We start from the raw sequence: 126485 nt of genomic DNA, 5'->3' as shown, positions 1-126485 counted from the left end.
CCCCGGTCTCTTGAACCACAGGGTGGAAATGCTTTTGAGGAAGGGGATTCCTCAAGGAGAGTGGAGGCTGAATCCCGAGTCAGTTCAGATGATTTGGACCCGCTACGGGAGAGCGGAGGTGGATCTGTTCACCACGAACAAGAACATGCATTGCCTGCTGATCTTCTCCCTGTCTCACTCCCCACTGGAAAGGGACGCTCTGACATCGCACTGGCCAGCAGCCAGACTGTATGCGTTCCTCCGATAAAGATATTGCAGCTGTTGTTATGCAAGATCAGGGAGGAGGAAGCTTTGGTGACACTCATTGCCCCGAACTGGCCGAACCAGCCTTGGTTCCCGGACCTGACAAAGCTGCTGGTGGCACCACCCTAGCCAATCCCCATCAAGGAGGATCTGCTGTCTCAAATGAGTGGCTCAGTGTGGCACCCCAACCCGTAGTTATTGAGCCTTCACGTGTGGCTGCTTTGGGGATATCAGAGGAGCTGAGTGCCCTGTATTCTCATTTGCTTGACACCCTCTCTGAGACGTCTTCCACGAGATGTTTGTATGCTCTAAAATGGGGAGTGTTTGTGGTGCCGTGATGTTCATATTGACCCGGCTGCTTGCTCTGTGTCGGATGTTCTGCATTTTCTACAGCACAGGCTGCATAGTGGATGTCTACCATCAACACTGAAATGTTGCCGCTATTGCCTTGTTTCGTTCCCCGCTGGGCAGGCAATCGATCGGTAGGCACGCGATGGTGGTGAGTTTTCTTAAGGGGGCGAGGAGATCACATCCCCTGTGTCCATCCTCAGTTCTGCCCTGGGACCTAGAGGTGGTGTTAAGAGCTCTTTTACAGCCACCGTTCGAGCCTTTAGCATCCATTGCTATGAAGGAGCAATCTTTCAAACTGCACTTCTTCTTGCCCTCCCCTCGGCTAAGCGCATAGGGGATTTACATGCATTTTCTGTGGACAACGAATGTATTCGCTTTAGACCCGGTGACTGCAGCATCACTCTCCATCCAAGACCAGGCTATGTGCTTAAATCACTATCTAGCCCCTTCAGAGCACAGACTGTTTCACTGTCTGCCCTGTCTTCTGAGCCATCGACCTCGTGTGATGTGAACGTTCAGACTTTGGTGTGCCCTGTCAGGGCTTTGAGGAGTTTCATTGACCGTTTCGGCCAGCTTTCGGCAATCTGACCAACTTTTTGTGTGCTACGGTGGTTGTGCCAAAGGTGAAGGCCATGTCAAAACAGAGACTTTCACACTGGATTGTGGACGCTATTACAGCTGATACACAAGCCAAGGTTTGGAATGTCCTTTGCACATTAGGGCCCACTCAACAAGGGCTATCGACTCCTCCTGGGCGTGGTCGAGAGGTATGTCTGTTCAGGATACATGCTCTTCTCAGAATACCTTCGCCAGGTTTTACAAGCTGGACATTCAGTCCTTAGCCTCCCAAGTGCTGTCAGTGAGTGATTGATTCACGTTTATGCTACCTCTATTCATGTGTGTTTGCTGCCTCGCACAGTAATTACTCTGTGCTGCCCTATATGCTATTGTTGTTGTTGCCTGCCCTATACTTATTGCAGCTCCTGCTATTCAATGTCTATTTCGATTGGTGTACCATCATCATGTGATGGGTTATACTGCTGCTAAACACAGTTATCTCTGTGCAGCCCCCCCCCTCATAATACTGTGGTTGTTGTTGATTCTGCCCTGTTTCTCAGCACAGCATATGTTATTACTGACCAGATATGCAAATTTTGTACATCTGGGCTTCAGACACTCATTGGCTTATCTCCACCTATCAGCTGCGAGCCCGCCTAACAAGCGGTGCTATTGGTTATGGTAATTGTGTGTTAAATCTTCGCTGAGTATGTGACTTGTTCAGGCTGCTCATAGCTTCTCTCACAATGGGATTGAATATCATTCCCATAATGGAGAAATGTGTCAGTGATGTCTCCTGAAAGCTTGAGAGGGAACGTCTCCGGTTACTATCATAACCTCGGTCCCCTTAGAGCAGGAACGAGACATCACGAAGGTCGTGGCATTCAGTATCAGATTCTGACGTAATTGTCACGTGTACCTCATTTCATACTGCCTCTCGAGCTCGTCAGTTTTTTGCATGTGATTTGCATACTTTGCAACAAGTGTTGATGTTTCATTCCCGCTCACAGAGAACCGAGGTTACAGTAATAACCGGAGACGTTTCCCCCCTCCCCGGTGGGTGTGGTTTTCAGATTATGTTGCTTTGTCTCTATAAGACAGACAACTAAAAACATTATAAATTAAAACAACAATATAAAAATAAAAATAATCAAAATCTATTTTAAAAACACTTTATGTAAGTCTTTGTGTATTAATAGCTTTTTATTGTGTGAACAGTTTGTAACAAAACTTAAAAAAGAGAAAACGACTTCCTTGGCTGTCTATGAAAGCCTGTGATGGGGTGGATCGCGAGAAGTTAAAGGAGACATAACACATACCGTTTCCTCCAATCTCATGTTAATCTTGAATATCTATAGAGCAGTACAGCATCCTTCATATTTCCAAAGAGTCTTTAATTTGATCAGATTTGTAAAAGAAAGATATAGCTTTACGATTCTCTCCGAAAGCAGCCGAGCTCCTGAAGACATGCTGTGGGCGGAGCAAAAGAGTAGTGAGCACGTTTGTGTTGTTTACATATGCACTTATGTGCCGATTGCCAATAAAACACAGAAATCTGATGCAGTTTTACTCACTGCCTGCAGTTTCGACTCAAAACCAGGATCTTTTATTGTTGGGACCACTCCATCTTTCATTATCAAACTATCTGCAAATCCAGCACCGAATTGGGCCTTGTTTTTAAAACATTCATCACTGAAATGACGTAAACAAACAAACACACATGTGAAATTCTGTTGCTGCCCCGGAAAAAAAAAAAAAACTGCATCCACTGTTCCACTTAACACTGGTTTCTTTGAGAAGCTGAACAAGGTTATCTTTCCCTCACGACCGAAATCACACTTCTTTGGAGACATTCTTCTCAACCAAGTCCTGTGCAGCACTGCCGATGACTTCTATAACCCAAATGAAGCACGTTGATGGGCTGCTCTTGCTCTCGTGCTGGTTGATGTGTGCGCTCTTCTGAGAGAAGTGACCATATAAGGAATTCCGCCCCTTATGATGTCATGAAGGGCCATGCTTGAAAAAAACTTTCCAAAGCTTATATGAACCCTGAAGGAGTGTATTTCTGGCACAGAAATGACATCACAAACCAAGATAAACCCCGCCCTCTGGAAAAGGCAGCAAAGGGGGCGAGGCCATGCTGTGCTGGTATAGAGAAGAGGAAGAGAAAACTAGAGGTGCATGTAAAAATCTATTCATATATGAATTGTGATTCTGTCTTCTAACGATTCTAATGGATTCACAAGTTTCAAAATCAATGTTCTAAAGCAGCGGTTCTTAATACTGTTCCTTGCGTCGTCCTGCTCTGCACACTCTCTGCATCTCTCTCTCTCTCTCTCTCTCTCTCTCTAATTCAGCTCAGCTTCTGCAATGAACTGTTGTAATTATAAACTTATTTTCACATAGCTATGAGGAGCATTAAACATGGAAACACGTGTAGTTGCCGTACTGTATTAAAGCTTTGATCAGGATAAAACCGTATATTAAAAGCTAACATAAGCAGCAGCATTTACAAATAACAGTGTATCTAAAAGTATGAGACAACAACAAACAAAAAACATAGGCCTACCATTAAAATAAGTGCTTGCATGGGTTCTGCACTATCCTCTTCAGTAATATCCTCTGCTTCTCAGTTGGGTTCAAACTGATAAGCGATATTAACGACGCCGTTGTTTACAATACAACCGGAGCACATGCCACTGAGGTGAGGGGCGGGTTGTTTGACTTGTCCCTTTTCTTAAAAAGTGGTTTAAAGGCTGAAATGTGAGGTATATCATTTTATAAAACGTTTTTTTTTATTTATTTTTTTTAATGCTTTGCCTAGAACTGACCTCAGCAGTATAGGCACATCAGGAGAAGATTACTGCTCAAGGGCTCTCTTATGTTTACATATACTTTAGTCCAAAGCAACTTGAATTGCATTACCATAATAAATAACATAATACATTTTTAGTCATGTTTATGCATTAACTGAGAACAGACTTTCCTCTGAACTGCTGCTGCCCAAACTCATTATTGCTGTTAATCCTGAAAATGCCACTGCAATAATGCATATTTTGGTTCTAAATTTTGTATTTAATTTTAATTTAAATTAAACTGAAGATGGAATTATAGCCTACATTTACACAATTAATGGAAATACTGGTTTTATGTGGTAAACTTAGTTGCCACCCCTCATTCTGCCCTTGCCCCCCTTTGCCATCCCAGTTATAAAAGCCTAGACACGTCCCTGTATTGAGTAACCGTCTTAATTTACTTTCTAAAAATTTATCTTGTGGCCGATATACGTAGTGAAAAAAATTAATAAATAAAGAATTGAAGTAGCATATTTTGTGTTAAACAAGTTGTTTTAAGAATTTCCTTGTCTGAAATAAAGCTACTCTTTTCATTGATGACTATTACAGTGTTCGGACATAGGCTATTTTAGACTGTTAAGAATTTCCTTTTCATATGATAATAGATCTAAATGTTTTAAATCTTTATAATTAGGAGTAAGCTAATTTAATCTTTTATTATCTGTCACTTATGCGGAGTATATATATATATATATATATATATATATATATATATATATATATATATATATATATATATAGATATATACACATACATACATACATACATATATATATTTTTTTTTTCTTCTGGCTATCATCTATAGGCCTACAAGGTGTCATCATTTGCGCAACCCGAGTATTTATGTGTGAGCATATAAATAGTGAGTTTTGGCTTTACTAGACTCCATCCGTCCCTTTAATGATAATAATATATAAAATGTTTTACTTGAATCTGTGGAGTACCTAAGACAGAAAATGTTGGAATTAATTGAGAACACAAACTTTTCAGAGGTTTCTGCAATTTATTTTCCATTCCTCTAAACTGAACAGAACGTACAGTTTTGAAAATCAAAAATAACACCTTTCACTTTCAAAGCAGTTCAGCTTCACACAGCTGGCAATTACAATGGTAACAAGAGTGTCTGCGTGTCATTATCTTGACACTCACAAACACACACCCATGCAAACGCTCTCACTCACGCTCACACACACATACACACAGAAGGGAATGTAATAGGAGAGACAGTGGAATGCAGGACAGATATCACACACACTCTCTTTCTGACCTCTCCTCCCCAAAATGAACAGAAATACAAAAATAAACACACTTTAAAAAATAACAACTCATTTACAAACACCAAAGAAGGAAAAGAATAAAAACACACCAACAAGAAAAACAACAATATATCTGTCAAAGTTCTCCATGTTAAAAACAGGTTGCTTGGTTCAGTTTTGCATCCAGTAGAAGGTTACACTGTGTGTGTTTGTGATGGGACCTAATGCTCAGTAAAGTGCATTTGATGCATCAGCAGACAGGAAGAGATAGAAATGAATTTGGGTGCTAATGTGGCTCTGGGCCTTCCTAACACTGACAGATATGATCGAGCTACATGAACTTTACAACCTCCGCCGTAAACATCACACCTAAAAGACATTTAACATTGAAATAACATTTTGTTTCAGTTTATGCAAATGTAAATACATTCATAAATTACATGTGGGGTTAGGAGAATCAAGCTGAGAAATTAGAGAAGTCTGAAACCGATGAACGCAACTCCTCATATGAATAAACATGACCATAGCCAAAAAAACTGAACTCAAATTATGTTTCCATGAATGGGTATTTTCCCCTGAAATTAGAGGAAGAGAGATGGAGTCTCACATGTACGTACACATTCCCCCGTTGTAAACTGGAATCCTCTCATTTTTATGAATTCCTGATTGACTCCAGTTCCCATGGTTACACTGCAGTTCTTAAGCCTATGTGTACTGGCCTTTAGAAGACCACACCCATCTGACCGAGAAAAACAGAAGTGGTACAAACCAGAAAAACACAAATGAAGTGGTAGAAAGAAAGAGTGCTCCGTTTCTGACACATGCAGAAGTGTGTCTCGGAGCGACGCAAGATGTTTATATATATATATTTTTTTATTTATTTTTTTCATGTTTGTCTGTTTTGATTTCCCACCCCTCAATAATTCACTTGGATATCATGCAATAGAGACGTGCAAAAAGATAACACCTAAATCCACAAAACACACTTTCATAAATGGCTGTGTTATGAATGCGTATAACATATGTATGCCTACTCCATGCCGACCTACAAAGACAATATGACTTAAAAGCAGTGCGGAAGCCACAGGTCAAACAAATGCACAGGATGCCTCTACTGAGTGTATTAAAACCATATGGATGCATAAAACAATTCTTCTCTTAGTCTATGCAGCTATGGGGTTAAAACAATGCTAACATTGCGCTATGTCTTTTTTTTTTTCCTTCGCTGATTATCTTTTCATTGGAACTAAAAGATATTGATTGATTGGCACTTGTTCAATGCTTTTAAATAAGTTATCGATAATCTAATGTTTCATCACACACCTACATGTCGAGAAGCTGTAAAGGTCTAGTTTGGCACAGGTTGACTATTATTACTGCGTCTATGTAATTAATATTGATACACCTCGTTTATACCCCTGTTGAAAAACGAGCACAATCCTAATCAATAGACCAGACGTTTTGTTTTTTTTCCTCAACTAAAATATTTCTGTATATTTCACTTATCAAATAGCAGCATTTTTTATTTTTATTTATTTTTTTTTTACTTACGGTATTACAAAAAAGTACATGTAAACCTATTCATTCAAAATTTGTAGTAAATCCAAAGGCTCATACAACAGACATAACAAAACACAAAACTTGACAACATGCTACAATATTGCTTCCAATAGTTCTTTACATTTTAAGTCGATCTAAAATTATCAATGACGTAGATATGGACACCAGCACTCCAAAGAGAGCAATTCTAATGCACAAACAAATCGCAAAGCTAATCTTAACCAGGCTTGATTGGCACTTTCATCATCCACACGAGTATAACGGATAATCACACACTGAAACCAACAGCGCAAGACTGCATTTAGACCACAAACTAGAGGAACTACATCAAAATACACAAGGAACATGAGACGCGACGGTTTCCACAGTTTCATTTAAAAAAAACAAAGGAAAAATGCAGAAATGATCTTCGATAGTTCTCAGAGAGAGGAGAGAGAACACAGAGCACAAACGACACTGACGTCATCGTTTGAGTTTGAGGTGGCTATCACACCCATCTCCCATAGGTTATTGTTTTTTGTTTGTTTGTTTGTTTGTTTTTACCCAGAGTTCTTTGCTCTGGTTTTACAAACCTCTACGTTCTCTCAGAGCACAGATTCCCTGTTCTAGCTAGTTTAAGGTAGAATACTGAATCAATCAGGCAGAGAGCACGAGAATCTGATCATGTGTATTAATGTTAGACTATGTGGCGTATTAATCCAGAGGTATGGTGTTCACGACAGGGCGGAATACCCATTGGCCCCTGTGGAGACACACACCCTCCGCAATAAACACACACACAACACATCCGTGGCAACCGGCAGCCTGGAGGGGAAGAAAGCGAAAGTGGAACGGAGAGACAACAAAAAAGCTAGAAAAGTGGTGAGAGAGCAAGACATGTGGGACGAAAAAGAGGTAGTGCAAAGACAGAGGAAGGACACAAAGAGAGTGAGATACAGAACTAACCTTAATGTCAAGAGTGTCCACAAATATAACTGTTTTTCTCCAAATATAAATGACATCTCCCTTTCTGTAATCATATTACCCTCATATTGCTGCACCTTGTGCTTGTGCTTCTGAAATCAGGTACACAGTTTGATCTCCAAACAGTATTGAACAATAATTTATACTTGGAGAACCTGATATCTTACGGCTGGTACTGAAACACAGAAAATAGTTTGGGAGTACTTTAAGCATATGGCATGTTAAATGGTGTGTTGAACGGTATTTAAACAGCAATAATGAGAGATGAGGAAATGTTAATATTCCTCACAATTATGTAATGGATATAAATAGGTTACTCTCTCACCCTCTCCCTCTCCCTCTCTCTTCCCTCCTTTTTCTACGTTTCCGCTTCCCCTCTAGTGAGTAGATTAGAGGGCTGGTAGTTGGAGGGAGATGATGAATGTCTTTTAGAGTGTGTATGTAGGTCAGCAGTAGATTGGGCTGTGCAGTGTTGTTATAAATAGAAGTCCAGGGTTCAAATGGAGATCTGCTAATTAATGACAGGCCTGGGTGCCGGGGTGGGGGTTGGGGGGTAGTGGGGCGGGAATCAGACCCTCGGCAACCTCTGGTTTTGTGAAAGGACAAGGTAAACTACAGGTAGACGTTCCTACAGCTGAGCCTCATGGCCCGTGTTCTTGTGCTCGCTCGGTTTCATTGCTTTATTCCGTCACGCATGTCTCAGTGGACGAATTCTCGATGGTGTGAAATATGTACAGTACATTCCATAGTTGCGATAGCGTCAGGCCGCTGGATTCACAGTGTGGTTCAGAGACGATCACTCGCCCTGTACGGGAGCTCTTGCTTACTCTCCATGCAAGAGCCAATTGCTGGCAAGACCGAAAATGCTGTTAGCAGCAAACATTTTGATGCAGTGTACAACTGTGGAATTAACTAATGAGTAACTATAACCACCAGTCTGTGCAACTGATGACCTGTTGATCAGTGGAAAAGGTGGAGGGCTCGTGAAACTCTCCAGCAATGCTTTAGAACGTTGGGCAAACAGAGCTGTGCGTCTGACACTACGGCCTGCAGTTTGGTTTCTCAAAGGAAGCAGAATTATAATCAGTTAGCCTGCCAGAGTTCGCCTCTCAGCGACGCTGCTTTACTGAAGAAGGCTGAAGGTCGACAGTCATTACAGTAGCATCCTCCGGCCTTCAAATGAGTTCACACAGGTTACAAAAGCTGTGTCGTTTTAGTCTCTCGTTCACTACCTCAACCGCACCTCTGCTGCCAGTCTGACGCAAACAGGGATTAACTGCGATGTGAATGAGGTGGCATCTGTAATGCACCCAAGACTTTGCTGTACTGCATACAAACTGGAAATCTTTCTCCTTCTTTACAAACATGAGGTATGACAACCTGAGCTCCTTTCAAACGAAACAGGCACAGACATTGCCTGGCTCCTCCAATCAGAGGAAGAGGAGGAGTTAAGAGGTACATCTGTCTAAACAGGTCCAATTATTTTTCAAGTTCAGGATTCTAAGGACTTCAATTCCTTGGTAGTGTCCAAATGTTTTCTGTAGTAGTAAGAGTTAAAAGTCAATGAGACAAAACAGACAGCTTTTAAGATCCTACTGTTGTGTCTCTGCTCTGGTGGGATCTTTCGAATATCCACTCACTCTCAGTCTTGTGAGTAAATCGTAAAATGCCCCCAATAATCCACGAGGGCTCAAACAAACTCTCCCATAAATACTAAAATCAGTAGATATGACAACAAAATTTCTTCAAATGTGTTTTCTTATAGCACCAAAGTGGGAAACTGTGACTAAACTGCACTTGTATGTATGTGTATTACATTCCAGTTCTCTAATGCTGATTTTCTGAATTTTGACATATGATGTCCATCTCTGTCTGTCTGTGGCTGAAGGTTAGTTATCTACTCTCGAAAGCATCTCAATTTGATACTCTATTTACATATAAAAAACAACAATGTCAGGAAGTCTTTATACATTCAGGTCAACCTGGAATCACAGGTTTGAGAAAATGAACTGACCATAATGGAGAATCACAGAGATTTTAGTAATGTAATGCTTTCAGCAGGTGTTCGAGATTAAGTCTCAGTTTAAAACAATAAGGGGAAATACCAATACCTATGGAAATCTTTCATAGGTATCTTCCTTTTCATTTCAGGCCTACACAACAGTTTCAGAGACTGAATTTACTGAAATCAAAAGGGGGGACTGCTTCAAACTCCAATCTCCTTGCTCAGGGTGTGGATTAGATATGATCTAATCTGTGAGGGTTCTGCAATGGAAGCCAAACATTGAACATAGAATCCAAAAGACCCTGGCTAAGAGAGAGGAAGTGATGTCTGATTTCCTCCTCCTCTGAATGCCCCAGGGCACGATACTCGGACCTATACAACATAACACAACTTTAAAAACACATCAGAATTTCAGGTCACAAAATATTACATTTCTCCCCAAAAAGATTATCTATCCACAGTTCCATCAGATCGTTTTTCATTTGTTTTGTAATTGTCCTTATTTTGTGTTTAAATATTTGGACATGTTTCTTCCTCCAACCCATCCCGTTCTCTCTCGATTTCATTCATTCGGTCATCCATTCATTCTCTCTGGTTTCCTTCGCTTTCATCATTCCCCTCCCCACTCCTGTCCATCCCTAGCCCACCTTCTGAGGGTTGGTGGCACGGACGCCTTGTTCGTATGTGATTCGCTGGCTGATGAGATATTGGGCGGCCTGCGTTGCTGCCGGCGACCCTGTAATGGTCACCTTCCGATTGCGTGTGCCTGGAATGAATTCTCCCTTTTTGGAGATCTGAATCCGTGCCCCTGTCAGCTCCTGATACTCCACGAGAGTCTTGCCGCCTTTTCCCAGGATAGCACCGACCAAGTTCTCTGGCACAGCAATCTCCACCACCTCCTTTCCACCTTCTGCCAGCTTCTCTGTGCCCAGCAGAGATGATGCCACCAGCGAGGATGAGGGATTCAGGTAACCATTAGATGCCCCTGTGGCGGCCGCTAGGGAGCCCAGTGAGAAGCCCCCTAAGCTAGGTGCGGCAGGGTGGCCACCCCCTCCAGAAGCCTCACTGGCATATGTAGCAAGCAGATTGGCAGCAGCTGCAGCCGCTGGATTGGCGCTAGCTGCAACGGCAGCAAGAACCCCAGACGCAGCGGCCGGGTTGAGGCCAAGCCCCAGTGTATTGGTATTATAGCCATAACTGGCCAGAGTGTTCAGAGCAGATGTAATGGCAAGCAAATCATTACCGGAAAGACTTGACATGGCCGTAGGAAACCCACCCATGCCCGCGAGACCCGCCTGGCCAAGGAGCGTGGAGGCTGTAGCTGCTGCTGCGGCGTTGGGTAACACCTCTGTAGAGTTGGCGAAGGGGGATCCGGTTGGGTTGGAGTTGGCCACAGGGCCGGTGATGTTGGAGTAACTGATATTAAGACAGCTGCTGCTCTGTGGGTCCTCCTGGATCTTCTGAACAATGATCTCCACGGCCTTGCGGTTTTGCTCTGGCTCCCCACTCACTGTCACGACACGCTCCTGCAGATTGATGCCCTCAGGCTTCTGAGAAAGCTGTACCCAGGCTCCCGACTGCTCCATCACAGCCTTAACTGTTGCCCCACCCTTACCGATGATGAGTCCGGCTGTGCTGTTGGGCACGATCAGTTTAGCCTGTAGAGGAGGGGGAGTGTCACTTTGATTGCGGAACAGAATTACATGCATAGGACTGCACACAGCCCCAAAAATAGATGCTGCAATAAGCTCAAGTGCATCTGTGCTGGTTAAGCAGATGTTTGTTCTCTGTCCACACTTATACAGTAAAAGAATGTTCATAACATCTTTAAAGGAGAGCTGCATTTACAATATGTAACCCTGTATGCTTGTATTTACATTTAGTCATTTAGTATGCTCATATGTGTTTAAGAGTGTATAATAGTGTGTATCTGTGTAAGGTCTTGCTCTTAAGTCAGTGCTTATATCAGCCATTTGTTGATCCCTGGTCTTATATTGCAGCTGCTCTCTCTCACTCCCTCTCTGTTTCTCATTCTGCAAGGATCAAGCAGGTAAAAATAACCCACTGCTCTCACACTTTGCTGGCCCTCTCAGCCACTCTTTCCCTGGGGAACAACCACCAGCCTGCCCTGCCCTCTACCTCCTCTGGGCTAGTATATTTGCCTGTCTTCAGTGTTGCTTATCACTGTCAGATAGCTAACAGTAAGAACGTTTACATGTACTTTAGAAATTGATTTCAGTAAGACTAAAGCAATAATTCACCTTTCTAAAATGTCATGTAAATGCTCATGTACAGATGAAAACTCTAGCCTGACTATGCAAAACTCACTTATACTCAATACTCCATTATATGCATGTAAATGTACTCACTGTCTTTGCTGTCATTTTGTAAGAAAACTAATCAAAATATTACAAATATTATGAACTAAACTGTGGTTTAGGGGAATAACTAATTTGCATGTTCAATTCTTAAACTGCAGAGTCTGATATGTTTAACTCTTCATCATACATTTAATAACTAAGAACTTGTACATCTGTTTGGATTTGGTTTGGTGTAGTAGTAGATCAACTTCATGAACGAACCTGTTTAACACGGTCAGGGTTAACAGTAGTCTGTGGCTGGAGAATGCTGACTGGTTCGGTCTTCTGACTGCTCTGAGGCATCTCGCGAACTTTTTCAGCGATGAAGTTATGGACTCCATTCAGAGCTTCCACCGTACCCTGAATCAAACAAACACGCTCTGTCGTACCTGACCAAACACACAAAAGAAAAAAAAAAACTTATCGTTAGCATAGAGTACTTTCAGATGTAAACATGTGAAATGAAATTATGTATAATGCATAATGTCTTCTATTTGAATATATTTGTGCCATATTTTTTCAGGTTTCTTTGATGAATATAAAGTTCAATCTTTTTAACAGAAGTGTATATGTATTAAATACGAATGTAATATATCGATATATATATAGTATATCAAGTAAATAATGTTATACAAATATATTGTTGTATTTAAATTACATTTCTGAATTTGGAAGACACCTTTATCCATATCAACTTGCGCTGTATTCAACGTGTACATTTTATCATTTCATGAATTTCTTGCAAGCTGAACCCATGACCTTAACGCTGTAAGCACTATGCTCCACTGTTTGAGCTAGATTTCATAAGGTAATGGAAACACACATTACACTTTCAAAGAAACTATTTCTCCTTTCAGTATAAATGCATCTGTCAGAAAGAATGAAAAGGGCTATTGTAACATAGTGGAAAAAAAACGATGAACTTATGACTGCATGATGTAATTCATTCTGAATGCATAGAATTCTAAACCTGTCCTCTCTAACCACATCCCATGGGCCATGCCACATGAATGCCCAGGACACACACACACACACACAATCTACTAATCTCTGGCATACCGCTGTCCTGAAGCTCTTGACCTGTCTGGAATATTGCTATAACTGTGAGAACCCAAAGAGCCCACACCGAACTGGACTTGTTTTACCATGACCAGAGAAATCTACAATGAGTTATTGTTACACAATCTTCTGCGTATTGTGTCGGCTTGAATTCAAGTTAGGATTTGTTCAGTCTTGTGGTGGAAAGTATCATTCAATGTCCTAAATATACTGTCATGATCATCTTCCATTTCATTTGGAGGGAGAGAGATGTGGGAAGAGAAGGCGTGTAGGTTGTTGGTAGTGTGTGTTTGTTTCCGGGCAACAGTGCAGAGATATAGCCGCACGTGTGTGTTTGCTCCAGCACACATGCATACTTGACCAAGTGTTTGTTCCTCAGCTATGATTTTTTTATTTTTACATCTAGTTTTTTTTTGTTTTTTCACACCGAAGCTACAAATTCTCTCCCAGTTTCAACATTTGCACTTCAAGATGTCAAATGCTTACAAATAAAACATGCTCCAATAAAGCAAGCACAAGTGTGTGTGTGTGTGTGTGTGTGTGTGTGTGTGCGCGTGTGTGTGTGCACGCGCTGTGTTAATTTCAGTCATCCCCTTGTTCAGGAGATGTGGTTTGTGGTAAGAGTCTGCAGTCTTTAAAGAAGTGTGTGTGTTTGGCTAGTGTGTGTGTGTGGTGTGGCTGTGTGTGTGTGTGTGTGTGTGTGTGTGTGTGTGTGTGTGTGTGTATGTGTGTGTGTGTGGTAAAACACAAGCTGGCTGGAGTAAAACTGCTCAGCTGTAGGTGAATTCTTTTTATAGCTCTCTTGCGAGCCAGAGAGAGTTTAAATGTTTCCCTTTCAATGTCTCATAAGATAAATGAGGTCTGGAAGAGAAGCTGCTATTATATCAGAGACCAGAATGATTGAGAATGTGCTGGTGTTTGTGCCAGAGAAGCACTGCTTGTTCTACTCAGGGTTTGGCAAAATTCAGAATCAAAGAATTAACTTTATTTTATGTGTTGAAATTTGAATTTAATTAAACTGGTCACAGCACACATGAAGTTGAATTTGAATTAAAATGATAGGAAGAGAAATGTATTAATTATTATTTTTATTTATTAAGTTCCTCACAGGTAAAAGAAATTTAACACAGATAATGCATTCAGGAAAATGACTGTTCTTCAACCTTCATTGACTAAAATAGATTTTTTAATTATGATAATATATAACTATATATAAACTATAAAATATGGGGGGCACATGGCTGCCCACTGCTCCGGGTGTGTGTTCACAGTGTGTGTGTTCACTGCGGTGTGTGTGCACTCACAATACTTGGCCACATGTCACTTCACTTCACTTGATATACATGATCTATCTATCTATCTATCTATCTATCTATCTATCTATCTATCTATCTATCTATCTAAAAATAATTTTAACAAAATCCAAAAGGTCAACAAAAAAAAGCTTTGTCAAGGCAACATGCAAACTTTATAACATTTACATCAGTTATTTGAACTTTCTTGTAAAAAAGCTGAATTAAAATGAATTGAAATTCAAATTGCAATTTGGCATCCTGTTTGCTACCTCAATTCAAATTTAGGATTAATTTTAATTTCAGGATCTGAAATGGAACTTTGCATGATAATAATACTGCACAAGCAAGTGAGAAGTCAAGCCAGAGTGAGAATGTGTGTTTGTGTGTGTTAGTAGGGTAAGTAAGGATGAAAGGCAGAACAGGTGGTCTCAGGATAGTTTTAGTTGTAACAAATGTTTTAATGAATGAAAACAGCTATTCACAGACAAATTATGCTCACAATATTCAGCTGTATGCTTCACAGCTGCGCCACACACACACACACACACACACACACACACACACACACACACACTTTCTCTCTCTTTTTCTCAGATATTTTCTCTCCCTATGGCCACATTTTCCACAGTCATTCTCTGCCGATTTTATTTTTCCACGCTACAACATAAAGCAGCTTCTTAATGGCACATAGTGGAAAGATACTAGTCAATGACACAAACAGGCCAACATCTGTAAATGGCCTCATTCACATTAATCTACCACAGTGTAGCTCTGAGGCCTCCGTCAGACCTTCTGCATAATAATCAAAAAACTTACAAGCTTGTTGTTTACTAGTATTCTAGATTTTTCAGCTTGCAAAAATCTACTGGTGTTAAAAAATGTTTATCAGAGGGAGTGAAGATTGCACAGAAAATGCACATGTAAAACTCTTTTATCCTTCATTCCTAAAAAAAACAGGTTCCAATAATTTCCAAAAATATTAAAGCATGATGCCACAGAAGAACCTCAAACATTTTTGTCTCTAAAAATCCTATACAGTGAAAAATAGTTACTGATAAGGAGAAGAAAGAAAAACTTTGAATGATCTTTATTTTCAAGAGTGTTTAGTGTGAAAGAGATTTATGCATGGCACAATTAACTCTGCCATCTGTTGCACAGTAAATAAAATGATTTAACTGTGAGGATTCATAACACAGATCTAATAACATAAATAGAAGTTAATTCAAAAAAAAAAATAAACTCTGAAATAAGTAATGTTCATCATTATTAGAGAAAGAATATTTGATTCATACCTGGGTAGAAGTCTTTAGATTTGGACAGTTTGATGGTGGCTCCAGTCTCTTTCTGAAGCTGCACGATGGTTTGCCCCCCTTTGCCAATGATTGAACCAGCGGCATAGCTGGGAATCAACACCTTCAGGAAATATTCACCCTCCTCTGCACATGCACACAAAAAACAAACACAAAGTTAGAGATAAAAGCATCTCAGTTCTAATATTTTTAACAAACCAGACATATGCCATATGATCTATTTCCACTGTGGAAGAATGCAAATTAATAGCATCGCAGAAAGGTCTGAAATGTACATGAATAATTATCATTTCATTTTACAGTCCTGTTCCACATGTACATACTAGGTACTTATTATAGTGATTACAATATCTGGGTAATAACTAGGTACTAACCCTTACCCATTACTTTCTTAGGTAAGAACATTGTAAGTACACATACTGCAAAATAAAGTGCAACTAATACTGTTTAAATATACAATAATATTTATTTTTGTGTTTATTTGCAATATGTAGTCATGTTTAATTGAGAGTATTTTTGGGATGTGTTACACATTTCAGCAAAACTGTAGTAAGATTATATTAGTTTGAAAACATAATAAAGCCAACCAGAAGCCACATGAGTGCACCATCATTACCTCACTACGGCTTCTCCTTTTGAAACAATATACACACTAAACATGAAAAGTACTGTCTGGTTCTTTTATTCATTTCATCTCCTTTTTGATTTCTCTGGATTTCTTCCTTCACCTTTTCTCGCTCTCTTTCTCTCCCTGATGAGTTCCTACTGATTCTGCCTCTGTCCCACTTTTTCCCCATGCAGAGATAAAGTGACCTGCTTTGGGTTGGTAGAGGTCTAAATTTAACCAAACTATCTCTGTGTTTTGTGTCCTTCACTATCTTCTTCGCCATCTCTCTCTCTCTTACACACACAAACGGTCGGCCAGGCGACAAACCGCTCAGATGCTCAGCATGGAGGTTCAGTGTCACAGTCAAAAGTTGAGGTTTAAGTGAAAGTGTGTGGCGGGTGGTGTGTAGGCAGTCTGTAGCACTTCACTATACTGAGGCCGTGGGCTTGTGGGTAATTGCCTGGAAGGCTGTTCAGGCAGGAGCATATGGATGCTAAATCCTCAGATTTGTCCTGAAGAACCCAGCCAACAGCGCATAAGTCACTCAGAGGTTCCCGGGGGGACGAGGCTTCCCTCTCCAACCACAATATTACACATCCTAAACACAACATATGGCCCAGAGTCCATTGCTAAAACAAGTGAAGAACCAGAAGGTGATTACAACACATAAAAAAAAAAATAATAATAAATATAAATATATAAATATAAATATATATATATATAATATATATATATATATATATATATATATATATATATATATATATATATATATACCAAATTCTGATATATATCTATATATATATCAAACTCCCTCACCACTACACATGGAAATACATTCCATCATGACATCACAGTGGCTACGTTTACATGCACACTTTTTGGTTCAATCGGACTGAATTCATTACGATTGGTGAATCTGATTGTAGTGTTTACATGAACGCTAAATAAAGTGATCGGGTTGATGTGCGGGTTTATATGTCACAAGCTTCAAATCGGAATAGATTTTTTGACATGCACACACTGCTCAAATAGTGAAAGTGAAAAGTGAAAGTGACACATAGATAATATAGAGTTTTTCTCACTGTTTGCACATAATAACCACTCTCCTACACGGTTCCTTTATTTGTTTTTAACAGCAGAATTTATATTTACCCATTTATGGATAAATATACATATAAACTGCTGTGCTGCTCATATTTATCACACCAAAAAAAAGCCCCTCCCCGTGCCCAAACCGGGTTGCCTGTGGATGAGTATCCAAAACAAGGTTGTCCTGCTCCACTTCACAGTTGCCGAGTGAAAGGAGAGTTTTATAATGACAGGACACGCAACCGTTCAAAAGGAAGAGCCGCTTGTTCCGTGCCTCATACGTCATTACGTTATTTCTGTGTCATTGCTCATGCGCAGTCCTTTCAGTTTCGTGTTCAATCCGATTGGGTGTTTACATGCACGCTCAATCATACTAGAAGAGGAATAAACCACCCCCTTCAATCCGATCGAAATTTCATTCGGATCGAGCTCAATCCAATTACAAACGGATTATTTGGGTGCATGTAAACGTAGCCAGTGACATCATACCGGTCAAGTCATGCTGAATACCTGATGTTCCCCTCTAAATGTTAATGTTGGCATAGCTAGAACTTTTCAATAACTTTTTAAATTTGATTTGTAGCGAAGATGGTATTTTTTTTATTTTCAGTACATTAGCGTATTATGTGACAAAATGGAAGAAGATACAAAAGTACATCATGTTTGTGTATTATATCAGTGTCTTTCAGAGACTGTCGTAAATCCGAGAGATAAGATGGGTTTCAGAGACTCAAATGCCCCCAATCTCCAGCAGCTGACCCTTTACCGCTGCAGAGAGAGTCAGAGATACAAGGTGAGAGAGAAACTGCAGGATAAGAGGAAACACGCTAATAATAAATAAAAACATGGAAAAATATGGAAGGACGAGCTGAGATGAGAAAGATTTGTTAGGAAGGAAGAGAGGAATATTCGACCGAAAGGAAAAGACATTCCAGAGAGTGGTAGAGGAAAACTGACTAGGAGGGGAGAGGACAGATGAGGAGGAGGAGGAGAGTGGACGGCCGGTAGGGAGAAGGTGAAAATATTATGGGGGCGTATTACAGAAAGTTTCTTATCTTAGGCCTTAATTTAAGATGTGATATGTTAAATTAGGATTTTTCAGATATTCGTATTACAGAAGCAAATCTTAACTTGATTTGGGATTTTTATACTATCTTCTAAAATCGTATCTTATCTTAGGAAATCTTAAATTGCATTATCAAGTTTGACAATCCACTCTCAGGTCTGTTACCAAGCAACCAACACTGTGCAAGCTGCTGATGAGGTAAACAAAATAATAGAAGCTACTTCACTTAGAAAATTGCCTTTTGCAAAAAAACGTAAGACATTAGTCACTTGCACTATAACCGCGGGGTAATAACTATAACTGTGGGGTTGTCCTAGAGTAAAGACAGTTTTTAGGCTTTTTTGTCAAGTTAGGAGGTTTCTGTAATACTCCCTTCCTATCTGTATTTAAGATAAGATAACACACTTACAAAATGCTGTTCTGTAATAGCTTTTGTCCTAAATGTGGTTCTAACTGAAATTACCATGGTTACCAAACAGATAAGATAAGATTTTAAAGTTAGGATCTTTCTGTAATACGCCCCATGGTCTCTAAGCAACTCTGACTGACTCTCCTGTGGGAACGTTTGATTCATTTCAAATAACACCAAAGTCCACTACATGCCGTACACATCTCAGCTTTAACTTGTGCTCTAATGCTGGCGTGACTCATTCAGTAGGGAGAGACATGTGCAGTTCTTCCAGAAATCCAGCACACACTTTCACAACCGGAAGGCCAATGCGTTCAATACGTGATCAATCGTCCTATCCAGACAATCCTATTAATACCAGAAAATTGGGGAATCTGGGAAATCCAGAGAAATATAATTGTCAGCCCAGGCATATATAATCAAGCCTAGAGTGGGAGGGCCAGTTAGTAGATGGCACCAGGATCAAAGCTAACATTAGCTTCAGTTGTAATACATCATCTAACCTAACAGGAAGACAAAAACAGGGAAGAAAGAAAAGAAAAAGAAAAAAAAAGAAGAAAGAAGCAAGCTCTCACACAGTATGTCTCTTAAGCGCAGCTGAATGTGCAATGCACAGTTAGAAAGATACCCGAGCAGAATTTAAATTGAAAAGACAATTAGAGAAAAACACAGAGTGACCCAGTCACTAACGTCTCCATACATTCCTATAGAAATGCATTACACTTTGGAAAAAGGAGACTAAAAACTGCATTCCCGTCTCTGTTATACAGATCTAAAAGCTGTTATCTGCAGCATTGCTATTCTTTTGTTCATCTCTCTTTTCTCTCTCCCTGGCTGACTGGCTTTGCTCTGTGCTCAGTCACTCTAGAGAAAATCATTTGTTAAATGAATATGTGCAAATGTCAGAGGGTGAGAGATTTATTATTTTCTGCAATGGGACTGAACTCAGGGTTTCTCGATAAAACAGGCGCAGCACACTACAAGTACTTTATCTTATGACGACATCATACACAAACGCTCACCCAAGGACACTAGGCTCCCTTCGTAGGACCCTGGAGAGGGGCTAGTGGATACAACTGATATCTGGACGGAGCCTTGTAGAGCGGTTCAATCTGTACCTGTCCTCTGCAGTGCTCCAGGTGCGCAGTGGGATATGCATTACATCATTGCCTCACCCGACTCAATGCTCACTGCCACACACACATGACTGACAGGTAATGATAGGATTCTAGTCTACGATGCTCGCTGCAGCCGATCAAACACACACACACACAGCTGGGAAGTTGCCGATCTTATCAATGACTTGTCTGTTAAAGGGGAGGGTGCGAGTGTGAATGGAATGAATGCAGACACTGTTAGTGGGACCATTTAATGAGAGCAGTTCGCAGTGAACGGAGGAAGAGGACAGGACGCAGTGGACACACACTCAGGAATCCATGATGGAGGTTTTTGAAGAGCACAGCCGGAGGGCAGTTAAGGAAAGAGTGAGTGAGTTTATAAGAACGGAAAAGATAGAGGAAGGGCAATCAGGGCTCTTGCGATCACTGAAGTACATCGCACCAGCGCGCCAAGGCGTCGTAGGAAAGCGAACCTCCGGCAGTGGTTTTTTACAGAGCGGTGGCGTGGGGACCATTTGACCTTGGCTGACGAGGAACAAAAACTTCACTCTCTCCATCGCGGCCGCCTCACATTCGTTTCCAAGACGACTTGGAGGTGACATTCTGAAGGCGCAAAGAGCTAACGGAAAGGTCTGCTGCTGCTTACCTGTTGTTAAAAGGGAGACCTAGGGAACATTCTCATGCAGCAGTGATTTGAGAATGGCTAGCGCTTTGGGAGCGCTCCTCACCCGTGCACTCCTGCTTGCGGCAATGATGTAAGGAAAGCTGGTGTAACAGGTTTTCAGCAGTGAGTGTCTGAGTAAATAATACAATCTGTTGCTGCTGTTTGCCAGTGAGCCATACTTACACAGCCGCTAATGCAGTCAGACAGTTATGGGCTCAAACCTATGATTACACACAGCATATAGAGTGTGAACAGAGTGGCATGCAAACACACAGAGGGAGTGGGTCAAGAGGGATTGCATTGTTAACCCCCCCCCCCCCCCCCCATCCCCATGCAACACACAGACACACACACTCTGCATGTGAAAAGGAGGGCCTGTCCTAGGCACACTGCAAGGACAAGCAAGCCTCTCCTTCCCAGAGAATGAATGAAGAGACGCCAACAGAGGACGGGAAAAGAAGTGGAAAAAACGAAAGACGCAAAGCGGTCAACTCGTCCGAACGCGCATTCAACAAGTCAACAAAAGGGGACAGGATCTCTTACCCATTCTGCTGTAGCGTGCTGGAGGTGGGGTTCAGATAGCCATTGATGCCGAGAGGCTGGACCGGTGAGCGATGCCTGACTGCAGGCTGATCATAGGAGCTCTGCTGCCGTCAAGGAATGTGGCCAGTCAACCTTTTTCCCCAGGTTTGTATCCGAGAGGGGGACAACGTCAGTGCATCCTCCCCTCCATACCCGCAGTCAGCCCCCGTCTCTCTCTCTTGCTCTCTCTCCCTCAGTTTCCCTCTCTCTCTCTCTTTCTCTGATTCTGTGTGATGGCAGTGCAATTGCCGTGTGCTGTGTGTGTATATGTGTGCGTGTGTGTGTATGTGTGTGAGTGAGTGTTTGAAGCAAAGAGGCTTGGTATTGTTCAGGCAGAGGCAGACTGACAGAAGGAATCTTCCTACTGCATCACCCTCTGCTTTTCTTCTCATCCATATTCAGCGAGAGCTCCAGCCCTGTGCTGCATTCTACAGAGAGGCACCTAGCGTGTCCAATCACCCCGCACCCCTCCCCAGCGTCTCACACACATAAACGCACGCACATACACACCAAGGCTTTCTTTCTCATCGCCCCCCCACCCACCCTCGCCACTTTGACGCAGCAATATAAAAGACGTAGCGCCTCGCTCACGTTTGGTTAAAATATGAAAAGGTGGGATGGAGGGAGGCTGCAGAGGGAGAGAAAGAGAAAACTAAAGAGAATAAGTGAAAGAAAGTGCGAGGGACCTTGCGTGAATGAAGAGGAGGTATAGAGCAAAAGCAGGGAGGCGGTGGGCTCCTTGGACGGCCATGTTGGAAACACAGCGAGAAAGAGAGAGATTTTTGAAAATGGCAGGAAGGATCTGCCGCAGAGCGCCAAGGGGCCGGCCAACTAAATTACTCCCTATAAATCCAAAGACGCTATACCCAACCAGCGGGTGCTCGTGTACGTGGCAGGGGGAGGGTATATGAGCTCGGTCCCAGGGTCATACCTCATTTGCATAGTAGCTTTTTTTCAGCTGAGCCTGATACATTCTCTACATATACAATACTAGGTATATCAACGCGCTCTGCTGGGTGTCTCGGATGCAGCATGCAGCAAGGATGCTTCTGTTCAGGCAAACAGATCACGTTCAACACATCCACTGGACATTCTAGAATACATGAGCCCTCTCTCTTTCTAGCCCCTCCTTTCTCCACCACCTGCCCAATTCACAGTCAACTCACGTCACCACACACTGCAAGGGCACCTGTGTCCTTCTCTCGCTCACTTTCTGTCTCTCTCGCTCGCAGCTTTTGATCTAATACGGAACCACACAAAAGCACCAACATAAATAGCTCTGCCAAAACCTCTATTAGCAACATTAACGTTCCATTTCAATTGCGACTCGTAAGAGGCCACACACACACACACACACACACACACACACACACACACACACACACACACACACACTGAGTAACTAACTGTGCGCGCACTGGTGAAATTAGCATCAGCAATCAATGGCTGTTTACAAAAGGGAGGGCACAAAGGATCTCAATCACTGAACGTCCTCTTCATCGCTCTCTTCAGGTCAAAGGTCATGCAAGGGGGAAGGGTTCATTCATTGATAGGATTATGTTTTAATTAAAGCTACATAGGTGAACATAATGAATGATGGTCTGAACTGCTAATGAACAAAGAAGTGACTTACTGACTAAATAGAAGACTGATCTCCAAACTGTGCTTAATGGCATGCTTTGACAAAAGCTGTCATATGCACTAGTAAAAATTTTCATCATTATAGCGGTCTCTTTCTTTCCCTCTGTTTAAATTGCCACAATTTTTTCTATAATTTCTACTCAATTTCAGCTTGATAAGAGCTTCAGCTTGATTTTCTGTATCAATATTAGTTAAATTCAAAGTAGTTTAAAAATGCAGTTAATGTATCACTGCAGGTTGTAAGCTCTGCACTGATTTGAGTTTACTTCACTGAAAGTCATTTAATCATTTTTTTACAGGGCATAACAGGACTTAAGCTAGTTAGCATTCAGTTTATTAATGTTTACTATTAATAAACTAAAAAGCTAAAACACTATACAGTTTTTAGGTTTGTACGTTTTTTTAATTATATAATTTGTTATTTAGCATAATAGGCTATTACTGCCACTACTACCATGTTACTAATAACGTTAAGTGTACCACTGCATTTATATAAAGCATATTTTCAGAAGTCAGAATCAAAATATCAATGCAAATTATCTACACAAATAGTGAGTACTAATTAGTAAATTTGCTAGTTAATATCGTTGGTCTATTGTTCAATTGTCTCTAATCTTACAGAGTAAGCTTAAGAAGTCGAGGCCTCAACGAAATAAACACTTAAATTTCCCTAAATACAACCCTAAAAACAAACCCTATATAACACACTCGGCTCACCTCATTAGCGCTGAACAATTAAAAAATTAAAATTAAAAAATAAAAAAAAAAACCTAAGCTGTTCATAATCTATGAAACGCACGCGGCAGTGTGTCCCTACACTGTAGTGCGGGGTGATAAAACCGTCGCTGGACAGCTGCACCGGGGCTCCACAGCGGGAAGCGCTGCCCCGTGAGCAAAACTGACAGAAATGTTCACACACAACGTTACTGAGACTTTCTTTTCGCTTCCCTCCGAATCAAAATATACAAAATACGCACGTACACTCTAGAACAGAAGTTTGTGTTTATCACGTGACCTTCTCAGCTATTTTTTAAAGAGCAATGCCCACCGTCTGAAGAAATATGGATCAGTATCTGACCCAGACACAAAATCCTGCCTGGAACCTGAGCATACTTAATATAGCCACTACGTCTATTTAGAAGACTTGGTATATAAAGAAAATAATAGTCGTTTTGTTTTTAAGTGATTTATTATCAGAAACACCTCAAGGAAACTTTTTTTCTAGATCAAGATGGACCCTAATGCTCTTTTTTCATATGTATTAAGAGCTCCACACGACGATTTAGAGGGGATTCGATCTTTTGTTTCCACTGGAGTCTGTTACTGTATATGAATTGGGATTAAACTACAGCAGCATGTGCGCTTTTCTCCCTTTCATTCATTTTCTGCTCAATTTAGCTTCATTCCCAGAGGAACGTCAACCACCACGCTGCGCATTACCCCACCGGGTCATACAGGGTCAGGCTGGACAGATGTGACCCGTTTAATTGTCTGTAACGCTGCTGTTGCATTTAATTTCACAGGTGCTTAAAACGACCACTTTACAAAAACATAAAAAAAAAAAGAGAAACTTCTCAAACCCTAAATCCTGAACCCCCGCAGAGTTAAATAATATTTATTTAGATAAGCACGCTTAAAGCTGAACCAGACACGCGACCCGAGCACACTGGAGGGTCTCGTTTGACATGACTTATTTGGAGCAGCACAGCAGGCCCGAGCGCTGCATGAACCCCCGCGAAGTGTCGTTCTTACCTCCGGTGTTGGAGCGCTTGGTGCTGCTCGCCTCAGTCGGTGTTTCCAAGGGTCTCTTTCGGGAATCGGAGAGATCCGGGTCCATGTGTGGCGACTGCGAGAGGTGCTGAAGAGTAGAGAAGATCCCGTTCTGCTGAACTGCCCCGCCAGCCATCATTTTGTCACCGGCTGGAGTTTACACAACGTTAGCGCACCGAAACCCGTTCGAGAGCACATAAAAATCGGTCAGCGTCTCCTGTCCGAGTGGATTCTAAGAGCTTCAGATGTCATAAAAATGCCATGCTGCGGGGTCGCTGAGCGCGTCCGTTTCTGCCTCGCTGTCCACTATTTCTCGTTGGGATAAGAGGCGCATTAAAGCTCTAAATATAAAAATCCATTCAGTGAAGTCTATTCATTAGCGCGCACCCGACACTTGAGACGCCTGTGTGTTTAACCAGCCCTTACGCACACGCGCAGCGCCCTCTCCAAAAAGATTCTCGCGACCACTGCATGACAAACTACTATAAGATAAATAAATCAAGATTCACTAAAAGAACAAAAAGACAGTTAAAGTTCGCTCGCCCCTTTTCGGTCTCCTCGCAGCGGCGCCGGGTTTTTGTTAATATTTTATTGCTGTTGACGGTGTCAGTCCGTTTGTTTTTAAGTGTAAAGGAGAAGATTTTGTTTCAGAGATGCGGGAGTCTTGGCCAGCGCGCGGCAGCGTCTGCTCGGGTGACAGAGCTCTCGCGCAGCATCCCTGGACCAATCGTGAGCCAGAGCGCCAGAGCCCTCCTGACGTCACGGGCCGCAGCCTCCAAAAGAGTTTTTCAACGGCAGCAAGTTTCAGACTCAGTAGTTTAACAACTTGTTCTTTAACTAAAACTCTCCAAAATTATAAATGCGAACACAATAGCATAATGTTACAGATAGGGGTTATTAAATAAAGAGCAACTTTTAGGCGCTACAATGTGGAATAAATTGAATTTTGTATAGCCTACATCCAGTTCCTGCGGCAACACCGCAGATTACTTACGATTACAAGACAACGAACATATGGTGAAACCGTAGACTTAATGTTCTGAATATATTTTGTATATTTCACATTTAATCGCTGTAATATTTTTTTTTAAGTAATTGATAGCCATCACATGATTTCTGTTTCTTTTATTAACGGAAAATGAATGCATTACCAGCATTTTCCATCACTACAAATGTAGTATTTCTTAAATGTTGAAAAGTGCCCCAGAAATAAAAATAACATAAAAAAAAAAAAAAAAAAAAAAAAAAAATAACTAAAAAAAAAAAAAAAAAAAAAAAAAAATTAAACAGATTGTCCTCACAAATACCCCATGTCTTACAATTTTGCAACTTCATAATTCATAAAATCTGCATTACATACAGGTTATCCACAGGGTAATGCAATATAAACTTCCAAAAGTAATTATGGAAACCATTTCTGCAACTAAAAAAAAAAATAAAAATAAAATGTTATTGCAACTTTTTATCTCACAGTTCAGTTTTTTTTTGCTCAGAATTGTGACATTTAAACTCACAATTAATTGCAAGTTATAAAGTCAGAATTGTGATATAAACTGAGTTGAGTTTTTTTCTTGTAATTGCGAGTTTATATCACACAATACTGACTCACAACTGCAAGTTTATCTCACGCAATTCTGAAAAAAGTCAGAACTGCTAGTTTATATCACACAATTCTGACTTCATCAAATGACAAGTTTATATCTCGCAATTTTGACTTTATAATTTGCAATTGCGAGAAAAAAAAAAGTCAGAATTGCGAGATAAAAAGTTGCAGTTACCTTTTTTTCAGGGAGCACAATGACGTTTAGAACCGACAAACACAGACTGCACAGACTGTGGCTGAATACACAGGAAAACACAGGTGTATGGGATGACTAATTAACCTAAATGAGGACAGGAACAAGACCAAATATGGGAACACTAGTACAGAAACGGGGGCAAAACACAACATAGGCAGTCCAGAATCCTGACATATCGCCCCCCTCCCGGAAGGCTCAACCTCAGACAAGAGGGAGGCATGGGTGGAAACTTGGGAGGAGGCTCAGGAGGAGGACGGACACCCGGGAGGGGGCCAGCAGACAGAGTCCAGGGAGGAGACAGGAGGGACTTGGAGCAGGAGGAGTCCAGCTGGACCCAGGCCACAGCCATAACGTCGACCCACGGTGAAGCCGACGGAGGGAGGAGCCATGGAGTAGGAATTGCCACCGACTCCAGGGGGCTGACAGATGGCGGCGGAGCAAGTGGTGGAGAAGCCTGAGGCAGAGACGGAGAGCCAACGAGCCAGGCGGATGCCGAGGATCCGGGGGGCTAGGGTGGAGCTGAGGGATCTGGTGACCGAGGTGGAGCTCCGGAGATCTGCGGCAGGGCTGGAGTGACTGAGGACCAAGGTGGAGCTGGCGGGAGGAAGGAGCTCAACGGAGAAGGTGGGATGGAGTGACGAGGTGCAGCCAGAGGAGCGTAGTCCTGAAGCGACGGCAGGTTGAAGCCCACCAAGGGATGAGGGAGCCCGGTGGATCGACGGGTTAATGGTGGAGGCGAGGGAGCAAGGAGCCGAGGTGGAGCCGCTGGGTCCATGGGCCGAGGCAGAGTCTGGGCCTCGGAGGCTGGAGGCGAAGAAGAGGGATGCTCCGGCCACGGCGACTATGGAGGATGGCAGACCTGCAGCGCTTGCACCATATTGATGGTGGGCTGAGGGCGAGCAGAGTGGCTGCCAGACGACAGTGGTGGAGGAGGCAGGAGCGGGTGGGTCGGTGATCATTCGTGAGCCTCTGGGGGTAACAGAGGGCTCCAAACAAAGGAAGGAGTAGAGGGAGCAGGTCAGCCTCCCAGTCAATTTAATCCTTTTCCACCTCTCCTCTATCCAGGTCCATCACAAGTTCACCCTCAGCCGCGGTGCAGGGGGTGGAGCTCCACTCTGTGTTCTCACCGTCCATGGCTTGCTCCCTCATGGCGGGCGTGGTCGCCGGCTCTCGCACCTGCTCAGAAAGACCGGCACTTCCTCACAGCAGGAACTAGCTCTCCGTCCTCAGTGGGCTCGGGCTTGCGCTCCACGTAGTGGGGAAATGGTGAGCTGGGCTCTGGGTCTGGAGTGGAACTGGTGAGATCCCCAAGTGTCCATTACACAAAGGTGGCGAAACTTGCTCGAGGGCCTTCCTGGGACGATGGCGCTCTGTACACCAAGTTTAGGCTGGCATGGGTGGGTGAAAGGATCCATACACAGCGCACAATGGAAAAAAAAAAGACTGAGGAAAACGGTGGGGAAACATGCAATAAACTGTTTGTTGGTCGGTTCTTCCATCATGGTTGCCTACTGTTGGAAGCAAGGAACGAGGAAACGAGGGATTTCACACAGAACAGTCTTTAATGATCCACAGGGTAGCCAGGAGTCACACGTAGCACAGTGACGTTTAGAACCAACAAACACAGACTGCACAGACTGGGGCTAAATACACAGGAAAATTGGGAAAACACAGGTGCATGGGATGACTAATTAAACTTAACAAGGACAGGAACAAGACCAAATAAGGGAACACTAGAACAGAAACGGGCCAAAACACAACCTAGACAGTCCAGAATCCTGACAAGTTAACAACACCACATCCAAAGTAAAATTAAGTCTATATATAATTAACAGTGTGTTTCCTATTAAACCGTTATCCACACAAGAAAAATCATGAACTGACAGTGTAATCTTGTTGGAGTGTTCACAGGCCATTTCACAAATTCAAAGAAAAACATATCACAGATTTCCAATAAAGTTCATAATATGAAATCACCAATTTTTATATTAATATTGTTTCTTTTTTTATGTTTTGGGCCAACAGCAACATCACTTCAAAAGCAATATTTTCTTTGTACCATGTAACCATTGTAAAGTTTACTGACAGTACAAATAACAGTCCCCGGTGCTTGCAATTAATTATGTACCATTCTCCTCCCCAGACTTATATGGAATTGCAAGTATTACCACAACTGACCAGCCACACACTCAAAGGCGGACCTCTTCCAGTGTCAGAATGGGCTGCCGGTTTCACGTAGAGCCTCTTGAGCTCCTTGCAGTGTCTCTCTTTTCACACATTTCCAATAACCAAAAATACCATGTTGGGGCTGAACCTAAACAACACGCAAGTGCAATCTACAGTAAGTCTACCGGTTACTGATCTGAGCCACTTACACGCAATCACAAAGGTTAATAACTACTGTCAAAAGCTTTGGCTATAATTGCTCTTTGAATTATTGTACATCAGGTGCATTGTTGTTTGCACAGACATTAGCATTTATGTCAGATTTTAGCACCAATAACATTTTTAACACTAATGATATTTATCAAATGATTAATATCATAACATTGTAAATTAACTAAATGAAACTATGGAAATGAAGAATTAATTATCAATTAAAAGGGCCAAATGTTTCTCACCCGGAGTCCACGAAGTACTCGGTCTTTCATCACAGCGAGGAACTCTTTATGGCTCAGGCAGTTGTCCCCGTCCAGGTCAAAGATCTTAAAAACTGTGTCCAAAACGTTCTCTGAAAGGTCATGGCCTGTCGCTATCTTCACTGCTCGCTTAAACTCAGCTATGGAGCAAAAAATTGAGGGAGAGTGCTATGCATTTCAGTTACTCGATCAATACAATTTTGACCGTCAAAAAATATATTTAGGACAATCAATTATTTATTATTAAAATTTAATAACTACTGTCATCCAGATCAGTCTTACCCATTCCTATTGGCCTGCTGGCATCATTAATCATTTTGACTGAGAAGGCAAAGTCTTCCAGATTGTTGATAAAGAGACAGAATGCTTTAAATTCATCAAAGGTGATGCTCTGACAAAAATATATATATAAAAAAAGTCAGTCAAAAAAAGTCAACTTTATAATATGTACAAATGGAATTATAATACTTCTATAGGATGCTATGAATGTACAATTTCAAATAACACTTCTGGTGTTGATAACAATAATAATTTAAATGTACAGTGTAATACAACAAACCATGCATTTCAATTTATATCATTTTAGCCAGGTGATGGTTTTCGTCATAAATGGCACTTGGCAAACAGGTCAGCAGGCTCTAGAGTCCTCTACATGCCATTTGTCTAACTCTAGGTGGACTGTAAATACTCAGGAGTGACATCAGATTCACTCACTCTACTCTTGAAATATGACTGATGGAGAGCTGCATGGAGTACAATTTTTCATCTGTATGTTGGAAATTTTTGAAGAGTGGCCACTGGCTTCTTAGCCACTTATTAATTACATTTAGAATCTATTCCTCTCAAATTAGAAATAATTACCTAAGGTCAGACTTGTATTAAGTTGGTTCGTGTTAAACAGCACAAATGCTAAAAATATTCAGGACTATCAATGTTAGTGTTTAAAACATGCTACCTGTCCAGTGGGGATCCTCTTTTTCATGTTGTCCCAGTATGCCTCATTGTTCTCTTCATTGGTGAAGTGAAGCAGCCATTCAGCAAAGTCCTCCTGCCTCATAGTCTTCATCCCTTTAGAAAACCGCAGAAACTCAACTTCTTGCACTTCTGCCTGCAGGTCTTCCATAAACCTACACAAAACCAAAAACTCCTTGCAATACATATCTCAAGGCTAAACAAAAGTTGAAACACAGGATAGTGTCCTATCAGTTTTAGTTAGAGAGGCAGTTTACTTATATACTTATATGTACAATGTATATTATATAGATAGTATATTCTATAGTATATTCTATAATATTCAACAAGTATGTTGCTGTATTCTACTAATCTCATGTCTACATTTACTAAAAACACCCTAATTTGGAAATTCTATCAATTATGCTATTTTTGTAGCATACATGAAGAAAATTATAGTTTATATAATACAGACTGACATATTAAAGTAAACACAGGTAGTGTGAATTTGGGGTAAAATTACTTCACCTGCAGAAATCTTTGTGTTGGAGTTTTTCCTTGCCATTTTTCCCAAAAAAGAACACCTGTAGTGTAGTGTTGACCTCATCAACACCGTCTGAAAGCTGTAAAGAAACAGACAAAGCTATTCAGTACAACAACAAAATATTCAATACAACAGAACTTTGATATTAAACACAACTAGGCACACAACATGTACCAACCTCTGTCCCATCCTGCCTTAGAAGCTCTTTCCTCGGTCGAATTACTTTCTTCAGTTCAAAAAAGAGAGCAAAGTTCAAATAACTGACTCTTATTCACCCTTATTATCTTGTGTTTATGCATATGTTTGTGTGTACAGTGGTATGTATATCCGACGTGAGATCCACCCTAAAGAACATTATGAGTCTATTCAAATTGCTTGGGGCAGTCGTGGCCTAATGGTTAGAAAGTTGGAATTGTTAACCCAAAGGTCAAGGGTTCGAGTCTCAGTACCGGCAGGGATTGCGGGTGAGGGAGTAAATGTACAGTGCTCTCTTCCACCCTCAAAACCACGACTGAGGTGAGACCCTTGAGCAAGTGCTCTCTTCCACCCTCAAAACCACGACTGAGATGAGACCCTTGAGCAAGGCACCGAAATCCCCAACTGCTCCCCAGGCACCGCAGTAAAAAATGGCTGCCCACTGCTCCGGGTGTGTGTTCACTACTGTGTGTGTGTGTGTTCACTACTCACTGCTGTGTGTGTGCACTTGGATGGGTTAAATGCAGAGCACAAATTTAGAGTATGAGACACCATACTTGGCTAGCGTCACTTTTTTTCAGCTTAGTGAATTTTCTAGACCTCGACCATATGGCACACTGATACATGTGAATAGACTCAACATTTAAATCAGACTAAATTCTATATAATTTATGCACTTTTCTAATGCTCCTATCATGCACCAATCATGCATCAACCATTCCCACATACCTGTTGCACATCAGTCTCATCTCATGCCAGCATTACCAGAAACACAAAGCAGATAAACCCTAATGACCACATTACTTACAATCCAGAATTTTAAAAATCCAGTCAGGAGAACTTTCTTTGTTCTGCACACCTTCATATATTTATATGCATTTAAAACAAAGTGTTTTTAAACAACATTTACACTTATCAGTTTGAGTGTGAAGGAAACACAGTGTCATATAATCCAACATGAAAAGACATCCCATACCTTCTGAAATTCCTTCTTGTCCACATGCTCATTGCCATCAACATCAAGCATTTTGAAAGCAATATGAAATCCCGCTTGAGGTTCTGGAATCACAGTGCAGTTAAACTGAGTAAAACAATGGATACTGACTTTCTGGAATAATCTGTGACCCCTCAAGTGAGTAAAAGAGACCAAACACACACACACACACACAAACACACACACACACACAAAACGTATCGCTACATGGGGAAAACTGATGAGTATAAAGCAAATTAATGAGATGATTTGGTGTATTGCAGATCAGTGTCAGTCAATATCACTAATTTAACTGCGATATAATTTTGATGTTATGGTAACTCCAGTACAGTTTCATAGCAAGCACTGAGTGAACATGCACATGTACAATATGCAATATATTTGGATTTGTCACTAAATTAGGAAAACTTTATATAAAAAACAAACATCGAGCTCTAAACATGCCTAATTTGAATTAGTCTTTTTGTACATCTATTCAAGTGCAGACCAACTATAATCTTTGATTGTATTCAAGCAGGTAAAGAACAATAAATTGCAGTGCTGAAACTTCACCGTGATTATAAAGGGAGTCAATTTTCTTCCTACCCGTCTTCTGTGAATTTTTGGGAATGAGAATCATAAGGACATATTCTGATTTCTATTCCACTTAATGATTTTATCAACAATTTTTAATTGTCACAAAACAAGTCATCAGATGTCTAATTCAAACTAGACTATATATGCTCATGCTGTATGTTTAATACTGCATGCAATCAGTGCGTACAATGATGCACGGACCATTTATAGTGTTTGTATTATTTCACAGCAGCCAATCACTCTTCCTTATCATATTTCAATTCAGACTGCAGTCTCAGCCAAAGTGATTTTTTTCCATGATGCTGTTGATTCAGTAGTGGTGCAGAACAGCGCAGAATTATTTTGATACAGTGTCAAAGAATCAGACCTCAGGAATGTCACAAAAATAACTGCAAATTGTGAAGTACAGAACAAGTCCTGCTTAAAAAAAAAGAAAAGAAAAAAAAGACTAACTTTATGTCCATTTTTGGCTACAAATCACTGTGACTAAAAATGTGTGTCCATCTGATAATCAAGCAGCTAAAAGCACAGAAGTCTAAGCAGTGACATACAGACTCTGGACTGGCACTGGTAGGACACGGTGTATGAAATTATGTGAAAAGGTTAGGAAATACTTACTTGTGAGAATAGTGAGGAGAAACAGGTACTCTGTGTAAGAGATCAGCCCTGAAACATTGGTTCAGGAGATGTATTAATAAAGTTTCAGGAGATGTATGTTAATATTTTTTATAACATCACTCAATTATGTAAACAGAAATATTTTTATAAACCATAGCATTTTAAAAATTAAGTTTTCATTACAGCACTTGCTCAATGAGAGGAAGTTAGTACACACAAACACATGTACTTTACTGCGGCAAGTAGACTCTGGCATATGTGAGGCATGTGTTTGCTTAACATATACCTTTGTCTCCGATTCCTCTGAACATGTTGTTTCCAGCCTCAGCCCTGGAAGCCACCCTTATCATATTGTCCAGATCCTGTCCATGGACCAATCAGATGTTAGGCAAAGCTCTGACAGTGTCAGTGAGATTTCCAGCAAAATCACACATCATACACGATCATATAATAACAGTATTCACTTAGAACAGTCTCTTTGTGTTTGGAGTAACATTCATGTGAACTAACATACACACTTACTGCTTTAGTCAGCATCTTTTTCTGTAGTTTGCCTGTAAGAGAGAAAAATCAAGGATTGCTGTAACAATATTTTGCAGCATAGTGAAAATCAACAGAAAAATAGCTTTGAGACGTGTTGTGGTGTTGGAAGAGATCTTGGATTACATTACGCCCACTTCATGAATTAGTGCCAGATAAACAGTATTTTCACTCAGATGCACACTCAAACCAGAAACACGCTTATACAAATGAGAACGTAAGTGAGAAGAACGTACATATCAGCATTTTAGGGTCTTTGTGTTGACTGGTCTCTTGCTGTAAGATTGCTATGATAAGATGCATGTTATGAGGATTTTGCTGATAACAGCCCTCATAAAGAGTTTACATTTTATCAAATGTGGGTACCACTTTATTTTACAGTGTCCTTGTTACACATGTTCCATGTACTTACTATGGTAATAATAATAGTACATTATGCATACTAACATGCAACTAACTCTAAACCAAACCCAAACCATATAGTAAGTACATGTTTTTAATTAATGTTAATCAGTAGTTACTTGTGTATTTACACTTTCAAAAGGACACCTTAAAATAAAGTGTGACCCAGATGTCCAATAGAATAAGAATGCAAGCACAATATCACATAATGATATATACAAAATACTGCCTCCCTAGTGTTTGTTTGTTTGTTTTTGAGTGTTCGCACATTCATATGGTGGTATGTCACTTACAGTCCACCTTCTCCATCATGACTGAATGGAGGAAGTCTCTGGGTGTCATGTATGGCTCCTCTTCATAGATTATGGAGGCAAACTGGTTAAACCTCAGGCGTCTCATGGACACCGGTGGTACTCTGATCTCCTCTTTCTTTACAGATATACAAAAATGGAGAGAAATAGCAGATGTTTTATTTATGAGCAGTGCACCTCTACTCCATTTAGAGCTAGACTTGGACTCTATAATTATAAAACATCAGAATTGTGAATTCTTTTCTTTGCAGTGTATTGAAATAATGTTGAAACGGGAAAGTTCAGTGTTATTTTAAACAAAGAGTCGGTGACAATTCTATGACTTTAAGCAGGACGCAAGAAGGGGAGCAGTAATGTTATTAACTAAAATGAAACAAATATTAAAATTCTGTAAATATAAAATATAAAAAATTCTATAAAAATATTAAAAAATATTTTCATTCGTAGAAAAGGCTAAGTTAATATAAAATATAAATATTAAATGAAAAACTTTAAAAATGTATATAAAAGTAAAACTAATTTAAAATATCAATAGATACTATAATAAATTTATAGACATGTGGACTCAAGATTTCATATTTGTTATTTTCTTTTGCACAATAATTATGAAATAATACTAAAATAATACTGCAGGAGAGACATGTGGACTCAAGATTTCATATTTGTTATTTTCTTTTGCACAATAATTATGAAATAAATTAATTTAAAAATCTATCATTTTTCTTCAGCAAAGGTTTACAATGAATAAAACACCCGTTATCATAAGGATAGCTTAAAACAGTTTAAGCTGTTTATTGAATTTTTATGGTTACAGCAATATGTGGTCATAGATATTAACTTCAATAATGAACTCCTGGCTCTGACTGTTCAATCTTACTCTTTAAATTAGTTATGTAGATTTTCCAGATTTTAATTACACAATGAGTCCTTAACCATACCTTTAATTATGTAACCTAGGTGACACATAGTAGCTACAGTACGCTATGACACTATACAGACAGAGCTCCACCTACAATGTGATGGCAACAGTGTTACTATCCAAACTATCTAAGATACATGTACAGTATTGGGTTTTGGCAGTGACATAAAGTTTGGGTTTTGCAAAGTTTGCTGCTTCAGCTGTTGTGGTGTTCATTCACAATGTTTCTAGATTATTGTGTAGACTACAGTGATCAGATGCATTTTAAATAATTGCTAAAAGCTTCATTGGCCAAAAAAAATGAACTTTTCACAAAAAATAAAAATAAAAATTCACTGTTTTTTAATCCTGACACAAAATGACCAGCTAACATTAACTGACTAATCATATCAGCAGCACATGTGAAAGTGTGAATGAGTACTAGTCAGGTCAAATCACTATCATACTAAATAGATTGTAAGAGCAGACTGATTGCTATAAATGGAGGGAAGAAGTGCTTCCAATCATTGTGTTCTTGTTAGCAATGGTAACCTCCAAAGAAACACGTGCATTGCATCAAAATGGCCTCACATGCAAGGAAATTGCTACAAAGAATATTGCACCTGAAAGAACCATTTACCGGATCATCAAGAACTTCAAGGAGAGAGGTTCGACTGCAGTGAAGAAGTCTTCAGGACGTCCCAGAGTGTCCTGCAAGCGCCAGGACTGTCTCCTCCTGAGGAGTCAGCTACAGAATTGTGTCTCCAGCAGTGCAAAGCTTGCCTGGTGTCAAGAACAGCAGCAAAGAAGCCACTTCTCTCCAAGAAAAACATCAAGGACAGACTGAAATTCTGCCGGAAGTAAAAGGACTGGACAGCAGAAGACTGGTGCAAAGTTATTTTCTCTGATGAAGCTCCCTTCCGACTGTTTGGGACATCTGGAAAATCTATTGTTCGGTGAAGCAAAGGTGAACGCTACCATGAGTCCTGTGACGTGCCAACAGTGAAGCATCCTGAGACCATCTGTGTGTGGGGTTGCTTTTCAACCAAGGGAGTGGGCTCTCTCATGACTCTGCCCAAAAACACTTCAATAAATAAAGAAATCAAAAAAAACTTCAAGAAAGACCTACTCCTCCAACCAACCATCAACAATCAACAACAAGCATGTCACAAAGCAAGAGTGATAAAGAAGTGGCTCGAAGATCATTAGATTGAAATTTTGGATCCGTGGCCAGGCAACTCCCCGGATCTCAATCCCATAGAGAACCTGTGGTCAGTCTTCAAAACTAAGGCAAGTGGACAAGCAGAAGCCCACAAACTGTGATCAACTCTGAGAACTAATAAGGCAAGAATGTATCGCCATCAGTCAGGATTTGGCCCAGAAGTTAATATCCAGCATGCAGAGCGAATTGCAGAGGTTATGAAGAAGCCTCAACACTGTAAATATTGACTCGTTATATTTTTTTTGCCGTTATAAAAGCCGTTAAAACTTATTATATGCTTATCATTGTTTTCCAGTATACCATAGAAACAAATAACCTACAAATACTGAAGCAGCAAACTTTGCAAAACACAAAATGTATGTCACTGCAAAAACTTTTGGCCATAACTGTACATAACAGCCATTTGCAACAGAAGACAAAAGGATTTACTGAGACTCCACATAGGCTACAGTTTAGACACACTTCAATAAAACACGCGTAAACCCGTTTAATAATGTAAATATCAGTTTTTTTCCACTTCAGTAGGCTACTTAAACTTTAACAGATGACTGTATCAACATATGACTCTACGAACAAACAAAGGACATGACAGTAACGTTACGCCCGTCAAGTCTTTATCTTCACAGACAACATGACATTCGAGGAAGTTGAGAAGTCATTTGAAAAGTTATCTCTGATTAGAAAAGTTTGTTTACCTTCGCGTCCTCCGCGTACACGATGTGTGGCCAGAGTCTGCGTCGCGGTTCAGTTTTATAGTGGATAAATCCGCTTGCTACAACAGAGCCCAGAAGACCCGCTCCAACAGCACGACCATGCCCTGTGTTTCTGAGAGGCCAGAAACGTCTCACTGTACTCCGCCAACTAACGCCTAATCTGCCCCAAGTCGCCATTACTCTGCGAGAAGTTTTTATCAGTCTAGTCTACTTTTTGGTTGATAGTTAAGTTAGGGTGATAAGACGCTATGAATTGGCGCCCCCGTCAGACTGAGAGCATATGTACACTTCTTCTTTTCCTTCTGTGGGTTTATAGGCGGGTCCCATGTGTACACTGCTCCTGACTGTAATGGGAGTCGCATCTGCAGAGTTGTACAAGTACATTAAACAATGTTGATGTTTTAGTCATTTTTAGTCATAGTCATTTTTTGCCACGCCGTGTATATTCTGGCGTAATGAAACATGACGTCGTATTGCTTTTACTCCGGAGAAGTGATATTAGAAATATTACTTTTATACGACAGACATAGTGTTCCAGACATTGCAGATCAACAACTTTAATAATAATATTAATAATAATAAATGATAACATGCTTAACTGCTTAACATTTAATTAAAAATAGTTTAAGTAAAATACTTCGTGTGGCTTATGGGACAGTAAAACTATTGTAAACAGACTGTGGGAATTTATGACTGACTGTATTGATAGCCGATGATGGGAGATGTAAAGGAGAAGAGGATGGGACGGGGTAAAGTCCACTTTCTGAAACACAAAGCAGCAGGTAAAAACCTTTTACTCACCTATATGACAACACACCTGCCACATCAAAACACAAAATATGATTTTTATCTTTTATTTTTTATTAAGTAATGATAATGTTTGTCATTCTCTTGCATTACTGAAGTCTGAAATTTATATAAAATACAAAAACTATGGAAGAAGTATACTTGGGTGAAATTCATAACTCTGACGTTAGCCCTATCAGTCTGTTTGCTCTCTAAATAAGCAAGTTACACGTTGTTCTTAGAGTAATACTTTTATACAGTAGGCTACTTTTTAAAATTGCGGTTTAGTTGATTCACAGCATAAGTCAGCATGAAAGAGCAAGCATCGCTACTTTTCCTCCTGCCTTTGCGTGGTCAACGATGTCGTCTACGTCACCCGAAAGTTAAAGCGCGAGCCTTCACATTGTTTTAATTACACGAGACCTACAGTGGATATACAGTCGTAAAAATACACCTGGAATATATTATCTTTGTCGCGTTAAACCAGTATAAAAGATTATACGTTTAGTAAATCAATAGCGTAAATCAAATCAGTCATACATGTGTTAATATTGCATCAAATTATGACTACATAAATGTAAATGAAAACATTTGTAGTCTATACTGCATTTCCCACAGGCCTTTGCGACATGGGCGTGTTCCCCAATGCCGTCTCCGTTACCCGTAGCGTCAGTTGAAGAATGAGCCAGTGAGAGAAAAGGACTGCGACTCACATCGAAGAATTTGTTTTAGTTACCTCAAATGATGTTCATTTGAAAGTATTTCGAGACTTCGTACGTGTGTTTAGGTTTTGTACAGTTGTTATGCGTAGTTAGAGACCTCCGGGGGTTGTTTGTCTATGTTTAATAACTGATTAATGTGAGGCTCATCCGCTAGTCGGTTAGCAAAGCGCCTTTGCCGCTGCGATGATAGAAACTTGAGCAGCTCAAAGCAAACACTCATCCAGCTCTCCAGACTACCCAAACACAGTGAGTTTTACTTTAAAAATACACGTTTAGCAACGGCGATGTGGTGCTGCCTTACTAAGTCCCATAATTGCCGTTTTTATTCAGCGGATCAGCTGCTAACGTATTAGCTGAACAGATTTATTACTTTGTTTTGGGTCTTTTTTGCTTGCAGAGGTCTCATTACGTGAAAATAACTCATATTTATACGAACAAGCTGCCGATTTATACAGACAAACTGCCAGTTTCCCTGTTGTATAGTACTCTTAACTGACGTTTTTCATGTATAGTGAGTTATGCAATCTCTCCCTTTTTCAGGGACCCCTGTGCCAGGCAACAAAATGCAGACCATCAAGTGTGTTGTTGTTGGTGATGGTGCAGTGGGAAAGACCTGCCTGTTGATCTCCTACACTACTAATGCCTTCCCAGACGAGTACATTCCTACAGTTTTCGACAACTACAGCACTCAGACCTGTGTGGACGGCCGTGCCGTCAGCCTCAACCTGTGGGACACGGCCGGTCAGGAGGAGTACGACCGCCTGCGAACCCTCTCTTACCCGCAGACGCACGTCTTCATCATCTGTTTCTCTGTGGCCAGCCCTTCCTCTCATGCCAACGTCCGGCATAAATGGCACCCGGAGGTGTGCCACCACTGTCCTGGTGTGCCTGTGCTGCTGGTAGGCACTAAGAGAGACCTGCGAGGGGACAAGGAGACTCTGGAGAAGCTGAAGGAGCAGGGGATGAGTCCAACCACTCCGCAGCAGGGCAGCGCACTGGCCCGCAGCATTGGTGCGGTGCGATATCTGGAGTGTTCGGCCCTTCTGCAGGAGGGGGTCAGAGAGGTCTTCAACGAAGCAGTCAGGGCCGTTCTCTACCCCAATGCCAAGAAGCATGCCAAGAAATGTGTGCTGTTATAACTACGTGAGGGTGTGTGCGTGAGAGAGATTTTATGAAGGGTGGAATGTAAGTGTCATGTGATCGTCTCTGCAAAGGTGTGTTGCTACCACTTTTTGTTCGTATTTCTACACTACAGTTAGCAATAGGTGCACAGACTGTTAATGAGAGAGACTGAGACTGTGTGTGCTGGTGTATTTGTGCTTCAACTTTATGTACATGTCACCTAAGACATAAATAAGGTGTTGTAATCTGAAGTCAGGCAGTCCAGGGCACAGTGGATTTGTCTGAAGGACTACAGACATCGATGACTTCTACCTTCCTATAAGGCCTTAAAAACCCCAGCATATTTTTAGGAAACACTCAGAGAATATTTCATGCACCAAAGTGTAAATTCAGTCTAAATCCAGACTTATGAAGGTGCTGTCTTTCTCTTCGCATCAGTAACACAATTAGGAGGGCTCACAATCCACCTTATATACGTGGTATTTTAATGTGAGATGCTAAGGCTTGATGACCTACGTCATGCTATTTTTCTTGTATTGTTGCCTTTGTAGGGATGATTGGCTTTTAAATCAGGAAATTCTGTGGAATCTCAGCGTGCCTTTAGTGCTTGGCCCCTTCTCTGACATCTCATAAACTCCTTCCTCTCTGCTCTTTTCATCTAGGGTGCTACTTTGGGTGTCAGTTGACATTTATTGCTGGAAAGGGCTGCTGAAAGTTTACAGAGAGCCGTTGTAGCTCACCTGCCTTCTATAAGAGCTGTACATGAAGGGATATAGTGCTGTTTTATAACACTCTTGAGGTAGAAATGAAGATCGTTGTATTTGGATCATTGTGCCTGAATCCTCACAATTTACAACCCTGTTTTTGAAACTGAAGTGCCACTAATATTTGTATTATTTGTATTTTACCATGAATGTTGATTCACTCCAATGAAGTGCCCTAATAAGAACTGATGGAGGAAATAAACACTCTGTCTTTCATCTCCGTTATACAAAGAAACATCCAGACTGTAGTTAATGTACACAAAGACTCAGAACATTCAGGTTTAGGCTTCAATTGGGTCCACATTTACATTTTATATATTGAATGTCTACGTTTTATATGATAAACATCAGCTATTTTCTTTTCTTTTTTTTAAGCCAAAGGCTGCTTTCTCAACAATTTTGTTTTTAGGACGTCAATAACACATCAACAATTGGCGCTTTTATTATTTAAATAACATACCTCCACTTGCATGAGAAAATAAACCAGTTTTAAAATAAATCAAATGGTTGGCTTCCGTTCTTTGACCTCACATTCATCTATTACACACTCAATAAAACAAAACCACAAACAAACAAAAAGAGGGAATGAGAAAGAAAGAACAGCTGCATCTCTTTGACATTCTTTACAATGCTTTCACAGATAAACAAAACCATCAGCTGTGTTTGTGTGATTTGTGTTGAGGCATTGTTAGAGTAATGGTCTAATGTTTATGTTTAGATGTCTTGGCACGTCTGACTTAAGAAATTAGCTTAAATATATTTATATTTTTATTCATGTTAATTAATAAAGATAGAAACCATTTATATATTCATATAGTTGATGTACGACTGAAAAAAAGACGTTAGTTGGAATATGTAATATAAGAATAATTAATCCTGAATTTGTGGATAATGTCATTAAAAGACATCTCAGTAGAAAGTGATAAAATCATAAAAATATTGTATAATGTATGTTAATATTAAGAATGTTACTATTTTTATTATTAATCAATAACTTTTGATCATATGAATGTAAATTAAGCATTCCAAATTTTAAATATCAGACAAATGTGTGAAGTGGTTAGTTAGTTATTAGTTTGGTGTAAACACTTTTGAAACACTAGCCTTTAACGCTGTGCCAACCGATGCCACAATCTGTGTTTCTGCTATCAAAATTTTTATCCATACAGTGGAAGGCTTCTGCCTAAGAACATGAAGGTATTTATTATTGTTACAGTCTACATTCCGCTGTGCTATTTCCAAAATAATCTACCATCAGACAAACTTTAAAAAGAAATTCCATGATATCGCTTTAGTTCATTAAAAAAGTCTATTTCTGAGTCTCCTGGAGTTTTGCTTTTACTTTGTTCTATTTTAATTTAGTTAAATGAGCAAATTATCCTCGCTTTGCAAATTAAACTAAACAGAGGAAACTGCAGTAAATATTTAATATGCGATATATTATCCTTTACTTACCTGCAGGGGGAGCCAGACAAACCGGATCAGCTCTGAACAAAACAAACGAGACACAGAAACGAAAAGTACTCGTCGGCTACTGCCCGCGCATGAAGAAGCAGTAGCTGCTGCTCATTCATTGCAAACGCAAAGTAGTTTGAGTTATTTATATCTACACATTAAATTAACTAAACTTCCGTGTAATATTCTTGAACGTTTAGCGCGCATGCTTTCACGCGTTCCCTTCTCGCTATCTGCTAACAGCTAATCGAGCGGGGTCAGGAAGATCCTCCTTCGGTCAAATTCTCAATCGAGCCCGAGGACCCAGAGGCCTTCGAGCCGGATAACAGCAACAGAGGAGCAGGTACCTACTTATCTACTTATAAGAATATAATGCTGATTTCATAACAGTGTCTTCAAATGACCATAAAAGTAAAAGAAAACAAAAGAGTGTGAGAAAGTAAAAAAAAATCTAAACACCGCCTCTTTTGTTTTGCTAAGCTTAATTCTCTCGCGTTGTCACCAGAAAATTAAGTATACTGCAGTAATTTCTGTATAAACTGTGTAACAGTGATGTACTGTTCAGAAAAAGAATTTGCTTTATATGTAGACTATGTATTAGGTTTAGTTATCTGAGGGTGTTTTGGTAAAGAACTCAAATCCAGAAGGTTACAGGTTTGAGTCCCAAAAGGGGAGTTCTGATAAAAAGGGACTGCTAAATAACCTGACTGAGTCAGAATTATAATATCCATGAAGTCTGATTTGGCGGGTTTATGAATATTTTGTTTGTGTTTGTGTAGAATGTCAGACTCTGACAGCGATGAGGACCAGGACCGGCCCTTCCAACTAACAGGCTTCCTGTTTGGAAACATCAATGAGAATGGACAGCTGGAAGATGACAGTGTGCTGGATGTGGTAAGAGAGCAAAGCCCTGCTCTTGACTGCTCTTGAAATGCATGTTATTAATCTATTATTATGTACATTTTTAATCAGAATGTCACAGCTCAGTCTTCCAGTGAAACCACAGACTTCTCATCCTAAATGCGCTTAGTGGAGAGGGGCTCAAAAGGAATAATGAGCTTCATATTGCATATATGCTTGTCAACGGTCTCTTTTTCTCTATCAGGAGTCAAAGAAGCACCTAGCTGGTCTGGGCTCTCTGGGTTTGGGTTCACTCATTACAGAGATCACAGCCAGTGAGGATGACACAGACGAGCAAGAGCAAGACCAGAGCAACACTGATGCCGAGGGTGAGTCTGTGTTCCTGTAATTTGAAAAACTTTACTCCATGTGAACAGATTCGTGTGTGTGAATGTAGGATTTGTGTGTGTGACTGTAGGATGGGTAAGGAGCACAGAAGATGCAGTTGATTACTCTGATATCAGTGAAGTTGCAGAGGATGAAACCCGCAAATACAGACAGGCAATGGGCAGCCTCCAGCCATCACGGAGAACAGGTACACACAGGCACAACTGGTGTCGGGCACACTGATGCATATGCACACCTTCATCGCTGACGTGTGTATTTTGGTATGCAGATGAAGAGGAAGATTACGATGCTGATTGTGAGGATGTTGATGCCAAACTCATGCCGCCTCCCCCTCCCCCTAGTCAGCCAATCCCCGCCAAGAAAGAAGACATGCCCACTCAGAACAGCAATGGTAAATGAGACTTGTGATTGATGAGGAATCAGTCTGAATTCTGTGTGTGCTGTTCTTATTTCTTTTTATCATTTTTAGTGACCGATGAGGGTGATGGCATTATCCTACCTTCCATTATCGCTCCATCATCTGTGGGCGATAAGGTTGATTTCAGCAGTTCATCAGACAGCGAGAGTGAGAGCGATCGGCCGTCTCTGGGACCAGGGACAGATGGACAGGCAGGGTGTCTTACCCTCCCCCTTGCGGGCATTATGCAGAAAGATGCTGCTAAAGCCCTGCCTGGAGTCACAGAGCTGTTCCCTGAGTTCAGACCTGGAAGGGTGACTGTTACACAATATCTCTTAGAAATAATCCAAAGTTTGCATTCAGTTATTAGTTTGCTCACAGTGTTTCATGGTGAGTTTTAATGTTTTGGTTTAGGTTTTGCGGTTCTTGCGGTTGTTTGGTCCTGGTAAGAACATGCCATCTGTTTGGCGAAGTGCTCGCAGGAAACGAAAACGGAAGCAGAGAGAGCCACAGTCAGACACGGCTACAGGTGACAATGAATCACAGGGGCTTGAGCCAGGGGCTATGAAAAAATCAGGATGGGATTATGAGTATGCACCACCTCCACCTCCGGAGCAGTGTCTGTCTGATGATGAGGTAAACCAAACATATGCAACATTTAATGTCCACTTGGCTGCATCTTTAAATAGGTCTATGTTATGATGAGATCAGAAAGAAGACAGTCTGTTTCTATGTGTCTGTCTCTCTGCAGATCAATATGATGGCTCCGGTGGAGTCTAAGTTCCTGCAAGTATCTGGTGAAGGTGATAAGGTGTCTGAGGTGAGGCCAAAGGTGGCTGAGTGGCGTTACGGTCCAGCGCAGCTTTGGTATGACATGCTTGGTGTCCCCGAGGATGGCAGTGGCTTCTATTATGGGTTTAAACTCAGAGAAGACCAAAAGGAAGACAGTACTGAAACAGCGGCTAAAACTGCAAACCCTCCAGCTGCTGAACCAATCAGTGAACAGGAACCACACCAAGAAGCACATGCTGAGGTTAGTGTAGTTTTTGGTGAATAAAACTAAATCTGTTAAAAATAGTTTTCATGACTTGAATTAAAGCTGGAATAAAATATAAATATTAGAAAGAAAACTGAAATGAAAGCTAGAAACATGGCCTTGGCAAGTAAATGAAAAAAAAAAAAAAATAAAGCTAAACAGAAGTATTCTATTTAAATCTAAATAAAAAATAATATTAATTACAATAATAATTTATAAATAATACAAAAGTAACACTGGTTGAAGTCTGTCTGTTTTTAGAATTTTTTTTATATGCCTTATTTTTTTATTGTAAGAGCAATACAGCCATTTGTAACTTAAATGTGCAAGGGTTTCATTCACTTCCAGTTATTTTACCTGTACAAAACCAGTCCATTATGCTGTTTTATATTACAAACTGGTATATGTCATCATGTTGTTTTAATTTATCATCGTAACCTTCAACACACTGGTTTGTAGCACCCATTACCATTTTACACTTTGCTCTAGGTATTTACCTGTCGCTATTAATGAATTGTGTCTCACACATTTACTAAAAATAGCTTACTTCTGAATTGCAAAATAAGGAGATTAGAAATGTTTTCTATACTTTTTTAATTCACAATGAATTTAAAGGCACAGTTAGTTGTAATAGTAGCAACTTACAACTAAATTAATCATATGTGTGCTTCTGTCTGTGTGTATTAGCAGGAGGAGGATGTGTCTCCGAAGCAGGATGAGTTGTTTTTAATGGTGACCCAGCTGCAGTGGGAGGATGACATCATCTGGAATGGAGAGGAGGTGAAACACAAGGGCACTAAAACTCAGCGTGCCAGTCTGGCTGGGTGGCTTCCTACTAGCATGACCCGTAACGCCAATGCTTACAACGCTCAGCAGGGTGAGAGAACATAGCCATAATGCAACAAAAAATGAAGGTCACACTGACATTGCATCACATAAAAAACATATTCAAAGACACACCCTGACTGGTCTGTGGAATTAATGTATACATGTTTTCCAGGTCTAAGTCGCAGTAATTCTCAGTTGGTTCCCCCAACCCCACCACCTTTGGCCAAAACTCCATCCATATCAGGCTCTAAGAGGGACAAACATAATCATGATCATCAAGGTACTGTCCTTTGTTTGTTCTGTAGTCATGTTTAAAGTTTGGCTGATGCCGTGAGGTAAATATGAAGCATATCCACTCTTTGAGTCTCAGAATAGAATAAACTGAATCTGTATCTTCTTACAGTCACTCATGAGGATGACACCCCGTGGTTCTCCATATTCCCGATTGATAACGAGGAACTTGTTTATGGACGTTGGGAAGACAACATAATCTGGGATGACCAGAACATGGACCGCCTCCCTTCTCCTCCTATTCTTACTCTTGACCCTAATGATGAAAATATCATACTCGGTATTATATGTAACATTTTTTACTTCAGTTGTTTCTTTACAGCAGTGGTTCCGAACTTTTTTGTCTCCAAGGCCCCCTACTGTTTACAACAATATTCAATTGCCCCATGACTTTTTTCATTTTTTTATGATTTGCGGGATAAGAATTAAGGATAAAGATTTGTAAAAATATTTCTACTCGCTATTTCTGCTACTTAAAATATGTTATACATTTAAAAAAAAAAAATTGTAATTAACTTTCAAAAATCACATTTTAAAAATTAGGCTACCTCATATATTCAGGTTTCTTCCTGGTTCTTCAAAGAAAAAAAAGCACAATTAAGGGGTTAAAGTAAAATAAAAACACACACACAAAAAAATCTACATTTTAAATTGTTTTTTTTAAATCGTTTTTTTTAAATGCTGGTTTTGTCTTAATTTTAAATGGACAATTTTACTCGCCCTTAAATTCTTCCAAAACTGAATGAGTGTCTGTCTTCTGTGGAGCACAGAAGGAGATATTTAAGAATGTTGGTAATAAAGCAATTGACAGTAATCAGTGACTTCCATAGTAATTCAAAATATCTTATTGTTTTGCTCTGCAGAAGAAATAAACTTTGGAACAATTTGAGGGTGAGTAATAGAGGATATCATTTTCATTTTTGGGTGAACTATTCCTTTAGGTCATCTTAAGGTTCCCTAGTGGGCCCTGGCCCTCTGGTTGAGAACCACTGATTTAATTAAAGGTTATGTTTTAATAAAGATTAAAGGGCCATTAACAGAACCATGAGGAACCTCTCATTCCTCTTCTACACCAAAAATATGCAAGTGTACATGGAACCTATTATTTGACCTTGATCTGTATTTACAGAGATTCCTGATGAAAAAGAGGAGAGAGCCTCTCATTCACCCTCCAAAGAAAACAAGAAAGAGACAGCACTGAAAAAAAGTCGCATTCTGTTGGGAAAGACTGGTGTCATCAAAGATGAACCTCAACAGGTAAGAGGAAGATAAGGAAAAGATTTGGAGTAAGGAAAAAGAGCAAGTATATGAAAAGTGGATGATGTGTGTCGTATGGCTCTTGTCTAGAATATGTCCCAACCGGAGATTAAAGATCCCTGGAATCTGTCAAACGATGAGTTCTACTACCCCAAACAGCAGGGGCTCAGGGGCACTTTTGGAGGAAACATCATCCAGGTAGGACATTCAAACTAAGGATGTGAATGGGGACCCTGGTTCAAGTCTGATCTGTGAAAATCTGGGCCCTTTATATGTCCTGGACATGTGCATAGCTCACTGTTGAAAGACCGTCTTAAAACAGTGTGTGCATAAATGTGTGTCTGTCTGAATGGAACCCTTAAATGGGTAGAAACAATAAAAATTCTGTCCATTTTATAAAATTAGATTTTTAGTGCCTTTTTCCAATAACACTGACTTAAATAATACAGTTAATAGATTTAATAATTTGATATGAAATCATCTTTCCTAATTTTGCTTTGGCTCTCTCTCTCTCTCCTTTTTTTTTTTTTGGTCAACATTTCTTTTGTCAGCACTCCATTCCTGCTGTAGAGTTGAGGCAGCCCTTCTTCCCCACTCACATGGGACCTATGAAACTACGGCAGTTCCATCGACCCTCCCTTAAGAAGTACTCATTTGGAGCGCTGTCCCAGCCTGGCCCACACCCAGCCCAGCCTCTCCTCAAACACATCAAGAAGAAGGCTAAGGTAGACTGAAACAAAGAATTCAGTGTGTGTTTGGGAGTGACAGTGAGTGTTTGTTTGTGTGTAATATAGATTGGCCTATTAAAGTTTGCACTTGTTCTTCATTTGTCTTGTTATATTTAAAAATCTCTCAGATGCGAGAACAGGAACGTCAGGCATCGGGTGGAGGGGATATGTTTTTTATGCGGACAGCTCAGGATCTGACAGGCAAAGACGGAGACCTGATTTTGGCTGAATATAGTGAGGAGTATCCTCCCCTTCTCATGCAAGTTGGAATGGCGACCAAAATCAAGAACAACTACAAAAGAGTAAGTCACAAATTCAAATTGACCACTGGGAGATTTATTGGTGCTTGTCATATCATGCGAGGGTCGATAAAGAGCGTACAGTGATGGACTTGTGACTTGATCTAGCTCTGGGTCTCATAAATCTGTATTTTCATCTGAGTCTTGATGATAATTCTTGATCTGGATCTGGGTATCCAAGTCTGGTCACCCTTAATAATGGTATTGTTAATGTTTCTGTCTGTAGAAACCAGGTAAAGACCCAGGAGCACCTGACTGTAAGTACGGAGAGACGGTTTACTGTCACACTTCACCATTCCTGGGATCATTGCACCCTGGACAGCTACTGCAGGTAACATACAAACACACTTTTGTCACAATTCTGTCACTCTCTGTCAAGTGCTTGTTTTCTTAAACATATCATGCTGAAGTCCTTATATTGTCAATCCTTATGAATTATATTCATTATGTAATTTTGTGTGTGTCACAGGCCTTTGAAAATAACTTGTTCAGAGCTCCCATCTACCTACATAAGATGCCTGAGACTGATTTCCTCATTATCCGGACAAGGCAGGGCTACTTCATTCGAGAGCTTGTGGACATATTTGTTGTGGGTCAGGAGTGCCCTCTCTATGAGGTGCCAGGACCCAACTCTAAACGAGCCAACACCCACATTCGGGATTTCCTCCAGGTAGCACTGACACCCATCCCTGCCTCCCTATTTTATTCTAGCTGTGTGTTAACAAGTACGATAAGAAGTAATGTATGGATAAGTAGATTTTTTAAATATAAAGGCTGATTAGTAATATTAGAGAGTAGTAATATAAGCCGACTACTTGGTGTATTTTACATCTTCAGTTTAATTATTGTAGCATCGAGCCTTGTGGGACACCTATAGAAGTTTGAAATCTTGATCTTGTTTGAAATGCCTCTAGTGTTTTTTGGAGTGTATTTAAGTAATTTCTCTCTCTCTGTAGGTGTTCATCTATCGTCTGTTTTGGAAGAGTAAAGATCGTCCTCGTCGTATACGTATGGAGGACATAAAGAAAGCTTTTCCCTCTCACTCTGAGAGCAGCATCCGCAAACGCCTCAAACTCTGTGCTGACTTTAAACGCACAGGTGCACTTACACCCTCTATAATGCACACACATTCATCTTAAATCAAATCCTGAGATTAACTTTCAGAACAAACTGAAAGTTTACCTACTGGCATTTTCATTAAGAAATGTTTGAAATAATAATTCTTCCTTATCCTTGTTTCACACACACCTTTGCCCATATTAACTGGTTGCAAGGTCCACACAGAATAACAGGGATCCAAACTGTCTGGGCTGTAAATCTGTCTAAATCTTGGTGATTTTTATCCACAGTTTGGATTACATTATGTGTAAGATGTAAATTTGGTGTAAATCAGATCTCATGATGGGCAAGTTTGTATTTATTTCAAATACACATTCCCAATAACCATTTTATAATTTATGGCCATTATTCAAGGAAGTTCATTGTAGTATCCCAGAATTCACTGCATTTTCTTTTAAAGCATAAACACTGTGCATGTCAAAAGCACCATCCAAGTCTACAATTCATGTATAACAGATGCAGTTTGTGTGAAACAGGCCTTATACAGAATATCACAAAAAAAAGAAACGAGAAACGTTTCACACTTGGCATTTTTCAAAAAGAAACCTCCAACTAAAAAAAAGAAATGTAATATAAAGATTTGACCATAGATATTTGTCACTACTGATAAAACTAGTTAGAGAGAAAGAAATGAGTATGGAGGTCCAGTTACACTTCTATCCTCTGTCCTGTAATAAAGCTGTTTCATGCACAATCTTTCAGGAATGGATTCTAACTGGTGGGTCCTAAAACCTGATTTTCGGCTTCCTACCGAAGAGGAGATCAGAGCGATGGTCTCTCCAGAGCAGTGTTGTGCATACTACAGTATGCAGGTGGCAGAGCAGAGACTAAAGGTTTGCACATGCAAGCTTCATATCTCTGTGTGCATGATTTTCTTCCAGATCCACACCAGCTAATGTACACTGTTCTCTCTCCCAGGATGCTGGTTATGGTGAGAAGTCTTTTTTTGCACCTGAGGAAGAGAATGAAGAGGAATTCCAGATGAAGATTGATGATGAGGTCAGAGGTTTAATGAGTACATTTGAATACTGTATTTGTGATGGATTTAAGTGAGTTTTGTATGGTTTGATTATATTCATGTGGTGGTATGATCAGGTGCGCACTGCCCCATGGAACACAACTCGGGCGTTCATTGCAGCCATGAAGGGGAAGTGTCTCCTGGAGGTCACAGGGGTTGCTGACCCCACTGGTTGTGGAGAAGGATTCTCATACGTTAAAATCCCTAACAAACCTACACAGCAGAAGGTACATGCTTTCTGACCATTTAGCACAGCTCCTAGCTATTAAATGTTTCAAATGCATGAGAATATTCCACACACTCTCATTTCAAACTGTGTGTTTCCTGTTTTTTCCTCAGGATGATCGAGAGCCCCAGCCAGTAAAAAAGACGGTGACAGGGACTGATGCGGATCTGAGACGTTTGTCCCTAAAAAATGCCAAACAGTTGCTCCGCAAGTTTGGAGTTCCTGAGGAAGAGGTGAGACTAAACTAACAAACTACTCAAAGATACCGCCTCTGAATAAGCTTATCACTTAATAGTTATCTGAGAAGTTGCTGTGTATGTGTTTTAAGTTGTTGTTTTGTGTTTTCAATATTATTAACTTTATCTCTAATGATATAAATGTGTATTGGTGGTAAAAACCTCTTAATGCTCTAATACGTATATGTATGTGTGTATTTAGATAAAGAAACTGTCCCGTTGGGAGGTGATCGACGTTGTGAGGACCATGTCTACTGAACAGGCTCGTTCAGGGGAGGGGCCTATGAGTAAATTCGCTCGCGGGTCTCGATTCTCTGTAGCAGAACATCAGGAACGTTACAAAGAGGAGTGCCAGAGGATCTTTGACCTGCAGAACAAGTGAGGACCTGAGAGAAACAAGCAGGGTTCTCTGCTTTTCATTCTGCACAGTCACACTCAAAAAATGTTTTGCATTAGCTCTGGTTATACCAGTTAGGTTATCAAAATAGTTACATAAAATGAATATGGCAGTTTTGATTAATGTTACAATGCTCTTGTATATGTAAAATGAGTCACTGTGTGTATTTTTGTGTTTCAGAGTATTGGAGTCCACAGAGGTGTTATCGACGGACACGGACAGCAGCTCAGCGGAGGACAGTGATTTTGAGGAGATGGGCAAGAACATTGAGAACATGCTGCAGAATAAGAAGACCAGCTCTCAGCTGATCAGAGAGAGAGAAGAAGAGGAGAGAAAAGAACTGCAGCGGATGCTGATGGGAGAGGACAATGAGAGAGAGAGAGGCCGCAAAGAAAGACGCAAAGGCTGTACGTGTGTGTGAAATTGAGCTTGTCAGTACCAAGATTGTTGTCTGTCTCTGTATCTAATAACTCCGCATCTGTTTGTGCATTGTAGCAAGTGCCCTTTCCACCAGCTCTCACAAAGATGATGATGCTTCCTCCATCACTAGCCTGAACTCTTCAGCAACAGGGCGAAGGTTGAAAATTTATCGCACCTTCCGTGATGAGGATGGCAAAGAGTATGTGCGCTGTGAGACTGTACGCAAACCGTCTGTTATTGATGCTTACTTGCGGATACGTACCACTAAGGATGATGAGTTCATGTAAGTGTCTATTTGCGTACTTAGTGGAGTTATTGTGATACCATAAGTATAATAGTTGTTACTAGTACACACTAATAGATAATATAGTATTGAACAATTTAATTTATTAAGTAAAATAATAAAAATGTTTGTGTGTCTCCCTGAATGTGTCTGCAGTCGCAAGTTTGCATTGTTTGATGAGCAGCACAGGGAAGAGATGAGAAAGGAACGACGAAGAATTCAGGAGCAGCTGCGGCGCCTCAAACGAAACCAGGAGAAAGATAGATTTAAAGGTCCGCCTGAGAAAAAGGCGAAGAAGGCCAAAGAACGACCAGACCTGAAGGTACAAAATTAGAAATGCACTCCTACTCATCACTAGGGCTGGGCGATATATCTAACGATATGATCATGCGCATCTAGTCAGTAAATCTGGTTCATTGATTACCGCTAAATCGCCATCACCTGCTTTCAAATGGACCGGCATTTAATAGACAGAGCCGTAGATCACTGACAAGCTACACAATATCGCGTTTATTATCGAAGGCGATTCATCTGCGATAATGAACGCGATATTGTGTAGCTTGTGAGTGATCTACGGCTCTGTATATTAAATGCCTCTCCATTTGAAAGCAGGTGATGGTGATTTAGCGGTAATCACGGAACCAGATTTACTGACTAGATGCGCATGATCGTATCGTTAGATATATCGCCCAGCCCTACTCATCACTGATCCTTGTTTCTCATAACTTCTTAAAGTGTCTTGCTGTGAATGAAATGAAGCTATGATATTTTCCTGCTTAGACTGATTCAAATGTTTATTGGTGTCCACAGCTGAAATGTGGAGCTTGTGGTGCTATTGGCCATATGAGGACCAATAAGTTCTGCCCATTGTACTACCAAACCAATGCCCCACCCTCTAATCCAGTGGCAATGACAGAGGAGCAGGAAGAGGAGCTCGAGAAGACTGTGATCCACAATGACAATGAAGAACTTATTAAAGTAGAAGGAACCAAGATTGTGCTTGGAAAGCAGCTCATTGAGAGGTAAAACAAACATGGCAGTTGATACATAATGTGTTTTGTAAACTTTTTTTTTTTTAATCAATGCCAAAATATGAACAAGAGGTTCAAAATGAATAGTTTACTTAAAAATGTATGTGCCATTTATAACACGTTTCTCTTAACTATCTTTGATCTTCACTAGCTTTTAAAATAGGCCCATGGTCAGTGTTAAAGTTAACTACATTTTTTTTTTATTGATATAAAGCCAAATATATATATATATATATATATATATATATATAAAATAAAATATATATATATATATATATATATATTAAATGAAAAATGTAAACTTAAAAAACAAAGATTATAATTGTTGCCCAGGCAAAACTGAACTAAAATACAACTGAAACTGAAATACAGATTAAAGGTATATATTTATATAACTAATAAAATATATAACTAATAAAAATGACCAAAACCACTGTTAAATGAAAACTGAAAATGTAAACATAAAAATTCAAAATATTAAAAATGCTACAATTGTATGTAAATAATACTTCAGGCGTGACAAATTAATTTCATATACATAATGGTTTATGCATAATAACATATAAATGAACTATATATAACTATATGTAACTACCAAAATACTGTTTGAGATGATTGTAGGTAATGTAATGCATGGCATGTCACCTTTCCAAAAGTTTTGTCAACTGTTCAAATAATTTGTATGCTCATTTGCTAAAATGTTTTAGGATTTGTAGTATTGTTATGAATATTAATCCATAATTAATATGTTTCTAGTGCTGATGAAGTGCGGAGGAAATCTCTAGTTCTGAAGTTCCCCAAGCAGCAGCTTCCTCCTAAAAAGAAGAGACGTGTGGGGACAACGGTGCACTGTGACTACCTCAATGTAAGAGTATGTTTTAAGTGTTTGTTTGTACCGTAGTCATTTACTGGTCCCTATAGACCAGGGGTGTCAAACTCAGTTCCTGGAGGGCCGGAGCCAACCCTTCTCCAGCACACATACCATGTAGTTTTCAAAAAAGCCTGAAGGACTTGATTAGTTGGATCAGGTGTGTTTAATAAGGGTTGAATCTAAACTCTGCAGGGCTCCAGCCAGTGGCGTCGCTAGACATAATGCTCTTCTGGGGCACAGGCCCCCCATTACTCATATCACTTTACTTTCTTGAAAGCCAGTTGCGTGCAATAAGTGTACAACACAACTAAACTAAAATCAAAATAGGATAAAGAGGAAAAATACAGTGGAATCAGACATATATTACAGTGCTCATTTAGCAAATGCACAGCTAAACAGATGTGTTTTGAGTTTGGATTCAAATGTGGCTACTGTTGGAGCACATCTGATCTCTTCTGGAAGCTGTTTCCAACTATGTGTGGCATAATAGCTAAAAGCAGACTCCCCTTGTTTTGAGTGAACCCTTGGTATTTCTAACTGACATGTTCCTAATGATCTGTTAGGTTTATATTCAGTGAGCACATCTGCAATGTAAGACATTGAGTGATTTATAAACAAATAATACTACTTTAAAATCAATCCTAAATGGAAATGTAAAGACCTGAGGACTGGTGTGATATGCTCAGATTTTCTTATTCTAGACCGAAAAAATCTTTTCATATAAATAAATATAAATTTCATAAGACAGTTCTACAGAACACAAAAATGTGTTTATTTTCACTGCAATAGGCTAGTGCAATTCCTTAGACTTGACGGAGGTTTTCCTGGGATTTAATGCTTCCGATGTCTGAGACCTGACTTTGATGGCCGAGAATGAAGTTTGTTTATCAAGTCTATACCTGTGACTGCTTTGTACAAAAATAATTCTGATGTCCATCTACAGTAGCCAATGTTTTCAAAATCAAAATAAGATCATATAGTTTAGAAACACTTTAGTTTCATCCAGTGCTTGAAGTAGAAATACAAAACTACCGGTACTCCCAATGCACGGGGGAAATCGCATTCGGGGGCTGGGGGGTTCCCCTCAGTGGAAATTGTGAGGGCACAGGGCAGCATGTGAGAATGATTTCATCACAACACTTGCCCGGAACAATAATAAAAAAAAAAATTCTGGGTACGCTAAAGTATAAATGTGCTGCTACGGCGTACTGGAGCGTACCAGCCCAATAACAAACCCCAACTTCATTCTCATACCCCAAATCAACTTCAACACAAAACCACTCCGTCACGTGCTGTGTGTTGCAGATAAACACACAGACGGCCACGGGCATTGATTTCTATGTGCATGCGGTTAAACAGTGTTGCCTTTACAAGCTTCGTTGCATATAGATTAATTTCTCTATTCCAGGATTATCAATTTAAATTAATACACTGACAAATAAAGTAAATTATAACGTAAACTTAACAACGCACATGGCCACAGCACACCTCTACTGGGGCACGTATGGCTCCAGCCCTCCGTCTAGCGACGCCCATGGCTCCAGCCCTCCTGGAATTGAGTTTGACACTAGGGCTGTGACGGTATGGGATTTTTCTTACCGTGGTGAAGACGCAACAAATCACCACGATTTCGCAGTTAATCGCAACCCCCCTCCCCTGAACGGCGCGGAAATATAATGACTTAAGGACGCATGCAGCTTGTAAATGAACATGGAAATGAATAATAAGCAGTCTGTCTCCTTTATTATTTAAACAGCAAATTATATTAACAATAAAAAAATAAAATTACATTTATTTCAAATTTGTTTTTTGATATCTTTTGAGTTTAATAGGAATTATGGAACAGTTTTTCATCATTTAACAGCAAATTACCATTAATATTATTTAACTTAACAAGGCTACATTTATATCAACATTTGAAAGTGGAACATAAATTATGCTTTATTTTCTGATTTCGGGTTTTTCAAAGTGCAACATAAGGGAACATCAGGAACATCATTGATAAACTACTGGGCCGCTTAAGTGAATCGGCAAGTCCTGCTGCTTTATTTTTCAGTTTTGAAGTTTCTTACCAGGAAAACCAGCATGTTCACTTTGACTGGTTTCAGTGAAGATCTTAACTGAGTGAGGTTTCCAGCCGCACTGAATACACTCTCTGAGGGAGGGCTCGTAGCGCATATAGTCATATATTTTCTGGCAACTTTCGAAAGATGGAATCGAGCCTGAGCCCTGCATTTCAGCCCGTGACGATGAGCCCCAACTTTCTTATGCCCCTCGGGCCGGGCCTGTTTTAGGCTGTTCTAGAACTACATCTGCAATTTATAAATAATACAATTTAATTACAATTTATTTATTTACTTTTTTTATTAAAGTTCTATTTTGAGCCCTTATAGTAAGTTGTTTTTTTTTTTTGGAAGGAGGGGGCACAACAACACTATTCTGCTTAGGGCACCCATTTGGCCACCAGCGGCCCTGCTATAGATATATTTATAATGTCTGTGAGGCATCTATTCGCTGATTTTCGGTTCATTTTTGTACTCCTGTTAAAGACGAAACGGAAGAAAGTGCATCATGTTTGTTTTCTTTATTTTATAAAAGCACAATGTTTTGTTGCTATTGTGAGTTCACACAAATAAAAGTAGACCCTGTGCAGTTACGAATGATTACTCTTACTTTTATGAACAAAAATGACGGCGTATCCACTGACGGCGTATCGCGCTGGCTCCATATCCTGCAAAGTGTCCCTGCACATTTATCTAGGTTTAACATTTAAAATTGTTATATGCTTGAACTGTTTTATATCTATAGATTCTATTTTAGGCAAGTCGTGCTGATTTGAGAAGACTAAATTGATCAAAACATAGGCTATGATCAACTCATTGTCTGCCGCTGGCCGCTTGGTCATTACTTTAAAAAACAAAAACTTACATTAAACGAACAAAAAAATGCTCCAAACGTTTTTCTAAATTAACTTTATAAAAAAAAAAAAAAAAAAACAGAATATAATCACTTTTCTATTACATACAAAACTGAACTATTTTAATAGATGAAACAGTAGTATATAAGCTGTTTTGGGAGAAGGGGAAAAAAAGACTGGCTAGGGCAGGGGTCGGGAACCTTTTTTGACCAAAGAGACAAATTTTTATTTTTGGTTAATGCATTTTTCCAAAAGAGCAATAATATTAATATTATATAAAATGCTTTTTTTTCTATAATGTTTTAATAGTAACTTTGTGGAAACTAAAATACACAAATATGCAACTAACCATCATAAATTGTGCAGGCATTTTGACACTCCGTGTTTTGGCCGTTTTAGGCAAGCTACCGAAGACAAGTGTTCCACTTGGACCTCACGCGCAGACAACATCTAGTCAGAAGTGGATTGAGTTCTGTTTCGCGGCTTAGAGTTTAATTAATTCTGTCTGTCTTTTTAATATCAAGCATGTCCCACTCTTTACTGTCTCATTTATTCACATTCCTTTATTAATACTAACAGTCCCATCCGCTGAAAGTTGTGCGGAAAAAGCGAAAGTAACCGTCGAGTAATGAGAAAGTAATGTTTTCAGTCCTGTCACTTTTTTGCATACTTTCACACTTTTTTCTGCTGTTCAAACAATCATTTTTTCGCTGTTACCACAAACTAAAGAGCTATGTAGCATCTTGAGTTTATCAGCTCAATGTTACCATAGACAAGTCAGTGGTTTGCTGCACTGAAAACACACACTGGCATGTACAGTATATATGTATATATTATTTTAAAACTTTTATCAGCTTATGTAGGCTCTGCAACAAATTAATCACTGATCTCTTGTGATGTATTATTTTTTGTAATGGATCATTTGTTGGTAAAGGGTGAGAGATCTGGCGAGCCACATGATTTTGTCATGTGCCATAGGTTCCCGACCCCTGGGCTATAGGGCCTGTATTTGAGACCCATGCAGGGCTCTAATCTACTTCATCCAACACTGTTTTGTTCTATGTTGTTTTCTGTGAGCATGTTCTTGATATAAGCATTTATATAACTTTCACTAGCAAAAAAAAAAAAAAAAAGACCTCAACACCGCAGTCAGCATCTAATTACCGCGGTAATGCGGTTATCGTCACAGCCTTATTTGACACCCCTGCTATAGACCATGTATAAGTAATCAACATATGGCAGCTTCTCAGTGTGCCATCACCATTTATTGTACTTCTCTGCCTTTCTCTCAGCGTCCTCATAAGTCCATCCATCGCAGAAGGACAGACCCCATGGTCACACTCTCTTCAGTACTGGAGTGCATCATTAATGACATGAGGGACCTTCCCAATGTAAGACACATTCATTTAACTTTACTAGAGATGGACAAGTGCTCTGAGACAATGAGTGAATATGGTGTTTGTCTCTCAGACATACCCGTTTCACACTCCTGTGAACGGCAAACTGGTCAAGGATTATTACAAGATCATCACACGGCCGATGGACCTGCAGACATTGCGTGAAAATGTTCGCAAGCGCATGTACCCTTCACGAGAAGAGTTCAGAGAGAGTGTCGAGCTCATCTTCAAAAACAGTGCTACGTACAATGGTACTTTCACATGTAACTCATAGAGAAACTTAATTTCTTTACTCTGTTGAGACATATTCATGATCTGTTTTTATCTGTGTTTTCAGGTGCAAAGCATCCTTTAACCCTTGTCAGTCAAGCAATGCTGAATCTGTGTGATGAGAAACTCAAAGAGGTAGATGTAAATCTTTTACTAGGACTCAGACATACTTGCAGGAAGCATAAGGACTAATTCTTGTTACTCTCTTTGCAGAAAGAGGAGCGTTTGGTTCGTTTAGAGAAAGCCATTAATCCCCTTCTGGATGATGATGATCAGGTTGCTTTCTCCTTCATCCTCGACAACATTGTCACACAGAAGATGATGGCCATACCCGACGTGAGTGATGTTATTTCCTGTTCTGTTCTTATACATTTTATATTTGCTCATATTTAAGCATTAGAGTACTAATTTCATCTTCTTTTAATCATTCATGTTTAATGTCTGTCCAGTGTTATTAACTGCAAATCAGTTTGGACGATATTAACTTATTTTATTGATTATTTTTTTCTAATTTCTTAAATGGATTTTTTTGTTGTTGTTTGTTTGCATGGAATAAGAAGTGCACAGATAACAAACCCTTTCACCACAAGCTAAAATTATGCAATAATAGCTCCCCAATTAACAAAAATCTAACCAGTTACATAGATTGTAGCAGTAAAATTAAATACCCTGCACTATAATAAAATTAGAACAAAATAATACATAAATACACAACTAAGTTAATAAATAAAATAAAATTCAATTAAAAATGTATAAAATGTATATAAAAAACAAAGGTGGGCGAGCAGTGCTTCACTTAACTCTTTATAGAGTCAGTCAGAACATTATGCAAAAAGGGGCACCTTAACTTATGAAAGGTCTTTAGAGAGCCTGTGACTTTTTTTCAAGCTTTATACAAGTAAACACCTATTTAATCCATGAATCAAATGTAGGGCTATTTTGGTTATTACATTAAATTATCAACGTATTATGACATTGAAAAACTTGCTCAACAGCCTTAACACTAAAACTAGAGAGGACCAGCTAATCTGTCAGTTAGCAAAAATGAAGTGAATTGCTCTTCCTTAATTAGTTAATATTTCTCTTTCTCTAGTCCTGGCCCTTCCATCATCCTGTTAACAAGAAATTTGTTCCTGATTATTATAAAGTCATCATCAACCCCATGGATCTGGACACACTCCGTAAGGTCAGGAAGATCTTTGTGTGGACGCAAGAAACTTCAGTTAAGATGTGATTTATTTAAGGATCTCTAAACTGTTTGTTTGCTTTTTTGTGTGTAGAACATCTCCAAGCACAAGTACCAGAACCGAGAGGTTTTTCTTTCTGATGTCGGTCTCATTCACACCAACAGTGTCAAGTACAATGGTGAGAAACGAGTGTTTTAGTTATGAAAATGCTGTTTCATCTTGACTAAAATTGTGATTACACTTTTGTATACATTCTTACTTTTTAGGGCCTGATAGTCCTTATACCAAAACAGCTCTGGAAATCGTGAATGTCTGCAAGCAGACTTTAGCAGAGGTACGTCTGTGTGTGTGTGTGTGTGTGTGTGTGTGTGTGTGTGTGTGTGTGTGTGAGTGAGTGAGCGAGCTAGCTCTTTGCTGTTTTCATGTGCTTTGTTTGACTTGCGTTTGAGAAGTATAATGTGTATCTGTCTGTTAGTATGACGAACACCTGACTCAACTGGAAAAGGACATCTGTACTGCTAAAGAAGCTGCTCTGGATGCTGCAGACCTTGAGAGCTTCGACCCCCTGACCCCTGGACCGTACACGCCGCAGGTACACACACAGATCACACTCATATTTTCATATCATATTTTGTAGCAGGTGAAATGAAGCATGTCAGCATAAGAGATTCTGCCAGAAATAGAACAGAAGGCTTGTATTTCTCTCTCTTGTGCATAATCCAAACGTTCTGTATTGCACAGCTGTTTGATTCACATTTCCTCACTGTTCCTGTCTATTCCTCCTTCCTTTATGACAACTTATTTGTCTTTCTGTGTCTGGGGCTCTTTCTCTCTTTCTCTTTTTTTTTTTCTATCCTTTTGTTTGTCTTTGCTTCCCTTTCTTTCTTTCTCTCAGCCTGATGTGTGTGAGAACAGTGTGTCTGTGAGTTTACAGGCAGATTCTAGTCTGTTAGCTGAGGCTACGCTAATCCCTCCCACCCCTGAGAAAAGAGGGGGGCAGGTATTCCTCTCTCCCTCTCTGCATTCATCTATTCCTCTGTCCATCCATTTTATCATTCAATTTATTGGGTGGCTTGCTTTACCCCTTTAGATATGTCCTCCCACCCCACCATCCATCTATGTGGTTACCCACCCCTGTACTGTGATGGTTTCTGTGTGCTGCTTGATTAACCCATCTCCATCAGTTATTAAATGATGTTTAGGATGCATTTTATAACTGGTCTTTATTGAGCTAAATTCAGAATCTGTCAAGTTTCTTTCAAATGGAGTCTCTTACCAGCCAAGAACAAAGCAATATAATGACGTTTTGAAAGGAATGTAGCTGAAATGCTTCTTTCAGAGACCATCCCTACATTTGTCCATCCTCTACTGCATGCATTTTCTGATTGGTCCTCTCCTTCTGTGTGCCACTACACTTTTCTTAACTTTGTTTTCATGTGTACATTCCTAAGGTCGCCACGGCAGAGGCCGAATGGGCGAGGATGAGTCTGATGTGGACATTGAAGGATTTGAGGAAGATGATGATGGCAAACCTAAAACACCTGCTCCGGTAATTACCTTGTGGGAAAATTTTTTTTTAATTAATCCAGGGGTCTTTAACATGGGAACCTCAGTCCCCTTTTCCCCTTATTGTTTGATTTAAGCAACTCATTATTGTGAACAATATGAAAATATTCATTAAGCAATAATATAGTATTAACTCAGAGCAAAAGTTAAAAGGCTGTGGTTTAGTTGAATGTTTCAGTGTCAGAGATTTGAGTGTTGTATGTACTTCTAGGCTGAAGAGGGTGATCTGGATGATGAAGATGAGGAGGATGATGACGATGAGCTCCTCATGCGGTCACAGAGGCGTATGCACAGGGATGATGAGGAGGAGGAGGATGATGAAAGCTCCAGCCGGCCAGCACAGGCCAGTGTGCTCTACCAGGATCTGCTGATGTCAGATGCAGAAGACGACGCTAGTGAGGAGGAAGGCGATAATCCATTCTCCTGTGAGTGTGTGTGTGTGTATATATATATATATATGAGTATTTGTGGGATATTATAGCTGTATGTGTAATATTGACTGTAATCTCCATTGAAGCTATCCAACTGTCAGAGAGTGGCAGTGACAGTGATGCTGAACTGGGGCTTCAGGAGAGCACCCGGATTGGACTAGAGCAGGAAGAGAGTATGATGTCTTACGAGGGGGAGGGACCTGATGGGGTAATGCACATGGAGGACAGCAATGTCAGGTCAGAATACATGCAAAAAAGCATGTCATTTCAAATAAAGTCATGGTTTTGCGTCACTCTTATAGATATTCTACTGTTCTTCAGTAACTGCAGGATTCTAGAGTCGTTATTGTTTGGTAGCTCACTACTCGAGTTAATAATAATAATGTTTGTCTTGTACTTCGACAAGTGTTGTGATTTTTTTTTATATGACATTATTTACATGATTTACAGTACTTCCTAATACGTAGTCCTGTGCTATTTTCTGGGGCATCTTGGTAATGCCCTCGGTCAGCTATATTCTGGTCATGCTCCATACTGTTCTCATTGACATGAATTGATAAAAGATTAATTTATGTTTCTAAAGCATGTCATAGCAACAATTAAAATCTCACAAATTGCTTTGAATTAGGGTTGTAAAGACCAACCAAGTATCATTGCCAGTAAGGCGATGTGTCCCTTTTATTTAATGAAATGCCATGTCTTCTCACAAAGTCTCTGTATACACTCTTTCACTTGTACTTCTTGTGTGCTATAGCTACGGCAGCTATGATGATGGAGACAGTCAGATGCAAAGGCATGTGTCCAGCCCCAGGACAGGAGAACAAGATGGAGAGGAGGGGTACGGGATAAGTGAAGAGGAAGAAGAGGAGGAGGAGGATGAGAGGAGAAGAGGTCCTAGTGTTCTCACACAGGCACAGCTCAGTGATGATGAGGAGGACAGTGAAGAATTCAGATCCGTTGGTGGAGACAGTGACATGGATTCTGACAACTAACATACTTATTCCTCTTCTGTCATATGTTCTGTGTGTGTAAATGTCCTGGTGGTTATCATGGTGTTGCACATAACTGTATATTTCGTCCTGCTCTTATGGTTGTGTTTTACATGTTGTTATTATTTTTATATGGCGTATCGATCCTGTTTGCCCCGGACTCTTGTGATAAAGAGTGTGAGAAATAAATTTTTATGAATCTGGAGTTAACCCGTTGTGATTTCTTTCAACCCTCCTGCTAGTCCTGATCTTACTACTTTTTTAACTATAATCCATTTTTCTAAAATTAATTTAAAAACACTTTGAACTCAAACCTTGGTAGTTCATCTTGGCAGCTGACATTGGCCGTTTTTAGCAGTTTCAGGTAAATTGTGAAACCTGTCCAGTGATGTGGCTGTTTTCATCATGACATATACAATACAAAAATGCATCAGTTTATGTTAAATAGAAATATTAAATATACTGACATTATCTAACTGGCTGTTGAGATGGGATGAGGGACGGTTTTACTTTGTACTATTAATTAGATTTAATGTTTGTGTGGAACCTCTTCTATGTTCATCAGTCCTGTGTGTGTGGGTGACATCACCTGATTTACGCTTTTGTTCAAGTTGGTTGGAAAGATTTTGTAATCTTTGTTTTAAGGAAATCTCTTATGCTCACCATAAGAGATCAAAAGTACTTTATCAAACTGTATCTAAAATACAGTAAAAACTAATGCATGAAATTTTCTACTTGGATATATTTTTAAATGTTATTCTCATATGCTGATTTGGTGATCATTACTCATTTCTAAATATTATGTTGTGCTAATTAACATTTTTGTGGCAACCTTAATGTTTTTTCAGGATTCTTTGATTAATAGAAAGTTGAAAACAACAGCGTTTATTTAAAATATAACTTTTTTGTAACATTATAAATATCTTTCCTTTTTTTCTTTTTTTATTTAATGAGCCCTTGCTGAATAGTATTTAGTTTTTGAATGGTAGAATGTTTGTGAGCATGTGAGACTAAATGTCAGAAAGAAAACAAAAATTAAGGATAAATGTCCAGCACTGTGAGATGATAAACACTATCTAAAAATATTTCAAACAGAATTTTGTAATTGTTGTAACTTAATAACAGTTCATGGCCTCTTGTTAATTCACTGAAGGAAAAAAATAAGGTCCACACTGGCAAATATCTACTGAAAACAGCAAGAGTTTCACATCCACTACATGTAGGTGAGTATTTGCGCATGCTCCAGCTCTTGCTGTGTTGGGTGTGTGTAACACCATAAATACCCCAGTCAGGTGCAAAGAGCCTTTTATGCAAGTATTCATGTGTGTGTGGGGACTAAAAGATGAAGGTCTTACTGTACATGTGTTTTATCTTGTTTGTTACTGACAAAGCAACTGGACAGACAACAAACCGTAAGTGTGTGCTCTAAAGAAGGTTCAGATATGCTGCAATGGCTATGTAGTGTCTGTTTTACAAATAACCATGATACATTAGATGTAAACTAATGCTCTTACTATAGTTTCTGTATGTGTGTTCTTCAGCTGCCTGTGATAATGTTAATGACTTTGACCAATGTTTGGATAATGGAGGGATCTGTGATGAGACAATTAGCAGATGTACCTGTTTCGAGGGACAACCATTCTGTCGGTAATCTCCTTATTGATGACTTTTTTGTGATACTCTACACAGTAGTCTAAACACAAGCTTGTTTTGAGATTCACTCCTTTCCTCTGTTCTCTGTGTAGGTGCAACAGTCAAAAGGATGAGTTTTACATGGATGAAAACTGCACTCAGAGATGGACAGTAGTGACCTTTGCCCTGGTGGCATCTCTGCCTGGTCTCACACTCGCTGTGTTGGTTGGGGTGGTTGTTTACATGATAATGTTACCATCAAACAAGAGCCACACAGGGTGAGAATGATGAATACAAATCTAAAAGTAGTTTTAATGGAATTAAATGTAACTTTATTGATTCTGAATAGCATCAGGCGAATCTTTATGCGTCTTACATAGTCTGACTTTATGAGTGTGATTAAAAAAATGTCTTAAAGCCCATGATGCTCATTAAGTCATTATGTTACATCTAACAAGTAATTCTGTCTCTGTGCATGTGTTTGTGTGCAGTGCCAGTGAAGGAAAGACGACACCCAAGACAGCCTCTAAAGGGCAAGACTTGTTCCCTGGATTTTCTTTTGCTTCTGATATTAATGTGAGTCAACATAATGTGTGTATCTTGATGGTAAAATAGTTAATGATTCATAGCAGCAGCACAGAGCTGCCATAATCTTAACCAGAAACATGGATCTATGTGGAAAACCTTTGGAAGTCATAAATAATACAGCACAACAAATCATAAGCAGAGCATATAAAACATTTTTAAGCCTGACAGATCTGACAGGTATCTATGATATCTTCTTGAGTGATCTGCTAACTATTAAAATGCACATGGTCTTGATATTTCATTTTTTTCTGCCTTTTGTTTTGCTTTCAAAGGGTCGACCTCCACCTAACATGAAACCTGTACAAGAAGATCATGTTCCCATGACAGCCATGCCCAACCGTCCCTATAGGTGATATTTATTTATTTATTAAGGCAACATATTTATGCACTGGTTAATTTTGTAATTTTGGGATATTTTTTTTTCCATAACACAGTTATGTGTGGCACTGATACTATGGAATGAAAACATCCATATTACACTTACATTACACTTACTCATTATATATATATATATATATATATATATATATATATATATATATATATATATATATATATATATATATATATATATATATTTAATTACATTTTAAAGATTTGAAAAAATTATTTAACATTTTATAAAAAAAAAAAAAAAAAAAAAACGTTTTTCTGGCTGGCTGTTGACAGTATTTTCAATTTTTATGGAGAGAGAGATATCCAAAAAGAGGTATCCAAAGTCCCCTCAGTAAAAACCTGGTCCTTTCACACTAGCACTTTTGGTGCGCACCTGAGAGTTCTGGTGGTACAGTTCGCTTCTGATGTGAACGCAATCGTACTTAAATCACGGAAGTGAACCGCTATTAATGACAATTAACATGTCAAAACAATCTCAGAGGAGGCTTTTATTAAGCAAATCAAGGAGTGAATTACTCATCCACAGACATGTGTTGGCTTGATTCAAGTTAACACCCAAGAGCAGACGCACACTTTCTATTTAGTCTTACTGAGAATAGATGACAAAAGTATTCTAAAATCAATTTTTAGGCTGTGTTCTGTGTTAATTATATAAAATAACATGGTTTGCAGAAAAGTAGAACACTGAGCCGCTAAAATGGATGTCGATCACCTTTATCTGATTGTCAATACAATATACAGTGGATACGGAAAGTATTCAGACCCCCTTAAATTTTTCACTCTGTTATATTGCAGCTATTTGCTAAAATCAAGTTCTTTTTCCTCATTAATGTACACACAGCACCCCATATTGACAGAAAAACACAGAATTGTTGACATTTTTGCAGATTTATTAAAAAAGAAAAACTGAAATATCACATGGTCCTAAGTATTCAGACCCTTTGCTGTGACACTCATATATTTAACTCAGGTGCTGTCCATTTCTTCTGATCATCCTTGAGATGGTTCTACACCTTCATTTGAGTCCAGCTTTATTTTGATTATACTGATTGGACTTTGATTAGGAAAGCCACACACCTGTCTATATAAGACCTTACAGCTCACAGTGCATGTCAGAGCAAATGAGAATCATGAGGTCAAAGGAACTGCCTGAAGAGCTCAGAGACAGAATTGTGGCAAGGCACAGCCACGACTTCACATTTTGACTGCTGCTGCTTGTTGTTGTTTTACTGTTTAAACTTTTTTTATTATTAAATTAAATTAAGTTAAATGTCTCTGCACTGCAGCATGTCTAGTGGGATGTGTGATCCTCAAATGAGAGGTCCTGCTAGGTCCTATAACCCTGCTGAAAAAAAACAGCATATGCTGGTTAGGTATGTTTTGATGCTGGTTTATGCTGGTCCTTTGCCAGCACATGACCAGTATAAACCAGCATCCCAGCCTACTTCCCTGTTTTTTTTCAACAGGGAAGTAGGCTACATACTTAAGTTATATAAATTATTGAATAGCCTAGATAAGATTAGTTATAGTTTGAATCAACCTGGTTAGCTGTCTCTAAAATATATTTAGATATCACTACAGCTAGTCATAATGTTATCTATATATACATCTAAAACAGGCCTACTAATATGATTAAATTTATCCTGATTCTTAATGTGTTTGAACAAACAATCTCTAAGTATTAGAGAACAATACAGTGGTTGGACTGTAATATTGTTTATAAACTTTATTTGCTATATAGTAATGTATTTTAGTATTTAACTAGCTGCATCACTCTTCAGTTCATCCAGCGGTGTGCATCCATCTGTTGACAGCATGACTGATGGACGACACCATGAGCCAAACAGGTATGTGGGCAGTATATGATACTGGTAGATAAATTAAACAATGCATTTCAATATGTTTTTAAGTGTTAACTAAATTCGTCATTGCTCTCCATCAACAAAACTCTAACTATCAGATAATCTGGCACATTTAGCATATGATTAATTAGCATGTATAACTGCTTATGTGGCTGAATTAGAGTCTGTTATTGAACTGAATTGTATCAAGACTGAACTGACTCGCTGAATAACAATATTGCTGCCATCTGTTGAACTGCTTAATTTGTTTCATAAATGATGAACTTTGTTATTGTTATGAAACTATTGTCATTTTAAAGAATTTGACTTGTCTCCGTAATTGAGTTTCCATAATTTATTCTGCTTTTTTCCTGTTTAATACTTTGGAGCTGCTTTGAAACAATCTGTGTATTATATAGAGTACTTTAGAAATGAAGGTGATTTGACTGAATAATTAAAATGTTTGTTGATTATGAAGAATCTGTGTCTCTTAAAATGTCACTGATTGTCTCCACAGTATGTACACTGGCATGCGTGACCCTCCTGTGGGAGGTCCTGTGCAGCCTTACAGGTAGATCATAATTATACCTAAAATGATTAAGAGCTCATACAGATTCTCTGCCAAAATATATTTTCTGAATGTATATTTATATCAAGATCAAAAGTGAAAATCGTAGTCTCCATGTTTTGTATTTCATGCCCATGTCATGTTTAATTCAGTGGTTTTTGTGTTGTGCATTTGTGTGATTGTAGCAATGGCGCAGTTCGGGGTCAGACTGTTAGCAACCCTTATGCTAGAGATACACCCAGCCGAAACCCCTATAAAGAACACAGCCCTTCTGCAGACCACCACAGTGATTACAGACCACATGCCCCTTCACACACATATGATGACCTGGTATGGTTCAATAACATTTCAGTTTCAGGAAAAGATTAATAAATGTTCATGAGTTGATTTGTTTTCCTCCATGTAGTCAGAGAACACTGGGGATATTATGGTACAGCAAAATAAACATACAGCAAATGAGCAATTCAGCAGCAGTGTTCTGATAAGGCTCAGGATATGAGCTTACTGTGGATAAACAAAGGTCTTCTCTTCAAATAAATCTTCCTTTTGCTCTTTATTACTTCAACAGAAACCGAACCAGCCCTATGCTCCTGCTCCACTCTATGCTTCCTCTGAGCATGGAAACCTCCGCAATGGATTTCCACGACCTCAATTAAATCTACAATACTAGAACCCCCCTTTTTTTTCTTTTTTCATGATTAGAAGGGATCCATTTTGTAATTATTTGATGGGTTAAAAATACTTTAAGTACTTAAGTTGTTGCCTGGTGATTTAAAAAAAAAAAAAAAAAACACTTCCTTAGTGTTGCTAATTTGTGCTTACTCGTTTAGTATAATACTGGTATTTGTGTTTATATGTCCTGTAATAAAAGTTTGAAATATACATTGGGGCACAAAGTCTAAAAGTACTTTGGAAAAAGAAAACCCAAGATGTTCAATTAAAACTAAAAATATTTTTTGAACAAAAGTTATACAATAAACACTTGACCATGATGTTAAATGGGAAAGACAGAAGTGCAATTCACAAACAAGTGGCCTTTCACCAACAAAACATCTGTTTATTATTTCCTGCTTTAAAAAAAAAGGGTCAGATTTTTGGTTGTCATTCTGGATCATCAGGTTTTACACTTGTGAGGTCAATTGCTGTCATTAAAACAAGAGGACACACCAAATATTCAAATTCATGTTCATTTTTTAATTTAATGTCTCTCCAATAGTTATGCTGATAATAAATTTGAAATGTTTTGTATTATCACAAAACAAGCATTATTATTACTGGAGACCATTGCATGTAACATTGAGATATAAAGAACCAGTCCATTGACAGATGATTACTTTTTATGTTTACTGAAGAACTGGAAGTTGACCTTACAAAGAGTTTTGCAAAAGAAAAGCAACGTTGCCAGATAATAAATAATTTTCAGAATAAAAAGGCAGTCTAGACAGTTTGTTTCAATGTCCCACAGTTTCTTCAGCAATTCTAAACCCCAGTGTCAGAGCCACACAAGTGCTGATATTGGTTCTAAATGCTCTTGCTAAACCGTCTTCACTGAAGTATCTCATCTGAAACAGACAATGAGGTGTAGAAATATTGGCTAACACTTAACGAACATGCAGTCTTAATTGGCTTCAAATCAAACAGCACATGAGGTGTAATTATGTGGGTGATAATGTCCTTCTGAGTCAACTGATTTTGACTCTAAATGCTGACAGTACAGGGAACACTTCTGCAGAAATGCTGCACTCAAAACAACATCCATGAAAAGACAAACTTTTATTCATGTAGGAAAAGGTGACGTGAAATTATGCAAAAACGCCCAAACATCCATCTCCATAAATGCTCAGGGGTTTAAGGTCGTATTTAAGCTCACCAAGATTTATATAGAGACATATAAAAGAATGTCAAGTACGCAAACTTGGTTTAGAAAAAAAAAGTAACCAGTTTAACTAACCACTACAGCGCCACTCTCTGTTGTGTCCATGTCACTTATTGGCAGCATTGGGAGGTTTATTTGTGGGAACTGAAGGGATGCGCATACATGTGTGTGCTTGAGTGAAATCAGATCAGCCCATGTTTTTGCGGTTGCCATATCCTCTCCGGTGTGTATCCTTCCAGTGGTCCCAGTCACGTGCCTTCTGCAGTGCCTCTTCATCATCATTCTCTTCCTTCCTCTCCCTTTCTGCTCTCTCATCTTCCTCTTTATCATCATTTGCTGTGGAGGAAACATTCTACATATAAACAGTCTACATATATTTTATGTTCTGCAAAAGCACTCAACATGAGTGTGTGAGTACCTGCACTGCGTGGTATGCCCTGGTCAGGTAAACATGCTTGCCGCCGGTGCTGCTCATACCAATCATCCACTGTCATGGTAGGAAGACTGGGATACCCTGCACCAAACACTCTGGAATATATTCAGAAAAAACCCCATAAACAAATACTGCAGCACTGAACATCACAGACACGCTTCAAATGCACACATACTTTGCCTGCACAGCATCCTTAGTCAGGATAAAAGGCTTCATAGGCGGTCTTTTAGGTGGAGATGGCTGGGGCGCGCTCTACAGAAACAAACAATTATTAACTTAATTTTTAGATAATAATTAACTTAGTTAATTTCTAGAAATATATATATATTTTTGCAGTAAATCAGAGGTAGCTGTAGGTAGAATGGTAGGTATGCAACCACATCATTCACACAAAAAACCCACAGATGTAATTCATGTGGAAATCAAATACCTGCTTGAAAAGCTCCATCCGTTTCAGAATCTCTATCTCCTGGCTGATAGAGTCGATCTCCTCTAGTGCTAGCGTGACCCACCTGCGTACATTCAGCAGGTAAAAATCTCTCACCACCTCTTCATCGGCTGAACCAGATTCAACCAGCCCCCTGATCTCACTCAGCTTAGCTTCTGTCTCCTTACGCTGGTTAAACCTGGAAACAACTTGCAGAGTAAATATGCAACACGTGAACGTTACACAAACATTATCACAACTGATGGAAAAGACACAAACAGTTTACAAATATTACATATATAGTACTGTCTGTAACATTTTAAAATAATAATAATAATCATGTTTTAATTCAGCAAGGACAGATTAAACTGACCAAAAATTATATTCATAATGTTATCAAAAAAGTGTCAATTTCAAATAAATGCTGTTCTTTTGAACTTTGTATTCATCACAGAATACTGAAAAAAAAAGTGTCAATAGTTTTCACAAAAAAAAGGTTTCTTGAGCACAAAAATCAGCATATATTAAAATAAATATATTGTATATAAAATATATTAAAATAGAAAACCGTTATTAGATATTGTAATATATTTCTCAACATCACTGTTTTTACTCTATTTTTTGTATTTTACCCAGTGTAAATATAAAATAATTTAAAAACATATTTCATAAAGAAGTCATTGGTGTACCCTTGGACACTGGAGGATGAATACATACATACATGCATGTCAAAAAATATTCAATAGCCCCTTTCACACAGTAATACCAGTAAATTGCTGTAAAATTTTACTTTACCGACTTTACTGGTAAATACAATAATGTGCTGTTCACACAGGAAAGGGCATTCCATATTTTTACCGGTAAAACACCATTCACACATCCTTTTCAAAATACTGGTAAATTCTGTGACATCATTAACTGGAAACGACCTCTAAACGGTTGCGTCTTCCGGTGTTGTGTTTGTAAACAAGGAGGGGTATACACCGTGTTTTTGTTGATGTTTTCATTTTTGTGTCAAACGTTCACATTCATGCAGCTGCTTTTGGCTCAGAGACATCGTCTTAGACGACTTTAGACATGTCTCTGACTTCTGTAAACAGCGTGTAGTTAATGCGTCATCTGCGTCAGTATGTTATGATTGGCCCAGAGTAGACGTCTTACGTCAGCACGTTCTGAACTTGTACATGCTCGTACCGGTTATCTTGTGCTGCGTTCACACAAAGCACATTACTGGTAATTTACTGGTACTGTTACAACTTCTCACACAGAGGTAAAGTGCCCTAACAAATTTATCGGTATTTTTGAAAAGGTCCTGTTCACACATGATCTCTTAACTGTAATTTACCAGTAAAGACTGTAAATGTGTGAATGGGGCGATTGCCAACCCACCTCTCAATTTTGGCTTGTCTTTGTGTTGCCATGGCAATGAGGTCTGACTGTGACATTGGCACGGGGACTGGTGGATTCATCTGCTCCTCAGTAGGAGTATCTGCTGTGTTCTCACTGGTTTTGGGCAGCTGAAAACTACATATGTCATAACTCTTGCATCTCTGCAGGAAGTCCATGAAGTAGACCCGGGCCGCCTGCACATGCTCCAGCCGCTTGTTGGGGTTCACCTGCTTCATGGTGAGCGCTCCCAGAAGAGCCGGCAACAACAGGTACTTCAGGTCGGTTGTGGAGATTTCCTCCAACGCCTCGTTACGACTACAGAAAAAATAAGGAAATTAAAAGGTCTCAAGTAAGTTTTATTTAGCTGTTGTGTTGTAACAGTCTTGTGGACCAATGGATTTTTATTTTATTTTTTTTTAAATGTGCTTCTCATGTTCAAATACATCCCTGAACAGTTAGTATAATATTAATCTTAGTTTGTCAGTTTGTTAATTTAATAAGGGAAAATACACACAAAATTCATTAAAGTTGCTGAAAGGAAACTGATGCAGTCCTGTGATGTTCATTTATCAGTGGGTGACCAAATCAGTGAAGATATGACATCACCACCACGTCTTCAGTCAGTTTAGTGTGACGCAGTTTACACAGCTGAGTCATACTCTAAATAACTGTAAGAACCTGGTAACAATACACTTTTGTAGATAAAAAGCCCTTTACTGTACTGTAAAAGTATACTATACACATCCTAAATATTTCCTGGTTTAAGTGGCAACAGATGACTAGACAGAATATTTATAACGCTACGTTGATTATAACAGGATCAGTTTAATATGTCGCCTCGTGTGCAGTTGGTGTGTTTTGTTTAGTCTGAGTCTGTGTGTGTGTGTGTGTGTGTGTGTGTGTGTGTGTGTGTGTGTGTGTGTGTCTGTCTGTCTGTGTGTCTGTCTGTGTGTGTGTGTGTGTCTGTGTGTGTGTGTGTGTGTGTGTGTGTGTGTGTTCCTCAAACCTGAACAGGTCGAGCTGATTGACCATCATCGTCGCCTCCTCCAGCTGCATGATGCCGCGCTTCACTTTCACCTGCACTGCAGTGGAGCTACTCGGCTCGTTTGTGGTGTCCACCTCTTCATACAGCTTCCAGCCCCGGTCCAGTAAATCCGACAGTTTCGGAGCCTCTGAACCGCTGGGGTTTTGTGTGGTGTTAGTATCTTCAGCGGCCGCCATTTCTCAAAGCGGATTTTAGATCCAGCTCGGCTTCCGTTGGTTCCGGTTCTTAGCTTCCAGTCGGTTCTCTGTGCTGCAGTTCTGACGTCTCACTGTGGATGTCAGTAAAGATCATTGCACCGGTGCCCTTTACTTCTTTTCTGTAGATTTAATGTCGCACAAAAGGTTTATTTTAAGAAAACAAAAAGCATTATCATCATTGAAACAGAAGTAGGTAAGTAAACAAACGATCAAATAAATACTTACAATAATACATACCGACATATAAGTAAAATAGAATATAAATTAAAATATAATTAAACTTAGTCAATATATTATGCAAGTAATTTAGAGCGTTTTAAAGCATTCATTTTTAAGCCGCTTTAAGGATTAAAATAAAACAAATGTAAATCGTTTTTAAATGCCACAAAACTTGGAGTAACAAATATATATTTGTGTAAATAAACCTAAAATCAAAATATTTTTTTACACACACAATTGCAGAAAAGATGTTCTTTTTTGACTAAATGTACAAACATTACTATCTTAATTAAAAATGACACCTAAAAACTCACTGTATGAATTATCACTATAAGTATCACTGATTGTTTTGAAGTAAACTTCCTTCATTTTAAGTAACAAAGAAAATTAGTAATATGTAATACTTTTAAAAAACTTTAAAAATAAAATATTTATTTTAACAGGAAATCATTCTTTTGTAATTAAAAAAAACTTTGTCATTACTTTTACCATATAAGAAATTAAATTGTAAATTAACATTTAAAAAAAAAAGTTAAACAATTTCCCTCATCTGAAGGTTAAATTGCCATTAATTAAACACATTTGAACCGTTCTAAGCTGCTGCATCTCTAAGCGTGTTCTTGAGTGTACTGTACTATCCTGCTCTTATTATAGCATGTACAAATGTAAAGCATGTATATATTTAAAAATATTTGCCTATGCTTAATGGCCAATGGTTTTTCTTTCTTTCTTTCTTTTAAGAATTATGCTTAAAACAAGAAATAATAATTTGGGAATTATTAATAAACAAAAATAAAGTGATACTATCTTTCAAAATTTGCCTTTTTGTTACAGTGCAAAACTACTTTCCCACCTTGACTTTCTCTCTTGCCCTACCCTGGACAATATTGTCATGCTATGAGTTCCCACACCATGCGTATATATTTTTGCCTTTGTTATTATTTCTAATTTACCAGAAGGCTAACTTTACACAGTCATAATATTCAGAGAAAGCTTTCCTCTCAGTTTGCACATAAAACTGATTTTCATGCAAAACTCCTGCTCTTTTTCTGTCAACATGACCATTCTGAACCATATCTTTAAAAATTCAAAGTAGGAAAAGCAAGAACCTTAAAAAAAAAAAAAAAAAACTCCCACAGGTCTACTCAGTTTTCATTTTAAAACGCTTCACACCCAGTATAAACACAGATCTGTGACAGCATTAGCATTCAGAAACCCCTTGTCTCAGTGGTCTCGGTCACTTATTTGTTTGTGTGTGTGTGTATGGAGGCAACTTCATATGCGTTTGGCTGATATTAATGATTTTGCCTGCAGTAAATGAGTATGGGATTGTTTAACCGAATCATTCGTACTGTGCAGGACAAATAAACTTCATGAAATAACATAGTCCAGGGCTGCTTTAACACCAAAGACTGAGCCTTTGTTAGGACAAAGTGGAAACTCGACTCATTTTCCCATGGTGTTGTGTCACTGAACCTCTGGCATGATCAGCTGTTGAGAAACCATGACACTTTAGAGCCGTTACTGTGATAGACGAGAATTCTCTCTAGGCTAAAGTAAATGTGTTTACTCAGTTCACTGATCCTGTTCCAGTCTTTTCTTAATCTGATGCTTAACCACACATTCAAGTTTCTGTCTGCAGCTAAAGGCCGTTGAGGTGTGAGATTATGTCTACTCTCTTATATAAAGATACTATGTTTTAATCAGTTTAATGGGCTCTGTGGTTATTTTGTCTTTCTGGCCACGAAAGGAAAATTCCTCTCATAGTAGAGGACTAACCCTAACCCAGTCATGACCTTTAACCCTGATCTCTACCCTTGGAACATGCATCATACATCAACTGTCACCTTATAATAATCGCCGGCATAGACAAACCACATTCAAATAAACACCAGGAGACCCCATGAGCTGAAGAGAACTGAAAAACCGCATACATATAAACATTTCCACCCAGTTTTTTTTTTCACCCATGTTGTGCAGCTTAAAAGATTTTTAGGTTCTATTTTTGTCAGGCCAGGCTTTCAATTCTTTACATATTTGGAGTCACTTGCAGATCTATTCTCAGTATGTGTGTGTGTGCATGTGTGTGTCCAGCTATGCTGTGAGATTTACACCCTTTTGTGCCCTTTGCTTTGTCATTTGCAATATGGGGGACAGGTGCCACACACACACTCATACACACACACTCACCCAGAGCTCAAATGGAAACCTCTACAGGTCAGATAGCAAATGGACTAGATGTTCCTGCCATGAGGAGGGCTTAATAAAGGAGCTAAACCTTTGAATTAAAACCGAAAAGCTGAAAGGTTTTTGAAAGGGGAAGGTTTATGGTCTAGGTCAATATAAAAAATAGCAAAACGCATGCACCGTTATAAAAAGATTTTGTCTATGTGTGTAGCTCAGGCTGATAGCAAAAACCAGCATTACGAAGACCATGCCAAGGTCCCCATAAGAAAATAATTTAGCATTAGGGGATAGAAAATATCTTCTTTGTATAAAAGCTGTAATGACAAGAAGTCGATGTAAAGTTCCCACTCTGACAGGAAAACAAATGTGTGTGTGAAAAAGTGGTTTGGATGAGTCTGTCAGCAGAGATTGGTGGGATTGTCCTGCATCTGTTTTCACAAACAGTCACTCAGCAAACAGTCAAGAACTAATAAACTCTTCCTCAGACTGTGTGTGTAAATACTCATTGTGTGGGAGTGTGGTGTTATACTCTCAGTAAACAATACACGGGACCCGGTTAAATGAAGAGCCGCATTCCACAGAGATTCACACCAGGTGCACAGTCAACAGAGAAGAAGAGAGAATGATCTCATGTCGGAAAAACAGATCGATATTTTTAGACAGAGAAAGAAACGGCATTACGCTCCTTCATCCTTGAGATATCTAAAGCATCTATTGCTTCCTGTGGCTGATAAAATCCTTGTGATTAAAGTCTTGGAATTACTTCAGATAAATGCTTGTAAAGGGAAAATAACTGCTAATACTTTAGCAACATCACTCAACATTCTTCTCTTCCAGTGTATTTTTTTATATAAAAAAGCACCTTTGATATAAAATTGAAAGACTGTTAACTGTAAGCTGTTGAGCAAAGCTAAACCCCCTCCGAGGCTCAGCCCAGAAGTCTGTGTGTGCCTTTGTCTTGCTGTAACAATGCAGAGATAAAAATCAGGCAAATCAAAGGACAAAAGGAACTGCAGAATAGGTTAGCCCTCTGTCTCTTTCTCTCATAGCTTCTGTTGAATGCTTACTATCTGTGTTTTTAATCTCTCTATAGCACTGATATCCTGAAAATGTCTTTGATGTGGAAGAATGTTGATGAGAGAACAGATCATGTTCACATACAGAACTGCTATAAAATGATAGATTAAAGATAAAATTCTGTTGTTATATACACACAGTCATGTCATTCCAAACCTGTATGACTTTCTTTCTTTTGTGGAACCAAAAGCTAGATATTTTGAGAAATTTCTCTGTGTTTATTGTCCATACAGTGGAAGTCGATGGGCACCAACACTGTTTGGTTAATAACATTCTTCAAAATATTTTTTTTTTTATGTTCTGCAGAAGAAAAAAGTCATCGTTTGGAACACCATGAGGGTGCGTAAATGATGACAAGTTTTCATTTTTGGGCCAACTATCCCTTCAAATCTTAAATGATGAAAAATTACAAATTAGTCTCTTTCACATTAAATATTTTTAATAAAATAAATACAAATTTGAATTTTTACAGAAAATGTACAAGTTTTCCCAGGGTGAAAGGCATGGCCTTCATCTTTCTTTTCATGAATACAATGGAATATAATGGTGCCTTTCATAATCAATACTGAGCACAAAAAACTTTTGAAGTCAACCGAACAAAACAGTTTGATTCAATCTCTTACTGCTCTGTAACCTATGAAATGTATCTGACCAAAACAGATCTGAACAGATCAGTAACGTATAGAGTATTACTGCAGTAAAGTAACTCTTTACCAGCACAGTTCTACCCTCCCCCATGTCTCCTCCTCTGTGCTGGAGTTGATGAGTTTTGCTGTGAGCAGCCACTACTTATCACTCTGCTTTTCTGCGGGGTGCCTTGAGGGACTCACCGCAGGGTTCTTTGTTTACAGCCATTCATTAACTCTTTCACCATCCTGTATTCCTCAACTCCGGTTCTTCTTTCTTCACTTTCATGCCATCCTTACAGCACTCCGAGAGGATTATTCACTCACATATGGCTCTAAAAAGATCGTACACATTCACCATGCCTCATTCTCTATGTCAATGAAGACAGTCAATAAGGTGGCTCTTCACTTGCAGACATATCTCTCAACAGTGCGATGGCAGGTTTTGCAGGACACGTAACAGCACCAGTGATATTTACACTGGCAGCGCTCCACCAGCACCTCCGAATAGGCATTATACCCTCGTCCACAACACATGAGTCCACAGCTCTCACTGCCGGTCGCAGTCTTGTTACACTGCCTGCAGAGATGATACAGAGCAAATTATTCATACTACTGGCAAATAACTCAAACAGTAGCATTGTGAGAATCAGTTTTTGTGTCTGTTTGTGTGATAATGTTTAACCAATTCTCTTCATGTGCCTCTTTTCTTTCCTTTGTGCTCTGTCCCATATGTCAGATCAGTGATAGTCCCTCATTCATTACAGTGACGGAGAACTGATTGCTCTTTCTCAACTCATCAGTAATCAATAATCCTGACTGATGATGCGTATCTCACCTGTCTGTGGTTCCGAATGACCCCTGCTTGGCGTTCTGTGAGCAGTAATCGGGCGAGCTGACCAGATAAACAAGTTCATTCTCTCCGACGGGCCTGACCTCCATCTCACGGGGGACTAGCTGTCGGCGGGTGCCAATCTGGCGCGGAATGACCTTGGTGGCAGACAGGTATTTGGACTTGAGATCGACTGAGATGCTCTTGATGTCTTGAAGACCCTTCCAGCAGGTCTTCACAGAGCAGGAGCCAGAAACACCGTGACATTTGCACTTCATCTCTAGAGCATCCATCAGTGCCTACGCAAAAACAACAGAACAAAATAATGAAACAAAGTTTATTTATACAGTACTTTTCACCATAGTTTCAAAGCTGCTTCAAAGAAATTGCATGTTTCCATGTTACAATCAGAAAGTATTCCGTTATCAGATGAGTGTGTCAAGGTAATTGATGAATTAAGCCAGCCTTTGATGGAAATTAAGCATGCAGTTGAGCTTACCTGTCTTCCCACTGCATTGTTGTGAAGCTGCATGAGTCTAAATGCCTGTGGTCCTGACCGGCGGTTCCTCATGGGTGCATCTGAGAAAGCTGAACCCATCTGCAGGCCGTAGCGAACATTATCTCCACAGCCACCCCAGCGGAAGTCTGGGGCCGCCTGCTCTGAGGGCGCTGGGGCACAGGAACAGCTGGGGAGCTCTCCAGAAGCACAGGCACGGGCGATGGCATGACTGACCACTGCAGCGGCCAGAGAGAACACAAACGCTGCCTCACGGGTCCCTGCACAGAGATGCCATTGTTAGATCACCTGTGCCTATGCAAACACTAGCAACCTGAACTTAGCATATGGTGTGGAGTGTTCACTTTTATATTATTCTTTCAAAAGTAATAAATTTGTGTTTTTTACTATAGCTGATACTTATATTCTTAAAAGTAGAGTGGCTGTTAGTACGTACAATGCTGATATAAATACAGCTGAATCATGTCAATACAGAATTATTTTAATAAATATTTATTTACTGAGCATGTGGCTAACTGGCAACATGTACAAGGACAGACTATATATTACAAGTTGTCCATATAGATATTCACCTTTAGCCAGATCAGGGGTGAAGTGAGGGGCGCTGTCGATGGACGAGCAGTTCCAGCGCATGTCGCTGAAGGAGCTCTGGCACGCGCTCTTGGTGAGTTTGGCCGCGTGCACGATGCTGTGCATGAGCTCGAGGTTCCGTTTGCAGAGTTGATGCTGATCTGGCACGAGTCCGTCCAGGAGTTTACAGTGCTGTGTCTGATTCCACCCGACCGAGCTCCCGTTTACCGTTAGACCGCTGCAAATACATGCAAACACCCTAACTGAGCCAGACTGCCGTAATTATCCAAAACATAACTTAATTTTTATTTAATAATGCTGAATTACAAACATGACTCGACATGTTTCCAACAAGGTAATCAACAAGGTAATCGACGACAAAAAAGAACTTTTCAATGAACCCGACCTGAATGATTCATTCACGAATCAAACTTGATCGGTTCTCGAATCAATGTGACATTCAAGACTACGAGCGTTTCTAAATCACCCAGGTTTTTTATTTTATTTTATTTTTTTATGAAATATCATTTAATTCATCCCATTTCCCTATATTGCTTTTACGAATAAAAATACTTACAGCCATGATATTCCTGTGCATGATATCACGCTCAAAGACATGACGAAAAATAGAAGAAAATTCCCGTATGCTGTCATTCTGTTTTTTTGGAAATCCTAGTGGAGTCCGGTTTGATGCAGTGGCCAAGATGCACTACCTGAGGCCTACGCTGAAATGGGTCCGAGTGTCTCTCTTTCATAGTAAAGCTATGGGTGTCGACCCGCCCCTCCGCGCGTGGGCGGTCGCACGATTCATTTTCAAGAAGCGCGCGGAGAGATTACCTACTACTACAGTCAAATTAAAGGAGGGAAAACACTGAAACATACCCCATTGTCTGGTCACGACAGTTAAACAAACAGCAAAGCTCAGTAAAGTGTTGGTTATCAAGCAGATCAAGACGCAATTAGTCAGGTTTAGTGAGTCTTATTCTTGCCAGGCGACCGAACAAACACTGTTTTATATTACTTCTCATGAGAAACTAATTGGTTTGTTTGGGGTTATTTTTCTTTGCGCATGTAAAGTTAACCTGGTGAGCAAACAACGTGTGTAAGAAAAGCCCTTAGCTTTTCAGGGTGTGCACCTTCCCAAAGGAAACAACTGGGCTTTAGTCTTTTGAAGATTTCCGTCCAAACGGGATCAACCACCCGTTCATTTACATCCAAATCAGTTTGATTCGGCCTTTCCCAGAAGATAAGCAGTTTTCTCGTTGCTCGAGTCTTACAAGCGCAAACATCTTAAAACAGCACTAGGTCACTGTAAAGTTAACCGGGCAAAAGCTGCCGAAGGCATTAAAAGTCAATTATCCATAATTCTATTTTATTCTAAACAACATCTCAACTCTACAGTATTCGCGAGTTTCTTATGACGCTCTTCGGTTTGAAAAGCACAATTTTACACTTTTGCACCGCTTGAAGTGAAATCTACCTCAAATAGTGAATCATTTAAGTTTATTTAAAAAAAAAAAATCTTAGAGAAAACAATTATGCTTTAAATGAATTGTTTGCTTTTTCTGACGCCCGGCGGCTCGTTGGTCTAGGGGTATGATTCTCGCTTAGGGTGCGAGAGGTCCCGGGTTCAAATCCCGGACGAGCCCTAGTTTTCAGTTTTTCAAAACAGTGTCTGATTTGATATTGTTTATTATTGAGTGAACACAAATACAAACGCTAAATAGCGTCCGTGCATTAAAACTGTTCGATAAGCACAAATCTGTTTTAATCGAAAGATCAAGCGATGCTTATTCAGCTGAGCTGAATGCGCCTCCGTGGCGGAATGTGAATAGCGGTGCTGAGACAGTGCTAATCACTCTAGTCTGATCATCACGTAGTTGTGAATATTCACAGCTCCCAGAGCGGCCATACTCACCGAGACAATCAGAAATAACATACCCCTCACCTTTACAAGCAGGCAGCTCGGCCACTCCACGGAGAGGCGAGAAAATCTTCTCTTTGATTCGACTCGTCCTTGAATAGAATCCACTGAAATGTGTCGGGACAAACCCGAATCATGAATAGACTGCTTATTGATCTTAAAATGGGCCATCAGCGGCCGAAACTGCAAGCTGGAATTTTAATTGATGTGCATGCGAGTGCATGAATTAGTCAGGATTAAGATCAAACAAACCAGTTCTCCTTTCTTTAATGGAGCCAGAATAATACAAATGCCTCACGGGGCTGCTAATCCGATCAACAGATCCTGCCATAATCGGAGGCCTAATCATCAGGGTTTATGAGCATTGTGTGCTGTAAATAGGCGGCATCACTACAAAAATAAATAAACCAACGAAGTTCTCTAAGGTTACAACAGGTCTTATAATAATTCCTAAATAAGTGAAACGAAACACGTGTGTATTTGTCTTCGCTGTTTTCAAAGAGCCTGGGATGGACATGGAATCCTGCAATTCAGTTTGACCTTTAGCTGACCTTTTGAAATCCCAAAATTTCAGTACAGTACATTTACATAATATGCACTAACAGCATAAAATTCACATAATCGACAAATGTGTTCTTGGATCAGAAATGTTCATTTGAGAAAGCCACATTGAAGATTATTTGTAATCATTCAATTAAAACAACATTGGGTGTGGAATTTTTATCAAGAGCTACTTCAAAATGTGATGAGGAACCAACAACCATATGGTCCGAGGAAGGTATTCCCTTCCAAAATGTCATTTAAGTAGTTGTACAGAAGCCTAAAACATATTATTATTTAAGTAATCTGATGTCCTACATCTCTATAGAGGTTTAGAATATTAGTAGGCTATGAGGCATGAGAGAAGAGAGCCTAGTTAGCAATAGCAAATCCAGTCCAGTCATCAAAAAACTGGACTTCAGTGAATCTTTTGTTCTGAACAATAACAGAAACATGAGAGAGCTACGGATGGAATCTCACCTAGAAACCATTGTGTATAGAGTTCACCTGTTTGAAGAAGTCAGGGGCTTTTGCTTGCTTGTTTTGTGCTCTTTCATTTAATTGTCCTGAGATTTTAGACAAAAGCTTAGCACCAAGAGATCCTGTCTTTTGCATTTGTGTGTACAATGCAGACAGTAAGACAGAGGAATGTGGAAACAGGTGACAAAACCTTCATGTTTGTGAAAGAATGAAATTGTCAGATGTTATTAGACCACTTAACACTGAATACACACAGGCAGAAAGGACGTTTCTGTACTAGACAGTGTGGAACAGCAAAGAAGCAGCTGTATGTTTAGTGAAACTGATTTGGATTCTCTACTGAGAGCTTGAATCAACATGTACACAAATAGAGTCACTGTTTTTAGATCTGATTAAATTAGGCCACACACATCGCTATATATGCCTACAAGCATATACTGATGATCATATTTGAATTATATGTCTGAACTTAAAGGTTTTGGAAAAAGTTTTTTTTTTCATTGAACACTAGGTGGCACTGCACACCAACTGGCCCAAAATTGCAGTTCTCACTGTGATTCACTCTTTCTTAGGGAACATTGAAAATTCATGCACACTTTAAAACAATCTTTCAAAAACAATTTAATATGACAAAGAACTTTACAAAAGAGCAAAATATCTTATGTACATATATACATTCCCTGTATGGTTTACAAATATACATTATCTTCAGTAAAACAGGACTACATACAGTATACAAACATTCAGACTCTGCAAACCCATCCGAAGTGCACACACACTTGTATCTAAAAGACACACACACTGTGAACACACACAACACACACAGCCATTTTATGCTGCGGCGCCCGGGGAGCAGTTGGGGGGTTCACACCTAAGTCGTGGTATTGAAGGTGGAGAGAGAAATGTACATGCACACCCACGCACAAACACACACACGCACACGCACACACACACACACACACACACACACACACACACCAGAAACAAAAACTAAAACAAGCTGTCGGTCATATGTGATGTTTAAGGGAAGAAAAAGAGAGATATAAACAACAAATCTATCAGAGCACAATCACATTCAGACTCTCATGTTTTTTACATTTTCATGTGGAGAGAGGGAACATGCCGAGGAAACCTGAGGGCAGATTACACACTTTCTTCAGAAGGTTCCAGATAATTCCCATGCTTCTTTTTTATTCCAAGACCTTTGAACACACAATAAAACAGTTTGTTCTCACTGTGAGGATCTGATTCCTATTAACTATTGATTCCTATACTTGCACATAATTCAGTCTTTCTCTACAAACCATTCAGATCCTCAATCCTGAGCTGTCAGTCAGGCGCTGGAGAAATCTCAAGGGCTGATTCATGACACTCTGATTTTTATCAGTGTGTTGGAGTGAAAGACAGGCTCAGATGTTTGGAATGGAATACTAGCTTACTGCTTACTGTATACTGTGCAGTTCACCAGATCAAATAATGAGGATATCTGTGGGATAGTGTTCAGCACATACAGTACTGTTTAAAAGTTTGGGGTCGAGAGAAGTCAATCAGAGATACAGTACAAAACAGTAATATTTTGAAATATTACAATTTAAAAGAAGTATTTCCTAGTTGATTATATTTTGAAAATGTGATTTATTCAAAGTTGAATTTTGACTCATCTTCAGTGTCACATGATTCTTTGATGAATAATAGGAAGTTCAAAAGAACAGCATTCATTTGAAATATAAATCTTTTGTAACATTATAAATGCCTTTACTGTCACTTTTGATCAGTTTAGTGCATTCTTGCTCAATAAAACTTAAAGGGATAGTTCACCCAAAAACGAAAATTCTGTCATTAATTACTCACCCTCATGTTGTTCCAAACCCACAAGAACTTCGTTCAACTTCAGAACACAAACTAAGATATTTTTGATGAAATCTGAGAGCTTTCTGACCCTGCACAGACAGCAACGTAACTGTTCAAGGTCCAGAAACGTAGTAAGGACAGTTAAAATAGTCCATGTGACATCAGTGGTTCAACCATAATTTTATGAAGCTACGAGAATACTTTTTGTGCACAAAGACAACAAAAATAACTACTTTATTCAACAATTTATTCTCTTCCATGTCAGTCTTCAATGCATTCAAGAGAGTACCACAGTGCCTGCTTGTGCTTTCCTCTGCTTGCAAACAAGGCGTAGCACATCTGGGTTCTGTATCAGAACGCTTCTGCGTCAGCAGTATAATCACACGCTTATACGTCGTGGTACTCTTGTGAATATGCGTCGACTGACATGGAAGAGAAGAAATTGTTGAATAAAGTAGTTATTTTTGTTTTATTTCTTACTACGTTTCTGTGCCTTGAACAGTTACGTTGCAGTCTATGCAGGGTCAAAAAGCTCTCAGACTTCATCAAAAATATCTTAGTTTGTGTTCCAAAGATGAATGAAGGCCTTACGAGTTTTGAACGACATGAAGATGAGTAATTAATGACAGAATTTTCATTTTTGTGTGAACTTCTCTTTAATTAAAAAAAAAAAATCCTAAAAATCTAACTTTTAAACAGTAGTGTGCATATATATATTAGTAATAAACTAGTATACAGCATGCATACTATGTACTGTATCAAAAGTAACCAAAGTACAGTACTCTATTCCAAACACAACCTATCTCTTCTAATCAAACTTGCCAGTGCTACATTTGCTATAGAGAAGCACTACTGTCCCCTACAGGAGGCATGCGGTATTGTATTGCATATTCAGGATGATGTTGAAGAGGACGCTAGAAATCATTATGGAGTATCATCAGTTTCAGTGCCTGAACTACTGCCATCTTTGCATACACTCAGTCTTTCCCACAGGTGATGACAGGTAAAGAGCAAAGGACCATAAAACTGTACATGTTCCGAATTTCATGACTTCATAATAAAAATGGGCTTCTTGACTGCATTTGTAAAAGATCAGAGATAACTGAACATAGATATTCTGTTTTATACATTGCCATTATCAGTGCTTAATAAAATAGTACACGGGTTGACTATTTATGTGGTGTTGAATCTACTGAAGTGTGTGTCTGTTATGGATTGAGCAGGTAGCTAACGGTGCATTGAATGAATAGAGTATCTCACTCCTTTTGCAGTTTCAGTCACTGCAATCAATGCAGGTGCACGTCCTCGCTGGATACCACATACACACAGCAGCTGTAAGGGCGTTGAGCTCATCCTGTCGCACAAACCAGAACAGTGGAAGCTGCTAGAATGGCTGAGACACAATGCATCTAGGAAGCCACCCTGTTGATTTAATTTGTTTGATAACTTGTGGTAAATGTAGTGTTGCTAACGTCTGAGGAATGATGGAGGCTGTTTCAGTGCTCAGAGAGAATTGGACCTTATTGTCAGTGTCGGTGATGCTACATTGTCACATTTGCCTGACGCTTGGCAGATATGTAGATAAGCCCGTTGATCATAAATTGTTGGCTTTGTGTCCTTGGGGCGTGGCTAATGAGGCATACTGGCTCAGTTGAGTTCAGTGGGCGTGGTCTGTGACCTCATCAGCGTGATCTGTGTGTCTGATCGGGTCCACCTGTACGCCGATAGACTCAGGTGTGTCCAGCAGCCGGGGCGTCCCCTAGACGGATGCTGCCGAGGAAGGTGGTGTGGTTGCTCATGGAGATGGACGTGTCCTCGTACACCATGCGGATGGAGATCCTCTGGCGGGCCCGCAACAAACACACACCCGCGGTGTAGCAGGTGTTAAACTTGCGCTGGCCGGTCTCGATGCTTCGCGTGCAGCGCAAGAATGGAGTCTTGTCAACCATCACTTCATAACTCGCAATGTCCGTGAAGTTCAGGTAATAAACCTGTTGAACACACAGACACACACAGAAAGCAAATTGGGATAGTGGTTATTGATTTCTAATCATGTTAAAGTATGTTTTATTGTATTTGTATGAAATGTATACTGTATTTAATTGTGTATAAGCAGTAGAGTTAGTCCAGGGACTGTACTCACTTCTACCTGACTATATATAAAGTATGTTCCGTCAAGTAGGACTTCCAGCTCTCCAGAGCGGGAGTGCATTTTAAACACTCTCTGATGGATTGAGATCATTCTCCAATTTTTCAACACACCTTCTGACAAATCTCAGAAACAGACACCAGTAAATACTCAATCATCTGTTATGACAGTAGCGATACATAGATAAGACACACACCAGGGCTCAACTGTAAGGTGGTTTTTCTCCGATTTCTACTTGCCTTGTCAACATTTTCACTGACCCTAACACCAATAAATTATACATTTCCATTAATTATTTCATTATTAAAAATAAATAAATAAATCACACACACACACACACACACACACACACACACACACACACACACACACACACACACACACACACACACACACACACACACACACACACACTAAACAATTGGAAATTTAAAATAATGTTTTTAATTTATTTTCAATTTAAAATGTCATTTATTCATGTGATGCAAAATAGCAGCATTTATTTGAAATAAAATTATTTGTTAACATTATAAATGTCTATACTTTAAAACTTCTTTATACTTTAATGTGTCCTTGTTACATCAAAGTCTTAATTTCATACTGACTCCAAATTTTTGAATGGTAGTGTATTTTTTCTGCAGCAAATTTACCATAGCCTTCTTACAACCTTTAACAAATTAAAGTCATTCCAACACACAATATCAATAAGCATTATGAAGCATATGTATGTAGTTATGTGTATGTGGGGGATCATTATTTAACTCTTACCTTCTTTCACCTGGATAGTAGTTTCCTGACCTTGAAGATGCACCACAGCTGGCTACAGAAACATCATGTTTAAATTCACAAATTCTAAAAACTCATTTTCTACATACTCTTGATGCACAGACTCATTAGCATGCTAAAACTGTGTCTGATCTACACATGTCTGAATATAACATGGAGAGATGAGCAGTGTGGCAGTGGAGATCAGGAGATGGTGCATACCTGTGTCTCTCTGTGTTTGGCTTTATCTGCGCTACCTGTTGACACACAGGGGGAAAGAAATGTGTTGCGTTCAGTCTATTATTGGTTGCTTATGATCTATTCACACCAGCAGTGAATGTTTGCTGTAACAAGGCTTTCAATTCAAACAATGAATTCCTATGGATTGCAAAAACCTGCACAGCAATGAACCATCATTTCAGTTGATTTTGCAATTGTGTTGTGTTGCTCTGTTGCATTGCTCTTGATGTAAGCAGGCCTTTAACATTTGCATTATATGGAAATCAAATTTTTTCTCCCCTGTTACGGGACCTGATTTTGTCCACTGGGAATTGATTGGATCATTGTTGTTTGCTATTGCTGCCATCTTGTGTGAGTGACAGTTTGCTGAAGGAAAGAGTTTATTGTCAGAGAAGAGATGTTGTTGCAAAGGGGAAGTTTTGATTCTATTCTGATTAAAGATTATGAGGGCACACAAATAAAAAAATGGCATTCCATAAACAAGAATTGTCCATTTTGATTTCAAGGTGACTTTAAACTTGCAGCTTGCTGTGACTGTGTGTAGAGGCAAGTGACTGTATAAACCTGAAGGTCCCTGTGGTCCCGGTGGGCCTGCGGGTCCTGGAGGTCCGGGTGGGCCAGAGGGACCCATCGCGTTACTGCCTGGGATACCCGGGATCCCTGGTATTCCAGGTGGACCTTGTGGACCAGGTGGGCCTGGAGGTCCAGGAGCGCCAGGGGGTCCTTTCTTGCCTAAAGAAATAAAAACAAACAAACAACCAAACAGTGAGGAATGCAATGTCAGTCTATAAACTAAAACATTAAAGCACTAGAAACAACTGATGAAAAACAAAACAAAAAAAAAACCCTCAAAGAGTGAAAATGATGAAATTACCTTTTTTCTTCTCTCCTTTCTTTTTTCCATTAGTTTCTGTAACAGGTGTAAGCAGCAGGAAAAGATAATCAGTTAGAAATGTATCATTTTACATTCACAATCACAAATGCAAAAAAGAAAAGAAATTGATTTAAAGACTTTTTATGTGTTTCAAAGTAGCTAAACCAATAAGGACACTGACATGACCACAGAAAAACAAACCTCAAATGTAATTTGAAGGACCATTGCTTCTGCTGGTGTCTACAGTTAACACACACACACACACACACACACACACACACTTCTCACTGTACAACAAACTATAATACTGAAGCAACAAATGTACTGTAGACAAGTGTCAAACAATATCTTATAAGGGTGTCTTTATGTGTGTGTGTGTGTGCGTGTGTGTGAATGTGTAACAAATCCAACACAACCGTAATAAACAAGTCTGACAAAATCTACTGTTTTATAGTTTAAAATCTAGCCTAAACACACACACGCACACACACACGCACACGCATGCCCTGACTCTCAGGAGACAGATCTGTGTTCCTAAGGTCTGAGGTCACTCTTGTGTTTGCGTTGGCTAGTATTCGGGGGTCTTTTTTTGCAACAAAACTGCTTCAACACATTTGTAAATGACTGCTGCTTTCATTCTGTTGTCTGGTGGGCTTCGCACGCGATATTCCTTTTTCTCAAAACACAGAATATCAAAAGTGAAAAGAAACAACTTGCTGCCTTTAATCTTTTCTTTTAATCTTCCCTTTTTTCTCATTATATGAAAAACAACAGAAAGGGGGGGGGGCAACATGCACATACATAAAATCAAGCAAGCACAACAAAAACAAAACATGACACACATAATAAGCATGCAAAGAACTTGACCTGCCTTTAGTACCTCCCTGCAGATGTTCCTGTCTTTTTTTATAAAACAATCAGGGATGAACTCACTCACCAAATAGTTGTTTATTTATTTATTTTATTCACATAACACCCACAGCTGCAATTGCACGGTGCAATTAACACAAGTGATTTTATTGGCCATAGAGAGCAGATAGATAAAATGGTTAAATAATTAATTCAGTTAGAGTAACAATTTATTTTAAAACGGATGTCTGTGTAAATTTTCTACTGATCACTGAAGTGGAAACTGTAGCCAGACTGACTTTGTGTTCCTGCACTAACACAGTACTGACACAATGGCCCATAAAAATGCATTAAACGGAACTGTCAGGGGCTTCACACATCAAATGTCTAATATTTCAATCATTTTATTTTATTACTTAAGTGTATTTAAGTTGCGGGTTTTCAAAATAAAGATGAAAATAAAATAGACATGCAAACATGAAATTTTCAGTGAATTCTGTTCTCAGTATGCACAAATCATCCAGCCCACTTCACAAAGCCTTGGTTTGTTTTGTAAAACTTTTATGTAGTCTTTATTTCTATTCCAAAAATGGTTTTATGTTTGTTTTATAACCCCCTTACACATTTACTTATTTAAACAAACTTTTGCGAACTGTTCCAGCAGATTTCGCAAATCCACTCACCTGATTTACAAAATGTTTGCTAAACATAAGGAAAATATAAGTTTTATAAATCTCAGGTTTTGTGAAATTGTCAAACCAGTGGCAAAGCAGATTTATCAACAGAGTGAAAGAACTCCCTCTGGTGGAGACCGTGAGCCTCAGAGAGCTTACATCAAGAGAAAAGGTACATTTATATTGTAGTTGAAACTTTTGACTCCAGTTTTACACATGAATGTAGATGCACCTGAGATATTTTAAAAAAGCAACTATAATAATTATATAACAAGCAGAAGTTTTTTGAAATGTTGAAATATAAATAAAACAAATATAAAAATTACTCTGGATGTGCATGTTCATCAAAAGAATTTTTAGGGGGCGGGTTACAGGACATTAGATATGTCTGTGTTTGTTTTAAATGGGAGAAAAAAGAAAGAGTGGTAAAAGTCTTTAATGAATGGAACAAATTAGCATCAAAGACAGACAATATTGGAACCATATTTCACACCAAATATGCAGCTGCACACACAAACACACCGAACCCCAGCTGTACATTCACAAAGTGAGCCTAATAAACTTTGCCTTGAGGTTTGACCCATGAATCTGAGAATTGGGAAGATGACAGTATGACTTTTGATCACAAGAATAAATTAAAAATGGCATCCTTATTAAAGTACACACAGATGCTCACACACAGTTTGCAACAATACTCACCTAACACAGGCTGATGCTTGGATTTTATACTCAAATCTAATCAATTAAAATTTGTTGTCATGGAAATTTAGTTAAACAGAAGTACAAAATCAACTACAATGTGACTTATGTGTGTGGACGCTGTTCAAAATGAGCTCACAGTGATAAGTGAGGTCTATGGTTTCAAATACACACATTGAGCTGTACACAATCTCCTGTATTTACACTGCTGTCAAATATACAGAAATTTACACCTCAGCATATTACAGACATTGTTTCCATCCAAGCGCATCTGCAGCACACCTAAGTGTGCCACTCCACTAGTGTGTGTAAGAATTGAATGTATAATTTATTGCACAAGACTCGCGCACACAGACACAACAATAATCTGAGACACACTGGGTCTGATTCACTAATGAATAAATCATTTTACTCATGTAAATGTATTTACATGACTTAAAAAGACACGCTTACAGCAAGGGTAAAGTTTGTTATTCTCAATACCAGTCGAACCACAGTCACTTCCTTTTGTGTTGAAATTGATAATTTGCCAAGATGGGCGTTTTTAAAAAAGAAGTGCATTTTACCGTTCACACGCGTTCACATTACCACAACATAATATTGCACAACTGTCTAGTGCTGATTGAAATGACAGTTTATTGGGGAAAAACATTACAATTTGCTCTCAGGAGTTTTATGTAGACCTCATATTCTCGTTTAATCTCAGAAAAATGTGAGATTTCAGTGAAAACACATCCATCTCTTTTAAATTGGTAGTATATAACAGTAGTAATAACACTAATAATTTACTAGTACTACTTATACAATAAAATATTTTAATCTTCTTCATCGTACTACATATTCAGGTTGAAATTTGATGTAGTTGAATACGACTAAATTGGACCAAAGAAAGCAATGTCTTAATATTTAAAGTACAACCTTTCATGTCATTCCTCCAATGTGCAATTATAAAGCTTTAAGGATATCATATAATTCCTTACTGATCCACATATACATTTAAATAATTGCATCTCATTTGTTTACATTAAACCGCACTATATCATCAACTGCATATGTATCATCATCAGTAACCTTGCTCTCCAGACATCTGCTTCAGCATGGTTTGAGATGGCATGTGCGTGTAGTATGCGTGCAAATTATCTGTGTTGTATTGGTATTTATTTTGGCACATGATGCACACAGGTGCAAAAGCTGAAACAGTAGAACTCCCGATCAGAGCCAGTGACTGCACAGCCATAATCAAAGCCAAAACCACCTGCCAATCAAACCGCTGCCAACTGGAGCCAATCACGGCTATGGAAAGAGGAGTAGGTAACCAAAGCTAGAGTTTGCCAATGAAAAAGAGTGAGAGAGGAGCAATATCAGTTTGTTAGAAGGTACTAGAATGGAAAAAGGAGAGGGATTTCGTGTATAAACTACTGGTACGCACAGCATAGCCCAATAATGAGTAAGATGGAAGGAATGAATGAGAGAGAGAGAGAGAGAGTGAGAGGTAGCATGATCAAATGAAGGAAATGCATCTCGTCCTGAACTCTAAACCACATGAAAGAGAAATCGCTGGCAATCTCACAGACTTTATACTCACGTACTGTATACACACATACACACGCACACACACACACACGCATACACACTGTCTTAATTTAAGCTCTAAATTTCCTGAATACCAACACACACAAAAGAGATTTTTTTTTTTACCTGAACGTTTGGTACGATGAATGACTCTCTCCAACCCTCTTCTGTGTTCATCCCTCCATCTGCTCTGTGAAGATGAAGGAATAAGGTTTTTTTAATATACAGTGCAGAAGAATACAATTAATTCATGGTGCTGTTTCAAAGCATTTTACATTTCAACTCCAGCTTGAGTTTGAGCCAAGACATGATCAATGAAACTAATCCACTTCTTCATAAAAGAAATGTCACCATGTAAACTAAAACTACACATGTGTGCGCACACACACACACACACACGCTGCTGAAAGACAACACTCTGAACATAATGAGCATAATGTGTGTGTGTTGAGAAACCATGTGGATTTACAGCAGTAAGGCATTCCAGTGAGATGATCCAGCACACAAACACACACAAAATCCCATAAACTTAATAAATTATTTAGAAAGGAAATACCTTTCTTATCATTATCTCGCATATGTACAGAGTAATAGTGCTGCAAACCTTAAACACACAAACAGAGGAAGCACAGAGATTCTTATTAAATTGATGAGGTTGAAAGAGTACAAACTTTCTCTTCCTCTGCTTCTTCATGTTTTCCTTCCTTTCATATTTTTCTTCATACTTTCCTTCATGCTATTTCCCCCCCTTTTCTTTATTCATTTAATTTTCTATTCTTTCTTTATTCATTCAATTTTTTCTTAATTTCTTCCTTCCATTTTTCTACCTTCCTTTCAATTTCTCCCTTCCTTAATTTTTTTTCATTTCCTTCTTTGTTCCTTCCATTTTTTCATCTTTTGTGCCTTCCATATATTTCCCCCTTCCATTTCTTCATTCCTTTCTTTTGCTTATTTTTCTTTATTTCAGTTCTTTATTCTTTGTATGCATATAAAACACTCCTATTGTATCTGTGACTCTTTGAGATTGCAATAAGAGGATGTTCAGGCAGTCGGTGGAAACACACACTCACACAGCTCATCATACATCTTAAATTCAGTGATAACTATCAGGTCAGGATACTTCAGGACAGTCTGGAGTTCCCATGTATGTTTACACAGTGAATGAAAAGGTTGAGAGAAGAGTAACTCTGGGTCAGTTGCAAGTAGCACATTGTCTGTGTCTGTGTCAGTAAGACAGAGAACATGACCCTGCTGTTCTTCACAGTAGAATCACGTTACAAGACCTAGACTGCCATTGTCATCTTCATAGCTTGATTGCAGAATTGTTGTAGAGAAAGGAGTCTGAATTCACACGGACACACACACAGGCTCATAGAGCAGGGTTAGTGGGGTCATACAGCTGTGTCTGGGTAAAACTCTTGTTATTTATGTGATTAGAGAAGCCACTAAATCACAAAGTTCAGCCCCAGAGTGCACTGGGTGTCAAGTGTATTACATTCATCCACGTAAAACATTGACACGTAAGTGTGAATGTGAGTATGTGTGTGTTTTAACCAGTAAGATGACACTTTTAGATCTGTAAACACCTTACTTTGTTTTTTAAACCACTTTGTGTTTGAAATCAGACACTGTAGGCCTGTCTTCCTGCCAGAGGATGTTCCAGCCTTTGGACATGATGTTCTGGCTCAGAGTCTGTGTGTGTGTGTGTGTGTGTGTGTGTGTGAGAGAGAGAGAGAGCACTGAAAACATTTCTCCAAGCTTACAATGATCTGCTTATTTGCAATTATGATAAGCAACAAAAGAAAGAGAGTATGCTGGTTTAATTACATGTACTTTAGGGACCAAATGGACCAAATCTCACAAAACCTGCCTTTGCGGACATCGGAGTTGGCATCAAAAGTAAAAGGGATTTATAAATAAAGCAAAGAATGTGTTTCTAATATTATTTCTAATATCTTTTAGATGTACGGTTTAGGTTAGACTGCAGTAATTATAATTATCTTTAAATATAAACAATAGAGGTCTATATGGTATGTCCTCATTTAGCAAGACGTGCGTGTGTGTGTGTGTGTGTCTGTGTGTGTGTATGAGAGAAACAGCTCTGTGCAGTCTAGACCTTGTAACTCGACTCTAGTGCGAGACATCTCATCTGTCTCTCTTTTACACACACACACACACACACACACACACACACACACACACACACACACACACACACACACACACACACACACACACACACACACACACACACACTGCAGTATCATTTATATGGTAACACTAGAAAAAAAGTGCAGTTTGTTCACATCAGTTAATGCATTAGTTTTCACAAACTAAAAATGTACAATACATAAATATATAGATATATCTGACTGCTAGATCAGTTAGACATTTTTGAAAGAAAATAATTTTATTCAGCAAGGATTACATTAATCAAGTGTTACAATAAAGACATTTATAATGTTACAAAAGATTTCTATTCATTATATAATTGTAAAAAAAAGTACCAAATCAGCACATTAGAATGATTTCTGAAGGATCACGTGACACTGAAGACTGGAGTAATGATGCTGAAAACATATCAATTACATCACACAAAAAAACTACATTTAAAAATATAAAAAAATAAAAAAATCGTACTTTATATTGAAATAACATTTCACAATATTACTGTTACTCTTTACAGTATATTGAACTTCTTTCAAAAACATTTTATAAACCTTACACTTTTGAACAATAATGTACCAAATGCATGGTTATAATCGAACTAAAGCTTAATATAAAGTGTTACCAAACTCACTAGAGGACACAAGTTATAGTGAGAGAGGGAGCGAGAACTGTCTTTCTTTAGACCACCCACAACCTGATTGGTCAAATGCTCCATCAAAATAAAATTGCTTCCCTCAAATGTGTCTGCATGTGTGTACATTTCTTCATGCTTGTAAAACAAGAGATTGCCAACTGATAAACGCTGCTGCATAATGAATACATGCATGTGATTAGTTTGTCCGTTGTCACCGAGGACAGATACACTCACACCCTCATAAGTACATGTGTAGACTCACACATACACATGTGTTGCTCTGAAACAATATTTATAGTAAGGGTACACGCTGTATGAGGCCTAATTTATTTCTGTTTGAATTGTATGACATTGCGTGTTGAAGAAGTTGTGTGTGTGTGTGGTCTGAGCTAACGGTAGCATCTATTCCACTCATACTTATTTTGACATTTTCCATTCTTTCCGCTGACAGCCAGAGAAAAACGACCTTTTTAATCAGACTGACCACACACACATAATAGCAACACAAACACGGCACGAGAAAGCGTGTGTGTTTCACATTACACTTCACTTCATTTACATTATCCTTGTTTTTCTGAAACATTAGGGGCAATTCTTTTTCTAAACTTTCCCTCTCCACAAACAGTTTTAACCTGTTGTTGACCTGTTCTGACACAAGAAAAAACATCAATTCATTTAAAAACTTCTCACAGTGTAATGTGTTTTTTTAAATGTGCATTTTGTGTTTGGGTCCAAACCGGAGTTCACTTCTCTCCCCCCGCTGGTCACTTTTCACTGTGGGTTTTTAACTAGGTCTGAAATGCATTAAGTTTGCATCATCATCACCATTACTACCACTGCTAGCACTCAGGAGTAGGAGACAGCAGCGTATCTGTGTCAGATGTTTAATTAGATTCTGATTTACAAGCTCTCAATTTGATTCTAATTCATTTAGGCATATTTTGATTACAGTGTCCATTTTGCTTACATAAGAAGGAAATCCTCTCTCATCTAATGCTGTTAGTTATGCAGGGACTCTTCTAATTTTGGTATAGTATAAAAATATTTCTGTTAACCTTTCTTTAACATACATTAAATCAGCACAATCCAAAAAGCTAATAATTTATTGTCAAAACTATAACTGTTATTATATGCGTAAAATTACAAAATTCTAAACTCATGAACACTTCAGGCACAAACCCCCATGAAAGTGTATGAAGTTTATGAGTCTTTTTGTGTGATTAAATGATTAAACTTTTTATTGAATTAAAAAGGTTCTCAAAAGTAATTTGATCGTGAAGCAGATTATACTGGTTTTGATGTATGCCCATAAAAATGTATTGCTCAGTGGTTGCTCTTCCTAAGCTCAGGAGACTTAGATGACATTCTCATATATCTCTCATTTTAGTATCAACAGCATTTCAGAAGTTTCTCCTTAAATTCGAAGAGAAGTAGACACAAATGAAACTTGAGAAATATTTGAGAAAAAAAAAGAAAAAAGAGTCAAAACTGAGAATGTGGTGGAAGAAACATAGAATATCTCTTCACTGACTTGCTGCAATCTCTATCCAGACTGCATTAAAGGAATATTTTATTGCTCAGAGTTTGCTCTAAATTCAGGAAACTTAGTTGTGAATCTCATTTTAGTATTAACAGTGTCTCAGATGTTTCTCCTAATTCCTTAGGAGAAATAAAAGTAGACACAACTGAGACATGAGACATATCTGAGAGAAAGGAGTCTGAAATGAGAAAGGACTGTAAGGAACATGGGAGATTTCTTTATTGTCTTGCTGTAATCTCTTTCAAGACCCCGTTATAAAAATGTTTCACTGCTCAGAGGTTGCGCTTTCTTTTTTTCTTGATAACATTGAGGTTTTTCACCTTTAACGGTAAAGACAGTCGGAGTAGAAACAGGAAACGATTGGACAGGTGAGAAGGGGACAGAAGCAGGAAAGTATCTTTAGCTGGGATTTAAACTCATGTTGTCTGAGGTGGAGTTGTGCTTTCACGTCGATGCGCTGCCCACAAGGCTATGGCTCTGACAGGTGACTCTATGCTCAGGATACTAAGGGCTGATTCTCTTATATGTCTCAATGAGATAATCAGCTTTGTCTTAAGATGTCTTCAATTTTATTTTAGGAGAAACATTAAACTTTAACAAATATTGTAATTACTAAAACTGTATAGTTTAAATACTATTACACATTTCAGAATATCAAGGGTTACTAGCTTATATTTATCTTCAATGCCCAGGCAGCACTGTATATACAGCACATTTCCCAAGACTTATAAGTGCAAGATGTTTAGAATAAGATCAATACTTTCTTTTTAACAAATGTAACACTAGTGTACATGCACGATTCAATGGGGGTGCTAGAAAGTGCTGAAACTAAATCCATATCACCCTCAGTGAAAGCTGTAATAATAGTGATGTTGTTGAGATCTTTAATAAAGCTTTGAAGGAGACCAATATGAGAGATCCAGTGTCTCTAGCTAAGGAGAAAAACCTGAGCACAGTGTGTGATGATGAGGAGGTCTCTTCTAAAACTTTAAAGGAGACAAATGTGAGAGTGTTAGAGTTTTTGTCTCAGGAGACAAGTTTGAGAAGCAGGAGACTCGAGAAAAAAATCTCCATCTTAACCTCATTTCTGTCCAGGAGAAATATTTGAGATGTTAAAGAGATCTCACTTTTGATTTTTCTTTCCTCTGTGAGGTCTCCATTTGATGTTAAAGTAACCTGAATCACGTAGTTTCTGTCAGATTTGGGATTCATTACAGGGTTTGCAAGAATTTTGGTTTGTATGCAAACAAATTTTGTGAAGGAAAATCACTCCGTGCTAATCTTATTTTCACTTTCACATAATCCCAAAATATATCTGGCTATTACAGGTTATTACATAAAGACCACGTGTGGTTCACTGATGTGCATTTAAGTTTAGAAAACTATTTTTACTCCAACCAAACAAACTGAACTCTGATGACAAACAGACTCAAATGTGCACAAAAGATCTATTATGAAAGCGCTCAATTATTATGTTTTTAGCAGTACGAGTTTGTTTTTTGCAAATCATGTCCATTATCACTTCAGTGATGAAAACCTCAAAGATCAAATGGTCAGCCCCCCCACAAGATACCAGATGCACAATAAACATCTCTAAAATATTTCAATAAACCATCCGCATATTGTTGATTGTCCATTAACAAATGAAACACTCATGGGTAGAGATCTGCTGACAGAATGGCATGATAAATTCTGAACGTTCTAGAAGAAGAAGGGAAATAATGTCAGGATAAATTAAATTGTTTGATAGTTTGACATTATGACCCAATCACAGAGCAAGACAACAATCGCTTTGAGCAGATGTTCTCATTGTTGAGAATGGCCACAGTCCTCCTGGACCAATGAAGCTCACTTGATATCATACAATTAAACTCCTACTGAGATACAATCCTCTAGAGACACACACACATACACACTCACTCAAGTGTGTGTGAAAAATGTGTATAAAAGTGTGATGCTCAATCGTAATGTAATCAAATAACTTTGCATATGAAGACATTTCGTAGACGTGGGGAGAAGAGACATATGCCTAGAATCAAGTGGAGAATCTGACAGACTGCAGTGGTAGTTTAGTGATTAAGGATCTGGGCCTCTGGCTGAAAGATTGGAAGATGTATTCCAGGAAATGGAGAGTTTCTGAGATCACAGCCAGCTCTATCACCATTACTATGTTGTGAGAGGCAGTTAATCCTACACCGCTCCAGTGGGACCATCTCTACGACCGGTCCATCATAAATCTCACGTCATCACTATCATTAGACAATCATTTGCAGCTATTTAAGCTAAGAGTTTAATAATAAAAATTACATAGTTAGAGCCTTAAGAAATATTGATAAATGTTATTGATAAAAGTTGTTTTCTTAAAAAAAAAAAAAAAAAAAAAAAAAAAATATATATATATATATATATATATATATATATATATATATATATATATATATATATATATATATATATATATATATATATATAAATTTATTTATTTATTTGGCCACAATGTCAATAATGCAAGGGAGATGCATTTGTCCTTAAAGAAATATAGACAACATTGTTTCAATGTTCATTATTTACAAACTTTTGTCTGCAAATGTCATAAGGCCTCATTCAATAAAAAATTATGCTAAAAAAAAATCATTTTTATAAGTGTTATCAAAACCATATGAAATCAACATGGATACAGTAAGCCTGTCCTTATAGACACTGTCATCTGTCATTAACACAACAGCAACATAAATACTTTTTTGTGATTATGTTACATCCAGAGCATTTATATGATGTTAAGGTTCATTTACGCAGAGCACATGGCTTTACACAACGCAGATAACTTTCTAAAAGGGTTTAAAAGAAAAGGCTCTGGTAGAGTTTGAGCAAAGTATGTCAAGGTTGTCGAACGGTTTGTGTCAGGTTGGGAAGGAGAGTGAGAGAGCTTCACAACAGTTAATGATGTCACTCCCTCAGTGGAGGGATCTTTTTACTGTGGCAATCTGATTACAGCTCTGCTTGCTTTGGCTAAAGAGCACATCAGAAATCAAATGTTCTCTGGCAAGAGTTATATTTTCTCAAACACACACACACACACACACACACACACACACACACACACACACACACACACACACACACACACACACACACACACACACACACACACACACACACACACACAAAGTGTGTTTCTGAGCACACAATACTGAATGGCAGGGCAGAGCAGTGTTTGACCTGATAGGAATGCAGACTTGAGTTTGGTGCAGGACGGTTTATAAAGTGAAGGATTATGAACCACACACGTTCATTGTACAATGTTGTATAGCTCAATATGCTAATGCCGCGATGGTGGTTAAAATGGCTGGTAGTTCTGTAAAACACACACACACATAAAGAAGAGTGCCAGACCTTATGTGACAGTGGTCTCAACATGTTCTCACCTCATAAGCGGTGAGTTTCTCCAGTTAGATGGCAGTGTGACACACACATCATGGACAGCTGGATGTGTGGTTTTTACTCGTACAGCTGGAGCCCATCTGGGACCAAAACTGGATGAGTTGTGCATACACACTCACAAACACACACACACACACACACACACACACACACACACACACACACACACACACACACACACACACACACACACACACACACACACACATACACAGACACACAAGGTGCAAACTGTGAAAAACTCTGATTGGCCTCTTCATCAATAGACCAATCTTCTCTTCATTCTTCTCTCCTGTTATATCTACATATCCTCACATCACCTTGTCTTCCTTCATTATGAAGATAAACTAACCAGATAGACTATAAATATGATTTTATTAATCAGTTTTATATCCGAACTATGAGATAACCTTTGGAGAAATCTGGATAAAAGAACAAAAAAGGAAACACAAGACAACCTTCTGATGACCTAATTGCTCTTCGGTCTGCAGATTTCAGTGTTGAAGCTGATCAAAGCATGTGTTCCTGCTTTGATACTGCTGTTAGTGTTGGATTCATTTCCCTCCATCTTTTCATCTATTATTGCTCTATTTCATGTTACATCCAATGGGAGAAAAAAAAAACATTATTTCATCATTCCAACATGCAAATAATAAAATAAAATAGAAAAAACATTCATCTCCAACGCAAGCTGATCACTATATACTCTTAAAAATAAAGGTGCTTCAAAAGGTTCTTCAAGCAATGCCATAGAAGAACCATTTTTGGTCCACCAAAACCACCATTCACCATTCATTCAAAGGTTCTTAATTACCTTCTTTCGCCACAAAGAACCTTTTGTCAAACAGAAAGGTTCTTCAGATGTTAAAGGTTCTTTATGGAACTGTTTAGACAAAAAGGTTATTTTATGGCATCGTAATGCACCTTTATTTTTAAGAGTGTATATGTGTCATGGACTTGGCAATGATAGCTTGACACAAATCAAAGGTTGGCGAGGTACTATCAGATCACATTAGAATGCTGACTGAGAGTGGCACTCCTCTGTGGAGGGGAAATGGGCTTATTTGTTATGAAAATAATTTATAGTACATTAAATAAACTACTAAATAAGCTCCATTTTCCCTCAAAATACACATTCTGCTGATTTTAAGGTCAAATACGTTTTAGGAGCTATAAATTTCCAGTTCAATTTGGATTCACAAGCTCTCCATTGGATTGGATTTCAATTTCAATGCAGAGGGTTTTTGTAAGACTATTTGAAATAGTAAACCATAATTTAGTGATTGATTTATTGAGAAGAATGGCTATTTTAATTTTTTTGAAGTTTTTAGATGTTGCTCAAGTTTAGCGGAGGTCTCAGAGGATTCCATTATGAGCTCTGTATATAACAGCAGGAGCGGGGATGACTGCTTCTTCAGCGCGTTTGTGAAAAAGATTTGAGCTCTCATATTCAACTCAATGATATATGTACACACAGTTCAGTGAACATTCCCAGATGAACTAAAAAAAGCAAGCTTTACCATCCTAAACATTTAACAATACACCTACATGTGACCAAAACAATGCTTGATATAGAAATACACTTCTGAAGTGAATCAGTGTGGTTTAAAATCTCACTTTCTATGGTCTGGGCAGAAGATCAGTCTGTTTCCCATCTGACTAGGGGTGTGCGATATTGAAAAAATAAAAAATAAAAAAAAATCTCGATATTTTTTGGGATATTTTCGATAACGATAATTAGACGATATTTTGTCGAGTATGTTATTGTGCTGATATCTGACTACCATGGACATCTGCAATTTGATATTCTTCATTCTGAGTGGTCAGTTCACATCAGTGAACAGAAATTAATCTTTTCATATATGTTTAAATTGATTTTTACCTTTTATGGGCATTTTTACCTTTAATAATGCCATTTTTTTCATTTTTGCTCAGAGACACAAAACGGTAACGGTTCTGTCTTTTCTGAATTAAATTAGTTTTGTTAAATAAAACAAAAAAAAAAAAATGCAATATGGTGTCTAAAATGTAAGTCTCTTAATATTAACTTATTGTTTATTGAACTGTTGTATAAAATCAACATCACATTTGTAATCATGCTTATTTTGAAGAAGAAAAAAACGTCACTCTTCGTGTGATTTTAACTATATGGAATGATATAAATATGTAAATTTTCTTCCCCCATATCTTGAATTTTGTGATCGGTCTTAATGCATTTAAATAGACTGAATCATGCAGTGAAAGAACACTCTCTAAATGCTCACGTGCACTGTTTAACCCACTAGACTTCATCACGTAATGTATGTGTGCACTCCGTAGGTGTTTAGTTTGGTTTTTTGCAAAATACTCGATAATGTCAACTTGCACATCATTAAAACAACAATTACGATATTATCGCAGACGATATATACTTCTGACAAGACAAAACACCAAATGAATTAAACAAAAGCTCTGAAAACACACAACCCCAATTAGAGCTTCGTTCAGCAGCAGTAAATGATTCAACTGTTATGTTTTGGGGGACAGATGCAAAAAGGAGAGAGATTAAGAGGCAAAAAGAGAATGAAAGATGTAAAGAGCTGTTTTGAAGATGTAGTTAACAAACTGACAGAGCTGCCATTTCTGAAAAACACCCATCTTACTCAAATTCACACGCACACAAACACAAGAAGACAGATGCTTTGGGTTCCACTTATATTGTTGCATATAAATATACATTTACTCACATTACACACTGTCACAGTGCATTCTCGTACAGTACAGCAGCAAAACACACCACACTAAAGATTAAATACTGGGCATATTTGAGGCCAACCAAATATCAGAGTTCATAACACAGTAACAAAGGAATGAGAGGAACAGCCATTATACCCTCTATTACAGTAAACAGACCAATATCCAATTTGAAGAAGTCCTTTCTTCTAAAAAATACCACTCAGCAGAAATTTGTGGTTCTGCAAATACTGTTAGAAAGTAAAATAAAGTTGACTGAGAACTAATTATTTTTCCTCATTTAACAACCCATATCCAGAATTTATAATTCTGAACAATTAGCGTCACCAAAACGTACTGGAAAAATAGCCCGCCACCATTTTACATGGCTGCCTGGACCAGACTCACTCCATTGGTTGAGCCAGAAGTTGACACATCAGACCACTCAAGCAAACAGAGCAATGTTTGAAAGAGCCAAAGATCCTCAGTGTTTACACATTTCGGGAAGTCATTCTTGGAGTTGTCTCTGCATTTTATCCTGGGATAGCAGAAAGTATGTTAACAGAAAAAGAAATACAAAACAGCTTCAAGTAGCGATGAAAGAAATATAAAATTATATTTACCAACACAATCTCATGAGAATTCTTATTTTACGTAAAATGCGGATTTGCACAGACACTGAAACGTACAATACTTGGCTCCTTGATAGCGGGAACAAGACATTGTGAAGACCGTGGTTGTAGTATATTTAGTGAATGGTTCAGTTAGGTTTCCCCCACTCAGTTTGTGTAGTTGGTATGTTCCACCAATATACTGTGAGTGGAATGCACAATGCGCTAGTAAAGAAGCCTAGCACGAGAGCTATTCTGTGTACATGTCTGCTATGATTTAATTAATTAAACGCGAACACTGCATGTTTTTCAAAATAAAAACACAGTTAGCAACCACCAAATAGCCTAGATTCAAATAATAATTTTGATCTACTAATGTTGAAAAATGAATATTTTGTGTTGTTTATGGTGTTTAAATCATACCTGTAAACTTTAAGTGTAAACCTGTAAAGTTTTTTTCATATTACCTCCCTATAATAACTGTAATAAAATAGTGTTTACTTTATGTAGAGACTATAATTCTGTTGCTCCACAAGCGCCACCTTCTGCCAAAGACTGAATCTGCATATTCACTTATATTCATATTTTAAGCAGAACAGTTTTGTAAATGTTAACTGGCATGTCAACAAGAAAAATGCGAAATTCGACAAATAATGGTCAGGAAGCTTAAAAAAAAATACAAAAATATCTAGGGTGGGGGGCCTACCGTAATGCTGTAGCCCAGGGGCCTCTGGATATCGTAAGGTATCGTAACTGTCACATACAGTGTAGAAACGGTGTCAGAAACTAAATAAGGTTTGTCCAAGAATTCAAAAGTTGCTGCTTCAAGAAACTTTATGGCAGGAAATTCTTACGCTCATTGGCTATCACCTGCTTCGTCACAGATTTTGGTACTGCTTTTGACATTTTTGCAATAAATAAATTGTGATTGCACTTATTTGTCTGTCATTTTTTATACTGTACATATTTTTAAGAAATAGTCAAGGTTATGTTTAGAGGTAGGAGTGGGATTAGCGACTATAAATTCTTTTTAATGCTATATTGTTACTAAAATGGTCATTTCCCTGCATATTTCTGTCAATTAAATATTTTTATATTTGCTATAAAATGGGTAGGTTTAGGTTTGGGGGAAGGTTAAGGGGTCTAAAAATATAAATCACTTATCGATGAAATTATAAAAATGCATTGATACAAATAGGACTAGTTTAATGATATAAAAGATTTGTAAATATTTTAAATTTTTTAGCTGTAAATCCATAGCAATTCTATGTTTTAAACCAAATATGTCCAAATTGTATGTTTTAGCACTCAATCAAAACATACAAAATTGTATGTTTTGTGCTTGTAAACATTAGGTACTACCGGTAATACATATAAACAATGAGACCAGGCTGTATTTACAGCTTTTGCATTGAACCAAGCAAGCAGCAAAACTGCAACAAAGTCTAAATCATAATCGTAAACTAATTGTTAGATATGAGTTGACTTGTACAAAATGTATAACTTTTGTATCCAATCCAACCAACCAACAGTTTCAAATCAATGCGTGGCGACTTCAGTGAACAAATGTCATTAATGCATTCCATATAAATGCAAAACAAACAACAGATGTGTGTCAATAACCTATGGGTTCCAGTGTATCAGACACACTTTCACTCTCTCCATCGTATCATATTGCATATCATTTGCAGTTTGATTGTTTGACCACATCATACAGCCCTGCACACACACATACACAAAATCTAAATTCTGTTGTTTATTCACCCACACATGTATTTTGTTTTGCTGAATGTCCTTTCCATAATGACAGTTGGCACTGTCAAGCTCCAAAAAGACAAAAAACATAAAAAACAAACAAACAAACAAACAACAACAAAATACCATAAAATAAATTCAAAATATCTAGGGTAATATATATCAAGTCCTTTGAAGAAATACAACTGCTACCAAATGAAAAATAGTAATAATGATAGTTTATATATATTAATATCATATTTCTGCACATACAATGTTGTGCTGACAATACACACAAAAACAAATTACATTTGTATTTGTATCAGTTTCAGTTTATCCTGTGGTGTGGAGTAAGAAACACCTCCAGTATATGTAATCAAAGAAAATCTTACGTTTATCATAACAACGCCAGATTTGTGGTTTGACAGCTATCACATAACTTCAGAGGACTTAGCATATGAATCATACAGACTACATTTATGGTACTTTTTTATCTTTCTGGAGCATGACAAACTCAGTTTCTATTCACTTTTTTAGAGATTAAATTTCTGTTTACATGATTTGAAGAACTTTATAAACATGAGCAGGTTGAAAGTACAGTCTTTAGAAAATGCTGTGGTCCCTTCTGAGGGTGCATTGCGAATCTTGATAAATCTAATAGGTATAGTAGTATATATCTGGTTAACGTGTACATATAAAATCAAGTTCAGTATGAGAGCTCAAATCTTTTTGACAAACGCACTGAAGGAGCAGTCATCCCCGCTCCTGCTGTTATATACAGAGCTCATAATAGAATCCAAGACAACATCTAAAAACTGTTACACCCTCCCGTGAATACTGCCAAATGAGAGCAGAATGTGCTCCAGAGGTTGCAATGAGATCAGGCCATGACTTTAGACTGAGTTTTTGGATTCTCAAAAGAGCAGCCCAGTGAGGTTTATGTGTGAACACCGTAAAACATCAGATCGTTCCCAGAATGAAGACAGAATCTAAATATGAATCTAGAAATGTAAACTGGCAGCTTAATGCACATTTTCAGATTGAGTTAGTTTGTCCTGATGTCCATCACAGCTTCTCTGAACAAATATCATGAAATGGTTCAAATTTGTTCTTCTCCTCAGCTTTGGTTAATTACTTTGATATCTAGAAGATGGTGAATGATCAACAGTTCAACAAACCCGCAAAAGAGTGTGTGTGAAGTCACAAACCCATTCGCCCTATTAAACTTTGTCTCATTTGACATAGTCAAGCTATTTCTGCCTGTCATCACTGTAGCTAAGCGACAACTGCTCCAGAGCCAGCGTAAGTGTCTGCATGCGATTGTGTATGTGCTTGCATACAAGTATTTGCCCTCTTAACCAAAACCAGACCCTGGGCTCAATTTCCTCTCTATCTCTCTCTCACAAAGACACACTCCAAGGGTCGTGTGTCTGGTGCCATAAGTGGTTTGCAAAGTGAGGCGTTCCCGTTTGTCTGAAGGGTCCTGAGTGTTTAGAAGGATTAATACCAGCTGATGAACAGAATACAGCAAAAAATGAACAGCTGCAGAAGGAGAAAGAGAGAGAGAGAGAGAGAGAGAGAGAGAGAGAGAGAGAGAGAGAGAGAGAGAGAGAGAGAGTAAATCAAGGACAACTCAAGAAGTCGTTCTGTCATCTGTTAGTCTTCACCTCTGAGCCTCATCTAAACAGTCACAGTCTGTTTCTTTACAAGCTAAATCAATAACATACCACAAAATTACACACACCACAGTATACAAACATGCACACATGCTAATACAGACATGTCACTCATGTACACACACACATGCTCACCAGTGTATACTAACTACTACAACAGATTTGTTCTTAACTTACCACTGAACCATAGTCATACTCGTTTTCACCCCTAACAAACGACATGAGACAGTGTCGTCAGCATCACCAGACTGAACCTGAAGGCTACTTTTACATTTTCTTTGTGGATTTTTTGGGTAAAACTGTGGAAATCTGCTGGATGCATTTAAACAAAAATGTACTACACTCATACTGGTAGCTGAAAGCCTAATCATATTATCCAAAATATTTAATTAACCAACACGCAATGGGTGGGGAATGTGTCAAGCTTTTGTGGAAATCTGCAGATGCCATGTGGGCCTGGTCATTGGAAACAAACTCTTGCGGCTTGGACAGCACACACAGACTTGTACGCATACATCACAACATCACAAATATTTATCCCGAACTTAAGATGGGAAACATGCAAGCAAGAGATCACAGAGGCCTCCACATATTTCTCAAGGATTACACGTCTCAGCGTGTGTATTGTGCTGTGTTGTATGCAAACCATGACAGCTTCAAACAAAAGGCTTGACTCATCAAACACACAGAAGAATGAATGTCCCTCTTTCTCACTCCTAATTTATTTTTTTCCTCAATCCTTGAGTAATACATGAAATCATGAGTAATGGCTGTAATACAATAGTACCAACAGACATGGTAACAGTACTGTACAGAGCAAATATCTTTGATTATACTCCAGTGAGCATAGAGCAGTTCAAGTTTTTATGCAATATTATTTTATTACAATCCATCCACGGCCATTTACACCCTAACGTTCTATACAGGTCTTATTTTAAGCATATTTTATTTTTCTTTAGAGATTTGACAGCAGACTTACAGTGGATGACTGAATGCAGAGCACCAAGACAAATCAAAAGAAGTAAAGACACAAATGCTTTTCTCAGGAGCTAATGCGGGTAAAAATAGCTCACACAAGGGAAAAAGAATGAAAGAAAGGAAGGTAGAAGGAAAGATTGTGGATGGATGGATGGATGGGCAAAAGTGGTACAATGTGGATGTTCGATTTGTGAATAAATCATTCTTTTTAGTCATATCTTTTCAATGAAACAGTTGATCTACTTCACTGAACAGATCTGAATGATTAACATTCTAGAATTGGACTGATACAATCCTGGAGTTTAATGATCCAGTCACAGTAGTAAAAAGCTTATAAGCAACTTATAGTGATGTAATGACTTACATTTGAGGCTGTTTCTCAAACTAAATTATTGTATGGGACATGATATAGGACACAAGTCATGAAGAGCAACCGGAAGAGTCCTCAGAATTTATTATTATTATAACCTTTATTTTACCAGGAAAGAAGCACATTAAGATTAAGAATCTCTTCCACTAAAGAAAAATGGTTGTATGGTTTTGGGATGACACCAGGGTGAGTAATGATAGAATGTTAATTTCTGAGTGAATTACTCCTTTAAAGAGAGATAAATACTGATATTGCCACATATACAGTATGTCTCAGCAGCAGACCCACTGTTTATTTATGAATGTATAGTACTGAAGATGTCATTTTCAACCCTCTACACTGTGAGTAGGCTAAATCACTCGCATATGCGACTAAATCTTCACTCTGGGTGACTAAATGTATAAATATTAGCCAATGGCTAATAAATTCTCAGATTTTACTCACCAGTGTGTGAGTTGGAGGCTAAGTATAAGTTTAGCACAGATATATTTTCACTCGTCAAACACTCTAACTGAGCGCTTCAATGGATGCCCAGCACACCTGTGTTTGTTTACATACTGTAAACTCTAGTGCAGGGCTATTCAATTAGTTTAAAATTTGAAGGGGGCTGAGTGGGGGCTGTCAATGTGTTGGGGGGGGGGTTGTTAACATTAGTGATATCAATCGATTAAAACATAACTAATCAATCACACATTTTTATGTAATTGTGATTAATTGCACATTAATATTTTTATGTTATCATAATTTCACATTGAACCTTCAAATTAATGAAGAAACAACTTAAAGATGGTATATGGCATCTTTTCACTAAGTAGTATACTGTTAATGAAGGCCAGTGTGATTGATACCATAATGTTACTGATATTTCTATTCAATTCATTTCCCCTCAATTTTAGCCAATAATTATAGCCTTTCAACATTACAACATAATTGAAAGCCATTATTTTTAACACTTAATAAGCTCTGAAAAATATGACTTTTAATTTAAGTTAACTTAAAACATATAAACTACAAATTGTATATGTATAAATTATAAAATTTATATAAATTAATCTCTATTTAAACTAAAAAAAGTTAACCAGCGACTAGAGCAGTGGAGTGATTTCTCGTTTTTCTTTTGTTCTTTGATTTACAGGTCCTTCTCAAAAAATTAGCATATTGTGATAAAAGTTCATTATTTTCCATAATGTAATGATAAAAATTAAACTTTCATATATTTTAGATTCATTGCACACCAACTGAAATATTTCAGGTCTTTTATTGTTTTAATACTGATGATTTTGGCATACAGCTCATGAAAACCCCAAAATTCTTATCTCAAAAAATTAGCATATTTCATCCGACCAATAAAAGAAAAGTGTTTTTAATACAAAAAAAGTCAACCTTCAAATAATTATGTTCAGTTATGCACTCAATACTTGGTCGGGAATCCTTTTGCAGAAATGACTGCTTCAATGCGGCGTGGCATGGAGGCAATCAGCCTGTGGCACTGCTGAGGTGTTATGGAGGCCCAGGATGCTCCGATAGCGGCCTTAAGCTCATCCAGAGTGTTGGGTCTTGCGTCTCTCAACTTTCCCTTCACAATATCCCACAGATTCTCTATGGGGTTCAGGTCAGGAGAGTTGGCAGGCCAATTGAGCACAGTAATACCATGGTCAGTAAACCATTTACCAGTGGTTTTGGCACTGTGAGCAGGTGCCAGGTCGTGCTGAAAAACAAAATCTTAATCTCAATAAAGCTTTTCAGCAGATGGAAGCATGAAGTGCTCCAAAATCTCCTGACAGCTAGCTGCATTGACCCTGCCCTTGATAAAACACAGTGGACCAACACCAGCAGCTGACATGGCACCCCAGACCATCACTGACTGTGGGTACTTGACACTGGACTTCAGGCATTTTGGCATTACCTTCTCCCCAGTCTTCCTCCAGACTCTGGCACCTTGATTTCCGAATGACATGCAAAATTTGCTTTCATCCGAAAAAAGTACTGGGGACCACTGAGCAACAGTCCAGTGCTGCTTCTCTGTAGCCCAGGTCAGGCGCTTCTGCCGCTGTTTCTGGTTCAAAAGCACACGCCTGTGCACGGTGGCTCTGGATGTTTCTACTCCAGACTCAGTCCACTGCTTCCGCAGGTCCCCCAAGGTCTGGAATCGGTCCTTCTCCACAATCTTCCTCAGGGTCCAGTCACCTCTTCTCGTTGTGCAGCGTTTTTTCTGCCACACTTTTTCCTTCCCACAGACTTCCCACTGAGGGGCCTTGATACAGCACTCTGGGAACAGCCTATTCGTTCAGAAATTTCTTTCTGTGTCTTACCCTCTTGCTTGAGGGTGTCAGTGATGGCCTTCTGGACAGCAGTCAGGTCGGCAGTCTTACCCATGATTGCGGTTTTGAGTAATGAACCAGGCTGGGAGTTTTTAAAAGCCTCAGGAATCTTTTGCAGGTGTTTAGAGTTAATTAGTTGATTCAGATGATTAGGTTAATAGCTCGTTTAGAGAACCTTTTCATGATATGCTAATTTTTTGAGATAGGAATTTTGGGTTTTCATGAGCTGTATGCCAAAATCATCAGTATTAAAACAATAAAAGACCTGAAATATTTCAGTTGGCGTGCAATGAATCTAAAATATATGAAAGTTTAATTTTATCATTACATTATGGAAAATAATGAACTTTTATCACAATATGCTAATTTTTTGAGAAGGACCTGTACATCAATGATAGACCTCATGAAGTTTCACTTTAAAAGCAGTGCTATCTCTTTAAAACCTGATGCACATGCCGCGGATCTGACACACATATTCGCTTTTCTCCCAACATTTTACGGTCATCTATTATTCATTTAAGACCGTGTTTACGAGGTAACTCGGCATAACCACACATTTTCACATAATTGTGTGCGTTTTTGTCTGCTGAAGCGGCTTAGCAGCGTATGTGGAAAGTCAAACGTGCAGCCTTTCAAACTCCATTTGACAATCAACTCTTTCCAGTCTCTGTGCTATTTCTCGCTAGAAGACATGTCCGATAGCACGGTCATTATACTCATTTAAAATAGAGTTGTGGATATCTCACAATCCCCTCACATGAACGCTTGTGAGTGTCTTCCTTTTCTTTTTTGGTTGTGAAACAACGGCCCGGGCCAGTGTTGCCACCTTGTGGACAAACTAATTAGAGCAAAAAAAAAAAAAAAAAAAAAACGAGGCGTGTGTGCTACTCTTCTCGCGGGCCAGATGAAGATGATTGGCGGGCCGCCAACTGAATAGCCCTGCTCTAGTGTGAAAGCGCACACTTGCCGTCGCTTTCTCTCACACACGCAAAGTAACATAACATGCAGAATTGATTCGCTAAACGTAAACGATATTCTTTGTTGTATTTTCCTGTCAAAATAATTCTTGGAATTCTTCAGCTTTTAAGAACTGCCGGTTTCTCTGCTAGTGGGCGTAACTAAATCACAAATGACAATCTCATTGGCTGGCGCTCACCAATTATCGTCCCTGTTTTGATTTAAGCAAATAATTTCCAGCGAATGCACACAACCTGATTAATATTCATGAACCCAGAAGCTTGTTAATCCTTGGTGCGTATTATACTGTTCTTATTAGTAATACAACTATTATTATTATTATTATCTTATCAGTATTATTGTTCATTTATATATATATATATATATATATATATATATATATGTATGTATATATGTGTATGTACACATGTGTGTATGTATGTGTGTGTGTGTGTGTGTATGTATATATAAGCTTTGCCCATCAAGATCACTCATACATTCACACCATCATCAGTCTGGCTTTTTAGAACAAACATTAAATTAACATGTGATCTAGTGCCTTTCAAGAGAAACGTGTGCATACAATCATGCACATACGCACGCACACATGTGCCTGGAACGTGTTCAGCATCTTGTTCAATGCTGGAGCTGCTGCCCCACCTTTTCAATAGATTTTGTGTTGTTAATGCCAGACTTTAATAGCTTCATTAAAACACCTAAAAAAAAATTCCTCTTGAGACATAGTGGAACATGGGATACCTCAGGATAATGCTTTAAAGTTATATATATTATTATATCATATTATATAAGACATCAATTTAAAAGAAAATTGCTAAAAGGCATCACTTTTATGTGAAAGGCATCACAATTGCAGAGAGAGGAAAAACCCAATATCAACCAATAACATGTACTTCCTTGTTCGTTCTCCAATTAGACAGTTGCTGTCCTGACCCTTGACCTGAATGGGTAGATGATGTCATTGCAGGCATGTCAGGTGGTCATAAAGAGCAGCGCTGATCAAGTGGTTAGTATTTTATGTGTGAGCACGGCGAGTGTATGGGGATTCAGCCGAGTGCTTGGTGTCGAGGCTGGGCCGCACCTGTCTGCAATTTGGCACATACTCTTCTCCACCTGCTCTCTTGATTTATTTTCTCTCTCACTGGCTTTGTTCCCCCTCCTTTGCTTTGCCTTGTGTAAAGGGCTCTGTGTTGTGGCTTTTAAACAATTCCAATTTGGGACAAACCACAAACCACATGAAACAGAGAGAGCAAGAGATAGAGAGGCTAGTAAGAAAAAGAAAGAGAGGGAGACATATGCTCAACAGCTTGACGAGCACTCAAATGAACATATACAGCTTTTGGATAGAAGGGAAGGAGAGAAAGAAAGAAGGTGAGAAAGAGAGACCGAAAGAAAGAAAGAACGAACAAGATGAAAAGAGGCAGACACAGTGTTTTGTGTGCATGTATGTATGTGTTTATAAAAATCACTGATTTTTTTTTATTTATTTTAGAACCACTGATAAATCACCACATCATAATTCCTTTATCAGATGGATGACAACAGTTCTATTCTAAGCCTCTCTTTCAATAACATAATTATTTCTTAGGCCCCACATATTTATACACCACAGAAACATCCTTATATACCCAAATTCATGTTAATTACTAGAGTCCTGGTCGATATATGATGCTTGGCATCGGTCTAACCAGAAAAACATGAACATTCATCTAAGCCGTCATAAATCAATGATATAATCTCAAAGGGCACACCATCTGTATTCAGATTCATATCATTACTGTCAGCCTCACTCAAATGTCACCATATGTAAAACAGCATATTGTTCAACAGAACAGATTCATGAACATGTACATTTGGCCCCTTGCAAAGTACACAGTGTTTTTACAGCAAGAGGTCAACCAATACATTTACACTAATTTCCTTAAGCTAAGCCAAAACCAAAGTTGTAAGTAAGCTGACCCACATATGTTTTTTTGATAGCTGATGCCAATGTTTTAGAGAGCTGGGTGAGAGCAGAGCATTTAATTCAACTGCTGAAAAGAAATGTATATTTATTTTCAGTCTACATAATGGTTACTAAAATATTTTGATATAAATCACTTGCAAGTCAATTTTAAATTAATTATAAATAAATATATATATATATATATATATAAATACTTAAAATATATACAAAATTCTTAAAAAAACAATTTATACTTTAGCTAGAAACTTCTTGATTCTGTAATCCCATTTTGGCACTTTTCAATAATGAAATTATTAAATTTACATTAATTAAAAGGTAGTAAACAGTGTACTAATTTTATACATTATACAATGAACAACATAAACATAGTGAAGAATAGTTTGAAGTTGCTCACTCGTTGGTGTGTCCAAACTCTCCCATTCACATCCAGTTCACAAGGCTTGGGTCATACACAATTTCACACGTACTGACCGTAAGGCACAGAGTACACACATTTTTATACAGAATACAACACACACTTTAGAAGATCTAACAGCTAGATCTTCTAAAGTGTGATTTGTTATTATGATTTGTTTAAATTATATAAATGTTTATTTTTGAAATGCAGACAGTATAATATGAAACATATTATATTGTTTACCATTGTATTATTAGACAGAACTGTTAAACAAATACAGTAAACTAATGATGAAGATGGAAATTGGGAGTTCTGGTGCATCTGCACTCAGATGCCGTATTCTCAGCACTATTAAAATAAAAGTCCCACTTACCAAACCTACTGGCCATACAGAAAAAATGCTGAATGATAGCCAATATAACACCTTTATATCAGTCAACCACTTCAAAAGTGAACCAAAATATATAATTTCACTTCAAAGAAGTCAGAATCAGAACTACCATCTCTGAATCAATTCACCATTACTTTTCACTGATTATTAATGAGATATTAACACTTTACAAGAAAACATGTTACTTAATAAAACGTGCACAATATAGAATATTGGAACTTTAATCTGGAATATTAAGTGAATCGTGAAAGTTCTGTTTGATTTTGAACGCAAATCTGACATCATAGTCTGAGACTCAGAAACTTTAAAGAAGAGAACAAAACTTTGAGCAAGAAAGTTAGAATTAAGGGCCCAAGAGCATAGAAATAAAAGAATATATCTGTGATTGTGAATGTCAATCACCTTCATCACTCTTACTCCAGCCTCATCTGGATCAGTCTCTTTTCAAACACACCCCATACAGATGTGCACGTCCACACATATAGAATAGAGTGGGTTTAGATTATGAGCATGTTATCACATATGGATTACATTATTGAGAACAACATTTCATATGATTCTCAAAGGACCATCAAGAATATGCTGGTAATGACTCCAAAAACAACATAAGCCTCTGCTCTCATCTCAAACCACAGGGAGGATCACATATCACATACACTGAGATAGATTGTCCTGTTTAGTCAAGCTTTCACTCATCTTCCCTTCTTTTTTCCCTACCTCTCTCACTGGACAGAGGTTTCGTCAAAGGCAACAAATGATCAAATACAACCACACAGCTGTGCTCAAATTAATTTAACATACAACAACTAAACTACTTTTATTCAGAGGGGTCACTTCAGTGGAGTGATAACAGGAGGCCTTGTCAAAATATACACACACTCATGCATGACCTTTCGATCGCTACACTTAATGACAGATCACAGCCTGGTCACAGACTGATGTTTGTCTAGAACTCTCTCAGTCGGTGAACCCCAGGGCGAACCAAACTCATTTAGGAACAGAGGGAATTACATTCCAGTTTAAAGACACACACATACTCACACAGATGGCAACAAGGACATAAACCACCAGGAAACACAAACCGCTGCGAAAAGTTTAAATCACCACAACAGAGACAAAATACAATATTAACAGATACAGACACACATACACACACCACAACAGAAAGACAGATCATTCCTCACAAATGCCAAGCAGGACCAGAATAATGTGTGTTATTATATGTACAATGTCAAACATACACACACAGGCTCTTACAGACAGACTGACATGCGCACACACACACACACACACACACACACACACACATACACACACACACATAGGCAGCAGACATACACGCTGGGTTACTTGGGGACAGCCAAACTAAAAATGGGGCAGTGTGTTCAGACTCCAGTCACAACCAATATAAGCTCACATTAATCACAATGAAACCTTTTTACATTTAAATTTTAATAAGAAAGATCATTGAGCTGTTTCTAGTTGTTTTTTAGGTGGCCGGGGTTGTGTGAAGGGTCAGAGGTCATGGGTCAGTTAGGATCGCCCTGGGTATTAAAGTCACAGCGAATATGATAAAAACGGAAACTGAAGTCACACCCACCAAAAAACAGGACTGTGATTTTCTATCGATTTATTAATCTGTAAACTTTTCAAAAAAGTCTGCCACAAAAATAATCAGCTGATATATTAGGGTGATATCAATAAACACATTTGAACATTTACAATAAATAACATGGTTTCTGACGACGTGCGTGCCCTGAGAGGTTTGGCATGACATGCAGTGGCACCATCTCAATCTACTATTGTGCAACAATTGCCCCATTGTAAAAACTAAGATACACAACATTTAGGTGAGATAATTATATATTTTTGAAAAATTTGTAAAAAATGCCCCCTCCATCCTCTCAAATGAACCCCAAAAACCGATTTAGATTTTTCAATATATATTGATATGAGAGAAAGAGAAAAAAGCTAGATGTGCATAATACAATATCACAGAAGAAGGCTATGTAGGATGACATCGCCACATTGCAACTTGTTTAAAAAAAAATAGCTTGTTGCTGGAAAAACTGTACTGTTATGAAAAGAGTTGAGCTACTCTCACTCCACAGATAAAGTTGCTTTGCTTTCTATCCATCTAGCTTGTAAAAATAATAATGGGTCGGCCTGATCTGCCTAAAAATAAATTTCATTTGTGTGACCTATTGTAGACAGGCAGATTCAGTCATCTATCCATCCATCCATCCATCCAATCATCATGGTGCTCTAAAGTGTAATTTTAAAGCTTTGGTTCCCAAACTTACACACACATCTGTGTGTTGGCTGTAGTCTGAGACTCCTTAAATAGATCCAGCTGTTTAAAGTAAAGCCATTAAAGTCATGCAAACATTCTGTTTCTTCAGAGCACAGCTCTCTAACACCTGTTTGGCTGAGGTGAACCCGCTCTTAGATCCCTCATTAGGACACACATACACACACACACACTTTTGTAATCAGTCAGACAGAACAGCACTCTGGGATATATGGCTAACACTATATCAGATCTAAGATGCTGATCAACAAGCACATTCCTTACTGCTAACTCCTCACTGCTAACTCAAAGGACAAAGGACTCGGGCTAATACACCGAGTGCATGTGAGAAACTTGTGTGTGTATTAGTTACAGTGGTAAATAGTTGAATGGAGAGTAATTAGAGTGTGGCTGACTCCATCCATTAATGTAATATCCTGTCGAGGAGGAATCCCATACTTACAAAGCTTAATAAGGAATAGTGTGTGTGTGCATTAGAGGGCTCACACTGCGATCTGGCCACATGCCATAATGCCTGAGAGAGAAAGAGAGAGGTTGATGGGGAAAGAATTCCCTTCATTTTCCCATACTCTCTCTCACACACACACAAACTCAAACAAAGGAAAGGTTTGATCTACGCTGTAAAAGAAAAGCAGGTCTGATCCTCTGTAACAGGTATGACCTTCACTGAAACACAAACTGGATGTGCTATAATGAGACATCAATAGCATTTTCACAGCTGATACAGTATTTCATGTATGGAGTTACATAAGGATTGCGCTATTCAAGTAATTATCAATAAATGGCCAAAAGAACATTTTATACTATTTTGTCTAAAGAGTTTAAATATCAAACACTAAAAACAATCATTTAAAATTATACAAGCAAATATAGGCAATAGGGATGTTAATTTTAACCAGTTAACCGACCGTGAAGAATTTCGACCGATTAATACAATCAACTAAACGGTTTAAAAAGCCTTTTTATTTATTTATTTAGTTATTTTTTATTTTTTGTCAGAAATGTATCCAAAATATTTAAAAAGGTTTGCTGCATGGTTAAAATGCACTACGCATAAAAAAAACATAAGTCACGTAGGCCTATAAGTCGCATTTTATTATTTCATTCAGAAATAGGCCTAATGCCAACCCAAAATGTTTACAAACATTATAATAAACACTGTAAACATAGCTAGGTTATTTTAGTTCCCCTCACTCCACAACAAATCATTTCAAATAACAGTATTTAGAAAAGAACGACGATGAGCCAAAGCGAATTAATTTAGGCTAAAACAAAACAGAAACCAATGACGGGTCTCTCATTCGCCGAATTCACGATGTATTTGAATGCCAAATTATTATTTATTATGTAGCCTACTTTACTCGCGTTCCAATGTCCACGTAAAACAAAATGTTTTGCATAACATCACAGCGGTACAGTGATAACGGCACAGATTTTACTACATATTTAAACTGAGCAGTGTGTTTTTTCCATATGTTTGACTGACTGTATTTTTTGAACAGGCATTGTCAAGGTAGCAAAGCTTAGCTGTGTGCGCATGCGGCACCAGCGCAGTCACTTGAATTTTTTCTTTCTAACAGTGGAAGAAACTACTCCTTTTAGTCATAAAGATAATCAGAATTGTAAAAAGTTTGTTATTATTTTTGTACATTCACAATAAAAACAAATCTTTGTGTTTTTGTAAAATAAGCCTAAAAAAATAGAATACCGCTTTCTGCCATCTGGTTTCTTTTTGCGCAGCACAAAAATTAACCAAAACTCTACATACTAGGCTACTTGTTGCACAGTTTTTCTTTCATTTTCTTAATTTATTATTTAAGTAAAAATATATTTATCGTATATAGGCCTATTTATTCGTTATATATACATAGCCTAGACCATGTGAATCCTCATGTTCTGTTGTTTGCTGCTTTTTGTGCATGTAAAATTAATCCCCGGAAAGCAAATGTTAGTATTTTTAACGGGTGACAGAAACTTATACTTTCTAAGTCGTTTAGCGGTTAATAATCGGTTAATGAGCGTCGGTTGTCGGTTAGGAAAAATAACCGAAATGAACTTACCTAATAGGCAACATAACTTTATAATGAACAGTATGATTTTAATATATGTAAATGGTAATATATCGGCTTGGCTGATATTACTAATTATGCAAGATATTCATGTATGTAGCTTGTCTATATCCCGTGTATATATATCTGGTAATATCAGCCAATATGGTAGCATTATATTGTGCATCCCTAGACTTACATCGTGACTGATGGTACCATGATACTTCCATTTAAAAAAAAAAAAGAAAAAAAAAAATCAGACAAAAAAAAAAACAACCTCAACCATTCAACATGCCAAAACCAAAATAAACAATAACTTTGGTTGTTTTAATTTTCTTCGAAAAACTATATTATATATAGCCGTTTTTACCTGACAGCAGAGTGGTCATGTTGCACACACATTTTCTCTCACTGACAGACTAACAAAGCTCACACCTCCCTCCATCAATCAGAGTCGTCATGGTTACACACCTTCTTTTGGCATGGATTAGTGCAATAGTCACAAACACACATATATGCATGCACATGCACACAGCAACACCTCCACACACACACACACACACACACACACACACACACACACACACACACACACACACACACACACACACACACACACACACACACACACACACACACAGACTTGATCTAAGGCTTTTGTTATCTCAGGGAGCTATGGATGATTCTATTGTATCATGCCTAGCAACAATCATTGATGCCCAAAAATAGTTCACAAGGTAAAGGGCAGGGGTCACCAAACATAGTCCTGGAAGACCGGTGTCCTGGAGAGTTGAGCTCAAACTTGCCTCAACACACCTGCCTGAAAGTTTCAAGTATACCTAGTAAGACCTTGCTTAGCTAGGTTCAGGTGTGTTTGATTAGGGTAGGAGCTAAACTCTGCAGGACACCAGACCTCCAGGATGGAGTTTGGTGACCCCTGGTCAGCCTTACACTCAAAATCCCTAAAAATCCCATTATGAAAACTGTGAATGCAAACAAGTATGCTCTTATAAATAAGTAAGATGACTGTGATGGACCAGTATAATAACAACAACATCTACTACTTGGCAATAAGCAAACAGAACAATTACTACAGCCTATTCCACTAATTTTTACTGTACTATTTGTGTCCACCAGGGATGCGATGTCTTCGCACCTGTCATATTCACTTCAGAAAGACCAAAGTCATACATTAGATTAATTCATTCATTCCCTGTAGGAATTTTTTGGTGTGTGTAATTCTACCTCCAGAATTAACCTCTAGATATGTCTAATAAAACGCATCCATAAGCCAAGTGTTCTGGATCCAGCACTATCGCACCTCCTGCAGGGTGAACATCAGGAAATGCTGTGACGAGCCTGGCCTTTTGCCAAAGGAATCAAACACGAGTCCGGGCCAAACCGCAGCAAAGGCTAAATAAACAGCGACCTGTGCCGCCTGACAGTAAAAGTGCGTCTGATGAAGGGAGCTTGTAAAAAGGACAGATGTTGTTTAAACAGAACAAATGTACCCTGCAGGTGAACGATTCACAGTTACGAGAAGCACGTCACTCCCGGGCTTTTAACACACAATGTGCGTGGGGTGAGAGACAATGCTAACCTAAATCAATGACTGAGGTTACAAACTAGGTAGGTTTCTGTCATGCCTAGTGGTTAAAGGGTTAAGCATCCTCAAAGGGAACTTAATGGTTGCAGATTCAAACCCCTGCAAAGGGCAATTCATGTGCCCTTGAGCAAAATTTGAATCTGTCCTTGCAATATGTGGAAAAGCAAATTAAATGCTATAAATGACAGTAAATAATGTATAAATAACACATCTGGTAAATATTGTTTGCCTTTTGTACCTGAATGTGCATACTATAATAATTATTATTATATTATAATTACATAATAATTGTTGCTTTAAAGTTTTATTTTAGTGGAGTGATTTTTTTTTATATATATATAATTTTGCATCACTCACTCATTGAACATTCTGTCTCACACAATTATTACTTGGTGATCTATCCTGGCAAAGCACACCTGATTTATACCATCAGCCCATTTGTAGAGACTCCAAGACCTGAACTGGGTGTATCAGATAAGGAAGACCTCCAGAATGAGCAGTATGGGGTACTTCAGGGCCATGATTGAGAACTACTGATCAAAAGGACGTGGACTCTAACAATAGGTCTCTAACAAAACAAACAAACACACACACACACACACACACACACACACACACACACACACACACACACACACACAACTCAAAATAACAGAAGCTAAAACCAAGTGAGCAGGAAATTCACATCTCAATAACAGAAGCTAAAACCAAGTGAGCAGGAAGGAGGTTTCTGCTCTTTGTATAAAAACAACAGATAACTCCGTTTACCTGGTCGTCTGTTGTTGGGTGGTCGGTGTCCGGTAACCGGAGCACTGGCGCTGTGGCTTCATAGTGCGGGACTGGCCCCGCTGATGACACCTCATCTTTGTTTTTCTGCGATATTTCTCGTTTGAGCTCCGAGCGCAGGTCCAGGTAGCAGAGGAGTGTGACGAGGTGCAGAGAGAGCGAGAGGATGAATAAACTCAAAAAGATTTTGCAGTTGTTGCATTGGCTTTGGCACTCACACGCCGTCTGCGTGCGCTCGCGCTCCTCCAACTTCGCCGGCTCGCGCTTCGGTACCATGGCTGCGTGCAGGTCAGTCAGCATTGCTTCTGCATACCGAACTTCCTCGTCCTCTCAGCGGCTTTTGGATTGGACTGGTCGCGGTGAGCAAGCACTTCTCTGCGCGCTCATCTGGCTTCCTGACCACACAGACTGCGAGGATTCAGGCTGATAAACTACTACGGCCAGCTACTTAGACCGACCCCTAGCAGCTGATTGGCTGCCGGCGTGACGTCATCTCATTGAAAATCCTACCGGGGAAAAGCGCGGCACTATAACATTCATCAAGACGCGACACACCTTCACTGCCGATTATACAAGATTTCCCATTTCGTAACCCCTGAAAGAAACAGTCTGTAAATAAAGATAGCTGGTAAGGTCAGGAGAGTTTGCTTATTCGTCCTGTTGTGTCTCGACATCAGGTTTTTTTTCAAACTGCACACACCTTGGGAGTCGGGACTCCCACTCCCAGTACATACTTTCACTTTAAATAGGCTAACATTAGGCATGGCTTCATACATTAATTTATAATGCTTAATAAATCATTACTTAGAACGTTAGACATTAGTTAATACATGAAAATATCATGAAACTCCTGTCTGGAGATCCATAAGAGACCCACAATAGAAAACCCTGGACCTAAATTAGAACTTAAAACACACAAACACACACACACAAAACCTTTCTTGTCAAACTTTCCCTAGTCACATGTTTGTACATTAGGCTTACTCAGTGTGTGCATGTGTGAGCGTGCAAGTGTGTGAAGTTCCACATCTTTAAAGTGTTAGAACAGAGGACTGGTAGTGTAATTGTGGCATGTGTTGAGAATCAGAGCAAGACTGAGTGTTAAAAGCGGGACAGGACTGCCAATCAAATAAAAACATCAAATGCACAAAAATACACATGAGCACACACTGCTTTTCAAACAACAAAATTATACACATACATGCACTCCAGCTTACACACATTCATCATACTGTCAAGCACCAAAGCACACACACCATATTAATTTAACTCTAAAATACAGTTATTTATTACTATGACAAAACTCTTCTGCTGAATGTTGTGTGAGGTGAGGTTTCTATGGAAACCGCAAACTGGTAATATTTGGGTAGTCATCCTTCTTTCTCTGACAGTTTTTGTAGTTAGACCAGTCACTCTCATCCAACTGTGAAAAACAGTGAAACTGTTAGATCTGAAAAGGTAGGATGAAAGTGGAAGGATGGGGGGGGAGGGTATTGAACTTCCTAGCATTGTTTATTTTGTTCCATTTATAAACTTGGTGCAGTATCATAACCTGAGTCAGGATTACTGCATACTTGTTGGTAAAGTATGCAATAATAGAGCTCAGCATGTAATTCAGGAAAAAAATCTAGCCCAAGAAGTTTGATGGATGCTATCTGACTCCTCTCTCCGTTGCTTTCTCTCTTTCTCTTCCTCTGTTCTTGCTCCACTCACAGCTGTGCTCTGTGTACTGCAGATCCTCTGTGACCTCATAAAGCTGAGCCTCTTTAATATGGTTTTATATTAAATCTGTGCCGCTTTTATTCAGCTCCAGACTCTTTAATCTTAAATCACTTAAATATTCTCAGCTACACTGCTGCTGAATCGATTCAGCGCCACACACACATGCACACGGTCTAGCTGTCTCCCACTCAGGCAATGACCTCTGACAATTCATGATGGATCTCTAAACGCAAACATTACTAAATAATGTAATAAAAGAATCATTACAATAGCTCAACCCACCCAGAAAGTCTGGAATGAGTTCTAAAAACACGCACGCAAACGCATTTATGCACATGCATGAACAAACAAGCGAACGCGCAACAAAAACATTTGCCAAAACACTCGCAGGCGCACACAAACACACAAATGCACCAAACCAAAAAAGCAACACTGCAGTGAATATACATGTATTGGATCTGAGGCCCTTGGGCAGTTTAAATTAAATTATACAAATTAACTTAACAGAGAGTCCAGCCCATGTGGAGCCCAGAGGGGCTGGATTCAGAGTGCTAAGAGTTTAACACACACAGATAGAGAGAAGAGAGAAATAGAGAGAGAGAGAGAGAGAGAGAGAGAGAGAGAGAAAGAAAGAGAGAGATGTAGATGGATGGAACTGGAAACTGAATGTTCAAGGTTTTTGTGGAACAATTATTATTTGTAAATTCAATAGCTTATACAAAATTCAGCAAACAATAACAATGGCCATGAAAACATCTTAAAGTTAATGCTAAAATTATTATTTTAGTGAGCTGTTAAAAAACATTTTACAGTTATGTAACAGATGCAGATAAATCTGCAAGATGCCTACATTAAAAGCCAACACACTCACACTGAGAAAACACTGCCCCCTACTGGCCAAAATTGTAACACACAGCCCTCAGCACAGATGAAGGGTGAATAATGTAATAGGAAAATGATACATATGGCTTATTGGGTTTTTACAGTACAGTCTCAAGGTCCATACATGGAGAAATGGTAGAGAGATTCAAATCTGTGCTCATGCAGAACATCCCGGTAGGAGTTTAGAACATGGAGGAGATATTCTCGGGGGAAAAGGCCAAAATGAGCACAGAGGCAGCGGCATGAGAACAGATCCAGTGACTCAGCTCGAAGACTTTATCTCTCAGACTCCAACACATCAAGTACACGCTGACAGAAAACTGATGAAGCCACTGAGATGAGCGGCTAAACGTCTTCATCTAATGCAGTGTTTCACAACCACTGTGCCAGGTTGCCAGGTGTGCCATGGAAAATTATCATAAATTCCCATCTCTATTATATATATTTTTATTATTATGTAATATCAGTGCTATTGGTCATCCTTATGCCTGTTTGTGGGTTTTATAAATATTTAACCAATGAAAAGCATTCAAAAGATATCCACAGTCTGGATATGGATCTCTGCTTGTTTGCAATGCAAGGGTAAATAAAGAACTGAAGTACAGGGGTTTTCTTTGCGCAAGAAACACTGTGTCTATAAAGGTTAATGTTTTCTGTGTGTTTGAAGAGTGCAGAAATGTTAGCATTTTGCTGTGTAGTTGTAGCCATAGGCCTACTTTTGTAGCCTATGTTTTTAAATATCCTGTGCATAGCGGTTCATCATGTATATCGTGAGATTTTGGCCAAATGTATTAAACAACAAGAAAATCTGAACTCCCATATAGCTACAATAAACTTTATAACCTGTAAGTTGATGAAAACGTAATGCTATGCACTCACTACCTCAGATGCAGCCATTCTAATGATGGACAAAACACACACCTCCGTCAATCGATGGTAAAAAACTCCATTAGAGCATGATTTTCATCAAATGTTAAGTGAAAGTATCTGATCATATATAGAGCCACAATACCAACTCTGACAACAGTGTTTAATTATATAATATAAAAAAAGTATAATTAAAAAAAAAAATTCTTTATATATATTATGTTTTGTGGTGTGCCATGGGATTTTTAAATCAAAACTATGCCACGACAAAAAAAAGGTTGGGAAACACTGATCTAATGGATAAACAGCCGCTGTTGAGTAAATTCTGACATTCAACAATAAACACTCACATGAGCAGAGGGAACCATTTTGATATGTTGGTTGCCTTTTTAGTAAGGCTGCCTCATCAGTAAGCTCATCGATCTGGTCTTAATGGTCTGATGACAGGCACAGACAGGCTTTGAAACGAAATTTTACTGATGTTCAATAGAAGTGTGTTAAATCCTGTCAGTCACAACACAAGGAAACAGTTGCTTACCTCACGCCTGTGACAAACTTCCAGGCATCTGTTCTGTTTGTATTTTCTTTGATGTATTTAAACATTTCTGTTGTTCGGGTAATCACAGCTTTGCTTATATTATAAATCCAGTAGAGGCATTTCTGAATCTGTACAAATTGGTTTAATGAATGTTTCAATGATTCATTCCTAACAGTCACTCCGAAGGAACTGGTTGAATGATTTTTATTCAATTACAGATAAAGACCGAGCTGTGTCTGATTATGCTTACCCACCTAGTAAGTGAAAATCAGTATGTGAAAATTCATTCAACAGTAGGCAATTTCCTGCGAAATGCAATTTCGGACACAAATTCTTTGCTAAATAAAGTGGTGTTTTTGAACACATTTTTTAGAGTGAGTGAGTGAGTGAATGATTGAATGACAAAGAGCTTGTCTGTTTCTTTCCTGAATGAATCAGTGTTTTTAAATGAATCATTTGAATTAATGATTCATTGGCTCACCCATAAAATCAGTCACTTGATTCGTTCCGGAGTTCTGACGATTTGTGCCACCCACTCAGGTTGTGCTACCTCCCATTAAAAAGCTAGGTAGCACAAATCGATAGAGAAAAATGCATCTTATCCAGCAAAAAAATCCAGCATCTAATTCATGTGTCCATACCTACCCCTACCCAAAACCTACCCTTACCCTTAAAATAATGCAAATATATTTTTTGGTGGCACAATCTAATAGGTAGCATGTTTCGTCGGTACACCTCAAATGCATCAGTGTTTTGAACGTATCGTTTGAATGATGCACATGGTTAGTCTGTCTGCAACACTTAAAACAGCATATTTTTTTCTCTCACAACTGCTTCTCAGTTTGACAGCTAGAGCAGAATGAAATATATATCCACTTAAAATGAAAGTGGATATGACTGACCATTATGTAAATGATGTGTGCCTGAAACCACTGTCTGAATAATGTAATAATTTTAAGCTTGTTTTCATGTATTTATTGGGGAGTTTGTAGAACTGTGACAGACCACATGGAGTAAATTTGTAATGTTTCCGAAGTTTTTCCCACAGTATTTTTTCAATTAGTGCACTGCGAGTTGTTTTGGAAGAAAAGCATCTGCTAAATGGTAACTACCACAAGCCCCCTTAACAGCCCCCAAACATCAAGACCAACATAAAATCCATGAGTAAATGTGAGAGGCGTTAATAGGTTTTGGCTACATCAGTGTGTGGAAGCCTTTAGAATGAGAAAGAGAGAGAAAGAAAATAATACTAAAGGAAGTACAACAGAAAATGTCAGAGAAAATGCCAACAGAAAGCAACCACCTTTTCTCCTCTAACCAATGTAGACACATGGACCAGAGGATGCAGTGTCCAGAAACATAAACCCTATCCTAAACCTTACATTGTCATTTTCCTAATATATATAAGAGAATCTTGAATATGAAAAATGTCTTCAATAGTGTTGGTTTTATTAGAGGAGAAATGTAACAATGTCATCCATCAATTCTTCATTCATTCATTTTTGTTTCCAAGAATGTTGCCTAAAACAAAACAAGATTGTCATTCATGAACCGTGTTTTAACATGTTTAGTTAGTCCTGATCAAACAAACAAAACACTGAAAAACAGTTAAAAACATTCATTCACTCACTCACACAAACACACACACAGATACATGCACGCTCATATCAAGCCAGATATTCCAACCCTCAAAAAGACAGACACAGGCGCTTCAGCGGTTGTAAGACTTCCTGTGTTTTCCAGGCATTTGGTAAGGGTTGTCTCATGCACAGCAGACAAAAACTCTTTCACAGCGTGTGCGTCTTCCAATAAAGAGGGAGATGTTCCAGTCTCTTACTCCTCCCTCATGGGAACGTCTTCTAGAGGTACTATTGCCTCCAAGGAGCCAGTGCTGCAATGCTGCAATGTTGTTATGGAGATAACAGTGTGTAGTAAGAAGAGAACAAGCACACACAGTTTCAATTTACTGCCATGAAGACGATTTGTACATGACACCGCTCCTGAAGATAACCTCCTATGCAAAGAGAAGGAGCCCGGGAGGCGTGTCAGAGCACATGCTGCGCCTACAGTGGAGTCACACCCACTCCATCTGACATCACAGCAGTCTGGACCCTGACTGCTCAAATACTCCTCTTGAAACCCTGATGGGAAAGAGAGAAACACTGGCTTAGAACACGACACAACATTATACACAGAGCATCGATTCATTTTAATGAATCAGAAACAAACATTTCTGAATGAACACTTACAATTCAGTTGGAGCAGTTTCTCAATTAATCCACAAGTCATGTCCAACTCTATTTTAGTATTATTTA

At 38.7% G+C, this 126485-nt stretch overlaps 9 protein-coding genes and 1 non-coding gene across 16 annotated transcripts in view; 4 read left to right on the top strand and 6 right to left on the bottom strand.

Moving 5' to 3' along the window:
- Positions 1 to 4991: 4991 nt before the first annotated feature.
- On the bottom strand, positions 4992 to 25472 carry LOC109059714 (RNA-binding protein Nova-1-like). Of its 2 annotated transcripts, none has more exons than XM_042756397.1 (4): positions 24748 to 25472; positions 15799 to 15942; positions 12375 to 12541; positions 4992 to 11450 (listed from the first exon to the last, which is right to left on the bottom strand). In XM_042756397.1, the coding sequence occupies exons 1-4, from the start codon at positions 24902 to 24904 to the stop codon at positions 10431 to 10433; spliced, it is 1488 nt and encodes a 495-aa protein (XP_042612331.1). In that variant the 5' UTR covers positions 24905 to 25472; the 3' UTR covers positions 4992 to 10430. The 2 variants fall into 2 exon arrangements, with proteins under 2 accessions (XP_042612331.1, XP_042612332.1); XM_042756398.1 differs by lacking the exon at positions 24748 to 25472 and adding an exon at positions 21316 to 21850.
- A 2635-nt stretch (positions 25473 to 28107) lies between these two features.
- On the bottom strand, positions 28108 to 37446 carry LOC109081227 (calcium uptake protein 2, mitochondrial-like). Its single transcript, XM_019096219.2, has 12 exons — positions 37150 to 37446; positions 34317 to 34452; positions 33604 to 33635; positions 33368 to 33443; positions 33082 to 33129; positions 31870 to 31952; positions 30877 to 30930; positions 30683 to 30777; positions 30159 to 30330; positions 29486 to 29594; positions 29186 to 29343; positions 28108 to 28878 (listed from the first exon to the last, which is right to left on the bottom strand). Exons 1-12 carry the CDS (start codon positions 37342 to 37344, stop codon positions 28777 to 28779), a joined length of 1260 nt encoding a protein of 419 aa, XP_018951764.1. The 5' UTR covers positions 37345 to 37446; the 3' UTR covers positions 28108 to 28776.
- Positions 37447 to 38575: 1129 nt separating this feature from the next.
- Positions 38576 to 40922, top strand: LOC109081228 (rho-related GTP-binding protein RhoG-like). The gene is made up of 2 exons (XM_042756396.1): positions 38576 to 38921; positions 39216 to 40922. Exon 2 carries the CDS (start codon positions 39239 to 39241, stop codon positions 39812 to 39814), a length of 576 nt encoding a protein of 191 aa, XP_042612330.1. The 5' UTR covers positions 38576 to 38921; positions 39216 to 39238; the 3' UTR covers positions 39815 to 40922.
- A 1118-nt stretch (positions 40923 to 42040) lies between these two features.
- On the top strand, positions 42041 to 62663 carry LOC109081230 (transcription initiation factor TFIID subunit 1-like). 3 transcript variants are annotated; one of them, XM_042756394.1, is made up of 41 exons: positions 42041 to 42359; positions 42796 to 42910; positions 43122 to 43245; positions 43335 to 43451; positions 43533 to 43655; positions 43734 to 43975; positions 44076 to 44297; positions 44413 to 44694; positions 45388 to 45574; positions 45698 to 45805; positions 45929 to 46096; positions 46946 to 47073; positions 47164 to 47271; positions 47625 to 47798; positions 47930 to 48103; positions 48327 to 48431; positions 48570 to 48770; positions 49057 to 49198; positions 49922 to 50052; positions 50138 to 50218; positions 50315 to 50464; positions 50577 to 50696; positions 50902 to 51077; positions 51277 to 51503; positions 51592 to 51799; positions 51956 to 52121; positions 52610 to 52821; positions 53587 to 53701; positions 57911 to 58009; positions 58089 to 58266; positions 58353 to 58420; positions 58499 to 58621; positions 59379 to 59471; positions 59566 to 59650; positions 59739 to 59806; positions 59948 to 60064; positions 60368 to 60472; positions 60923 to 61021; positions 61250 to 61463; positions 61556 to 61706; positions 62224 to 62663. In XM_042756394.1, the coding sequence occupies exons 2-41, from the start codon at positions 42797 to 42799 to the stop codon at positions 62459 to 62461; spliced, it is 5943 nt and encodes a 1980-aa protein (XP_042612328.1). In that variant the 5' UTR covers positions 42041 to 42359; position 42796; the 3' UTR covers positions 62462 to 62663. The 3 variants fall into 3 exon arrangements, with proteins under 3 accessions (XP_042612328.1, XP_042612329.1, XP_042612327.1); XM_042756395.1 differs by having other exon boundaries at positions 45385 to 45574; positions 53587 to 53695; XM_042756393.1 differs by having other exon boundaries at positions 45385 to 45574.
- Positions 62664 to 63444: 781 nt separating this feature from the next.
- LOC109081205 lies at positions 63445 to 68365 on the top strand. Its single transcript, XM_019096200.2, has 9 exons — positions 63445 to 63870; positions 64000 to 64105; positions 64204 to 64368; positions 64582 to 64666; positions 64951 to 65027; positions 66856 to 66921; positions 67433 to 67486; positions 67669 to 67813; positions 68052 to 68365. Exons 1-9 carry the CDS (start codon positions 63801 to 63803, stop codon positions 68151 to 68153), a joined length of 870 nt encoding a protein of 289 aa, XP_018951745.2. The 5' UTR covers positions 63445 to 63800; the 3' UTR covers positions 68154 to 68365.
- An 872-nt stretch (positions 68366 to 69237) lies between these two features.
- LOC109081234 (immunoglobulin-binding protein 1-like) lies at positions 69238 to 72930 on the bottom strand. Its single transcript, XM_042756392.1, has 6 exons — positions 72615 to 72930; positions 71609 to 71923; positions 70223 to 70418; positions 69968 to 70044; positions 69778 to 69887; positions 69238 to 69695 (listed from the first exon to the last, which is right to left on the bottom strand). The coding sequence occupies exons 1-6, from the start codon at positions 72827 to 72829 to the stop codon at positions 69547 to 69549; spliced, it is 1062 nt and encodes a 353-aa protein (XP_042612326.1). The 5' UTR covers positions 72830 to 72930; the 3' UTR covers positions 69238 to 69546.
- Positions 72931 to 76750: 3820 nt separating this feature from the next.
- On the bottom strand, positions 76751 to 79689 carry wnt11f2 (wnt 11, family member 2). The gene is made up of 5 exons (XM_019088658.2): positions 79456 to 79689; positions 78881 to 79116; positions 78291 to 78568; positions 77798 to 78090; positions 76751 to 77539 (listed from the first exon to the last, which is right to left on the bottom strand). The coding sequence occupies exons 1-5, from the start codon at positions 79530 to 79532 to the stop codon at positions 77365 to 77367; spliced, it is 1059 nt and encodes a 352-aa protein (XP_018944203.1). The 5' UTR covers positions 79533 to 79689; the 3' UTR covers positions 76751 to 77364.
- Positions 79690 to 80455: 766 nt separating this feature from the next.
- On the top strand, positions 80456 to 80527 carry trnap-agg. Its single transcript has one exon. It is a non-coding gene; the product is annotated as a tRNA-Pro (tRNA).
- Positions 80528 to 84684: 4157 nt separating this feature from the next.
- Positions 84685 to 120612, bottom strand: LOC109072416 (ectodysplasin-A-like). 4 transcript variants are annotated; one of them, XM_042756388.1, is made up of 8 exons: positions 120144 to 120612; positions 91622 to 91685; positions 87702 to 87737; positions 87392 to 87559; positions 86810 to 86844; positions 86591 to 86642; positions 85823 to 85947; positions 84685 to 85664 (listed from the first exon to the last, which is right to left on the bottom strand). In XM_042756388.1, the coding sequence occupies exons 1-8, from the start codon at positions 120459 to 120461 to the stop codon at positions 85404 to 85406; spliced, it is 1059 nt and encodes a 352-aa protein (XP_042612322.1). In that variant the 5' UTR covers positions 120462 to 120612; the 3' UTR covers positions 84685 to 85403. The 4 variants fall into 4 exon arrangements, with proteins under 4 accessions (XP_042612322.1, XP_042612324.1, XP_042612321.1 ...); XM_042756390.1 differs by having other exon boundaries at positions 85823 to 85938; XM_042756387.1 differs by having other exon boundaries at positions 85817 to 85947; positions 120144 to 120609.
- A 4986-nt stretch (positions 120613 to 125598) lies between these two features.
- Positions 125599 to 126485, bottom strand: part of LOC109087036 (transmembrane protein FAM155B) — a 3959-nt gene continuing 3072 nt past the window's right edge. The window contains exon 3 of the mRNA XM_019112597.2: positions 125599 to 126311. Within this exon, the coding sequence (XP_018968142.1) occupies positions 126004 to 126311 (308 nt within the window). The 3' untranslated portion in view covers positions 125599 to 126003. The remainder of the gene's footprint in view (positions 126312 to 126485) is intronic.

Source organism: Cyprinus carpio, chromosome A5, assembly GCF_018340385.1.
Source record: "Cyprinus carpio isolate SPL01 chromosome A5, ASM1834038v1, whole genome shotgun sequence".
In the NCBI taxonomy this organism is placed as follows: Eukaryota; Metazoa; Chordata; class Actinopteri; order Cypriniformes; family Cyprinidae; genus Cyprinus; species Cyprinus carpio.
Note: the sequence above shows the minus strand (reverse complement) of the source record. Positions and strands in the feature narration are given on the sequence as shown.

Coding starts and splice junctions, on each gene's coding strand:
- wnt11f2 (XM_019088658.2), bottom strand. CDS start 79,532: ATGACAGCATACGGGAATTTTCTTCTATTTTTCGTCATGTCTTTGAGC. Junction 79,117..79,455: donor TGCACAGGAATATCATGGCT/GTAAGTATTTTT, acceptor ATGTATTTGCAG/CGGTCTAACGGTAAACGGGA. Junction 77,540..77,797: donor TCATTCGGAACCACAGACAG/GTGAGATACGCA, acceptor TCATCTCTGCAG/GCAGTGTAACAAGACTGCGA.
- LOC109081230 (XM_042756393.1), top strand. CDS start 42,797: ATGTCAGACTCTGACAGCGATGAGGACCAGGACCGGCCCTTCCAACTA. Junction 46,097..46,945: donor TGATGAAAATATCATACTCG/GTATTATATGTA, acceptor CTGTATTTACAG/AGATTCCTGATGAAAAAGAG. Junction 61,464..61,555: donor AGGCGATAATCCATTCTCCT/GTGAGTGTGTGT, acceptor TCTCCATTGAAG/CTATCCAACTGTCAGAGAGT.
- LOC109072416 (XM_042756387.1), bottom strand. CDS start 120,461: ATGCTGACTGACCTGCACGCAGCCATGGTACCGAAGCGCGAGCCGGCG. Junction 86,845..87,391: donor GGGACCACAGGGACCTTCAG/GTTTATACAGTC, acceptor GTGTGTCAACAG/GTAGCGCAGATAAAGCCAAA. Junction 85,665..85,816: donor TTATATATAGTCAGGTAGAA/GTGAGTACAGTC, acceptor TGTGTTCAACAG/GTTTATTACCTGAACTTCAC.
- LOC109081228 (XM_042756396.1), top strand. CDS start 39,239: ATGCAGACCATCAAGTGTGTTGTTGTTGGTGATGGTGCAGTGGGAAAG.
- LOC109081234 (XM_042756392.1), bottom strand. CDS start 72,829: ATGGCGGCCGCTGAAGATACTAACACCACACAAAACCCCAGCGGTTCA. Junction 71,924..72,614: donor AATCAGCTCGACCTGTTCAG/GTTTGAGGAACA, acceptor TTTTTTCTGTAG/TCGTAACGAGGCGTTGGAGG. Junction 69,696..69,777: donor GGGCATACCACGCAGTGCAG/GTACTCACACAC, acceptor TTTCCTCCACAG/CAAATGATGATAAAGAGGAA.
- LOC109059714 (XM_042756397.1), bottom strand. CDS start 24,904: ATGATGGCTGGCGGGGCAGTTCAGCAGAACGGGATCTTCTCTACTCTT. Junction 15,943..24,747: donor CAAGCGCTCCAACACCGGAG/GTAAGAACGACA, acceptor GTGCATGTGCAG/AGGAGGGTGAATATTTCCTG. Junction 12,542..15,798: donor ATCTAAAGACTTCTACCCAG/GTATGAATCAAA, acceptor GTGTTTGGTCAG/GTACGACAGAGCGTGTTTGT.
- LOC109081205 (XM_019096200.2), top strand. CDS start 63,801: ATGAAGGTCTTACTGTACATGTGTTTTATCTTGTTTGTTACTGACAAA. Junction 63,871..63,999: donor AACTGGACAGACAACAAACC/GTAAGTGTGTGC, acceptor TGTGTTCTTCAG/CTGCCTGTGATAATGTTAAT. Junction 64,667..64,950: donor CTTTTGCTTCTGATATTAAT/GTGAGTCAACAT, acceptor TTGCTTTCAAAG/GGTCGACCTCCACCTAACAT.
- LOC109081227 (XM_019096219.2), bottom strand. CDS start 37,344: ATGGCGACTTGGGGCAGATTAGGCGTTAGTTGGCGGAGTACAGTGAGA. Junction 30,931..31,869: donor ACAAGAAGGAATTTCAGAAG/GTATGGGATGTC, acceptor CTCTTTTTTGAA/CTGAAGAAAGTAATTCGACC. Junction 30,778..30,876: donor TAAGGCAGGATGGGACAGAG/GTTGGTACATGT, acceptor GTTTCTTTACAG/CTTTCAGACGGTGTTGATGA.